Source organism: Lynx canadensis, chromosome B1 (assembly GCF_007474595.2).
Source record: "Lynx canadensis isolate LIC74 chromosome B1, mLynCan4.pri.v2, whole genome shotgun sequence".
Taxonomy (NCBI): Eukaryota; Metazoa; Chordata; class Mammalia; order Carnivora; family Felidae; genus Lynx; species Lynx canadensis.
The window spans coordinates 188367647-188511825 of NC_044306.2; the positions used below are offsets into that span (position 1 = coordinate 188367647).

A 144179-nucleotide genomic window follows, 5' to 3' on the forward strand; every position below is an offset into this window, starting at 1 on the left:
TTCGTCAAACTCAAATGGATACACAGCACTGCTTTCTTTAATAACTAACTCTCTGGAATAAGTATTTTATACATTTTCTGCCTTGTCTAGACTCTCTTTCTCCTGCCTTTCCAGTCTTTCTCAACTCTCACTGCCCCATCCCTGTGCAAAGGTGCTTCCATTCCCCCCTGGACCATTGAAATACCATATTCCAAAGTGATTCCCCCTTTTTTTTGTCTTTGCCCCATCTTGTGGCTCTAGTCCAAATACAAGGTGCTAGGAGTGATATGGTAGAGTCAGTGTTTCAAAAACAAGTTAGTGAAGTCCCAGAGGAAAGGAAAGGAAAGAAACAAAAAGGTTGGTAGAAGGATACTGAACATGCTTTTAGGCTGAAGAGATGAAGCCAGCAGAGAAAATTATGATACAAAGAAAACCAAAGGGGCTAAGTATTGGAGCAAAGGCCCAGAGCAGAGAAGCATCATGGTATCTCAGCAGAGACACCTGTTACACCAAAATGGGGGAAAAGGAGCAAAGACTTAGAAAGTGTCATAGCTGACAAAACGTCAACCCTACCTGTGCCGGTAGCTTCTTAACCTGATCTCAAATCTGGGGATGCTACAGAGGTGAGTACGTACTGGAGGAATGTATTCAGTTCTTTGTTCAATCACCGTTTAGGCCTTTCTATGCTTATTGGGATGTAACTGTGACCCGCTGAACATTAGCGCCTGTGGAACACAGGTTGTACTGGGAACTGGGAAGCTCCTGTCAAATTGTAAGAATCTCCCGGGAGATCTAAGGAAGAGTACAGAGTACCGTGCATGGGGAATCTTTTTAATTTGTACTCATTTTTCCTTGGTGGTCTGTTGTCTATGCCTGAGTCACGGTGAGGCCCCAAACCCACAGATTCAGCTCAGCCTTGGCCAGGCTTTGTGGAGTAATGTTAAGTGGTGCTAACATTTAGCTTGTTGGGGAGCACTGAACTTTAGGAGCAGGCAAAGGGGCTGAATCCAATTACACTGTCTATAAGAAGACAGTGGGGTAGTGTTTTGGCACGTTTCTTGGAAACTTACTGACCAAATAGACAAAAAATTAAGTGTACTAGAAGATTTGAGTAACATAATTAATATGTCCTTGATAATAGACTTATACAGAAATATAAATTAAAACATACATAGAAATTTTTTAGCATTGCTGAGTGCTCATCAAACACTCATAGGCCATAAAAAAGCTATGTGATAAAGAAGTTTGAACCAATAAAAGAATCAACTTAACAGGAAAACTCAATCACATTAGAAATCAGTAACAAAAGGAAATCTGGAAAGCTGGCACAGATTTGGAAACTAAAATCATAATATTAACCCTCGGGGGAAAGGACAAATAATGATAAATTGATAAAATAACTAGAATGGATTTACCAAATTATTATATGACAGAATTTATGGAATATAGCTAAGGCAGTGTTCAGTGGAAAATGTATAGCTTTAAAGATCTTTACCATAGTAAAAACTGAAGTCAAGTAAACTGATTGTTCAACTAAAAAAGAATCAGTGATGTGCAATGTTAGACCCAGATAGGAAATAAAACAAAAATTACGACAATAAGTTAACATTTATATTACAACATTTATTGACCCAGGCATTGTTATTGATGCTTAACTCACTTGATCCACAAAAATAAAGATACATGCAGAGATCACTGAGTCAAAGTATTAAAGAATATTAATCAAACCAAAAACTAAAATGGTTTATTTAAAAATGTTAAAATAAGGGGCGCCTGGGTGGTGCAGTCGGTTAAGCATCCGACTTCAGCCAGGTCACGATCTCACGGTCCGTGGGTTCGAGCCCCGCGTCGGGCTCTGGGCCATCAGCCCAGAGCCTGGAGCCTGTTTCCGATTCTGTGTCTCCCTCTCTCTCTGCCCCTCCCCCGTTCATGCTCTGTGTCGCTCTGTCCCAAAAATAAATAAAAAACGTTTAAAAAAATAAATAAATAAATTAAAATGTTAAAATAAATAAGATCTTTTAATTTTTGCATTGCCTTTCAGCAAATTACCAAGGAACAGATAATTCCTATCCTAGTGATTTATTTCAGGAAAACAGAAAGACATGTCCAATTCATTTATTTCCAGTTTTATTAAGAAATAGTTGACAAACATCACTGTGTAGGTTTAAGGTGTATAGAATGATGGTTTTGTTTAGACCCAATTCATTTTATGAGACTAGAAAAACCATTCTTCCAAACATGAAGAAATGAGAAAGAAAATTATAGACCCTTTTCACTTGCAAATAGAAGTGCCTAAATGCAAATGAGATATTAATCCTACGATGTAACAATGTATCATGATTAAGTAGGGTTTATCTCAGGAATCCAAATATGGTTTATAACTGAGATTCACTCCACCAAATGGATTAAAGAAGAAAAATCACATGTTAACGAAATAGATGCTGAAAGTGCATTTGATAGCATCCAATTCCTATTTATGATTGAAAAAAAAAATCTGGACAACTAGAAATAACTGGAAATTACTTAACTTGATTAAAGCCTACTACAAACATTATGTAATGCCATTTGATAATATGAGGATACCTACTCCCATCATTACTCTTCATCATGGTCCTGACTAGTTCAAAGAGATTAAAAGAGAGAGAGAGAGACCAAATCAGGATGCTACACTCCATAAAACCTAAATGTTTTTAGTTGCTTAAAAACCCCAAGAGTTTCTTTCTTTCTTTGGTTTCTTTTTGGTCATTTTCATATTAAATAATACTCTCTTAGAAACAGTCTTTAAAGTGTATAAACAAAGTGTCTTCATGGCATCAAAATGTTACTCCAGATCAGGAGGGACACCAGTGGGAGGCGTGTGACTGCAGAGGGCACAGCCCCACTGTGTGCAGGGCTGAGGATGGGCGTGCTCTGGAGGCCCACTTGGCTGGGAGCCACCTTGGGGAGGAACACCCCCGCCAGCAGGACCTGGAACCCTCTCCTCTGCTGCCCAGCCTGCGGCTCAGACCATTCATTTGGTGTCACTTGCCTGGAGTGGACCCCTGGCCCCTGCTGCTTTCTCTCACCTGAGGACCCTTGGGTCCCCACCTCATCTCCCTGAAACGGGTCTGCTTCTCCTTCCCAGCCTGGGCACCGGGCAAGGCCAGGAGAGGAGCAGGGAAGCCCACCCAACAGGACAGTCATCGCAGGCTGCCTGGGACCCTGGGGGAAGAGTCTCAGGCTGCCCGATGGGGTCTTCATACCCACAAGTCAAAGGCAAGAACAGAAAGGTGACAGAAGAAAGAAGAGACACGAAAGTCACCACTGGAAATGTTCAGGAAGCAAACACGCCCTCTCAGACCCTTTCACACACGGTGGCTGCGGAGCCATCTATGAAAAATGGCCCTCTGGTCACCCTCTGCCTGGAACCAGACCGCACAGCTCAGGTGTGGGGTCAGCCAGACTGAAAACCAAAACCAAAGGGAATCAAGAAACTCCAAACGTCACTCGGAAATGAGTGTTTCTGTATCCCTGCGATACCTAGCAGGCCCCGGTGGACTTCTCCACGAGACCTCTTCCCTGAGGCACCTCAACCCCTGCGAGCTGCCACACCTAGGCCACACACTGTCTCAGGAGCTCCCACTTGGGAAGATCAGGCTGCTAGCTGCCTCTCTGCACTCTGTTTATGGAAATCAGAAAACCCTGTGGGCCTTAAATCACCCTGTTCTTGGCCAAGTGTCCACTCAGGGGGGAGCCAGGGCGGTGACAGCTGCCACAAGTCCCCCCAGGAGCTGCTGTGCCACGGACAGAGGGTCAGGGCCTGAGGCCGGGCTTCATTGATGTGACTTGTGGGAGAGGGATGGGAACTTTCCCGCCCAGAGGAGGCGACCTGGGCGCCCAGTTTTCAACAGATGCCACCAGATTAGGACTCATACCCAAATCCATGTCAACTCTTCAAATCCTGCTGCCTGGAGGAGGTATGACCCTCCCGGGACCATCACAAACTGGGTGAGTGGGCAACAGAGAGGAAGACCCACTCCTGGGGCCCTACTTTGGCTGTTGAGTCCAGGGTCCTTCTCTTGGGAGAAGCCTGTTCTCTCCTCTGGTGACAGAGGCGTCCGGTCATCTGGGAAAGGCGGCACAGGTAGGGAGGGGCAGGGCTGGGCAAGGCTGCATTTATAGCTCCAGATGAGCAGGAGGTTGGCCCCACCTCACTAGGGCCCGCAGGCCAGGCCTCTCCTTACACTCGGTGGAGTTTCCTCCCGTTGTGCAGGTGGAGTCTGGCTCTCAGCCCCCTGGGCAGGTGGTCAGTACAACTAGGAGCATGTCCAAGGTCACAGAGTGCCAGGAGGTGGCGCTGGTCACTCCCAGCTCTGGGCATTTAAGGCAAAGCCTCCAGGAGACAGCGCCAGCCCTGGGAAGCGGGGAGGGGGAGACTCTGGGAGCCCCCGCCCACCAGTCCCAACGTGGCATTTCAGGAGCCGCTGGCTTTACTCTGGGACAGAGTACAGGCGCCCAGCTTGTTCTACAGCGTGCTCCGAGGTGGTTCCCAGGGTGGAACCAAGCGCACCCTGGCCCCACGTGCTCAGACACAAAAGGGTCAGTGGTCCCCCGCACGGCGAAGCTCAGCTCCCTGTGTCAATAGCGGCCGGTCTGCAGATGCCTCAGCACCAGCTGCAGGAGGTCGAGGGTGGTGAAGTTGACGCCCACGGCGGTCAGGCCCTTGAGCCAGTTGCTGGGCCCACGCACGGCGCCCTCCTCCCCCACGGGCGGCAGGCGATGGAGGCGGGCAGGTGTCCCGAGACCCCGGCCGTCCGCCTGAGCCACTCCCGGGCGTCCAGAGGGCGCCAGGAGGCCGGCGGGAGGAAGGACGGGGCGGGCGCAGGCCCGGGGGGCGGGGCTGCGGGCGGCCCCTGAACTCTGCGCGGCCCGAGCGTCTCCTAGGTGTAGGCAGCGCCCCCAGCGCGGTGGGCGCTTATCGCGTATCCGTGGTCGACGGCCTCCGGGCCCACTTCCCGGGAAATGCGGCTGAAGACGGGAAAGATGGCGCTGTATGTTGCCCTTGGGGTTACGGCCACCCTCGCTCCGGCAGGGCCGGGGGTTGGGTCCTCGAAGCCGCGGTCGCCGCAGCCGGGGCGCGGGCGAGGAGGCGGGCCCGGGGGGGTGGGGTGGGGGGTTGGCAGGGCTTCCCCACCGCAGTCCGAGCGGCGGCCGCGGCTGCGCGGGGCTCCTGGAGCGCGCTCCGCTGGGGGGCTGCGCGGGGCCGCCTGAGCTCCGGCGCCCCAGGCTGAGGATGCCGTCGTGGAGGCAGGTGCAAGGTCTCCTTGGCCAAAAATCTTTGTGAAGACACTTGGAAGGTGATTTTGGTTGGGCCCACGGGGGAGATACCGCCGTTTTGGCAAGAGCACCGGCCGGAACCCAAGGCAGGAGGGAGCTGAGAACTTGCCTGTGATCGCTGTCCCACGAGACAGCTGAGGGCAGGACAGCGGCCACCACGGCTTCGCCTCCACAAGTTTATTTCTTGCTCACACTAAACGTTCCTTATGGGTTGGCAGAGGGGTCGGGCTCGTTGTCCCTCGGAGAGGGAGGCTGATGGAAAAGCCATCATCTTAAACATTGCCAGTCATTACGTCTAAGGGAAGATGACAACTTGGGAAGGTCTGGCATCCACAATTAAATGCTGTGGTTCCAAAGCAACAATGTCACTTGCTCAAAACTCAGTTGGCCAGAAATAGCCACATGGCCCCACCCATATACTGGCAAGGCAGGAAGTGGAATCCTATTAATGGACCTAGAAAGGGGAAGATAGGGAAATATCGGTGGGCATTTCTAACAACTCCCACAGAGGCAAGTTCATAGGAAATGAGGAAAGGACACAAAACTATCTCCTTGTAGATTTATGAGTTTTTACGTAAACCAACAAGAAATAAAAGAAAACCACTAAATGATTATGACTAATAAGATCTTGTGGCAGTGTTGCTGAAACATCAGTTTAGAAAAACAAAGAGTGGTACTCAGTGTCACCTGCTCTTGGTATTTGATAAAGTAGATTACTTTCTCCTCCAAACACTCGATTCACTTGGCTTCTATAGAACGGTAGCCTCCTAGTTTTACACCACCTTCACTGGCTGCTCATCTTAATTTTCTTTTTTCATCTCCTCTGCGTCTCTGTGCCTTCTTAATGCTGGAATACACCAAGATCAGTGCTTGGACCTTTCTGACCTATTCTCTCTTCCTTGGTGATTTCTTCTAGTTTTTTTAAGTTGATACGGCAATGTTATGAATTTTATCTCTTGGACAGATCTGGACTCTCAACTCCAGACTCACATATACAACAGTGTATTCAAATCTCACTTGAGTGTCTGATGACATCTTACTGATCCCCTTACATAATGGCATCTAAAAGATTAAGGGAGTTTTCTTCCCTTGATTTGTTCTTTAGGAACTCTTCCCCATTTAGTAAAATGACAACTGCATCTTTGAAAACCTTGAAATCATCAGTGACTCCTCTCTCTTCAATACTCCACTGCCCAGTTGTCAACAAATCCAGAATGTGACTCCTCATACCTCCTCCATTGCCACTAATTAGTCCAAATCACCATCATCTCTTGTTGTGCCTCTTGAAATAGTCCCTAATTGGTCTTCGTTTTCTACTCTTGCCCCACCTACAGCCTGGTGTCAACATAGTAGCCTAAGTAAACCTAACATCTAGGTCAGTTATGGTATTCATACAGTGGTTTCCCATCCCAGTCAGAGACTGTGCAAGGCAGTGTGTAAGAGCACAGGCTCTAGAATCGGACCCAATCAGTCATGTGACCCAGCTACCTGATCTTGGGCAAGTTACTTAAGCTATTTGTGCTGTGGCTTCCTCATCACTCAGGTGGGGTTGTCGAGAGGATTAGGTAAATTAATATGTATAACGTCCTTGGAACAGTGCCTGGCATATGGTAATGCAATATGTGTATCAGCCGTTATTTTATTGTTATTGTTATTTTGGTAAACTCCAAAATTCTTAATTTTTTAAATGTTTTATTTATTTTTGAGACAGGGACAGAGAATGGGCAAGGAAGGGGCAGAGAGAGAAGGAGACACAGAATCTGAGGCAGGCTCCAGGCTCCAAGCTGTCAGCACAGAGCCCGACATGGGGCTAAGATCATGACCTGTCAGACGCTTCACTGACGGAGCCACCCAGGCGCCCCAAACACCAAAATGCTTAAAATGACTTTTAGGGCTCTACACTTCCTACCTACCCCAAGATAAGCTCTGTGGTAATCAGGAACTTTTGTCTGTTTTCCCAGCACATAAAATAATGTCTCAGTTATAGCAGGAGCTCAATAAATATTTGTTAAGTGAATTAATGGATAAAAGAATAAATGAATTCAAAGAGGGCTGATATAAAGAAGAGCTCAGAATCTAGTCCTTATTAAATAATACAAATTACACCACAAAGAAGGACTTTTTAGTTGATATCATGGAAGAAATTTGCTTTTCATGTGAAGAAAGTTAAAATTGATGTTTTTGAAGTCTATACCACTTAGAAAGCTACACTTAAAAATGTGACTTTCTAAATAAAACACTGAAGCACATACCCTAAAAGTTAAAAGTGGGTTGAGCAAAGTTAGCAGAAGGAAGAAAATGATAAAGAGTAAAGCAGATATAAATGAAATAAAGAATAGAAAAACAGTAGGAACAAATCAACAAAACCAAGAGTTAGTTCTGTGAAAAGATCAACAAAACTAACTTTGAGGAATCTTGGGCAAGGAGAGCCAAGAAGGAAAAGTGATATTTTCTGTTAAACTGAGTAGAATAGGATTGGTGATATTATAATTTGGATAGTAAAAGAAATATGACTTTATTTTATACCCAAACCAATGAAGGGGGCATACTTATTATTGTGAATAATTATACATAAGTAGGATCATAGTATACATGCTGGTTTAGAACTCATTGTTCTTCTTTTAACAGTATGTTGTGGACATGCTTCTTTGAAGTAAATGTATACATGTAAAAAATTTTTTTTTTTTAAGATCTCAAAAAAAAGAGTGGGTTGTTGGATTCGGACTGCAAGAAAATGAAGGATTTTTTGGCAGTGAAGGTAACAAAACAACTTACCAATTGGGGACCAGGAACTATATCTGAAACATTAAAAACCATGGGGATTATTACCTAGAACATAATAGAAGTGTCTATTGATGTGCAGTTAAAATAAAACAAAGTAGAAAATAATGAACAGACGTGAATTGGTAATTCACAAGCAGGGGGAACCTAAGTGCTTTTAAGTATCAGAGATTCTTATGCTTACAAATAATCAGAGAATTATAAATTAAAATAGTAAAGATATAATCCTTTATACTCCTCAGATGGATAATACAAGGCTGAGACAATTTTTTATGCTTCTGAGATTGATAATTAGGAAAATAGCGAGCACTGGCGATGGGAATGAAATGGGAATTCTCATATTCTGGAGAAAGTATAAACTGGTAGAAACCTGCGGGAGAGAAATCTGGCAGTACTAATGAAATTATATATGTGTATCTCCTAACACTCCCACAACCCTGTTCTTGATTATAGACTTCTCTTCAACACGTCTAAGGATCCCTGTTTGCATCACAGTTTGTGGTAGCGAGAAGCTGGAGGAAACCATGGCTGAAGAAAGAGTAAGTAAAATGAGACAAGGGCACCCAAAAACCTGTTATCTAGGATGAAGAAGCAATAATCATACAGCACCTGTGTACATCTTGAAAGTGATATTATTGAGTGGAAACTAATAGGGAGAACCTGATTTATAGGTCAATATAATTTATATAAAGTAAGACTGTATATTTGTAGGAGTAGGAAAGGAGGTCAGCTCATAGCCATACTACTGATTCTGTTTTTTAAACGTTTTTATTTAATTTTGAGAGAGCACAAGTGGGGGGAGGGGCAGAGAGAGAGGCGGACAGAGGATCCGAAGCAGGCTCTGTGCTGACAGTGGTGAACCTGATGCGAGGGCTCGAACTCATGAACCATGAGATCACGACCTGAGCCGAAGTCAGACGCTCAACCAACTGAGCCACTCAGGTGCTCCCATGCTGCTGATTCTTGTTCAGTGAGTCTGTGCCTGCTCATTCCCCAGTGTGAGTGCGTTGGCCTCCAGGATTGGGCTGCAAAGGCAATACCTGATATGTTTATTGTGGAGGAAGGTGTGAAGACTGTTGGGGAGACAACTGCCCTTTAATGCAACTAGCACACCTGGAAAGAAGGTATAGGCATCCCCAGAGTCCCTTAACACAGAGCTCCTTCAGAAGTGTGCACAGATTCACAGGTGATTGGATTTAGGGCCCAAAAAAGACATTGGAAGCCTAGAAGAAAAATACCTTCTTACACCTAAGTAACTAAAAGGGGCAATAATCCAAAATCTTTACAAACAGCATCTTCTAAAACCACTACTGCGGTGTCTTAGAGTTTCCACATCAGACATTAACCATAGTCTTTGGCCTTTGTCGTTCTTAAAATACAGCTACTATCACTTGAGCTCTTACTATGCTTTGGGTAACGCAAGCCATTAGCCACAGCTTCTGCCCAGATTTCAATAAAACCAGTGTAAACAGTTCATAAATTGCCCAGTATACTTGTCAGGATGTGTCTTTGCCAGTGTGATCTTTGATTTATCTGCCTTGTGTTACAGATTTTAAATCTGCAGTATTCTAGGCAGGTCCCAAATTATAAACCAATTACACTTCAGAATTTATTTGGTGACCTTATGGTTGGGAAATGAGAATGTCTTTTCACATGAAAAGAATGGTATAAGTGGTATAACCCACTTTCCTGGGCACTGGGTTCAAAGCCAGATTTTGGAAGCCTGACATTTATACTTAGCTTCCCTGCAACACTCACAGGTTTGCTTTATATGCTGTAACGCACCTACCCTTGTGCGACATGGCCCGTAGGGAAATAGGCTGTTTCTTGCGCTACAGAAATACTGAGGAGGGATTGCAGGCAAGGTAAGTGGTTTCCCTAAACCACTGGATCTCAGTCCTATCTGGGTATTGAAATCGGCCCTAATCATTTTCCAGAAAGGACCATGGAAATCCTGGCAGGTAGGTTTGGGTCGGGTGCAGCAGCCTCACATGTGATGCTGTTACACAGCCGGTTACCAGGCAGCAACACGGTCATTCAGTCCCTGTTCTCGTCCTGCTCACCTAATCTCACCTGTGCTGCAGGACCACCAGGCACCCTCTGGCATCTGAAGTCCAGCATGCAGGTGGTTGAAAGCCTCAACCATGCTAGTTTGTGGAATCTAACGCATGCCCAGACTGACAAACTCCCATCTATGGCCTCACCTTCACTTGGTGTGGCTTATATAACTTTGAGATTCTCGTGAACGTGACCCCTTCTTTTGTCTTAGTAGTAGGTGATCAGGATGTCGACTTCTGCTCTGATGAACATAAACAAGAAAAGTCAAACCACGGTGTCTGAAGGAGGAGAGAAGAGGTCGGATCTTGAAACGGGTTCTGTGGGTGGCCATGCTGTCCTTTGCTCATTCATTCATGCAAAGTGTCAACATATGCTTAGTGGGGGTCTGCTCTGGCCAGGCCCTTCTCTAGCTACAGTGGAGCTACGGTGGGGGAACAACACAGATGGAAGTCTGTTTATATGTCAGCAAAATGTGTAAAACATGCTAGAGGGCAGGAAGTGATAGAAAGTAAGTTAGGAAAGGGCTTAGGGAAAATTCTGGGTGACATGTCTGGGATGGTAGAAGACTGTCAGAAGGGGCCGGAGGGGCCTGAGTGGGGTGTGAAGGAGAACCTGAATAGAAGTAATGAGAAATGAGAAATGAGGTTTACTCGATTTTGAACCACCCCTCCCACCACTTTACGGGTAGTGAAAGGACACGATCCCTCCCGCCCCCCATCGCCCTCTCCAAGGCTTAGAGCCTTCACACCAAGACTAAAATGGTCTAGGCTCCTATTGCCCGCATCCCTCAATAGGGCACTGTGCTAGTCTTACCTAGGACTTCTCTAGTTTCTTCCTCACATGCCCTGTATCGCCCCGTTATTTTTTCCTCTCCCTCTTTAATAATATTTCTTGCTTCTATGAAGATGAGAATGGCTACATGTTCGAAAAAAACCAGTCTAATTTAGTTCTCACTGAGGTGCTTGTCAATAAGAATAAATTTTTAACTGATGTAGCATCACACACTGGGAGGAACAGAGTTCTGGAACTGTTGCCTTCACCTGGGAGCTGGCTCTGGGGTCAGGGGACCTTAACTGGTTGTTCACCATATTTTCCTTTTGCTGACTCTGGAATCCATAGGCTCAAGAGCATCAGGACCTCTGCCTGGTGTTTCTTTGATGGAGCACGTTTGTTGGCAGGAAGGGCCACATAGGGCAGGCTTTGCACAGAAACCTCACGTGTCAGCTGGTGCTGGTGGTTTGCTGTCTGCAGCACTCGCCAAGCTGAGGACACCCCTTTGGTGAACTTAGAAGCCCGGCATGGCCTTCTGAAAGAAAACTTCATGGAACGCCCTGGGCCTTTGCTGTTATGGCCAGTGAGTCGGAGTGCACGAGGTGGGGGAAGCAGCTGGGGTCAAAAGCAGAAGACAGGATAAATGAGTCTATGAAACAGCAGGCCAAGATTTCCAGGGGAACTGCTTCAGCTACCTACTGCTTTGAAATGGAAGGAAGAAAGCAGACCAGAGTACACGGCTCAAAGAGAGCGAGAGGTGACAGAAGGATCATTCTCAGGAGCCTTATGAGCACCGAAATAGGTTTTCATTCAGGATGACCCAAACCTAGATTTAGAGTCTGTCAGGGTGCTGAGTGGCTAAGTCAGTTACGCGTCTGACTTCATGATCTCACGGTTCGTGGGTTTGAGCCCTGCATTGGGCTCTGTGTTATAACTCAGAGCCTGGAACCTACTTTAGATTCTGTGTCTCCCTCTCTCTCTCTGCCCCTCCTCTGCTCTCTCTCTCAAAAATAAATAAACATTAATAAAAAATGTAGAGTCTGCCGTCACCCCACCCCCCACCTCTCTTTCTCATCCATCCATTTATCTATCAATTCCATCTATCGGTTATCCATCTATCTACTTACCTGCCCGTGAAAAGGAAAAGTCAATCCACATTGTCTGGAAGGAAAGGAAATAGGTCGAATCCTAAAATCTGTTCTTTTGGCATTCAGACTGTAATTAAGAGATTAGAGGTTCAGGGGCACCTGGGTGGCTCAGTTGGTTTAGTGTTTGACTGTGGCTTAGGTCATGATCTCACAGTTCATGAGTTCAAGTCCCGCATTGGTCTCTCTGCTGTCAGCACAGAGCCTGCTTTGGATCCTCTGTTTCTCTCTCGATTCCTCTCTCTCTCTCTCAAAAATAAATAACCATTAAAAAAAGAAAGAGATAAGAGATTTATTCATTTTGCCAAGAAATACACAGACACACATATACACATTATTACTTTCTATTAGAATCAGAGGAACGCACACACATTCATAAAGACCCAAAGTCACTCTCAGGGCCCAAGTGAAAAGTTAAGAGTTTTAACTAATTTGGCTTTAAACTCAAGGCTTCCAGTACAGGTTAACCGGAGGGCATGAGGGGCATTGCAGGAGAGCCGGCATTGGAGCAGTGAACACCGGGAGTGAGGACAGCACCCTGGAATGAAGACATATCACGGCTTCCTCCTCCAGGGGCTTTTGTGAGATGTTAGCAGGAAAAGAACTTGGTGTTTGCAATCTAAAGCAGTTTGGGGAAAACATATGAAATGTCTGGAAAGACTTTTGATAATATGATACAATGTTGGAAGATCTTGAAAAAACATGCTGAATTGTATTTCTCATTGCTCTCAAGAACTATATTGCATAAAGCACTTTAAATTTAGATTATTCCCAATACTTTATGACAGATTGAGGTAAGAAACTTGATCTGATTGATTCCCATCGTACTTCCCCCCGCCCCCCACCCCGTGCAACATACTTCTCATTTAGACTTTCACCCATTCAATTGTGTTCCTGAACTTCACCTAAACATGTGATATTGGCTTAGCCATTGGGCGGTAAGTGGCACAGACACAGACACGCAGGCTGGAGAGCTGGTGACGCTTACATGTTGTGGCAAAAGAGGTACTCTGAGTTTCGCTTGTGGTACCTCTGAACACGGACTCCGAACTCCTGAGTGCCAGAGAGGGAAGTTGAGGTACAGTAGAGTTCTGCACCCCAAATGGGAAAAAAAAAAGTTCACAGGTGGTTCTAAGGAAGCTGCTTAGGAGACTGCAGTGCTAAACCTTTCCCCCAAACCTCCTGTTGAAGTCCCTGGCAGATAAGGCGAGACCAGCCTGCATCACTCACTAGTTCAAGGCAATGTTTTAGATCCAGTGTACCTGGGTTTGGATTCTGGCCTGCCTCTTACTAGAAACATAGTTTTATGTTTGTTTGTTTGTTTGTTTGTTTGTTTTAACATTTATTTATTTTATTTATTTTGAGAGAGAGAAAGAGCCTGAGTGGAGGAGGGGCAGAGAGAGAGGGGGAGAGAATCCCAAGCAGGCTCCACGCCGTCAGCACAGAGCCTGACGTGGGGCTCAATCTTACAAACTCGATCATGACCTGAGCTGAAATCAAGAAGCAGATGCTTAACCGGCTGAGCCACCCAGGTGCCCTAAGAAATATAGTTTTGAATACGTTTCTCAATGTTTTTGAATTGCCGTTTCTTTTGCCATGATTGTGGACTTAGTGACAACAAACACAAAGCTTATGGCCATGTGTGTGGCACAGGGCTTGTTTACTAAGAGGTCCAGTGGGTAATGCTTCTGTTTATTGTTGTTGGCTCTTCATTCATTAGCATCCATCCTCTTCTGTGTCCCACCTTACCCTGTGACCGACTGGTCAGGTCCTGATAGACAGGAAATGCAGGATTCCTGGCTTGCAGTGGCTTCAGTTTTCAGCCATAGACCACAGAGTCCTCATCCATCCTATTTCTCCATTTGAGCTCGTGTGTTTCTGTAATTTCTTGTATATTAGCTCCATGGAAGGAAGACCAGCCTTTCTTCTAATTTGTTCCTTACCGCACCCAGGGGATGATTTTTCTCTGTGCTTTTTGTTAGTGGTTGTGTAGGTGGGGATTTTATAGAACACTCTGGCTTAGAAAAGAAAAAAAAAAAAAACTCAAGCCCGCATGCTGCATCAAAACTTCTCCTCCCAGTAATCAAAACCTGACAATGTTTTATTTCTGTATCACATTGCTTTTACACCTGTCGGCTGAACCACCTGGGATTCTGTGGTTTAAACATTTCATTTTCCTATAAGTATGAGATATAGTGAAGCAGCCACAACAAAAACAGTAAGTTACATGCAATGAACACTGTACTGAAATAGCAAATGCTGTGCAGCCCCAGAAAGTATAATCTCCAGGGGTCAATTCACATGAAAAGTTGACTGATACCTTATGAGGGCCTTTAAATATCAATGGTTCTCTTTTCCAAGAGAGCAAATTTAAATCCTTCCTAGATTTTAATAGTTTATTTTGAAGTACTCTGCTTGTATATAATTTTTATAGACCAGTGAAGGCTTTTAGGTAAAATACTCCATCACTTTCAATTCCATTTATTAAATAAATATGTATGGAAACCCTACTAAATTCAGAGGGACTAATCCAAGCCCTGTAGGGACTCCAAAGATTTCTTGTTTATAAACAACTTCTGTGGTTTCTTCTCTACATAATATATCACCTGTTTTACATGTAAATAGAGGCTTCTTTTAATTATAATACATCTAAATCACAATTATAGCTCTTTTTTTAATTTATGGTATTTATTTCCCAGTGTGAATAACATAGTTTATAAATCAAAGTAAAAGGTTATATTCAATTACGCAAACACGACTTTTCCAAAAAGACAAGCAACTGGACTTGAAACATTTTACTTCAATTCATGTGTTATTGAGTAAGTATATTTGGAGCACCTACTATGTGCCAGACGCTTTGGTAGTATCTGGGATATGAATAAAACAGGATCCTTTCTAGGGACTCAAAATCTATTAAAATGCAAGTTGCAATAAAACATGGCACACACCGGGACAAGATGTATTTAAAGTGTTAAGGAGGTTACTAGTAAGAAGTTACTGGTAAGAGTTGGGGGGTGATCCCTTAATTTCCTGCTCCAACTCTCCAAATAATCTCTGGCCCTCCACATCTCCCAGCTGATGAAGCCAAAAACATAGAGGTCATCATCCATGAACTGGCCCTTTCCTTGATCTCCCTCATTCAGTCCATCAGCTGGTCCAGCCACACCCTTCCCCTAAATTTTGAACCTGCCAGTTCACCTCCATTCCCACTTTTCTCCCAAATTCAAGCAGTTGTGCACTTTCCTCGGGTCTTCTCCAGTAACCGGTTCCCCTGGTCTCCTTTCTTCCATTCTTGCCACCCTACAGTGCTTTCTCTGCACAGCAGTAAGTAGCGTTTTAAAAACATACAAACCAGGGGTGTGTGGGTGACTCAGTCGGTTAAGCGTCCGACTTTGGCTCAGGTCATGATCTCACGGTTAGTGAGTTCGAGCCCCATGTCAGGCTCTGTGCTGACAGCTCACGGCCTGGAACCTGCTTCCGATTCTGTGCCTCCCTCTCTCTCTGCTCCTCCCCTGCTCACACTCTCTCAAAAATAAAAATTAAAAATAATAAATAAAAATAAAAACTACAAACCAAATCATGTTCTGTCTCAAGCTCTTCAGTGGCTTCCTGTTATGCTTAAAATAAAACCCAGCCCCCAGCCAAGACTTCTAAGACTCAACCTGAGCTGTCCCATGCCGTCCTCATCTCTCTCCACTTTCCTCTCGGCTCCAAGTCATAACAGCTGTGACATGTACAATCGGTGTGCCATCTTAGTGCTGCAAGTATCTCAACCTTCTTTCCATTTCTACATAAGTCTAACTTGCTGTCGCCTCAGAACTGCTGCATGGAACTCGCTCTCCCCAGATATGCTCATGGATGGCTCCTTGTTTTCTTGGAGACCTGAGCTCAGGAGTCCCCTCCCCACCCTGGCTCAATTCACTCTTTATTTCCGTCTTCACAGCACTTACCTCTGAAATTGTGCTGGCCTCTCATTTGTTTATCTTTTCTTCCCAATCCCTCCCCACTCTGGCCCTCCACACACATATACAAACTCACAGATGAAAGCTTTGTAAGATCAAGGATCTCTTCTGTCTTCTTTGTATGTATCCACCCAGCACTTACCGTTTGTTGAATGCATGAACGAATGATTTCAGAGGGAAAATGACATTGGAACTAGGTAAGATCTCATCAGACCAAGATGATGGAGTGAGATTCTAAAACTATCAGCTATTGCCTAGTGAGAGAGACACTTAAAGGCAAGGAACTAGCAACACCATGGTTAATATTCCAGTTGGGAACAACTTCCTGAACGCAGGCATAGTATATGGATTGAAATATGCTTCACTTAAGGCAGAGCCAGACTAAGACTGAATACTAACGTTTGGAACATGTTTTGATTTTTTAAAAGTTTTGACTATTGGAACTGGTGTCTGCATTCAGAAATAAATCTCATGGATTATATCTTTCCAATTATATCTTCACTGTCTGGTATTTTAAAAGTGAAATGGCAATTTAAAATTTAAATGCTTCTTTTGTATGTGATTGGGAAGAGGGGTCATGAGAGTTCACTGACAAATACGTTGATATATGTGGAACATACTCCATGACAAGATCGCACATTGTTTACAAGAGTCTTGGAAATAGAAGCTTGTTACCCATCACCGAAGCTTTTTAACATAGGCCTTAAACCAACAGTGACAAGAACCTGGAGGAAATCAATCCCTACCTTTACTAAATTGTCTGGAGGCCATTTTTGTTCTTAATTGAAACTTTCAAGTTTTCTTATGATTTATGGAGGAACTGGAAATAAATCAGCTTCCATCTTCTCGTTGTCTTTATGGGGAGTTCACCATTTTCCCACCCATCATGAACATTTGTCAGGTAATTATGGAAGCTGGCCTCTTATAAACCAACAGTGTTGACCTCTCTAGAAACCACAAAATTAGAACGTGGACAACTTAATGAAGAGGTTTTTTCTTTTTTTTTTTTTTTTCAAATTAGCATTTACATTTTCCCAAGAAATGTGTAAGCATAATAAATGTCTGGTGTCAATGGCATAGACATTCTTATCATCTGAAGTCTAATTATTCTGTTTTCTTATTTCTAATAGATAGTCACTGCTAACTTGTTCTGGCTTCTGAAGGTTTGAATTGATCTCTGCATCCCCTCTATCCACAGAGCTCATCTGTTTTCAGAGTTGGACATCCCTTCTGCCTCAATGATATCCTGATTTCCAGGCTAGACTTCTTACCCAGGCATTGGGCCCATGGTTTCAAGTGACCATAGGACATTTTCATGCAAAAGATCCACCACCAAATAAAATACAACAAACCCCAACTTAACCAAGATTCTTCTGCTATCCATATGGTCTATCTTTCACCCCCGCATCTCCCACATTCTCTCTCCGGTATGCCTATCCACCGTTCCCTCATCCCTTCCATTCAGACTGCAGCACAGGCTTATATATTATCTCTTGGATTCCTTGCTGCTAGTCCCATTGGATACACGCTTGTACACATTTGATCATACCTGAATCAAATCAACAATGTTCTCATCTGTCTCCCTGCCTCTTATTTCTTTGTTCCTCATACCCAGATACGTTTTCAAAGACAATTTTCGCAGCGTAACCATGACTAGAAAGGGATCCATGAACTCTTCACTTACCGTGAGAAGATTAGTTTCACATCATCTGTGATAACAATTCTCGGGTCACCTGGGTGGCTCAGTCGGTTACGCGTCCTACTTCGGCTCAGGTCATGATCTCACAGTTTGTGGGTTCGAGCCCCGCATCGAGCTCTGTGCTGACAGCTCAGAGCCTGGAGCCTGCTTTGGATTCTGTGTCTCCTTCTCTCTCTACCCCTCCCCAGCTCAAGCTTTCTCTCTCTCAAAAAAAAAAAAAAAAAAAAAAAAAAAACACTTAAAAAATTAAAAAAAAAAAAACAATCCTCAATAACTTACCACTTAATGCCCCACCTTTTTTTTTTTTTTCCTTTTTGTGAGCTTGCAATCTGGATAATCCTGTCTCTTTGCTGTCTTCTCTCCAGCCTTTTTTAGGTGGTCCTCTATTATTTCTGTCCATGGCCTTCTCTCTTCTCATCAGTTATCAAGATTATTTTTTTCTTCAAAGCACTTTTGAAACCTCATCTCCTCAAATAAGTCTCCCCTGGACACTCAAATCCCTCTCCACCTTCCTTTGTCAACAGGGTACTCTCATGTATTGTTTTGTGTGCTGGGGGTTGTCTCCTTCATAAAAACTTGAATTCTTGCAGGGTCAGAGGTGTTATTTTCTGCTGCATCGCATCTATGACAGTGCTAAGCCTTTTAAAAAAATTTTTAGTAAGTATTTGAGGAATCATATAGCAACAGAGAATCTTCCATGAGGGCTGGGGTCATGCCTTCTCTGTTCCCGGGTTATGTATTCAGTAGGTACCACAATGCCTGGCACATGGTAAGTGTCCAGTATACATTTTGTGATTGAGGGAATGAGTAAGAAGAGCTAAGTGCAGTAAAAACCCTCCTGTGTCAATTTTTATAGCATGCATTTAACAGGTAAGAGCAATCAGGAGAAAGGATACCTGAGGCAGAATGTCAAATCCAAAGACACATATCCATAGGTTAAAGATAGAAGCTATGGCATGTATATGTTAAACAACTAGCATAGGAGAATGAATCATGACAATCAGAATGCAGGCATCTGTTGAACCCCCAAATGCTTTGAGATTTCTGCAACCTTTGGTCTGATATAGGGACAAGGTATCATGGAGCAAAGATGTACAGTTGCTTCAAGCAGTGAGAAAGCAAGGGGGAGGAGTGGAACTGGTTCACACCATCAGGAAGCAGGTGGATGTGCCTGTGGAGGGATCAGTGCAATATGTCCTTAATAAAAATGATGTTTTTTCCCCTCAATTTTGGGTTAGGTCCCCAAGTTAGGAGCTGTCATTCCATACTCTACTATGGCATTTTATTACAACTGTAATAAATGATTTTTTGTTTGATACATTTCTTTAATATCTGTGACAGGTGCAAAGTGCAAGCTTCACATAGGCTTCTTGTATCCTTCATGTGTAGAATGGAGCCTGGAGCAGGGCAGGTGTTCCATATATATTTGCTGAGTGAATGAGGAAATCTAGGTCTATGGTGAAACAAGCACACGCATGTGTGTATGTGTGTGCACTCGTGCATGCGAGAGACACAAAAATAGACCCACAGGATAGACCTGAAGACTCCAGGAAGATCTCAGAAGAACCTTCAGACCCATTAAGAGAATGGAAAATAAGTGCTAAGAAAAAAAAAGTAAGAGTTGACATTGCAAAATTTAGAGCTAAGAATGTTGCAGGATGAGGCAGTTCTGTGAAGTGAAAAGTGCCCATGCCTAGCTGTCTCTTTTCATTTGCATCTGTGAAATGGGGACAACAGCAGAATCTCCTTACATTGGTACCAATTGGGGTTGCATCTGTGAATCACTGGACCCAGTCCCTGGTTCCTACACAAGAAATTGCTTATCCTTTGACAATTTTCTTTTAATTCAATGAACTTATAGGCTACTCTTTCTTAAGGGAATATGATGAAACAAATTTGAGAAAAACGAAAAAGCAAGACAGAGCACGATGTAACAGAATGGATTGTACATGCTCAAAAAAGATTCAAATCCTTGGAAAAAGAAACTAGAAAATGTTTCCTCTGATTTCGACCCATCCTAAATACTTTGTGTGTGTGTGTGTGTGTGTGTGTGTGTGTGTGTATGTGTGTGTACAATATATATCTATATCTGTCTCTTCATCCATAGCTCAGACTGCATCTGTCCATAGTTGTCCATATATTTTAATTAATGATAGATTTTTTGCATTGATATATAAATAAGTAAAAAGTGAGATTTCATAAAACAAAAAGTTGAAATCATCTCCCTTCTCCGCCTTCCTTCCTCCCTCCTTTCCTTCCTTCCTCCCTCCCCCCACTTCCTTCTTTCCTTCCTTTATTGAAGTGATCAGATCAAAATAAAATAGGTTTTTCCTTTTACTTTGGAATATCTTCTGCAGTTTTGATGAACTTAAAATTTTGCTTTAGGTACTAAGGGCCATAATCAAGTTTTTAAAGAAAGCACCAAAGTAAGTTCTGCTGACCTCTACATCTGGCAGGTGTTGGGCATTTTTCTTTATTCACAGTCTGGGCAACATTAATCTTTGTGGAGGGATCCTTCTGTGCCCCACGTGCCCAGTATGATGGCATGAAACATCTGTGCACTCTTGACCTTCTAATAGGAAGGTGGAACACTCAAGGGTCCTGAAGATCCTTCTATAGCTTCCTGCTGTTGAATTCATTAAGAGAAGATGGTAAAAGTCAACATAACTAGAGGCCTCATCCCTAGGCAGATCAAGGAGTGGGGTGCTCTGAGCTTTGAGCGTTGCTACCATGTCACTGACCCCTTTATCAGATGACTGGACCTGGACGCAGAGCTACGGGGTCCAGAAGTAATAATGGCTATAAGTTGCTGGTTTCTCAAATAGCATTCCCCACTGAAAAGAACCAGGAGTCCTTGGAAAAATAACTGATTCCAGCTCTGGGACAAGGAGTGTACAAGATGAGCCTACAACATCTTAAAGCAGAAGGTAAAAAGTAAAGAAATGTATGAAAAATGAAAGAAACATACCATTAAGGACACAAGACATAGGTCAAAAGACATGCTACTGGCCAAATATGTGACAAGTTGAACATCAGGATGAATAGTGACAGTAATGAATTAAAACCCACCGAGTAAAAAATATCTGAGTTGGGGGGCTTCTGAGTGACCTCATAGGAAAACGGAGGGATCAAACTGAATCTTGGGCAGGGATCTTTTCCTGAAATATAGAGTCAGGGACTCCAGATTTCCCTCCTGGAATTAAAATTATTGAAAAAATGTTGGAATTAAAAAAAAAGATCTTTGCGGTAAAATTGTCTGCATCGGTCCAAACCTCTTTTCAACCATGGTCCCAGATGAAGCTGCACTGTGCTATCAAGAGAACAATGGTTAGAGGTAAAGCTTAGGAGAGGGGGTGAAATGTGAGCAAAATTTGTGTAAGAAGAGCGCTTGCCTCTTAATGGATTCCATTAGGATTTGCCATTTAGCACTGAGACAACGATAGACCACTTACTGCACATTTACCTTGTGTTGGGTATTTTGCGGATGTCATTTAATCTTTGCAGCAATCCTGTGAGGTAAATTTTATTGTCTTTATTAATCTCCTCTTGTAGAGGAGCAGACTGGAACACTGAGAGGTCGAGGTCAAGGTCACGCTCAGGCCATGCAGCCAGTAGGTGGCCAAGCCAGGGTTTAAACCCAGGCAAAAGGATTCCCAAGGCCAACCTAGGCAGTGCACCATTGTTGGCTCACCTCTGTAACGGTCAGAACCTATCCTGAGGACAGGGGCTACCAGTGGACTGATTATATATAACCGGGCGATCTTTTTATGATCCAGACAGAGGAGTGATGTCTTTATTCACTTCTGATGGAAAACAAGTGCGTGTTTTCTCCTGAAGAATGAAGAACGCCAATAAAGGCTTCGGCACCTGAAATGGCCTCTGTGATAATTTACTTTATTTGCAGTTTACCTGTCACTGACCTACAACGGTAGCATCTGGCTTTGCCCACTGAAAAGCAGGGGCTCGTGATTAACTGCCTTTGACTATTCTTTTCCCAGAGCCGTCTGCATCTGCTGTGCTTTGCACTGGAATTTCTGAAGCAATTCCCCCTGACATGAAAATTAGGTTCTATACAAACAAGAGTTTCATAGCAAAAAGGGAAATGAGTGAGGTCACGATAATTTAGCACTAGATTTTCAAAGAAGCAGAGCCCCAAATAAGACATGGACTGTTTGGATAAAGTCCCCAAGACAGACAATACTTTGACGGGGGAAATTACTTTCCTTTTCTGGTTTCTCTAAGCATCTGACGTTACAGACCACACTGTCGGTGCATGTGAGCACAGGGGAGGCACCTAACAGAAGTCAGGGAAATCTTTCTGAATTCTTGAAAGAAAAGGACTTGTCAAGGCTAGAATATGGAAGAGGCAATGTGTTTTAGGTAGAGGAGGAGCATGAACAAAGGAATAAAGATGTGGGAGGAAACCAGTTTAAGAAGTTTGGAATGCCAGTGGGAGAGGCAGAATGGCTGGCCAGGTAGGTAGGAGGCAGATCTGGGAAAGTTTTGTGCATTATGTAAGTGAGTCTAATTTTATTCCACAGGCAAAAGGGAGCCATGAAAAGATGTTAAACGGAGTAGTAGCATGGTTATTTGCAGATTTTAGAAAGCTCTCTGGAAGCGTGTTGTCCATTAGATTGGAGAGAACAAAATGGAGCAAGAGAGAACTAGTCAGACTACTGGAATGACCATTGTGAGAAAGGATTGTGGCTCGAACTGAGGCAGTGGTACCGAGTGCAGATGGGGTGGATATAAGAGGTCTTTAGGAGTTTGAATCTATATGTGTGGTGACTGATTAGATGCAGAGGAAGGGAGAAGAGTCAAGGAGGACTCTTAGGTTTCTGACTTGGACACTAGGAGGATGGGAGGGACTTGTATATCTGTCTGGTAAGAGCAAAGGACCAGGGATGGTGGAAAATGTTGGCTAGAAAGCACGCGTAGAGGCTGTTTGGTATTGTGAGGTCTTGGAGAGGCAAGAGGATACGGGGTACCAGTGCAAATAGAAGCATCACATCTACAAGATGGGAGAGCAAGGGACAAAGAGGGAAGCAGGTGCAATAAGTCTGTACTGACACACTGGATGGAGCAGCAGTGCTCAGAAGATTAATGACTTCTTAAATTTTTTCTAACAGGTAACAGACGAAGTTTTGGCTAAGCATAAGGATCGAGTGTTAGGTGGGAGAGAGGTGAGGGGTGGTGAGGGTATGAACTGTTGCAGACAATAGAAAGGAATGTCGCCTGGGAAGAGGCAGTGTGTCGGCTGGACGGGTTAGTGGCTTTGAAAAAGCTGAAGGAAGGCATAAACTGGTAGTGGTACCATTCTGCTCAGTTCATGTTGCATAACTCCACCCTATTGTGTTACACCCCGCTATTGTATTATAACTCACTATTCTTAAGACCACAGTGATGCCAGGGACCATATTTCATTTAACTTGGAGAATCTTCAGTGTTCAGAACAGGGCATGACCCGTATTAGATGCTCAATATACTTTTGTTGACTTGAAATTTGTGCAGCTATAGAGCAGTAGACATGAAATACTATTAGCAAACAGCACTTTTTTCCCCCAAGTGCATTAAATGGCAGTACCTTGGAGAACTCTGAAAGTAGAACAGTCAATATTTTAGGATGGTTCTCCCAGGAGTGACAGTTCTCTGTATGAACAGGTGTATCTGAAAAGACCAATTTGCTGCCAATAGTCACTTTCCTGCTGCAGACTCGGGGTTTAATGATTTAAGGCAAGACAGAGCACCTGGCATTGTTTACAGGGCTCTTTCTTCACAGTGACAATATACAAGAGTCTGTGCAGGGATTTCAGGGAGAAAAGTGAAGGGATTTGGAAAAAGTGATAAAAAAGGATAATGAAGGAGAAGAGTGAGCTGAGGACAACTGCCGGTTGAAAGTTATTGATTGACACCGTATATGCTGCAAGGCAAAGAGCACAGAGTGGAATAAAACAAAACTAAACAAAACAACTCCCCCCCGCCCCCCACCAGCCCCACCTAGGTCCTAGTGTTATCTCAGCCTCCAATTGTATGATCTCCAATGTGACCTTTAGGCAATTTTCTGAAACTCAGTTATTTTTGTTAGCAAAGAGGGGTCACACTTCTTGCATTAGATGATTCTTGTAATAGATGTTTTTGGGAGCTGCCCAGCACTTCACAAATGTGTAGTGAAGGCTACAGATAAGAACTGTGAGGCTGAGCAAATGTGCTTCCATGGGGGCTTCCATGTCTGCCTCACTGCCTTCCCTATGCTTGTGCCCCCACCCAGCCCAATCTTCTGTTTCTCTTCTTCGATCCTTTCGGAATGAATTTTATCTCCATAAAATCCTTACATAGAAGTGGAAAGTTAAATATAATGTAGTATTTACTTCCCAAGGTAGCCTTTGCAGTGTATCCAGAATGATCCTTGACACACCATCTTTCCAATTCCTCAAAATTTGCAAGTCGGGGGTAATTTGTCAGTGCAATCCCATGAATGTGTTTTGTTCCAAGCCCTGTATTAGGTGCAGAGAATGAGGTACAACAGGGGAGATGAACATAGCTTTTTCTATGCTAATGTTCATAATAAAGTATAAAATACTAATAGAAACACAGAGAAGAGATTAATTTTATCTGGGTGTTTAGAGAAAGCTTTCTAGAAGCTGTGCTATTTGACCTGGGCCGTGAAGGATGAACACAATCAATACAACTGCGCCAGATATAGAAGGGAAAGACCTTTCTCAGGTAGAGAAAAACAGCATGGACCAAGACCTAGAGGTAGCAAGGGGAGTGTGTGGAGTGGACAGGTGGTGTAGCCGCCAGATTGTTCATTCTCCAATGGTAAATTCTCACTAGAAGTAAAAAAAAAAAAAAAAAAAAAAAAAAAAAAAATCAGATGTGGACACAAGAGCCTTAAACATGGGAATTTCCATCGCTTTGGGAGACTGATGGCTACCAGAGACTCTAGAATCATGACAGGAAAGAGTAGTGAAAATCCCTGTTGCACATACATGAGCTGTTACCAGGAGTGACACACTGAAGCTGGTGCGCTGAAATCGCATTGTTTTGTGGAAAATCCCAAAGACGGCTGCAGATTTGCTGTGATTTAGGAAATGACTAACAAAGGAGAAGAAAGGAGCACGTGAGTTGGTGTTTTACAAACTGACAGATGGACACACACTTCTAATCACTGGAGATGTTGAGATATCTGTAAAACGAATGGAAGCTCACCTCTTCCTCCTGAATTCTTCTAAATCTCATGACAATTACATAGCTACAGCTTGTTTATAGGCATCAGAGGGGAAGCTGGATTTAACTGCAGGCTCTGCTACTTAGATGTGGGCACATGGCCAAGCTATTTGAGGTCTATAAGTCTCATTTGGTTCATTTGTCTGAAAAGATGGGAATAAGAATACGTACTTGGGGAGCCTGGGTGCCTGAGCCGGTTGAGCGTCCGACTTCAGCTCAGGTCACGATCTCGAGGTCTCTGAGTTTGAGCCCCGCATCAGGCTCCGTGCTGACAGCTCCGAGCCTGGATCCTGCTTCAGATTCTGTGTCTTCCTCTCTCTCTCTTCCCCTCCCCCACTCATGCTCTGTCTCTGTCAAAAATAAACATTAAAAAAAATAAACAAAATAAAAGGATAAGTACTTATTTCACAAGGAGGTTCGTAGGGCAGCCTGCAGAATGGCTGGCATCTGCCATGTGCTCAAGAAATGGTGCTCGTTACTATTCTTGTCTTAATTCTATTGCCTTACCTCTATATTTAATAATTATGATGGTTTAATTTGCCCAATTTCACCAGCAGATCTCCACCTGTGTTTTAAAGATTGTTGTTCCCATCTAACTAGCCTCGCAGAGCCAGAGCTCCTGAATAGGAATTGTTGTGGGTGATAATTTTCTTGTGAGAAGCCAGGTGATGAACCGTGCTTTACCTATTTTATAGATGCCCACACTGAGGTAGAGACCTTGGATGTGCCCCAAGAAATTCAGACTCTGAGCTAAAACTATAATTAAATTCCTTCAACTCCAAGCCTGCAGACTTTGTCATTTGCCTCTGCAATCTTGTCCGTGCCACCATATGTCATCCGAGTGCTGAAAGGCACAACTTTCATAAGGCTCTCTGTGCACCATGCTACGTCACTGTGGCTAGCATCCCACAAAGAGTGACTCCTTTAGAAAAATCCAACTGGAGAGGAGTGAGGGTAATAACAATACAAGGGATTGTAATTTAATCACATCAAACCAGAGAGATAGCATTTACCGTGATCAGATGGTAATGGTAATGGTAAAAGAAAAGAGTAGTTCATTTTTGTGGCGTCAGAATTGGATTTTCCCAAGATCAAAACAGAGCTCAATTCTTTGGACTCCCGATGATACTATCACTAACAGAGAATGCCAGGAGCAAGAACAGAAGCCACTGCCTGTTGAATAGCTTTCCCCAAAATTTATTGTCCCATTTATGGATGTGAAAATCTGAATTGTAAAAGGAATGATGTATGTCTCGGTTAGATATGGTCTTATATAAGATTTTTCATTTTGGAAATTTATTAATATTCCTTAGGCAATTCATCCTTCATGAGAGAGGCAGTGGTGGCATGGCACTTAATAAGTTTGCAGCAACATTAAGCTCTATTGATCTGAAGTGGTCTATCTGCCTTTTGCCTTGATAGTTTATTACTGTGATTCACAGGTAGCAAGATGTACAGTCACCCAGTTTCTATTGACTATGCTAGAAAATGTATTACATGTCATTGAATATATTGCAAGTCTTGGGGATAATTTACACAGTATATTTTGTTTTTGTATATTAAATTATTTTATCCTGGCATTAATGTCAGTACATAAACACATAGACCAATGCTCAGTGAACACTGAACGTATGAATGAATGAGTAAATATCTCGTATAACATAAAAGAAAATAAGTCGTGGATTCAAGTTTTCTGCTTGAGAATGTTTAAGGCCTTTGGTCAAGGAGAATCAGTTGGGTTGGTTAGGCAGCAGCTCACAACTTCAGATCCTGATGTACTATTTTGGTTGCGTAGCCTACTTACTTGATCGGAGTTGGAAGAGCTGATGGAGTTAATCTGAGTTAGATTTCCTGAAGCAGCATGAGGAGCTAGGGAAGCCAAAGTGATAGAATGAGATCAGCAATATAAAGTAAGATTTGTGAACTGGGGCGATGGAGTGGGGCGGGGCACCTGGGTGGCTCAGTCGGTTAAGCGTCCAACTTCTGCTCAGGTCATGATCTCACAGCTTGTGGGTTCCAGCCCCGCGCCAGGCTCTGCACTGACAACTCAGAGCCTGGAGCCTGCTTCAGATTCTGTGTCTCCCTTTCTCTTTCTCTGCCCCTCTCCCACTTGTGCACTCTCTTGCGCACTCTCTCTCTCTCTCAAAAATAAATAAACCTTAAAAAAACAGATTTATGAACTGGGACCTTGGTGGGACAGATTTTCTGAAACAGATTGACTATACTTTAGTAAGGTTCTAGGAAATCACTCTGAGCATGGTTGGGTGTTTGTGGTTGGTTTTATTTATTGATTTATACATGGTTATGTTCTATCAGCTGAAAGTTTATCAAGTCAAGATGAACTAAAAGTATTTTAGGATTTAATTTAAATATATAATAATAGTGGAAATTATTAGACAAAGTTCTAGGTTTTTCCATGGATTATCTTACTTAAACCTGGTATTATTACTACCTTCATATTCCAGTTTACTGAGATCTAGAGAGTTTAGTTATCATGCACAAGATAAAGAAAGTGGTAGACTCAGAGCTTGAGCCTTTGGAAGCTGACTCCAAGGTTTGGGCTCTAAATAGGGAGTCTCTAGAAGTGGGATGTACCTCGGCATTGCCAGGAAGCATTTCCTGATATTTTCTACCACATATATGTGGTTCCCCAGCATTACTGGTGGTCATTTCTATGATAGTAAGTAAACAAATAAAATATTTTTTACCCTCAACAAACAAAAAAGATCATCCTCCAAACATAATTCTACCATTCACCATCTCTCTATGTTAAGATCTTCTATACTTGCCATTTTGTGCTGATGTTTGCATTCATTTATTCATTAAATATTTTGTTGAGAGCTCACAATGTGTCAGATACTGTTGTAAGTGCTTGGATTCCATCATGAATGAAACTGACAAAGATTCCTGTCGTCATGGATCTTACAAATCTTATATTCCACCAGGGGAGATAGAAAGTAGAAAAGAAATAGAACATATAATAAGAGGGTTTATTAAAAGCTGGCCATTACTATAGCTACAAGAAAAAGATGAATAAGAAACATCAGGTGTGCCTTGGTCAGGGGGAGGTTATTTAAAATAGAGTGATTGTCATATGTGTTGTTGAGATGATGTTCATTAAGCAAAGATTTGAAGGGGGAAGGGAGTGTGGCATGTGTGTTTAGGTGCAATGATGTTCGTTGTGTCCAGGAAACTCGGTCATCCTGCCTAGTCAGGAGACTAAGGGTGAACCTGTGCTCATGGGTGAAGTCAGAGCTAAATGTTGTATGTGCAGTTTGGTCTCAAAACCTTGGCCTCATAAGACTGTTGAGAAAACTGAAGGTGTAACCTGTCATTTCTCAGTGACAGACTAGCTTTGCCTTCAGGTGGTCGCAAGCTCATAAACTCTGCGGTCAGCATGAGCCATCAGGATGGGCCCTGCTCCAGGATGACACCCACTCTGCCTAACATGGTGGTTTTCCATCTCAGATCCCCAAATGTGGGGGGTCAGTACTCCAGCCTCTAGCGGCAACTCAAGGTACTGTCTTCCTACCCCTTCTCCACCTCACCAACCCCTTGCGACTCCCCAGTATTCTGACTTTCTCATCCTTAACATCTCACGTGAGATGTTAAGACCTAGGATAGTATTAGATCTTGGTGCTTCGAGCTGGAGTTTTTCATAGAAGTACATTCACTCAGAATGGAAATGCTAATGAACTTCTCAGCAGAATCTCTGATTGGCATTTACCTGGGTCTGCAATTCAAAAAATATAAGATGGATTATTACTTTGCAAATGCAATATGGAGGACTAAATATTTCAAAATATAGATTCCTTGGAGGAAATACCTGTTCACCAGATGAGGTGACAGTTGACAGTTTTTTATTGCTCTTCCCTTTCTTACTTCAAGTTTGGCCTTCAGCTAGGGTTGGCTATTTGTCTGCTGGACCACAAAATCAGGATGAAAGCCAGCAATGACAAGAAAATAGTCATAACAGGATCACTACCTTTTTGAGGTTGGGTTGATAATCCAGGAGAAGAGTTTTTTTGCTTTGCAGAAACTTTCATACCAAAACTAGCCTACTTGACAGTGAGTTTGTTTCACTGCAAATAGTTATCAAATACCCGCAAAGCCTCTAAAGAATGCTGACACAGGCCTCTGCTCAGGGCCCTGTCAGCACTTAGTACAAGGCAGATGGAAACAGATCTTCAATTATTTATAGAATCTTTTGTGAATAGAGAATGTGCGTGTGCGTGCGTAAGTGCATGTGTGTGTGTGTGTGTGTGTGTGTGTGTGTGTGTGTTTAGTATTTTGAATATGGATCTTTGATCAAATCCTATATTTGAGTAATTTAGGGTAAAATGGAGAGCTTCCTTCTCAGATATGGTTGAAGACATGGTAGCATGGTTTAATGGAAAGGGGAGAGTTTGGAGCCTAGCAAAGACTGGGCTTATACACCAGACCATGTCTTAGACTGACCTGCGTTGTGATAATGGGAAAATTGCTTAATCAGGTTAAACCACAGTTTCCTGATTTATAAGAATCAGTATTGTCATAGTTCCCACCTTGAAGGCTTTTTATGAAGAGTAAATGAAAGAAGATATGGGTAATGAGGTAAAGAAACCTGTGAACTTGTCCAAGGCCCTTGATTTACAAATAAGGAACGTGTAGCTAATTTGTTTTCAAGGTGCAAACCTGGGACTCCATTCATATGCTTAACTATGAGCACACTGGTCTTTCTGCTACAACATGCTGGAGGAAAGAAAAATATTTCTAAACAGCACATGTTACATAATATAGCTATGTAGAGCTCAAAAGAACCCACATTCTCTATTTAATTCTAAATATATAAAGCTGGATTCCAACAGGCTAAAATCTTAGAGGAAGTAGCCATACCCAACTGGGTTTCTAAACAATGCATTTTGGTTGAAGTATGGGATAGTGGCTTGACTGGTGACCTCCAAAAAGAAATGTCCTTGACTGATCCCCAGAACACACACATGTGACTTTTTTGGAAAAGAAGACTTTGTAGGTGTAATTAAGTTAAGGATCTTGAGATCAAGGGATCATCCTAGAACATCCAGGTCTTAAGTCTAATGAGAAGTGTCCTTATAATAGACACACAGAGGAGAGACACAGAAGAAGAAGAAACAGTGTGGTCATGGAGGTGGAGATTGAGGTCACAAAATGCCCAGAAATGCCCACAGCCCTCAGAATCTGGAAGAGGCAAGGATCTGAATTTCCTATAGAGCCTCTGAATGGATCATGGCCCAACCAGCAGTTTGATTTTGGCCCTGTGATGCTGATTTCAGACTTCTGGCCTCTGGAGTTGTGAGAGAATAAATCTCTGTTGATTTAAGTCATCAGAGTTGTTTTAATTTTATGGCATGTTAACGGCAGCCCTAGGAAACCAACATAGGACCTCAAAAACTCTGAGATAAGGAACTGAAAGCACACTGAGTGCCAGCTACAATGTGATGCACCTGTGCCATGTGGAGAGGGCAAGCATGCCCTAGTTTTAAAATCTTTGCTTGCTCGCATTCAATAGGCCTTTTGAAATTCTGTACTGGGGCTGTGTGTCTGGGCACATTAATTCAACGAGGATCAGAGAAGCACAGGATGCTTGCCTTTGAGTTACTTAAGTCATTGGTTAGTGAAAAAACCAAACAACAAATCAATTAGAATGCAGCATGCTGATGGCTGCGATAGAAGGGGTGTATGAGTGCCGTGAGTCGCTTGGAGAAGTGAAGCTCAAGGCCTGATGGGGACAGGCCACCAGCACTGGCTTCTGAGAGTCACTGATGCCTGACTGGGGTCTGACCTTGTTGGCTTAGAGACAGCGTAGTTTTTTTCTGACAGGAGGAGCAGGGCTGCTATTTTCCCCACCCTAGATATGGAGGTCCTGAAGGGTTTTCTATTTATTATCATGTCGACTCCCTGTTTTCCATGACCTAGTATGTCTGTATAAGGAACAGTGTGGCTGTTTGCTGGGTTGAGATTAACATTACACAAAGAAGTGTGTCTGACTAACTAACACATGTGAGCCAGGTGTTCTGGAAAGATAAGCTCAGAAGTGGGTAAAGTCAACGTCATGGGGATGGAGGGACTTCAAGCTTCCATTAGCCTGTGGGGGCAGGTCCAACTCCACATTTGACAACTCTGCCTGTGGCTTCATTGTTCCTGCCTCTGAGGCCCTGCCCACCACTCACTTCCCTCCTTGTGCAGCCCCCTAACTCCCATGCTGGATGGTGGGACTGAGCAGGAGACAGGGAAAAAAATCTCTTCTCATGTGTGACAAGCCCTGTGCTATGTTCTTTACATATATGATCTCACTTAGCCCTTACCACCTTCCTCTGGGGAACGTATCACTATTCCCATTTTTTCAAAAGAGAGAACACTTTTTCCTAAAGTTGAGAAGCCTTTGGAGATCTGGCTTTTGCTTATTTCTCCACCTCCAATGCTAGTTGCTCTCGGTCTCGTGATTTATACTCCAGCTATGCCAAGCTGCTTCTAGCTTTTCCATGCTTAGTGCAGTGGTTCTCAAAGAGTGACAGTTTTGTCCCTAGGGGTAAAATTTGACAATGTGCAGAGACATTTATGATTACCACAACTGAGGAAGAGGATGCTACTGTCATCTAAGGAATTGAAGCCAGGGATGCTGTTGGGGTGCCTGGGTGGCTTAGTCGGTTAAATGTCTGACTGTTGATTTTGGTTCAGGTCATGACCTCATAGTTCGTGAGATTGAGCCCCTGGAGCCTGCCTGGGATTCTCTCCCTCTCTCTCTGCCCCTCCCCCACTCACGTGTGCTCTTGCTCTCTCTCAAAATAAATAAACATTTAAAAAAAGCCAGGGATGCTGCTAAGCGTTGTGCAATGTACAGGACAGCCCTCCTCCCCTGCAGTAAAGAATTATCTGGCACAAAATGCTGGGAGTTCCAAGACTGAGAAGTCCTGCATTAGTGCTTATCATTCCCTCTGCCTGGTTTGTTCCTTAGCTGGATGTGTCCTACTCATGTAAGACCTAGCAGCAGTGTTGCTTCCTCTAGGAAGCTCTTTCTGATCCCTCCAGGCTGGGCTGGGGGCCCCACCTCTGTGCTCCCACACACAGCCTAGGTAGCATTATATTGTTAGCATTTCTACACTGTCCTGCTCATGAATTGGCAGGAAACCATATTCCATCCACCTTTATATCTCTAGGAGAGAGTGCACAGACCTGGCAGTTTGCTTAAGATATATTTGTTGGATGAATGATGTGGGACTTATACACTATAAGAAAGAGAACACGAGGGGGGATTGAGATAACTGGTCTCAGCACATAGTTTCATTGGCATGAAAAGAAAATGGTGGGAGCTGCTGCTGCCGAGATGCAGACACACTTCCTGCTGTTTTTAGCATTGGTTTCCTAAACCAAGAGAGAGAAGAAAGTCTTGGAGAAAAGAAAAAAGTAGCAGAATATACTAGATGCATGTCATTTCCTCCTTAACTCCTACCTCCTCCCCATGTTGTGGTAATGACAAGAATGGCAAAAACAACCTAACAAAAATTGGGGCTGGCTGTTGTAGCTTGAGCAGCCATCAGACCCAATGGCAGAAGCATGGAGAAGTGGCAGGTGTTTGTGCAAGACACGGATTCAAGAAAACCTAGTTGGCCCCTTCCTTGCTTCTGTCAGAGAAACTCAAGAGACAGTAGCACTTGTGCCAGCTGCCAAAGGAATTGGCTGAAAGCAGGAGATATTTGAGGCATCTGACATGCTATTTCTTTTCAAGAGAGTGTCTGTGACAACCTTCAAGCTCCCTGGCTCCCTTTGGCACTTGGAAGCAATGGCAGTCAAAGGAACATTGGGGACCAGACTTCATTGCTTTTTCTCTGTGCAATCTCAGGATTTAGAGCAGCACAGGCATGAATGAAAAGGTGGCTGGCTGTGTGTTTTAGTTAATCTCTTCTACCTGTGGCAGAAGATCCAAAGACGAGGAAGCAGGACTTCGTTAAACATGAGCACTCAAGAGCCTCCCCAGGCTTGAAATCTGGCTCCAGCATTTCCTACAAGATTTTAAATGTATGAATCTTTAGATGATGTTTTTTTAGATTTTAAATTCATTTTTGTTTATAAACAGGAGCTTACATTTGAACATGAGGTGATCGTTGGAAACTCTTAATTTAGTGTAGAGCAGCCTGGTGGGAAAGACTGACGACGATGGGTGTCTTTTCTTCCATGCTGATTTTTCCCTCTAATTCCAAATATTCCTGCTTTCTAGTACTCATCCAAGCCCCTTTCTTCCTGAAGGAAAAATACCATAGTCAGGAAGATTATTACAAGACTAGCCAAGGCAATTCTTTCATGGATAATATGCTACATGGAGCAAACATTTTCCAGCAGTCTTGAACACTCAATGATTATACAGATTTTGAGTTCCTTCCATCAGAGAGGGTGTTGGACAGTGTGACACTGGAACTGCATGCTGTCCATCTCCCATGCAAGGGACCATCTGTCTTTGTTGTACAGCCAACCCTGAAATTATTACTTCCTTGGACAGCATGCCACATAATCTTTCCCCTCCTGCAGCAACCAAGAAACCAGAATAGGAGGGGCAAGGACTGAATGCAGACACAGCAGAGTGGGAGTCTAAAGGAAACTGGAGAGTTTAAAGTTTTAATAAAAGATTTAAATTTTCATGTGGTTAAAATCTCCATTTTGTCCTTAGGATAAATACTTTAAAAATCCCTATTTATCTCAAGGTTATAAAAATATTTTTCTCTATTTTCATCTAAATGTTTTGAAGCTTTGTTTTGTATTTATGTTTGTAATCTACTGATTATCTTTTTTTTTGTAGAGGTGATCTAGGTATTTATTTTTATCTTTATCCATATAGCTGACAAATGATTCCAACTTACTTATATTAGTCTATCTTTTGCTCAGGGGCATAATTACTACAAGTTTCAAGTATCCTCACTTTTAGTGGACCCTTCCAAGACCGCAGAAAGAGTTTTTGCACTGTGATCACACAGTCATATATTTCTATAAATCTTCCAAAAATATTTTTGTATTCTTTTTCTTAAAGAGAGCAGCTGTTCTAACTTGTATAAACTTCAGGCTTTGCTAAGCCTGGATGCATTTGGTGCCCAAGGATTTTTTTTTTAATGCTGTCTTGTGGTAGGCAGAGTAACAGCCCTTCAAAGAGGTCTGCATCATAATCATCAGGACTTGTAAATAAATATGTGAGGTTACATGGAAAAAGGGAATTGGTGTTGCAGGTGGACTTAGGGTTGCTAATCAGCTGACTTTACGATATGGAGAGTATCCTTGATTACCCAGGTAGACCCAGTGTAACCACCAGGATCCTTAAAAGTAGACAAGGAAGACAGAAGAAGATCAGAAGGCAGAAGGAGATATGACTCCAGAGAATGGTGAGAGACAACATTGCTGGCTTTGAAGTTGAAGATGAGGTGACAAGTCAAGGAATGTAAGTGGCTTCTAGAAGTGGGAAAAGACAAATTGATTCACGCTTAGAGATGCTAGAAACAAGCATAGTACTGCTTATTCATTTATATTGGTTTGATAAGACCCATGTTGGATTTCTAAACTATTGAGATGTAATATAAATACATTTGTGTCATTAAACCATCAAGTTTGTGGTAATTTGTTATAGCAGTGATAGAAAACTGATACCCTGTCTGGGCCATATAGACAAGGGTTTGTTTCTGTTTTTTTTAATTCCTTTCCAGTTGTCTTTCCTTCCATTCCTGTGCTGATACTAGATTGTGTCAGTTACTGCAACTTGGTGATGATTCTTGATTTCAGATAGGGCAACTCTCTTACCTTCTTCTAAAATCTTTTGTCTTCCATAATGAAATTTACACTTGGCTTGTCATTCCACAAGGCATAATACTACAGAACAACAAATCAAAGCCCTGTGAAATTTTGATTGAAACTGCATTGTATTCAACAAGTTATTTGGCCTAAACTGACATTTTAAGATATCTATTTTTAGTTTTTTAAGGAACCTCCATACTGTTTTCCAGAGTGGCTGCACCAGCTTGCATTGCCACCAGTAATGCAAAAGAGATCCTCTTTCTCTGCATCCTTGCAAACATATGTTGTTGCTTGAGTTATTAATGCTAGCCATTCTGACAGGTGTAAGGTGGTATCTCATTGTGGTTTTGATTTGTATTTCCCTGATGAGGAGTGATGTTGAGCATTTTTTCATGTGTCACTTGGCCATCTGGATGTCTTCCTTGGAGAAGTGTCTATTCATGTCTTTTGCCCATTTCTTCATTGGATTATTTGTTTTTTGGGTGTTGAGTTTGATAAGTTCTTTATAGATTTTGGATACTAACCCTTTATCTGATATGTCCTTTGCAAATATCTTCTCCCATTCTGTCGGTTGCCTTTTAGTTTTGCTGATTGTTTCCTTTGCTGTGCAGAAGCTTTTTATTTTGATGAGGTCCCAGTAGTTCATTTTTGCTTTTGTTTCCCTTGCCTCTGGAGACGTGTTGAGTAAGAAGTTGCTGTGGCCAAGATCAAAGAGGTTTTTGCCTGCTTTCTCCTCAAGGATTTTGATGGCTTCCTGTAATACATTGAGGTCTTTCATCCATTTTGAGTTTATTTTTGTGTATAATGTAAGAAAATGGTCCAGGTTCATTCTTTTGCATGTCGCTGTCCAGTTTTCCCAGCACCACTTGCTGAAGAGACTGTCTTTATTCCATTGGATATTCTTTCCTGCTTTGTCAAAGGTTAGTTGGCCATATGTTTGTGGGTCCATTTCTGGGTTCTCTATTCTGTTCCATTGATCTGAGTGTCTGTTCTTGTGCCAGAACCATACTGTCTTGATGATTATAGCTTTGTTGTATAGCTTGAAGTCTGGGATTGTGATACCTCCTGCTTTGGTTTTCTTTTTCAAGATTGCTTTTGCTATTCGGGGTCTTTTCTGGTTCCGTACAAATTTTAGGATTATTTGTTCTAGCTCTGTGAGGAATTCTGGTGTTACTTTGATAGGGATTGCATTGAATATGTAGATTGCTTTGGGTAGTATCGACATTTTAACAATATTTGTTCTTCCTATCCAGGAGGATGGAATCTTTTTCCATTTTTTGGGTCTTCTTCAATTTCTTTCATAAGCTTTCTATAGTTTTTAGTATATAGATTTTTCACCTCTTTGGTTAGATTTATTCCTAGGTATTTTCTGGTTTTTGTGCAACTATAAATGGGATCGATTCCTTGATTTCTCTTTCTGTCACTTCATTGTTGGTGTATAGGAATGCAACCAATTTCTGTGCATTGATTTCATATCCTGCAACTTTGCTGAATTCATGAATCAATTCTAGCAGATTTTGGGTGGAATCTTTTGGGTTTTCCATATAGACTATCATGTCATCTGTGATGACTGAACGTTTGACCTCCTCCTGGCCGATTTGGATACCTTTTATTTCTTTGTGTTGTCTGATTGCAGAGGCTAAGACTTCCAATACTATGTTGAATAACAGTGTCGAGAGTGGACATCCCTGTCTTGTTCCTGGCCTTAGGGGGAAAGCTGTCAGTTTTTCCCCATTGAGGATGATATTAGCATTGGGTTGTTCATATATGGCTTTTATGATCTCGAGGTATACTCCTTTTAACCCTACTTTCTTGAAGGTTTTTATCAAGAAAGGATGCTGTATTTTGTCAAATGCTTTCTCTGCATCTATTGAGAGGATCATATCGTTCTTGTCCTTTCTTTTACTGATGTGATGAATCACGTTAATTGTTTTGCGGATATTGAACCAGCCCTGCATCCCAGGTATAAATCCCACTTGGTTGTGGTGAATAATTTTTTTAATGTATTGTTGGATCCGGTTGGCTAATATCTTGTTGAGGATTTTTGCATCCATGTTCATCAGGGAAATTGGTCTATAGTTCTCCTTTTTAGTGGGTCTCTGCCTGGTTTTGGAATCAAGGTAATGCTGGCTTCATAGAAAGAGTTTGGAAGTTTTCCTTCCATTTCTATGTTTTGAACAGTTGCAAGAGAATAGGTGTTAACTCTTCCTTAAATGTTTGGTAGAATTCCCCTGGAAAGCCATCTGGCCCTGGATTCTTGTTTTTTGGCAGATTTTTGATTACTAATTCGATTTCCTTACTGGTTATGGGTCTGTTCAAATTTTCTATATCTTCCTGTTTCAGTTTTGGTAGTGTATATGTTTCTAGGAATTTGTCCATTTCTTCCAGATTACCCATTTTATTGACGTATAATTGCTCATAATATTCTGTTATTATTGCTTTTATTTCTGTTGTGTTGGTTGTGATCTCTTCTCTTTCATTCTTTGTTTTATTTATTTGGGTCCTTTCCTTTTTCTTCTTGATCAAACTGGCTAGTGGTTTATAAATTTTGTGAATTCTTTCAAAGAACCAGCTTCTAGTTTCATTGATCTGTTCTACTGTTTTTTTTGGTTTCAATAGCATTAATTTCTGCTTTAATCTTTATTATTTCCTGTCTTCTGCTGGTTTTGGGTTTTATTTGCTGTTCTTTTTCTAGCTCCTTAAGCCGTAAGGTTAGGTTGTGTATCTGAGATCTTTCTTCCTTCTTTAGGAAGACCTGGATTGCTATGTACTTTCCTCTTATGACCGCCTTTGCTGCGTCCCAGAAGTTTTGGGTTGTGGTGTTATCATTTTCATTGACTTCCATATACTTTTTAATTTCCTCTTTAAGTGCTTGGTTAGCCCATTCATTCTTTAGTAGGATGTTCTTCAGTCTTCAAGTATTTGTTACCTTTCCAAATTTCTTCTTGTGGTTGATTTTGAGTTTCATAGCATTGTGGTCTGAAATTATGCACGGTGTGATCTCAATCTTTTTGTACTTACTTAGGGCTGATTTGTGTCCCAGTATGTGGTCTATTCTGGAGAACATTCCGTGTGTACTGGAGAAGGATGTATAGTCTGCTGCTTTAGGATAAAATGTTCTGAATATATCTGTTAAGTCCATCTGGTCCAGTGTGTCATTCAAAGCCATTGTTTCCTTGTTGATTTTTTGATTAGATGATCTGTCCATTGCTGTGAGTGGGGTGTTGAAGTCTCCTACTATTATGGTATTACTATCGATGAGTTTCTTTATGTTTGTGATTAATTGTTTTATATATTTGGGTGCTCTCACATTTGGGGCATAAATGTTTATAATTGTTAGGTCTTCTTGGTCTGTAGACCCCTTGATTATGATATAATGCCCTTCTGATCTCTTGATACAGTCTTTATTTTAGAGTCTAGATTGTCTGATATGTTTGGCTACTTCGGCTTTCTTTTGTTGACCATTAGCATGATAGATGGTTCTCCATCCCCTTATTTTCAATCTGAAGGTGACTTTAGGTCTAAAGTGGGTCTCTTGTAAACAGCATATAGATGGATCTTGTTTTCTTACCTATTCTTTTACCCTATGTCTTTTGATTGGAGCATTGAGTCCATTGACGTTTAGAGTGAGTACTGAAAGATATGAATTTATTGCCATTATGATGCTTGTAGAGTTGGAGTTTCTGGTGGTGTTCTCTGGTCTTTTCTAATGTGTTTGCCTTTGGTATTTATTTATTTATATGTATATATTTTCATCTTTTCTCCCCTCAGAAAGTCCCCCATAAAATTTCTTGAAGGGCGGTTTAGTGGTCACAAACTCCCTTAATTGTTGTTTGTCTGGGAAACTTTTTATCTCTCCTTCTATTTTGAATGACAGCCTTGCTGGGTAAAGAATTCTTGGCTGCATATTTTTCTGATTCAGCACACTGAATATATCCTGCCATTCCTTCTGGCCTGCCAAGTTTCTGTGGATAGGTCTGCTGCAAGCCTGATCTGTCTTCTCTTGTTTGTTAGGGACTTTTTTTCCCTTGTTGCTTTCATGATTCTCTCCTTGCCTGAGTATTTTGTGAATTTGACTATGATATGCCTTGTTGGTGGTCGGTTTTTGTTGAATCTAATGGGGGTCCTCTGTGCTTCCTGGATTTTGATGTCTGTGTCTTTCCCCAGGTTAGGAAAGTTTTCCGCTATGATTTGCTCACATAACCCTTCTACCCCTATTTCTCTTTGTTCCTCTTCTGGGACCCCTATGATTCTGATGTTGTTCCTTTTTAATAAGTCACTGATTTCTCTAATTCTTAAATCATGCTTTTTTGCCTTAATCTCCCTCTTTTTGTCTGCTTCATTATTCTCTATAAGTTTGTCCTCTAGATCACTGATTCTTTGTTCTGCCTCCTCCATCCTTGCCTCCGCTTCATCCATCCATGATTGCAGCTTAGTTATAGCATTTTTAATTTTATTCTGGCTATTTTTTACTTCTTTTATTTCTGCAGAAAGGGATTCTAATCTATTTTCAACTCCAGCTAGATTCTTATTATCATGATTCTAAATTCTGGTGCAGACATCTTGCTTGTATCTGTGTTGGTTAAATCCCTGGCTGTTGTTTCTTTGTGTTCTTTCTTTTGGGATGAATTCATTAATTTTGTCATTTTGGAGGGAGAAAAGGAATTAATGAGGTAGAAAAATTGAAATTAAGAAAAAATTGAAATTAAAAAAATATTAAAATTAAAAATTAAAAACACACATACTCACAAAAATCGAATAGATAATGCTAGATCCTAGGTGTGTTTTGGTCTAGGTATTGAAAGTGGTTTGACAGATTAGAGGGAAAAAAAGCGGGGGGAGAAAAAAGGAAATCATTTGAGAATTTGAAAAAATGAATACACTGAAGTAGACTAAAATGACATGATGGGTGTAAAATAGAATTTGAAAAAAAATACACAAAAGTGAAGAATATAGTAGAAAAAAAATTAAGGAAAATATTTTTAATAAAAATTAAAAATAAATATGAATTTTTTTTTCATTTTGTGTATTTAAGAAAAAAGGAAAGAAATAAAAAAAAGAAAAAAGATAAAAAAAGAAAAAAAATCGTTTGAAAATTTGAAAAAGCGAATACACTCTAGTAGACTAAAATAAAATGATGGAACTAAAATAGAATTTGAAAAAAAATTACATAAAAGCAAAAAATATAGTTATAAAAATTAAATAAAAATATTTTTAATAGAAATTGAAAGTAAAAATGAAGTTTTTCTCTTTCTGCATTCAAGAAAGAAAAGAAATGAAAAAGAGAAAAAAAGAAAAAGAAAAAAAGAAATTGTTTGAAAATTTGAAAAGGTGAATACACTGAAGTAGACTAAAATAAAATGATGGAAGTAAAGTAAAATTTGAAAAAGTTTACACAAAAGTAAAAAATATAGTAATAAAAATTAAATATTTTTAATAAAAATTCAAAGTAAAAATGAATTTTTTTCTCTTTCTGTATTCCAGAAAAAGAAAAGAATTATTAAAGAAAAACAGAAAAAAGAAAAAAAAAGAAAGAAAATTGAATAGATGAACCTGGTAACAGATTGAAGTAGGACTGAAATTGCTTCGTTTTCCCCTAGAAGTCAGACTATGATGTGCTTTATAGTTCATAAACTAACCAGGCGGTGAGACTTGTGTTCTTGAAGAGTGAGGTTGGCCCAGTTGGGCGGCGCTAAGTGTAACAGCTCTGCTCTCCACTAGGTGGCGCTGATAGCCTACTTGGGTGGATTGTTGCAGTGCTCGTAGGTGCGTATGCGCATGCAAGGGAGTGGTGAAAATGGGGCCACCCAGCTACCCAGTCTATTCTCCTGGATCAGCAATTGCGCACCCGTCATCTGTCTTCAGCTCTTGTCCACTCCGCGCTTCTTCACTCTCCGTGACCAGGTCCCAGGCAGTACCTCTCTCCTGAGTTTTGTCTCAGATGTGGCTGTTTTTCCCGTCCCCTTACTTCCAAAGGACTGCGGCTTTGACCCGCTCTGCCCTTCCATGGGAGGTCTTACCAAGCAATGGCCAAATGAGCAATGGCCAAATATCGGCTGCACCCAGGTACACCCATGGGACCCTGTTGTTGCCTGTGCCCCGAGACTGCGGTCAGGTGCCAGCCCATCCGAGAAAATGTTCGCGAGACAGTGTAGCAGTAGCTTTTCAGGAGTTATGGAAAATCACAACACACATCTGGCACCAGGCTTCACCCTCAACGAACTTGCCCCAGCACCAGCGAATGTGGCTGCCTTCTGGGGTCTGCTGGGACCAGGTGGCTTCAACAGTCTGTACCAAATGTCCTTCCAGCAGTGGAACTGCTTTTCCCCATGTGGCCCAAGAACCTCCCGGACCCCAGTCTGTTCCTGGGGATTCGCCCTTCCCACCAGAGTACCGCCAGGTATTGAGCTGTGGAGTTGCAGCCTTTGTGCTCCCCTTGTTTATAGTCTTACTGGAATTTAAACCCTCTCCTTTGTCCTTTCTCCTTTCTCCCTTTTGGAGTTTAGTCCCTGTGCCTGTTTCCAATTTTCCACTTTCTCTCCAGCTGCTTTTGGGGAAGGGTGCTTGTCCCATATTCTTACCCCCCCCCCCCCAGTCTCTGTCCTCTCTCCTCCCACAAAAGTGGTTCCCTACCTTTCGTGGCTTCTTGCTCCCTGAGTTCAGCTCTCCATGTTGCGTACCTGCTGAATTCTGTCTCCATTTATTTTCTAATTGATTATTAGCCGTATAAGGAAGGCTGCTCAATTTTTTTTTTTGGTCAATTTCATCTAGAAACCTTGCTGAATTATCTTAGTTCTGATAGTTTGTTGGCAGATCATCTGGGAATTCTTATAATTATATTGTTTACAAATCTGGACATAATTTCTATTATTTCTCAATTATTACATTTTTTAAGTTTATTTTGAGAGAGAAAGAGTGGGTGTGCGAGTTGAGGAGGTTCAGAGAGAGAGAGAGAGGGAGAGAGAGAATCCCAAGTAAGTTCCACAACAAGCTTGGAGCCCTACTCAGGGCTCCATCTCATGACCTCAAGATCACAACCTGAGCTGATATCAAGGGTCAGATGCTTAACTGACTGACCCAGGAGCCCCTCACTTCTTACATCTTATTTCTTTATCTTGGCTAGGGCTTTGTACATTGCTGAATGTAAATGATCTTAGTTGTATACTTGTTTTGTACTTTTGTTCTAAGAAATCCCTTTAATGTTTCGTTGTAAGGAAAGAAATATAGTGTGGTTCTTTTAATATGTAACTTTTATTAAGGTAAATATTTTCCTTATTTTTTAGTTTGCATAGAGGTTTTCTTCATGGTATTATTTTTTTAGGTGATTTTTTTAAAGGTTTTATTTAATTCTAGTTAGTTAACATATAGGGTAATATTGGCTTCAGGAGTAGAATTTAGTGATTCTTCACTGGCTGAGATAATTATGTTTTTCCTTTAGTATGTTCTTCTGGTACTATAGTAATAGATTTTCTTTGCTCTCCTGGGATTAACCCATTTTAGTTATATTTTTAACACACCATTACTTTTGTTAGACTTGTATATGTTTAAAATTTTGCCTCTATATATTTCTAAGTAGTTATTTTTTTAAAATTATTTTTGAGAGAGCACACACACAAGAAACAGCAGTAGCAGAGAGAGACAATCCCAAGCAGGCTCTATGCCTGAGGCAGAGCTCGAACCCACAAATCCTGAGATTGTGACCTGAGCCAAAGTCAAGAGTCAGATGCTCAACTGAGCCATCTGGGCACCCCTTGCTTTTATAATTTTAAATAAGATTGGCTTAAATAGTTTTTTCTTGTGCTGTTCTGTTCTGTTTTAATACCAATGTTACAGTAACCTCATAGAATGAGTTAGTATATTTCTTTTTTTAATATTCTGTGATGCAATTTACATGAAACAAGGATTATTTATTCCTTGAATGGTTAATAGAAATCATCTCTAAAATCACGTAAACCTAGTATGTTTTGGATTTCATGGTGTTTCTCATTTGTTCAGCTCTGCCCTGTAGGTCTTATCTTGGGACTTAGGCCGAAGGGTCAGATTTACTTGAGATATACTGTTCTCACAGGAAGGGAGGAGCAAAAGACCAAACCAAACTGTGCAAGCATGTGTATATAGCATCTTCTTAGAGGTGGCAGGGAAAACTACTGTGCCTGCCTAGGGTATCATGATATTTGCTTAGCAGTTGAGTGGCAAGTGTTGAGAAAACAAGAATAGAAATCTAGATAATGGAAGATCCACATATGTGGTGGCAAAACTCATAAAACTGACACCTGTGGTCACTTGGAAAGACACCTACATAATGAGCTTACAGTTCTTTTTTTTATATAAGATTTTTTTTTGAGAGAGAGAGAGAGAGAGAGAGAGTGCAAGCATGAGCAGGCAAGGGGAAGAGAGAGAGAGAGAGAGAGAGAGAGAGAGAGAGAGAGAATCTCAAGCAGGCTCCATGTTCAGTATGGAGCCCAATGTGGGGCTTGATCCCACGACCCTGGGATCATGACCTGAGCTGAAATCAAGAGTCAGATGCTCAACTGACTGAGCCACCCAGGTGCCCCTGAGCTTATAGTTCTTAAGGAAGGGATTGAACAGTAATGTTAATAGACTTATATTGCTTATTATTAATTACATTTTGCAAGTTATTTCTATAGTTCATAGACTATGTTATGTTATAGATTGTAAGACACACCTTTATTTTATGTACTACTCAGAAAGGAAGAGAAAACTCAATTAAGCTCTCCCATAATGACTTTTTATTGCATCAGTTATGAAATGCAGCCCAGTGTCAAAGATATTAAAATGAGAAACAAATGGGCATCTTATAATCAATAAAATATGGTGCAAAAAAGAGATGAGCTAAGGAAAAAATAGGCAGTTATATGCAAAAATGAAAAGGAATAAGATCTACAAAGCCAAGGTCCTGCAGAATTGGAAAAGTCAATTACCACTGGACTCAAAGGAAGAGATGTTGTTTCAAAAGGTTTTGAGAGACAAAGACCCAATGTGACTTCTCAGTTGAATGGAGTGACTCAGCTTTAAGGCAGAGATCAACTTTGAGTAGAAGAAATGGCCTGTCTACTAAGCTTTACACCTCAAGTTAAAGAGAGAGGCAGGTCTGTGGTGAAGAACTAAAGAAATAAATCTGTGATCCAAATCTATAAAATAACCTTAAATATAGTAAACAGCTCATGGATCTCACTAGAGACAAGTAAATCAGAAGCATAGTAATTCTTTGAGAGAGTTTGCTGCTAAAGGATTCTTGAGCCTTGCCTAAAAGATAACCTCACTGTTCAGGGAATCTCAAAACAGCCCTCATGCAGGAAGTGGACCATATGAGCTTTGCAGTTCTCAACGAAGGCATGCTGTCCAACACCCACATTAGATGTGGCCAACATGGATTAAAAAACCAGAAGATCCTAGATTCAAATCAAGAATTATGAAGAACAAAGGGCAAGTGAGTTTCTCCTGAAAAGAGCAGAATTGGGGTCTTTCAAGGAGCTTCACCTCTTCTGTGGTAGAAGACCTTCACAAAGTTGACCCAGTGGTATTTCAGAATTGGTACAGACCAGTGGCTACTAAGCGTCTTCCAGTCTTCCTTTTTATGATTGGAAGTGTCTACATAGTTATTCTGTCCCTGTCCCACCACTGCACATTGTATGCCGAAGTGGAGGAAGGTAACTATCTTTAGTTCACAAATGCTAATATAATGAAAGCTACATTCAGAAATGGAGAGGTCACCCAGAAATCCTGGACTTGGAGTTAGTTTCACTGCAGATTGGATCTCTGGGTTGCCTCCTTGGGCAAGGGTGAGCATGTTCTGTGTGAGTGAAAAAGAATGAATTACATATTTGGAAACCATAAGTAGGGACATTTGCTGTGACAATGATAGGTATCTATCAAACCTGGTTTTCCAGCTGACTACATTGGAAGACCATTTTGGTCACTCTCTCGTATTAGTGGATCCATATGACTGGAATTCTGGCCAATAGGATGTGGGTGAAAAGTAACATATACTAAACCACTTGTAGACCTTTCCATCAAACACCCCCCCCGCCCCCCCCCCCCCACCCCCGTAAACCTCTCTCTCCCTTAAAGGAATTTAGAGGGTTTGTATTGAAGTGGGAGGAGCCCCTTTGAATGACTGTGGAAACCAAAACAGAGAACTGCACCCTCAACCCAGCTCTCCCTACACCAGTAACTATGGTTGAAAGTGAGCAATACAATTTTATTGTGTTCAAATGAGATTTTGTTTTTCATTTCTAATTGCAGAATAACTTAGCCTAGCCTAATTATTACAATCAATCAACTTCTCTCCATTGGATTATGCTTACTGGGCTTACCATATATTCATACACATTGTCCTACTAGAAAATATCTTTCTCTTGGCCTCAGAACCTCCTCCAGTCCATCTCATTGTTCTCTATTCAAAGAACAACTTCATGAGTCTGCTTTATTCAAAGTGTCCACCCCTTTTCACTCCCATTAATTCTAAACCCGATGGTCAATTCTTTGTTATTTTTAAATTTGAATTCCCAGCAGCATTTGTGATGGTTGACTATGCCCTTTTACTTTGGTTTTCTTCCTCCTGTATTGGTCATTTTTTTCTCTACCTTCCTTACTGGCTTCATCCCTTCACCAGATCTCAAAATATGGGAGTGACCCAGAAGTTCTCTCAGCTCCCTAAATCACACCCTACATAATCTTATCTACCTTATGCTGCTAAAGTGTACCAGATTGATGAGTATGGAACCCAAATCCATAGGTTTATTGCAACATGCTAATCTGAGCCCAAGGTTCATATATTTAACTGCTACTCGTTGTCTCTGTGTGGAGGCCTACTTGGTATCCCAAACTTAACATGAACAAAGCAGAACTATTGATAGTCCCTCTGAGCATATTTATTCTTCCCCAAGGTTTCCTATCTCTATAAATGGTATCACTGTCCTCAGGCCCTAAACCTAAGATTCCTCTTCGACTCTTCTGTGATTCATTCTTTCCTCACAGCTTTCAGTCAATTGACCATTTACCTCACCATCACCACTAACCAAACTGTACTTCAAGCCACCTTCATCGTTTGGTTTGAAATTGCCTCCTGGATTGTCTTGTTTTCTTTTCAGTCTCCTCAGAAAAGCCACTGGGATCTTTGGAAAAGATAAATCAGATAATATCACTTTTCTGCTAAAAGTCTTTAGGAGTCTCTGATTGCACTTAGAATAAAATCCAGATTCCTTGGTTTACCCGACAGTGTCTTACACAATCTGTCCCCTATTGAGTCTCCAAACTCATCTCTCCCATTTGCCCCCTCACACACTACATTTTAGTCTTACTGCTCTTATTATTGTCACTCAATCGTGTCAGGTTCAGTCCTACCTTAGGGCCTTTGCACTTCCAGTTCCTCTAGTAGGATTTCCTTTCAGATCTTTTCACACCTGCTTTCTTTTCATCACTCTGGTCTCTGTTTAAATATCCTTGTCTCAGAGAAGCAAATAGATAATTCCTGAGTTATTTTCCATCCCCTTAACCAATATTGTCTTCATAGCATGTATTTGGTTCTGAAATTATAATTTTTCCTTACGTGTGACCAATTTGCTCTAAAGAGGTTTGACTATATCTTAATAAGCGATACACTTCCAATATTTTAGCTTAAATCATTGTGTTATTATTTATAAACAAGGAAGCTGGATATTTAGCCTTTCTACCAAGAAATCTTGAGCAGGAGCTAGATAACATGAATGTGACAGGAATTGAAGAGAAGTGCTGACTTTTGTGGAGAGAAACTTAATAAAAAACATTGGTTCAAAAAATTAATTATAATATGCCCGCGTTTGAATGCAACCTGATTATGGCTCCATTTCAATTTACAGCCAAGATTCTGGTGCAACTAGCACTTTGAAATGCCATGGCAACATCGCCTGCTAGAGCATCTTGTTCTTGGTGAAAATGTTTCTTTTTTCTTCCTAGTTGCTTAGGTACCACTTTCATTCACTTGCAGTCAAGTCTTTGCCCTCCAACATATCTATTTTCATGGGTAGTTCACCCTTTTTAAACACTCATCCTCCATGCAATAGAGTGTGCCTTCTCATCCTTTAAAGAGATAGCCATGCCGACCTTCTGCAGTGGAGGTTTTAGGTCTGACTTCAGTCCTCACTTCCCTCTGCTGATCCGTAGCACCCAACTATTGTCATCTCTTACTCATGTTCCTGTTCCTGCTTTTATCCCTCCAATCCTGATGAACACATGGCTCAGTTTTCTCAGCCCCAGTTTTCTCTGGCTGGCCAGGAAATTCTAAGGATAAAAGAATAGTCTAGTCACCAATCTCCTCTTGTTACAACACTGTCACCTGTTATTCTTGTTTATGATTCCTGGGCAGCTCCTACTGAGCACACAGTATGGAGGTTAAACCCATAGATGAACTGACTTTTAGCATGTTGCCCCCAACCAGAAGACTTGGGACCTCATGATGGTAAGGGGAATTAAAGTGTGCTTGGTAGTTTACCAGAGGACTATTCTGTACTCCTTTCCAAGAATCTAAATTCCTGCCATTAAAGCCATTCATGAGAAAATGTGGCAATCCTGTGTTGGTGAGGATGCTTTTGAAGATGTCAACTGAGCTTCAATTGGTCCATATACCTCCTGGAGAAATAGTGTGCTTTTGGACTTCTTCCTACTTGACCAACCCGCTTGGCAAAAGTCCTGGGAGACCTAATCTGAATTAGCACTTATCCCATCCTTTGGAATAGATCAAAATCTTATAAGAATGAAATTTAAATTTGAATAATAAACACACCCATCTGAAGGGAAAAATTCCTCCTCTTCTGGAGAAGGAGGTCTGTATTAATTTGTGAGGCCGTCATAACAAAGTACCACAGACTGGGTGGCTTAAACAACAGAAATTAATTTTCTTACAGTTCTGGAAGCTGAAAGTCTTAAATCAGAGACTGAGATGGTTTCTTCTCAGGCCCATGGGGGAAGGTCTCTCCTAAGATGCTCTCTTTGACTTATAGATGGCCATCTTCTCCCTGTGTCTTCACATTGTCTCCCCTCAGTACATGTCTGTGTCCAAATCTCCAGTAATATTGCATTAGGGTCTATCCTAATGACCTCATTTTAACTTAATTACCTCTGTAAAGACCCTATCTTCAAACAGTCACATTCTAAAGTTCTGGGGTTAGGACTCCAATATATGAATAGGTGGTGGGGTATTGTTCATCCCATAAAAGATATTTAGCCTTTAAAAAATGTTTATTTATTTATTTTGAGAGAGAGCAAGAGAAGGTATGAACAGGGGAGGGACAGAGAGAGAGAGAGGGAGAGAATCCCACATTCTGTCAGCACATGCTGTCAGCACGGCGCCTGCTGTGGGACTCGATCGCATAAACTATGATCTCAGATCATGACCTGAGCCAAAATCAAGAGTTGGATGCTTAACCAACTGAGCCACCCAGGCACCCCATCTTTATCCTTTTGAGAAACATTCCATTGATACTCACCTTCTGTCTTCTACATGACTACCTGTAGCTAAATGAGTGCATGAATATGAACACCTTAGTTAATTTCTGTCTAAGAGCATCTGTCTAAGAGCATGGCCTTTGGAAGTCATTCAGACTAGGTTTCAAATCCTAGTTCTGTCCTTGCTTTTGGTGTAAATAACTTACTTAAGCTTCCTTACCTAAAGATTCCTCAAATGCAGAATGAATGTAACATTTTCTATTTTATATTATTGTCCTGAAGATTAAATAAAATTACATACTGTTTAGTACACTGTCTGTTCCAGAAGTAAGTTCTCAATACTTAAAAACTACTCAAAATAGAAAGCCCCTGGGAAACTGAAGGAATGGTAGAATCATCTTCTTTTTTGTAACTACATTAAAACCAGTGTGGGAGATATCTGAAAGACACCTCTGTACCAAAATTTGCTACTCTAAACACACCAGAACCTTGCAGATGTCCCAAATACCATGTGACCCCTGGCCAAGGTTTTCAGCCACAGAATCTTCTTCTTGGTCATCCTCAATGGAATCTCAAGTCTCACAAGAAGTTAGGACTGATCTTTCTCTACTCAGAGTTTCCTGGGGGTGTGACCAAGTAGTGGCAGCCATTATCTCCCCCTCAGTTGCCAAGGACCATGGGTGGTTTTAGGCACAGCTGCAGGATAATTACAACCACTTTTTAATTTGGTCCAAGTTGAATAGTTTGAGGAAGATCATCAGGTATTGTTTCATTCCACAAATCATTCTAATATGTTAGCAGAGGAAAATGTCATCCATGAAGTAGATACAAGTAGAGAAAACTCCTAGCAGTCCAGATTTGTTCTCCATTATATGGAAGATCTGAAAGGACTTCCACCCTCAGGATACTGTCATTCTAAAATCTTACTGTAAATTTGACCTTGTTGGCTTTGGCTTTCCTAGAGCTCTGTAGAAGTGAAGGTGATTAGCATACAGTTTGAATCACTTACCCTTTCTGTTATTCACTGGGCACAGTTTGAATGGAAATCATTTGCATAACTGAATTTTCCCTTCTTCAGTGTTATGAAAGGAGCTCCTCGTTGTAAGATATTCCATAGGGTGAATTATCTTAGTGGATTCAGTGTGTATGAAAAATTAACAGATGTTTGTGGAAGTCTAAATCTATTTTGCTTTGTTTAAAGATGTGATTTAAAGTCATCTGTCTCCAAATAGCTCCTAAATGATTCAAATAAATATCTAGTCAACCACTGAGCATTACTAAGGGTAGGTCGTGGCCAGAGAAAGTATGTATGCCAAATTGTATTTTAATTTTTCAAGGAAATGGATGATTTCCATTGTTTGAGGTGTTTACCATTTCTAAGGGAAGATTTGAGCCTGTGCCTATGCTGAGCTTTTCTGTAGCTTCTAGAAAATTGAGGAGATGAATTTGCCCGCAGGAACAGTGTTCTATATTAGGAAACGTGCATATTGGCAGATGGTCAAGGGAGTGCTACCTAAGTGTAGAGAGCCATTTAGGACTATTCAAATTTAAATCTCCCCTTTTGAGCTCAACACAGTGGAGCAATAAACCCATTTGTTGCATTTATGCTTGGCTGAAGTCAGAGGAAATGTAATATTGGTATTATCTACTCTTGTTGCTGTAGACGTACATATTTGCATATAGGTCATTGTTTAAACATATTTGCATAGCAATGAAAGTATAACCTCTAACTGAATAACTTAATGGAGATAATAACAACATTTGTCACACATCTATTATAGAATATTTACCGTGTGGTAGTTGTGCTCAGAAACAGTGCTATATAATCTAGGAGACTCTTCTACCATCATGGCATACATTTCCATGGGCTATGCAGGCCAAAGAAATAGATGCTGAGCAGTTTTACATTTATAGAAATACGTACATTTCTTTGAAAACACATTTCTATTAGTTACTCTATAAAAATTTCTGAAGCAAGCAGTTTAAAAATGGAATAGTTAAGTACTTCTAAACCTTCTAAAATTCCAAAAGTCGTTTTGTATGCGATCTGGCTATAACTCGGCACTATGCTTTGGACTTTTTGGGAATTATAGAAAAATAAGCAATTGTGAAGTCCACACTTAATCAACTAAGAGATTAATTCCCCATTTACCTCCCTTCCTGAGCTAAACTGAGACATTTTCTCTGATGTTTAGTTTATTAGTGATTTTCTTACTGTAGCTTGTATGGTGGGGCAAGGGGAATTTAATATGTAATTAGATTATGACAAAATTTTAATCTATACTTCAGAAATGCAAATATTAGTGGAGCTGAAAGGAAACTTTTGAAGACTTTCTAGTGCAACTTCATCACTAGGTACGTAAAGAGAAAAAATGACTTGTATAAGGTTAAGTCACTGATTAATGTCTGAGCCAGAAGACAAGACCAGGAGAGTCCAGACTAATTAGGATAATTAAAATTAACAGCAAAACAAGAAATATTAGTAATTTTCTTGACAAGATTTCATTCCATCAGTTTTATTTTTTCACAGAAGCAAATTTTATCGAAAAATAAAATTTCGAATCAATCACCCTTGTGTTCATTGTAAAATCATGTAAAATTATATACATACATTGAATTAACTAGAATTTATGAATATGTAAGGATTTCTTACACAATACATACATAAAACATACATCAAAGCATTTGTGAAATGACATGGTTTTCTGATGTTGCTTCCCATGGACCTCCTTCTAGGCTTTTTCTCTGAAGGTCAGCACAGCGCTGCTAAACATCCTCTGCAGGGAGTAAGAGCCTGAGCTTGCCTGAAGGTTGGAAGGTTCAGTTAATTCTATGGACACTTGATAAGCATAAAGTAAGAATTTGGACTCTGATCTAGTCATGTCTGTGTGTGTGCATATGTGCTGTCTGTGTGCCTGTTTGTGTGTTTGTGTGTGTTTCCTCCTCCCTTCAAGGGTGAATAAACGAAATCTCTAGCCAAAGCATGATTATTCAGAATTTCAGAGTATATAAAGACAAGCCCAAGGTAGTAAACCAGTCCTCCTACCCTCCACCAATAACGCTTTTTAATCAGATATTTTCTTTATGTTAATATTTGTATTTTATTCCACACTTGGAATACATTTGGGGTGTATGTGTATATCTTTTCCTTTATATATCTTTGTTTTCTCATATGGGACTGAAAGAAGAGGGAACAAAAGTTATATGTTATGATAGCTTCCTGAAGGATTGATCCTTTTATCATTATAACCTATTCTATGTCTCTAGAAACAATTTTTATCTTAAAGTCTATTTTGTCCAATATCAGCATTGTCACTTGACTCTCTTTTGTTTATTATTTGCTTGCTGTTCTTTTGCTTTCTTTTTTTTTTTATTACTTTTTTTAATGCTTACTTATTTTTGAGAGAGAGAGACAGAGAATGAGCAGGGGAGGGGCAGAGAGAGGGAGACACAGAATCCGAAGCAGACTCCAGGCTCTGAGCTGTCAGCACAGAGCCTGACGCAGAGCTTGAACCCATGAACCGTGAGATCATGACCCTAGCTGAAGTCGGATGCTTAACTGACTGAGCCACCCCGGCGCCCCTGTTCTTTTACTTTCAACCTATTTGTGTCTTTGAATCTAAAGTGTGTCTCTTGTAGACAGTCAATAGTTGGATCATGTTTTTGTATCCATTCTTCCAAAGTTTGCCTTTTGATTAGAGTGTTTATTCTATTTACATTTAATGTGGTTCCTGATAAGATAGGATTTATATCTATTGTTTTGCTATTTCTTTCCTGTATGATTTGTTTTCTTTCTCTATTTCTCCATTACTATCTTCTAGTGTGTTAAACAGATATTTTCTATTGTTCCGCTTTAATTTTCTTGTGGTTTTTCTCATATATTTTGGAACAGCAACTTTGGAAACCAAATCCTCCCCCACTACCTAGAGTCTGTTGTTTTGCTGTTTGTTGTTTGTTTAATGACTTTCTGAACTAATTTTGTAATATTTGTATGCCGTGTTGTACATGATCACTATAGTCTCTGCTCAGTTAGCTTAGTGATCAACTAATGATTGGACGAAATTACCTTAAATCCTATCAGCAATTAGTTGTCACTCTTTGCCAAGGGACTCTGTATAGTTTGTTGTGTCATGCCTTCAACACTTTGGCAACTTATAACTTCACCTTATCTTTCCCTTACTACTTGCAAAGAGCCTCAAGGTTAGTCAGGGGTGAAAGCTTAGCATTTTCCCAGATCTTTCTTGGCAGGGACATGGCCTTCTAGATCCCCAGGAATATGCCAGAGATTTTCAAAACCCTCTATAGACATTTCATTCCCTAGAATTTTTGTTTCAGTTTTTTGGGAGGCCTCTTAATCCCAGCTTATATCCCCAGCTTAGGCAGCTATGATGTTAACAATTGCTGCTGATTACTTCTGACAAATGCCCTGGGATTAGAAATTTTCCCAAGGATGGGGTGCCTGGGTGGCTCAGTTGGTTAAGTGTCCTACTTTGGCTCGGGTCATGATCTCATGGTTTGTAGGTTCGAGCCCTGTGTTGGGCTCTGTGCTGACAGCTCAGAGCCTGGAGCCTGCTTCGGATTCTGTGTCTCCCCCTGTCTCTCTCTGCCCCTCCCCTTTACGCTCTGTGTCTCTCAGTCTCCCAATGATAAATCAACAGTAAAAAAAAAAAAAAAAAGAAAAAAGAAAAAAAAAGAAATTTTCCCAAGGAGTCATAGCTGAGTCAGGTTACCTGAGGACAAACCCTGTGACTGGGGCGTTTACAAGGGAGCATCAGAAAGGTTAAATAGCGACAATTCTGTGGGGATGGGTTTTTTTGCAGTGCTTCAAATCCATTCTGCCCCATCCTGTGTCTCTTAGACTGCTGTTTTTTCACAGCTATCATAGTTGTGAGAATGCTAGTTTCCAAGGCTACTGAAGAGCTGGAAAGAGGAGTATGGGAATGAGGTTAAGTTAAAGCACAGTAAACTCACCTTTCTTACCATGATTTAGCTGTTTTTACTTAATAAACACTCCTCATATTGTGATAAGCCTTTAGTTAATACCCAGGGTTCTGAAAAGTTGCTTTTAAAAATAGTTTGTCAGTTTTCTCATTGCTCTTATGGAGAAATGGAGTTTTGGAGGTCCTTACTCTGCAGTGGAAGTGTTTCTCCCCTACTTTTGATTTAAAAAATTTTTAAAAAATGTTTATTTATTTTTGACAGAGAGAGAGACAGAACATGAGCTGGGGAAGGGCAGAGAGAGAAGGAGACACAGAATCCAAAGTAGGCTCTGGGCTCCAGGCTGTCATCACAGAGCCCGACACGGGACTCGAACTCACAGACTGCGAGATCATGACCTGAGCCAAAGTCGGACACTCGGCCGAATGAGCCACCCAGGGGCCCCTCCCCTACTTATGATTTTAAGGCTTAGCTTAGACATTATCTTTTCCAAGAAGTCTATCCTGAACTTCTAGGATGGACTAAATACCCTGATTTTGAGCCCTCATTGCATCCAGGGCATATCTTTCTATAGTACTTGTCATATTATGGTGAAATCATGTTTCTCTGTTACTGTTTTTCTTTCATTAGTCTGTAAGTTCTTCAAGAACAGGAACAGTGTCTCATTATTCTTTGTGGCCCCTACTCCTTTTGCAGTGTCTGACTCATTTAGCTTATTTATTCAGCTATGTTCTCTTTCTTTAGGTGTATGCCAACTTCCCTCATTCTAAGATCATTCAAAGCAAATAAAAATATAATAGTAAAGGTTAAAATGAATATTTGGGTGGACTTAGAGATAGGGAGATTACACTTAGGGCTAAGATTCATACTTCATATGATCTCATAATAATTGTTAGGTTTAGAATGAAAGTTGGCCTTGAGATGCCTAGGTACAGACCTCTGGAAAACTCTTTGGTTTCAAATATGGAGTTATGATTATAAAACAGAAAGGCCGAAAAAAGTATTATAACGTGTATCTCCAAATACGTTATCCTTTTTTAGTGGTGACTGTAGGAATTGGACTTATTGCCAATAATATTTCCCCAACACAGATATCTCTTTGGAACCAGCTCTTTCCAATGTAGTTCTATTACCAAAAGTACCCTGCATCATCAGCCTTAGTTCAGGTTGAATTTGCCCCATTCCCTCTGCTCAGTCCCTCCCTTCAAAGGATGAAGATTTACTTATATCAAAGTGATAGGACTGAAATACATACTGCCTGAGGACCACATTCTTGGTCAAAAGGGGGTCATGGGAGACAGACCTGTAAGCTGCTCCTGGGGGCTTTTTCTTTAGCTGGCGTGTCAAGAAGCTCTATTTGGAGTGGCATGGCCAGAGTGGCTAAGTACCAGCCTCTTAATTTGTGGTACTGAATGGAAGGCAAAGAAATTAAGACAAAGTTAAACAAATAGGAAAAGGTGTTTGCAAAGAGATTTAGTTTCTTGCTCTCACACCAAACCACATGCTTATCTACACAGGAAGGGTACAGTGGTATTTTAACAGGTATGAAGCCCTTTGAGATGTTGATGAAATAATCTATAATTAGGTTCTCATTATTTTTTTGCAGTCTTGGCATTAAGCTCAGTAATTCAGAGCCTCGGGCCTTTTCTTCATGGGAAAAAAATGGAAAAAAATATAAATTAACTCTTTCCCCCTCCAGAGGAAAATTCAAAGGCTGGTGACTCAGGGTCAAAAGCTTTCATTTTAATAAAGATGACCCCTTGGCCACCTGCTGTTCCACAAGTCTTGAAAGAAACAGTTGCAATTTTTAGGACAAATTCATGAGATGAACCTACTGTCCCTTTGAATTTCCTTTTTAAAAAGTGAATAGTTTATAAACATAGTGTTATCAAGTTGCTTAATTTCCATTTCTTTTGAAATAAAGTTTTCTTTAAAAAATGATAACATTTGGAGCAGAATTCTCCCCATGAACTTTGAAACTATAATGAAACTGCTTTTAGGTGAAGGATTAAGGAAATGCTTTTTATTAATAACATGAACTGACAGGAATTGGGGAGTTTTAAAATTCTTTCTCATTGTTAATGGTAAGTGAGTCTAGGTGAAGCAGGTCAGAGCCAGCTAAATTTAGAGCCAAGTCTCCAATTTCTGTAAAACAGGATTAAAAATTGGAATAGTTTTATGTCTAGAATATCCTGAATATTTTTCTCTCTTTTTATAGCAAAGACTTGGTATGTTTGATTGACTGGTAACTTTTTTTTTTATCTTGGTATACCTCAAAGCATAAAACAAAGAAATTTTAAGCAGTAAACAATCTATTTTGACTTTATTAAGATCCAGAAATAAGACTAAAAATCAGGAAGAAAAGAAGCAAGAAATATTATGAGAAAGGAGAACATACAGCTAATCACAATATTCCAATTTTCTCTCCCATGAAAGATGATTACATGGTGACATTTATCAAGTTCAGAGTTTACATGGTACTTGTAACAAATCCCAATTATGCTCTCTCCATACCTAGTAGTAATCCATAGGTATTGGCAAATGACAAACTTGAATGACCTAAATAGTTTAACTAGCTCACAAATCCATGGAATTTCATTTCTCGTGTAAGGTTGTGAAAAGAGATTGCTACTTCTACAACTCAAAAAGAAGTGTGGTGGCTGTTTTAGATTTGGCCAGGGCTGTGTCCTTCCTAGAATTTATAAGTGCCTGGGCACAGGGAGTGATGGTGCGAGTCCATATGCATGAAGGGCAAAAGCACATCCGTATGTAGAATTTTGATGAGGGAAGGAAGAAATGAAAAATACTAGCTTAATTCAATAACATGCCTCAGATCAGAGAGGAAGGAGATTTGGGGTACAATGTCCTTGTTGTAAATTACATTCCAGCTCAGTGTCATGCACTCGTGGCTGACTATACTGAAGAAAGGGATAAAATGAATCAGAAGGCACCTACGTGGCTCAGTTGGTTAAATATCTGATTCTTGATTTTAGCTCACATCATGATCTCACAATGGCAAGATTCAGCCCTATGTCAAGCTCTGTGCCAGGACGTGGAGCCTACTTAAGATTCTCTCTTTCCCTCGCCTCACTCCCTCCCTCTCTAAAAAAATTTTTTTATATATATGTATAAAAAGAAGGGCAGGCTCATCAAATTCTCACTAAGAAGTGGGAGCACCAGAAGCCGGGCACCAAGACCCATGGAACTGAGTGTAATATGAAGGTGGTGAGAGCCTGTCTTCCCTTCATTATGGAGATGACATCTGACAGCACTCCCAGCTAAGACTGATGTCTTGGGACAGACAAGTTAAAAGAACTAAGTTAAAAGAAAAAAAAAAAATGGGACTAATTTCCAAACAGAGGCAATGTCGGGCTGACGATAAGAAGGTGGAAGCAAGAACCAAAAGGCAAGAACAGAAATTGCACATCAACATCTTCCATGTTTGACTTGAGCCACTGTAGTTCTCTTAGAGAGATGTCCTGGACTGTGGTGACTGCTTTGTGAGACTCTGAGGCCTTGCAGATTATTAGAGAGGGAAGGAGCAAGAATAACCATGGCATAAGCCACCTTGTATTTGAAAGGACTAAAATGCTAAGCACTCAGGAAATACCTCTGAGGAGCCCCAGGAGTTTATAAGGATACAATATTCAATAAGGGGAACTGGTGGTCTTACAATCATGGGTGGATGCAGAGTCAGAAGAACACAGTGTAAAACTCTGAATGCAATCCTCATTTTATCACCAGTAGGGTTGAAGCCAAGGGAGAACTTTCTAGAACGTAAGGAAAATTGTCCCTCAATCCCTACAAACATTAATTTTAAGGAGAAATAGAAACTTGAAAAAAAAAACAAACCCTTATGTGTATAGTTAAAGATCACTTTCACTTATGTTTTGATGCATTTTTCACTAGGGCTGGTTTTAGAGGCCTTATTACCCTCACTGCATATATGAAGGAAATGGGCCTCAGTTTCCTCAAGTTGGCTAAGGTGCCAAAATTTATGAATGGGAGAGTTTGCATTAGCCTGCAGAGCTAGTGAGTTGTTCTCTGAGAAGTGATGTTCCAGTAAACCCTTTTGAGTCCTAAATGCAAAAATCTCATTTGCAAGAGGGCAGGTACTCTGTTTTAGGCTTTAGGTTAGGGATGAACTTAAACATTGCAACAAGAAAGGGATATTTACAAAATCAAATTCCAGATTTATTAAGCTGTATCCCAAGTTCTTTAAAAAGAATAACCAAGGGGCGCCTGGGTGGCTCAGTCGGTTAAGCGGCCGACTTCGGCTCAGGTCATGATCTCGCGGTCCGTGAGTTCGAGCCCCGTGTCAGGCTCTGTGCTGACAGCTCAGAGCCTGGAGCCTGTTTCCGATTCTGTGTCTCCCTCTCTCTGACCCTCCCCCGTTCATGCTTTGTCTCTGTCTCAAAAATAAATAAACGTTAAAAAAATTAAAAAAAAAAAAAGAATAACCAAAAGCACCCACTTTCCTTTTCTGTACATTGGAGCAGAACCAGTGGGAGCAGCAGGTGTGTGGGGGGCCCCCTGGCAGGACCCTAGAGCAGAATCGGGGTGGGACAGGCATTGCTTGGAAGAGCCCGAATCAAAAATTATCTCTTAGAAACAGAATCCTTATTCCAGGTACTTGTCCTCTGGGGAGGACACCAGAATAACCTAGAGATTGAGGAATTTCAAAGAATTATCAGGTCAAGTTTTTGTTTGTTTCTGCTTTTTGATGGTGGCTGGCTCAGGTGAAGCTTTGTCAGCACCACATAGGTTGCCCATCTCCTCAGGAGTCTTGCAAAGCCCCATCTATCCCGACCACTTTCTATCCTTGGATGACATCTAGTTACCTAGCTTCTCTCTGCCGATGTCTGTCATAGGTCTCTGATTGGCTAGTGTTGTGGATTCAGCTGGATGATCCAGAATGACTTCACTCACATATCTGGTGGGAGGCAAGCTGTCAGCTGAGGCATCTCCCATCTTCCTCCATATTGTGGAAATTAATAATGGGAAACCACACTAAAGTGGAGTTGGGAAGCTGGAAGGGGAGCCACACAGCTTGTCAGTTGCAGGAAGAATTGTCAATTACAGGCCTGGACAGGGAAAAGGTACACATTGCCTCTCCTACAAGAAATGGACCACCCTTGCAACTCAGCCAATGAAAAACCATCATCTTAAATTCTTGCTTTTTTCCAAGGGGCCTTTGTTCAAACAGCCTCACCCAATGTCCTCCTTCTTCTTCATAAAATACTGTTCCTCTCCTTTGCTGGATTTCCCATAGCTTGCTTCTTTTGTGTTGCAATTCTCCACTATTCCTGGATGAACCGATTTTTGCTGGTAAAATAACTGACAGTTTTATTTTTAAGGTTAACAGTATGGACTCTCACCCTTCAGCAGCCTAGCTCAGGTTCCTCCCCATGTCTTCAACTGCAACAAGAGAAGGAAAGTTCTGACAAGCAAGCACTTAAACCTTTGTTTGCTTGCTGTGTTCTCACTGAAGTTGACAAATCCTCCTTTTAACTCAAACACCATCAAGATCCCACAATATGTGCTGAGGCAATTAATTTTTAGAACTCTTACCCATGAAATTTTCAAACAGACATTGGTTAGAGAAAATAGTGCAATGAAACTCTGTGTAGGATCCAGCTTCAATAACTAATTATACAAAGTATGTCTTAATTCTACATAGTCATTTTAAATTGTATGCCATGGCATAGTCTGCTGCTTCTCCCCCAGATCTACTCACCTCTGCTTCTATCATAATAAAAGCCTGGATTTATAGTTCAAAATAGAGATTAAATTTTCCTTTCTAGGTTATAGCTTGATGTGACCACATGATTCATTTCTAGTCAATGCGATATGAGCAAAACTTGTAGATATGTCCTAGATGGTATCACTGGGCATAACTTCCAGGAGTGCCCTGTAACGCAAGGTATCTCCTACCCTCTTCCCCTCCAGGTGTCTGTTTTGCAGACAAGGAAAGGAAGCCGTCTTGTACCAGAGATGCAGGCCACACCTTAAAGATGGAAGAGTAGCAAAATAGTAAGCGTTCTGACCTCTGAGGACTTGGCAGAATTGAACTGCTCTATCAGTTTGGATTGTTACATAAGAGAGAAATAAACATCTATCTAGTTCATGATATTTGGCTCCCCAGCTTAAACCACAGTTTACTTGGGTCTCCTCTAGCAGCATAAAAACCAACATCCTAACTAATAGTCTTGATGAAATCCCTATGTTTAGAGAGCAAAAATTGCATCCGTATATATTACTGTTACTTCTGTGATTTGATGATGGCCCTTGTACTTTAGCTCGACAATTACATTACAATTTCTCCTGTTCTTATTTAGTAAATATTTCCTGAGTGATTATTATATGTCAGGCACTATTCTAGATGTAAGGACTACATCAGTAAACAAAAAGAGACAAAAATTCCTGCTATCAAGCTTATATTCTGTTACTGACTGAATGTTTAATTTTTTTAATGTTTATTTTTGAGAGAGAGAGAGACAGAGTGCAAACAGGGGAGGGGCAGAGAGAGAGGGAGACATAGAATCTGAAGCAGGTGCCAGGATATAAGCTGTTAGCACAGAGCCTGACGTGGTGCTCAAACCCCCAAACTGTGAGATCATGACCTGAGCTGAAGTCGGACGCTTAACTGACTGAGCCACCCAGGCACCCCTTACTGATTTTTTTATCACTCCATCCCCATTCCTTGTTTTTAAAAGTTTGTTTATTTGTTTTGAGACAGAGCAAGCAGGGGAGGGGCAGAGAGAGAGGGGAAGAGAGAGAATCGCAAGCAGGCCCCCCACTGCCAACTAGAAGCCTGATGCAGGGCTCGAACTCATGAATCCTGAGATCGTGACCTGAGTTGAAATTGAATTGAATGTTTAACAGACTGAGATACTCAGGCATCCCTTCCTACTCCCATTCCTATATTGAAACCCCAAACCCCAGTGTAATAGTATTTAATGGTGGGGCCAGTGGGATGTAATTAGGTTTAGATGAAATCATGAGGGTGGGGTTCACATGATGGGGTTACTACCCTATAAGAAGAAGAAAGAAGAGAGATCTCTTCACTTCTACTCACAAAGGAAAGGCAATATGAGCCACAGCAAGAGGACAGCTGCCGATGAACCAGGAAATAGACCCTCACCAGGAACTGAATCTGCCAGCACCTTGATCTTGGACTTCCCAGCCTCCAGAACTGTGAGAAATAAATGTCTGCTATTTAAGCCACCTGTCTAAGGTATTATGTTATAGCAGCAGCCCAAGCTGACTAAAATACATTCTAATAGGTTTCTACTTCCTGTTTTAACACTTTATTACCAGGTCATTGATTTATTGAGCCAACAAGTATGTATTGAGTACCTAACATGTGTCAGGCTCTGCTCTAGGGCACACAGCAGGTGAAGGAGGCAAAATCCTTCTGCTCACGGGGGCTTACATTCCAAAAGCGGAAACAGTTGGACAAGCAAAATCAATAAGTCTTCCTAAAATACCTTCTATTACAAATAGTTGATAAATGCTAGGGAGGAAAGTAAAGCAGGAAAGGGGGATGGGACACGGGGGGAATGGAATGTTATATTTTAGCTGGGGTCATCAGAGACCACCTCACTGAGAAGGGCATGTTTGAATAAAGACATGAAGGAGCACTGGAGCGAGCCAGGCAGATGCCTGAGGGAGAGGCAGTCCAGGCTGCAGGAATTGCAAGTACAAAAGCCCAGAGGGGCTAACATGTTCTGGAAGCTTTGATGAGGCTCTTGTGGCTGGAGCTGAGTGAGCCAGGAGGAACTAGTTAGTAGGTGATAAGATGTTTTAGGGCTTTCTAAGGTCCGGTTTTAGGGCTTTCTAAGCTCAGCCACCCCCGGCTTAAAAAACAGGCATCTTTGTCTCATGCTCGCAGTGTTTCTTTTTCTATATTATTCCTTCTGCAGTTATTATCCCGAGAAACCACGCATCTGCACGGGCCTGTGGGCAAATGCTGTTGTCTCGGAAGCGAGGCATGATTGGTACTACAGGAGCAAAATCAGATTTGGTGATCTGATGGGTGAACGTGAAGCCAGACAGGTGGGCAGGAGTGAAGAGGTGAAGCATGGGAAGGAAGCAGGAAGTGAGGGCGTCACAAGGGGAATGGCTTTCGAATGTCAGTGGTGAGCTGGGTGAGGGACTGGCAGCTTCTTACTGGGCCGGCTCTTCGTGATGAGTGGGATGTCTTGCTCAGAGGCGTGCTTTGTTTTGTAGCAAATGTTCAGGTTAGACCTTGCAAAGAGAAGAAAAGAAAACATGCTGACTACGAATAGTTTGCATATTTTGAGCGTGCAGCTGAGAGCAGCTGAGAGCATAGAAAGAATATGACTAAAGCGAGTGAAAGGCTGGGCCAAAGCCCCTCTGGTGCCCTGGTTTTAAGAGATATCAGCCGATTATAATAGCATTATAATGAGAAAGAACATCCGCCAGAGAAGTGAGGAGTGATGAGAGGTAGGTCCACGTGTGGTCTTATTAGTCTTCCACCACAGGAGGTCTGGAAGAGTTTAAAAGGCCTTTCTCAGGGCGCCTGGGTGGCTTAGATGATTGGAAGTCTGACTTCGTCTCCCGTCATGATCTCAGGGCATGGGTTGGAGCCCTCGTTGGTCTCTCTGTTGTCAGTACAGAGCCCTCTTTGGATCCTCTCTGCCCCTCCCCCATGCTCTCACGCTTGCTCTCTCTCAAAAAAAATAAAAGTTAAAATAAATAAATATAAAACTTAAAAATAAATAAAAGGGATTTCTCACAATCAGAGAAAGGAGAAGAATTTGAGATCGTATTAAAAGGACGTTTTGGTGCCGCATTCTGGGGAGTGCCCTGAGTATAGATGACCTTCCACTACTCCCCTGCTGACCTTGATTGGAGCCCGTGTAGGAAATAAATACAGCCGTGGCCCATCCATGTTCTATTTCCTGGCCCTGGTTGGCAATGCTGCTTGGAGGGAACCCTGAGCTATAAAAGGTGCATCTGCCCCCCCACCCGGCAGCGTGGATTGCCCACCCTGCCCTAACAGATTGGATTAGTCTGGTTGGAGCAGCAGAACAGGAGGGCGACTATGCAGCATAAAGACTAATTTGGGTTAAACGGAAAGTATCGCCATATCTTCTATTAACTCTGTTCTATACCTCCTGTCTTTCTGAACTGCTGTTTGACTAGAAGATGGAGACTCCCAACAGAATGGAATAGAATATGTGGCTGATGTGTCATATCCTCTGTGAGCATTCCAGTGGAGGGTGGTGGTTTCTGTACTCCATATTTGCCATCTACACTACTTAGAGAAAGGTTTAATTGTTTTATTTGGGGTGCCTGGGTGGCTCAGTTGGTTAAGTGTCTGACTTCGGCTCAGGTCATGATCTCACAGTTTGTGGGTTCGAGCCCTCTATTGGGCTCTGTGCTGATAGCGTGGAGCCTGGAGCCTTCTTCAGATTCTGTGTCTCCCTCTCTCTTTGCCCCTGCCAGTCTCACGCTCTCTCTCTCTCTCTCTCAAATAAAAATAAAAAAATAATTAATTGTTTTACTTACAAATTTCAACCAGTACCCTTCACTTTAAATTCAATTAAATTATGATTCAATTTGTGTCAAATCTGAACAAATTAAATAATATATTTATAGAAAATCATCAGGGTCAGAACCCTCTCAAATAAGGTGGTAAATATGCAATCTCATAAGCAGAGATATTCTTTGTGTCTGCTAGAATTTTTTATGGAATTATACATGTGAAAAATGTGAAATTTAGGTAAGTGGAATTAAAGAGTAGAAACCCATTTGTGTTGCCACTCTCACACCATAACTATAGGAGACTTTAATACTTCCCTTACAGAATGGACAGATAATCTCAGCAGAAAATCAACCAGGAAACAATGGCTCTGAATGACATACTGGACCATATGGACTTAACAGATATTTTCAGAACATGTTATCCTAAAGCAACAAAATACACATTCATCTCAAGTGCACATGGAACGTTCCCCAGAATAGATCACATATTGGGTCACAAATCAGCCCTCAACAGGTATAAAAAGACTGAGATCTCATACCATGCATATTTTCAGATGAAAATTGAAATCAATAGTACGAAATTTGAAATCAAATATAAGAAAAAATTTGGAAAGCCCTCAATATGTGGAGGTTAAAGACATCCTACTAAGGAATAAATGGGTTAACCAGGAAATTGAAGAAGACATTTCAAATACATGGAAACAAATGAAAATGAAAACATGTAGCAAAGGCAGTCTTGAGAAGAAAATACATTGCAAATTAAGCCTATCTCAAGAAGCAAGAAAGGTCCCAAATAAAGAACCTAACCTTACACCTAAAGGAACTAGAAACACAGCAGCAAAGAAAGGCCAAAGCCAGCTGAAGAAGGGAAATAATAAAGATTAGAGCAGAAATAAACAATATAGAATCTAAAAACAAAACAAAACAACACACACACACACACACACACACAAACAAAACAAAAAAACCAGTAGAACAGATCAATGAAACTAAGACCTGGTTTTTTGAAAGAATAAACAAAATTGATAAACCCCTAGCCAGACTTCTGAAAAAGAGGACCCAAATAGATAAAATCAAAGATGAAAGAGGAAAGATCACAGCTACTCTCCTTCAGTATTATGTCTGCATCTATCCTGCTATGGGCATTTGTAGATCGATCACTCTCACAGCTGTGTAGCTTTCCTGGTGTGAATATACTACAGTTTCATTATGCATTACATGTATTATCTACCTTTCATAAATACTTAGGTTGTTTTCATTTGTGTGAACACAAAAACCCAACTATGTTGGGTGTTTAAGTAGGAATGGATTTGCTGGGTCATGTGATAGACATGGGTTTAGCTTGACAGATATTGCCAAAGTTTTGTACAGGGTATTTGTACAAACTTACTTTTCGAATGGCAGTTAGGACAATTCAGTTGTTCTCCATATTTTACCAGCATTTGATATTGTCTGTCTTCTTAAAATTTAGCCATTGTGTTGAGTGTATAGTAATTCTGTCCTGTAGTTTTATTTTATTTTATTTATTTATTTATTTTTTTAAATTTTTTTTTTTCAACGTTTATTTATTTTTGGGACAGAGAGAGACAGAGCATGAACGGGGGAGGGGCAGAGAGAGAGGGAGACACAGAATCGGAAACAGGCTCCAGGCTCCGAGCCATCAGCCCAGAGCCTGATGCGGGGCTCGAACTCACGGACCGCGAGATCGTGACCTGGCTGAAGTCGGACGCTTAACCGACTGCGCCACCCAGGCGCCCCTCTGTCCTGTAGTTTTAATTTATATTTTCCTGAAAACTAATAGAATCTTGTCCCATTTCAAAAAGAAGTGTATATAATAACAACTTAGGTTTTGTTAAGTATGAGGCAAGAAAGTTGCCCTGAGTCAGACACACTGAGGCTGTTACATGGAGGTGGCACACTTTTGGTTTCATGGTGAACCTGAATACAAAGATAAAATGATTGGTTGTGGGAGGTCATGTTTCTCTCTGTTCCAGTAGACGTTAAAGCTGAACACTTGAAGGTAAGTACAGAAGAGATTCCAACAGCGTTTGGCATCCAAATCCATTTCAATGCCTAGTTCAGTGGTGTCTTTAAAACGTAAGCCTGCTGCTTGGTTTTTCTTAAACTCTCAATTTATTTTAGTATCATCTCGATTTTCTTAAGGTCATGATCCACATACACAGATATTAATTATGGATGGTACTTTTTTTTTTGTAGTTCAGTAGAGCCTGAATTAATAAAAAAGTGATTCAACTTAAAGAAAATTTATAATATTAAAATCTGTTACATGAATATATGGCAGAAATAATGGAAATAGGACATGAGCATTCTTATAATATTTAAAGAGAAATGGAACCTTAATCAGGGACATTAATCTTGCAAATGGAGGACCCTTGGTGTTGTACCTCTTTCTGTGGTCTGAAGTTCCTTGATGTATATTCAATCAGGGACAAAAACGGTATGTTGGTAATGGTGGTTATGATTCATAAAACCTTGAAGACTACATTAAATGCTGTCCATATGTTACATCAGATATATTGCTGCTTTCTGAGGAAAAGTCTAATTTTACTACAATTTGCTTCCCAGCGAGAGCTCTGGTAGCCTTTGATCCAAGTGAAAGTTTGGTTAAGTGCTTGCCTCCATTTTTACAAAGTGTTAGCCTTAACTCCTTCCCATCTGATGTTTACATAATATAAAAACCTGTCATTCATTGAAGATTTACTGTGTTAAACATGTTATATTTCTTGTTTCATGTAATCCTGCAACAACCCCATGAAGGAAGTATTGTTATTATCCCATTTCACAGATATAGAAACTAAGGCATATAGAAGTTGAATAACTTACCCAAGGTGACTTAGCTAGTCAATTTTGAAGCTGACCTTTGAATTCAGATTTGGCTGTGACAAATACTAGCTTTGTGCCCTCAGTAAGTTGTTTTAACTTTCTAGGTGTGTTTCTTCTTCTGAAGAAATGAGAAAATACCAACGATATTGGGTAATAATGAAGATTAAGGAAGATGATAGCTCTAAAGGGTTTAGTATGTACATGTGAGCATGACTTGAGCAAGCACTCCACATGACAGCTAGTGTTGTTGTTGTCTGTAAGTGTTATTACCGTCAGTAATCATTATCGGCCAGGTGGATTTCTAGGTGCTCACGACAGTTCTGCAAGGCAGTTATCATTATCCACTGTTGAAAGAGACTGAGTAATGTGTCCATTGTTTTATCAATTAAATGTGAAATTCAAGAAGTTTTCCCTTCTTATATACAATCCTGTAACCGTGTCTCTTCATTTCATAGGTATTATCTCCGGTTAGCTACTCAGAATCTTTGTATTCTAGGTCAGATCAGAGCCCACTTTGAGCTCTCTGCTTCCCAGCTCCAAACAGAAGCCCTCCTGAAGGAAGATGAAATTGTGGAGAATGGTGAACGGAGCATGCCTTCTGTCTCCCTCCTAGGAGATCTGCATTATAACCTTATCACGCTGTGCCACCAGGCTGTTAAACATCTAGCATTAGCTTATTTAGCCTTTTGGGAATTGCTTTCCTGGAATTATTGTGCAGCTTTACCTTTAACTTCCATGGAAAGTCACTTCAAAGACCTTTTGAAATTTATCATTGCACTTGCCTCTGAGAACATTGCCGTCCATAGCACTTGGTGTCCCATTAATAAAGTCTCACTTGAGATGATTTTCCGGGAAAAACTTATGCTTGTGCTAAGGAACTAGTAAGTTTCATTCTTTCTAATACTAGGAATTCTGTAATTGCTTGTTTCACAATTTTTAGTAAGAAAGCTCAGAATCAAATTTCAACTTAACTACAATAATTATTTTGACATATTTAGGTTGTGATATTGTAATAGGCTGCTGGAACAGGAGGATGTTTGAAAACCGAAGACAATACAACTTAGTGAAATCTTTCTTGAGCATAACTTTTATTTTGGAGTCATTCTGGGTTTATGGAAAAGTTTCAAAGATTGTATGACCTGCACAGAAAAAAACTTGTGTGATAGTTAACACTGTGGTACTGAACATTATTATTATTATTACTTAAACATTTTTTTTTTAGAGAGAGAAAGAGAAAGAGTGAGCACGTGCACAGAGGAGGTGCAGAGAGAAAGGGAGAGAGAGAATCCCAAGCAGGCTCCACACTCAGCACAGACCCCACTGCAGGGTTTAATCCCATGACCGTGACCTGAGCTGAGATCAAGAATTAGACGCTCAACGGACTGAGCCACCCAAGCGTCCCATTATTATGAATATTATTATGTATATGATGGTTCCTATTACCACATGATGTGGTGGTTCAGGCTGCAGTGTATACACAGTTACACTGTGTGGTTGTTTACATGGTTAATCTGTTCATGTCAGTACTCTGTGTATTAGTCCACACTAAAGGTTTACACTACTATACAGATGACCCTTGAGTAATACAGGTTTGAACTGCATGGGTCCACTAACACGTGGGTTTTTTTTTTTATAAATATAGTACAGTGAATGTATTTTTTTCTTATGATTCTCCTAATAACATTTTCCCTAGCTTAGTTTGTTGTATCAATACACTAAATAATACATATACAAAATATGTATTAATTGACTCTGTTATCTCTAAGGATTCCAGTTAATAGTAATCCATTAATTGTTAAGTTTTTGGAAAGTCCAACGTTATACATGGGTTTTTGATTGTGCAGGGTATGATGCCCCTAATCTCCATGTTGCTCAAGGGTCAACGATACTGTGTATTAGTTCACACTACTGGAGTTCACATTTGTTCACACTGCTTAGCGGTTCACACTGCTCCACAGTGTATTAGTTCTCACTGTGTGTATTAGTTCATGTCCTATATACTTCACATTACCACACTGGGCATTAACTCACACCGCATGCAGTTCACGGTTCTACACTGGGTGTTAGCTCACACTGCGTGCAGTTCACACTGTTACGTTGTGTGGTGATCCACACAGCACATAGTTCAGTGATGCTGGGTTTGGCACTATTCTATACATGCAGGACTCAAGAGCAAACACAGCTCTTTAAAAAATTGATAATAAGAAAAAGAGAACCTTGCCAAATTCATACTTCTTTTTTTTTTCCTCCAAGTTTTTATTTAAATTCCAGTTAGTTAACATATAGTGTAACATTAGTGTTAGGTGTACAATTTAGTGACTCAGCACTTCCATATAATACCCAGTGCTCATCACAAGTGCACTCCTTAATCCCCATCACCTTTTTAACCACATACCTCCCCTCTGGTATCCATCAGTTTGTTCTCTATACTTAAGAGTGTGTTTCTTGGTTTTCCTCTCTTCCCCCCACCCCATGTTTGTTTTCTTTCTTAAATTCCACATATGAGTGAAATCATATGGTATTTGTCTTTCTCTGACTGACTTATTTCACTTAGCATAATACTCTCCAGCTCCATCCATGCTGTTGCAAATGGCAAGATTTCATTCTTTTTTATGGCTGAGTAACAATCCATTGTATATGTACCACATCTTATTTATCCATTCATCAGTCAGTAGACAGTTGGGCTGTTTCCATAGCTTGGCTATTGTAGATAATGCTGCTATAAACATCAGGGTGCATGTATCCCTTCAAATTAGTGGTTTTTGAATCTTTTGGGTAAATACCTACCAGTGCAATTGCTGGGTCATTGGGTAGTTCTATTTTTAACTTTTTTCGAGGACCCTCCATACTGTTTTCCAGACTGGCTGCACGGGTTTGCATTCCCATCAACAGTGTAAGAACGTTCCCCTTTCTCTGCATCCTCGCCAACACCTGTTGTTTCCTGTGTTGTTAGTTGTAATCATCCTGACTAGTGTGAGGTGATATCTCATTGTAGTTTTGATTCATATTTCCCTAATGATGAGTGATGTTGAGCATCTTTTCATGTATCTATTGGCCATGAAAAATGTCTATTCATGTCTTCTGCCCATTTTTTAACTGGATTGTTTTTTGGGTGTTGAGTTTTATAAGATCTTTATATATTTTGCATACTAACGCTTTATCAGATATGTCATTTGCAAATATCTTCTCCCATTCTGTCACGTGCCTCTTAGTTTTGTTGATTGTTTCCTTCACTGTGCAGAAACTTTTTATTTTGATGAGGTCCCAATAGTTTATTTTTGCTTTTGTTTCCCTTGCCTCAGGAGACATATCTAGTAAGAAGTTGCTATGGCTAATGTCAAAGAGGTTACTGCCTGTGTTCTCCTCTAGGATTTTTTTTTTTTAATTTTTTTTTTCAACGTTTATTTATTTTTGGGACAGAGAGAGACAGAGCATGAACGGGGGAGGGGCAGAGAGAGAGGGAGACACAGAATCGGAAACAGGCTCCAGGCTCCGAGCCATCAGCCCAGAGCCTGACGCGGGGCTCGAACTCACGGACCGCGAGATCGTGACCTGGCTGAAGTCGGACGCTTAACCGACTGCGCCACCCAGGCGCCCCTCTCCTCTAGGATTTTAATGGCTTTCTGTCTCACGGTTAAGTTTTTAATCCATTTTGAATTTATTTTTGTGTATTGTGTAAGAAAGTGATTCAATTTCATTCTTTTGCATGTCGCTGTCCAGTTTTCTCAACACCATCCAAGTTCATACTTCTAAGAGTCTAGTGGACAGAAGTTATTTTTAGCATTTACATGGTTTTTCTGCCAAGTCTGTAAGTCAGGAGTTCAAGATACAACTAAGCACCATGTATGCTTCTACCAGAAAGTTCTGCTGTGAGAGCTCCTACTTTTATTTATTTATTTTAAAAAATGTTTATTTATTTATTTTGAGAGGGAAAGAGAGAGAGAGCATGACTGAGGCAGGGGCAGAGAGAGAGAGGAAGAGAGAGAGAATCCCAAACAGGCTCCACACTGTCAGTGCAGAGCCTGGTACGGGGCTCATCTCACAAACCCTGAGATCACGACCTGAGCCGAAATCAAGAGTCAGATGCTTAACTGACTGAGCCACCCAGGTGTCCCTAGAGAGAGCTTCTAGTTTTAAATCATCTAAGTTTGGCCTAGGTGAGGCTGTTTTTTAGAATAGCATTGAGGAACAAATTAAGAAACCATTACTCTTGGATTTGTGATGATCCACGTGGATAATGAGACTTAGCCACAACATCTTAGGGGTCACTCCCTATCATGCGATCTGGCTTTGGCTTTTCTCTGTCCACTGCATTGGTCATGGCCAAAGTCTTGTATTGCAACTCCCAAACAGTGGCTTCACCCTCAAGAGGTCATATATTTGTTAATAGCTGATACAGTTTGGGATGAAAAATAGAATAGAAAGTGGGTGTAGTTTTATTACTATATTCTTCAGATCTATCTAAAGACCTTGTGGGGGCAAAGAGTCCTAAAAATGCCTAGGAAGATACTCCGATAACCAGAAATGGTGTTGTGTTCTGGACTTACGAAGGTCAGAGCTAATTGACGCAGTCTGCTGAGCCTTCCCCAGGTACGTGACCACACGACCCTGACTGACCATAGACTTCATGGCTAAACCCAATGGGTTGAGAGAACAAATACAGGGAATGTGGGGGAGGGATTCTTATTCCTACTCGTGCAGTCCAAGAGGAGGAATTTTCCTTAAACAGTCCTGACTTCTAGCCTTGCCCTGATCGCCTCAGGCAGTGGGGTGCGTTGCCTGGTCGGTGTCTGATCATTACTGGTATAACCCTTTTGGGCCCTGTTTCCACATCTGCTCGACACAGTCTTGCTAGGTAAGCGTGTCTTTCCTGCAGCTCAAACCTCAGCAAAGCTGTAGTCAGGTGGCCCACTGTTGCCGCACACCTAACCCTGCACTGCAGACCAGCTTTTTATCAGCCTCTATCTGCCTGAACCCTCCGTATCTTTCGAAAATTCATAATTCATGCAGTGAGATTAGCCTTCCAAAGCCACAATGCTTCATATCATTTAACTGTAGTTTTAATTCTGACTTTTTTGTCTATGATTTGTATATGGTTAATATCTGTCTTCCTAATTAGCTAATAAGTTTCATGGGGAATGAAGGGGTGAGCACACATATGCTTCTGATCCTTGTATTCCTAGTGCCTGGCCCAACGTCCCAAGTTCATGTGTACAACCAGTCAAAGGAAATGAATAAATGAGTCTCAGAAAGCCTTACATTCTCTTTGGGCCTGGCTGTCGTCCCCTCTAGTAGGGTCCCTTTGCTGAGGTCTGTAAAACTCACGTGAGCATCCTGCCAAAGTTGCCAACTCTGAATCAGTCCCTGGACCGGTTTTCAACCCCCACAAAGCCAACCACACATCACAGCGCCACCACCCGGGTTGAGGCAGCACTGTGTAACTGCATCCTGTTCCAAGGGAAAGTGCTGGTTTCTTTTCTTTTGCTTCTCACTTCTAGCTGTGGGCTTATGTTTTTATTGAGAATTCTGGCCCTGAGCTGCCTTCTCTCCAATAGCCTTAGCATGCCTTCATAAACAAACCTATGTGCTTTCTCTGTTGCCGGATGCCCCAGGAAATCCCTGGGTCTGAGACTGCATTGCAGGGGCCATGAAACCCAAGTTGGCTGACATCCTCTTACCTCCACCCCCAGCCACCGTGGGGGCTTAGGAGCAGTTGGAGCAGGTCTTGGACACAGCTCGGGAAAAGTTTTGTTTTTAGACTTTCTTGGAGGGAGGTGGGAGTATGGCATAGGGGAAGAAAATATTTACAAATAGAAAAGCCAAAGGGTTGCCGCGTCTTTCTTTCAACTATTGCTTTTCCTAGTTGTTTAAGAGCACAGAGAAGATTTTTCTCTCCTCTCTTGCCTGGGTTTTCCTAGGCTTTATTGTTTCATTTTGACACACTCTTTTCTTCAGTGCTCATCTCTGAACGCTTCCTGAGTCTCCTTCCCCTGCTAACTATTTTATAGGAGGCAGGAAAAGTCAGCACGAAGAAACAAACAGCACTGAGTGGCTTGTGAGAAGCCTGCTGGTTTTGGCCACCTGCTGGAAGGCGGTGAGGCTGAGCCCAGCAACACTTCCTTAAAAACAGAGCCATGTGCCTGCTATCCAAATCAAAGGTGCTTATAAAAAGAATTCCCTCTTTTGGGTCTGTTTGTTTTTTTTTTTTTTTTAACCTCTCCCAGCTCCAGGTCCTGCTGTCTTTCTGCTGTCACGAGGGAAGGACCCATGGTTTTATTCCTGCTTTGAATGGCAAAAACTTTAAATTGTAGTACCTTTTCCTGCTCGGCTGGCTGAAGCCAACTCTGCGTGTGGCTCCCTAACCCAGCCTGGAGCTGTTAGCTACAGCTTTACCTTCCGGTTTCACTGACTTTTCCAAGATCCAGTGTTTTCTCCTTCACTGTAAAGGTAATACATGCTTCCTGAAGGACATCACTACAGAAATATGCAGAGGGAAAATAATTCATCCCAAGTCCCACCCCCAAAGACAAACACTGTAAACATGTTGGTACATCTCCTTCTAGACAATGTTTAACATGCTTTAGAATTGAAAGATTCCTGGCTTATGCTCATTATATCTTACTCATCAAATATTGTGGATTCCCAAGGGAGATTTTATTTTATTTGATTTAAAATTGTTTTAATGTTTTATATTTTGCTTTTGAGAGAGAGAGAGAGAGAGAGAGAGAGAACATGAGTGGGGGAGAGAGCAGAGAGAGTGGGAGACACAGGATCTGAAACAGGATTCAGGCTCTGAGCTGTCAGCACAGGCTCACCAACCCGGAGATCATGACCCAATTCGAAGTTGGCACTCAACCACCTGAGCCACCCAGGAACCCTGGGGGATTTTATTTTGAAGTATGAATGTTCTAAGGGAAAGAGAGAAAAAGGGGGAAAAACGCTGGACGCACAAGATGCAAAAGCTCTCAGTGTAATAGTATTTCATCTTTGTGAACTCCCAGACTGGGGCTTAGTTACAATACTGCACATTTAGATTCATCTATTAATTAGGAAGGGACGTGATGAGTCAGCAACTGATCAAGAGCTAACAACTCACCCCTCTGAGATGAATAGGTTTTTAGTGCCTTCAGCTACTTTTCCAAAAACTTCTAGTGTCCAATAGGCTGAAAGGAGTTTACTTCCAGACATCTGAATTCTCTGAGGAAGCAAGTAAATTAAGAGAGGGCAGACTGTTTAATAATGTGTAAAATGGAATATGGCGCCCTCTTCTGAGGCACATACAGGCCCATATGGGCACTTGGCATGGGGGGCCCCTGGAGTCTGGCCTCTGCCCGGCTTTCCTTCCATCACCACCAGGAAGGTAGGACCTGTGCTGCCATATATGGTGTGGCATGGAATGAGGAGTCAGGGGAACTCAGTTTGAAGGTCACTTTCGGATGTTATGTGTTTGCCTTGGTCCGGTCATTCTCCCTTGGCAGGTTGGCACGTTCCCTAGCACAATGGGTGGCACAAAATGAGATAGTCCCTGATGTGCATTATGGGCCACACATCCCAGGTACAAAGCAAAATTACATCTGTAGATGTTGCAGACACACATTGGATTGGCCTGTTCTCACATCGCACCTGAGGTCTCACAGACCTGACTTCCAAGAAGGTAGAATCAGCCATTGATTGGAATCCTGAACCTGTTCCTCCCTAAATCTGAGTGACCTTGTCCGTCTTAATTTTTAAACCTCCCTTTACTCCTTTGTTAAAAAGGAATAGTCACGTGTACCTTTGGCATTGTTAGGAAGATGCAATGGAAAACAGGATCAATTAATCACTAATTAACTCAACAATGATTTATTAAGCACTCATGACATGCCAGATACAATTCCAGGCATTGTGGGCAAGCAGCGAACCAGCAGAAGAAAGTCTGTGGTCCTGTGGAGCTGTCGTGGGTGAGGGGGAGGGAGACAGGAAAGAAACAAATGAAAGTATCAGTGCTGTGCAGACAATTGCAGTGGAGTGATGTGATAGAGGGTGACGAGGGAGCCACTCCAGTCTGGGTAGTCAGGGAAAGTTTCTCTGAGGAGGTGACATTCAGGCTGAGATGTAAATGACAAGAAGGAGCCAACCATGCAACAGTGACCAGGAGAAGAACATTTCGGGGAAGGGAACATAAGTGCAAAGTGCAAAGTAGAGAGGCGATGTGATTGGCATGTTTAGGACCTGGAAGGAAGCCAGCATGGCTAGAGCTAAAAGGTGAAGTGAAGGTTCAAGAAGTATGAAGACCGTGGGTCACAAAGAGTCTGATAAATCAGAGGAGCACTTTGGACTAGGGGGAGACTACACAGCTCTTGGCTCAAAGGCACTCTTGACTGAGGCACTTGTCTGTGAGAATGAGGAACAGAGAAAGTTCTGGGGCAATCTGTTTCTCTGACCCTGAAGGATGAAGGTGAATGTGTTGTCACACGTTGCCATGCCAGACGTTTCTGCAGTGGTGAGTGTCTGTCTATGTCAAACAGAAACCCTGGGGGAGAAATGGGCTCTCCCCAGTCTTCAGAGGAGACACCATCAGTCATGGAAAGTGGGAAATGACAGGAGATCGCCATTAGGTTCACAAAAGGAACCTTAAAATAGATTCAGTTAGAGATGCAATTCAGCTCCAGGCAGGTCCCTCCCGTCTTGAAGCTCAAAAGTCTCCTCTGGGAGGAAATGTGGGGAGAAGAACTGCAGGCAGAGCAGATGGCTCGATGAATAGGACCTCAACACTTGAGGCTACTCCAAGAAAGGGCCTCTTAATTAAGGGGGAAAAAGCCCAATAGCCAACCGGTTTGCCTCCCATTATTAATTGTTTTATTCTTCCATTTCTGAGTTGCTAACAGATCCATCCTGGGCTACTCAGGTCTGAGAGGCAAAGAATCCTGTTCTGCGTCTTATTTACAAAGTCCCCTGGAGCTGCCCCCAGGTCATTTCCCAGGATTTCAAGGAAAGGCTAATGTTCCAGATGAGAAGTAATTACAGCTCTTGGTTTCCAACTGTCCAAGTGGCAGTTCCGATGGTTGATTGGCTCTGCTGTCTTGGTTTCGTTTCCTGAGGCTTTTTCTACATCATTCCACTCCCTCTCCTACATCCGAAGGAGTTTTCAGTCCAGCAAGCTCTGCACTTTTAGGTTACTTTGAAGAGTGGGTCTATCATCAGGCAACAACTGATTTCCAAGCCTCTCCAGCCACCTCAGCTGGTTGTAGGGAGCTGGATGTTCATTAGCATCTGTGACATTTTCGTGACCATTAATGAGGTCCATCTGAAGAACTCAGATCCAGAGTCAGTGAAAATTATTCTGTGTCCTAGGAGGTGATTGGGAAACTTCCAGGGTTGATTTATCTCCTTGTTAAGACAAAAGGAGCATCAAATATGTCCCAAGATGACAGTATTCCTTGAAAAGAGGATTCTCTGGAAGCTTCGGGAATAATATCTTAAAAACACTTTAAAATGGAGAATTTCAAACACATACAAAAGACTAATGTTACAAAGAACCTCTATGCACTCTTTGCTCAGTCTCAACAATTACTAGCATTTTGCCAATCTTTTTTCTTCTATTTCCACACATTCATTTTTCTCTTTGCAATTGTGAGACATCATATCATCTCATCCTTAAATTCTTCAAGGGTTATCTCCAATAGGTAAAAACATTCCCCCATGCTATTGTTGCAAGTTGGGTTCCCTGTAAAGCAAACTCAGATGAGGAGTAGCAGGCAGAAAGCTTATTAGGCTTTTCAGGATTAGAATCCATAGGAGGGAAGGAAAGGAAACAACATTGAGCTGGTAGGCAGGCTCTATAAAGGACTCAGCTGGCCCCCATGGAAAGCTACAAAGCTGAGGACTTCTCCGTTGTCTGGAGTCTAGGGGAGGAAGTTGGGCCTTTATACTCCTATGATGCTCCCATATTGACTGTGCTGTTCCTAGGAAGCAGGTATAACCTTGAAGTAGGTGTCTCTCTTCAGCCAATAGCAATTTGAGGGCAGTTTCTGGAGAGGGCACATAGCAGGGGGCTATTAGCTGGCAGTACTCCCAGCAGCATAGAGAATAATCTTTAACTTCCCCAAGGTGGATCAGGGTGGCCTATGTAGCACCCACTACAGACATTGTTATGTCTAACAAAATGAACAGTGATTCTTTACTGTTACCTAGTATTACCTAAACAAGGTCCATGAAAGGAAGAATTATGTTAAGTTAAAAGACTCCTTTAGAACAGGTTTATTATGAATTTTAAATATGCAAATGAGCATTGTGACTTTCCAAGAAGGTTCTTTTTTAATTATTATTACTTTATTTCTTTATTTTTGAGAGGCAGAGACAGAGTATGAGTGGGGGCGGGGGGCAGAGGAAGAGGGAGACACAGAATCCGAAGCAGGCTCCAGACTCTGAGCTGTCAGCACAGAGCCTGATGTAGGCCCGAACTCATGACCTGTGAGATCATGACCTGAGCCGAAGTCGGGCGCTCAACCGACTGAGCCACCCAGGTGCCCCATTTCCAAGAAGGTTCTTAAATGGGCAACATTTCTAAAATTTATTTGACCACCTTACATGTTTCTGGTTTTGCTTTTATTTTTATGTTTTGGGGCATAGGTCCAAAAACAATGTCCTGGAGTATTTAATAAACAGAGAAAGCTGTAGTTTTTATTTTACTGTGCTTGAGAATAGCTAAAACCAAGACTATCTTTGATGGTGAAAATGCTGAACGTTTGGAGGGGAACTACAGTAAGAATAATAAAAGCAAACTCTCCTTGATGATACAGTCCCTTCCAAGACAGCTACAAATTACATGAACATTTGAAGATATTTTGCAGTTGGAACAGGACACGTGCTAAAAATACTGTGCGATTCATCACATCCACAACCTTTCACTGTGGAGCTTTTTGATATGGTCATTTCTGCACATTGGAAGGGCGGCAGAAAATGTGGTAACTGGCGAAGAGTCTCTTTGTGGATGCTGTGAAGTTATTTTTCAGTTGTTACAAAGCCTCATTTATAACTGCTACCCCAATCTTAGGAGGTTGGTTTGGAGACCAAGGAACTGGAAAGAAGTAGTATTCTAGGGTTTAGTGAAAGGTTCATAAATCAATAGTTTCCGGTTGTGCATACAGCATGGCATCAGGCATTGGAATTGAAAAATGAGAAATATAGTTTGCTTCCCTAAGAATTTATGTTGAAACGGAGAAGGAAAAGACAACAAATACAATGGAGTGAAACAAGTAAACATGTATGAAGTGCAGTTTTCATTTTGTTCTATGGTTGGTTCTCTCTTGGGCTTTTTTACTAACATTACCTCAATAAATATGAAATAATATTATGCAATATTATGCAATAATAATATGCAAATATTATTATTCCTATTTCATAGAGAGGTAGAGAAAATTCTTAATCACACAGGTAGTAAGTGAAGTTTGGAAACACAATCTGGATATTTTGATGGTAACTCTATTGGGGCTCTAGTAGATAATGATTCAACTCACTGAGGGTTCAGAATCATGAAGGAATTGAAGGGGAGAAGATGGGGTGTCTGGAATGAGGGATACAATTGGCATAAGATTCTCTTGGTTCCATGATTTAAGGTGTTGGGTCCCCTTCTCTCAGAAGTGAGATACTAGACATACCTGTAGGAGTTTATGATCTGGGAGTAATAGTTATCTCTCCACATCTATGGGAGAACTTTGGTGTTTTCCAAATACGTAGAGGTTGCTATACTGGTCCATTTGAAATGGGCCACTATGGCAAGAGAACATGGGTCTGAGACCAGATATTACTGCTTTTAAATCCTAGGTCTACCTGCTAGTAGTGTGTTTCCATTCATTACATTCAGAACTTTAGTTGTTGGATCCATAAAATGGGTGTAATAACGCCTACCTCCTTATAGGGTGTTTGTAGGGAATAAATGATGTATTGTTTATGCTTGACACTTGGCTGATACTCAGTAAATACCAATTTTCTTTTGTTATCCATCATTAAATAACTTTTCTTCAGTATAAGAAGTTGTTAGTATCAGGAGCACTGAATAGGCTTTTCAACAAAACCCAGAATTCCTGGCCTTCTCCTTCCCCTCTCCCATCACATTTCCTGGGAATCCATGCACCAAACACTGCTATAAGGTCTGCTATGTATTCTACTGAATGATTTTTATGTATTGGTACATGAGTCTCTGAAAGATTCATGTTTCTCTGGTTTATCATATTAAAGTTCTCTCATTCAGTAGTGAATAATGACAGTGGAAACTATAATTTCCTGGGTGTTTACTATGTGCCAGTTAAATATTTGACAGACAGTAACAACTTTATGAGACAGGTCCTCCCATGATATATATTCCCATTATAGTGATGATGCTTTTGAGTCTTGGGTCAAGTAAATCGCCCCAGATCACAGAACTGGTAAGTGATGCAGTAGGCCTTGAAACCAGCTATTTTTTTTAATGTTTATTTATTTTGAGAGAGAGAGAGAGAGAGAGAGAGGCAGAGAAAGAGGGAGAGAGAATCCCAAGCAGGCTATATGCTCAGCATGAAGCTCAACCCAGGGGTCTATCTCATGACCATGAGATCATGATCTGACTGATATCAAGAGCCAGTTGCTTAACCATTGAGCAACCTAGATGCCCCCAAAGCAGCTATTGTGACACCAAAGTATAGAGGTAAAACCTTTGAGTGACAAAAAGCTTGTTACATGGACTCTTATGATACTACTAGGCTAGGACTGCTTGGGTGTAATGAAAAGAGAGAATTGGCCATTGTAGTACCTGGATTTGAGTCTAGTCTCGCTATACTCTGGACTAACACTTTGGCCGGAAGTTCAGCTCAAGTTTGTGTCAGCCAATAAATGCAATCTCTTTCTCCCTCTGACACTGGTTCTGTTGGCCAGTTTTCTCATGTTGAAGATATTGTCTAAATTTGACCCAGGAGATTTGCCAGAGTTAATTTTGGCTTAGTTTTTCCTAAAACTTGTGATCACAGAGAAAGAGACTATGTTTCCACAAAACCCACCAAATTTGGGTCTCCAAACTAATCACTATGGTCAGGAGAATGGAGAGTGCTCAGTAGCTGGCCAAGGTCATATTCCCCTAACCCTTGGGCTTGGGTAGAATGGAGAGTAGGGTAAATCCTGTAGAAAATACCTAGAATGGCACATTGTAAGAGGGAAGCTTAATAAACAAGATTACTTATATACAAGGCTTGTCTTGGATGGATGCAACATGAATAGATTCTGTACCCACCCACCTAAATTTCTAAAATTTATAGAGGCCTTAACTGTACGTACACAGTCCAGATGTTCTCAATACCACCTTACTGTCTCAAGGCTGTGCCCTTGAAACAGCTTCTACTGTGGGAATGGTGGGCAGAAATTACCTTCTAAGGACAGGGGATGGGGTTGAAGAGCCACTCATTACCCAGGTCTAGCTGGTGGGTCAACCAGCGGTCATATCCTCTCAATGATCTCCTCCAACATGAAGTAGGTCATTTCTCTCTAAACTCTAGCCTCTTCATCTGTGAAATAAGAATAATTTTCCTTGGAAGGTTGAGGTAAGGGAAGAAGGAAATAATAGACCAGAAGGAAAATATTTTGTAAACTTTACAGGCCTATGGTAACACTACTCCAGCTAGTATCTCTGCAAAACCTACTGTTTCTCCAGCAACCTTTGCTTTAACATAGGATTTAATTTAGGTGCTTCCTTGCCATTCAGTAATGGTCAGTCATGGGCTACACTAAACTAATTAAAATACATGCATGAGCAGTAGAATATATATGCTCACATTGTTTATCTTGAAGAGAAGTAAAAATGAAAGCATTAAAAAAATCTGGGATACTGCTATTTGTTTCTCACGTCTGCCAAATTCTCTGCCAATGTACGGTTTAATTTCAGGTTTACCTTAAATTGTCTCAGCTAAAAGGTAAAAGCTGGGTAACTAGCTTGTGGATAAAAATAAACAGAGGGTTGATACAAAGGGAAAGTACAAAGCAAGAATAAAAGCTCAGGGACATGGAAGTGAAGACTGAAGCATGAGCAGTTCATGCACTTTAAGGCAAGTCGGGACTTTGCCTAAGGTTATAAACCAAAGGGACAAAGTGCTGCTTCCTTATCCACGTGATTAACCCTTAAAATTGTATCTGACTATAATACCCCAGTTAAGTGAACCTTGGGTGCTTAGCCTCACAATAAGAAGGGAAACTTGAATTTCTGCAATTTCATGCTCTAGCCAAAGAATTCAAAAGCATATCCACAAGAAAATCATCTTTTGAGAATTTTCCAGGTGATGAATTATATTCTCTGGTTCTGTAGCTCTAGAAGGATATTAAGTTCACTCAGGAGGTTGTGTGTGTCATAACATGGTAGCCTTTGCTTTCAGACACCTAGAATTTGCTAGGTTCTTTTAATATCAGAAAATGAAAGACTAAAGAAATGAAGAAGACAAATGACCAGGTACTGTGGCTGTGAATAAAAAGACCTACCTTCAAATTTGCATTCAGTCAATATCATTCAAAGAGTAAATGAGCATCGGGCTCCATCCTAGGTGCCAGGGATAGAGTTTTGAACCAAATATTGTTCTTACCTTCACGAAGCTTATATTTATCATGTGAGGGAGACACATAATAATGTCACATAAATGGTGATCATTACGATGAAAAATAGGGCAGGGAGATTAAGAGGGCCACCTAGGTGGCTCGGTTGGTTAAGTGTCCAACTCTTGATCTCAGTTCAGGTCTTGATCTCAGGGTCGTGCATTCAAGTCCTGTGTTGAGCTCCTCATTGGGTTTGGAACCTACTGAAAAAATAAAAATTAAAAAAAAAGAAGGGTGTTGAGTGCTCTTTTAGAGGGAGTGGTCAAAGAAGAACTCTCTCAGGGGTTAATATTTGAAAAAAGTCTTGAAGGAAGTGAGAGAACAAGACATGAATTTTTGGGAAGAGTGCTCCTGGGAGAGAGAGAATCGTACGTGCAAAGATCCTGAGCCAGGAGTGTACTTCATTTGAGGAGCTAATAAGGAGGCCAGGTAGTTAAAGAGGATTAAGCCAAGATAGCAGGGATGATAGATAAATAAATTTGACACAAAGCTAGAGGCTACATTACATGGGGCCTTATAGACCTTGGTAAGACTTTCACTTTTACTGATGTGTAGTAGGCACCTATTGGAGGGCTTGAGCAGAGGGATGACACGATATGATTTATGTTTTAGAAAGATCACTCAAGCTGTTCTGTGGAAAACGGTGAAGAGTAAGGGGAGAAATGGGGAAATCAGATGACTATTACAGTAATTTAGGATGTACATGGCTGCGGTGAGAAATGGTTTTATTTGAGATATTTTATGAAGGCAGAGCCAAAGGATTTGACCTGGCTTTCCTGCTGTAGAACTCCAGTCACATAGAGGGCATTTTATTTAGAAGATTTTCTTTTTTTTTTTTTAATTTTTTTTTAACGTTTATTTATTTTTGAGACAGAGACAGAGCATGAACAGGGGAGGGGCAGAGAGAGAGGGAGACACAGAATCTGAAACAGGCTCCGGGCTCTGAGCTGTCAGCACAGAGCCTGACGCGGGGCTCGAACTCACGGACCGTGAGATCATGACCTGAGCCGAAGTCGGACGCTTAACCAACCGAGCCACCCAGGCGCCCCATAGAAGATTTTCAAACATACACAAAGGTAAAGTGAAGAGTGAAGTGAACTCTGTATCCACCACTCAGATTTTACAATTATTAAGATTTGGTCATGGGTGAGATGGGTGAAAGAGGTCAAGAGGTACAAACTTCCAGTTATAAAATAAATAAGTCAGGGGATGTAATGTATAGCATGGTGACTATAGTCAATAATATTGTAGTGCATACTTGAAAGTCACCAAGAGAATAAATCCTAAAAGTTTCCCTCACAAGAAAACAAAAATTTTTTTGTAATTTGTATGGTGACATTTAGTAACTAGATTTATGGTGATGATCATTTTACAGTGTATATAAATATCAAATCATTATGTTGTACACCTGAAACTAATATAATATGTCAATTATACCTCAGTGATAATAATAAAAAAGATTTTGCCAATCGTGTTTTGCTTGTGTCTTCCTACAACTCTTTTTTTTTTTTCTCTTCCTAGATATTCAAACAAACCCTAGACATCACATCATTTTACCCATCAATACTTTGGTATGTGTCTCCAACAAATCAGAACTTAAAAAAAGACAAAAATAAAAACACAAAACCCCACAATATCACACATGAAAGCCCACAATATTCACCTAACAAAGTAGACAATAATTATTATTTTTTTAAGTTTATTTATTTATTTATTTTGAAAGAGACAGAGATAGCATGCAAGCAGGGGAGGAGCAGAGACAGAGGGAAAGAGAGAATCCCAAGCAGGCTCCATGCTGCCAGTGCAGAGCCCCATGTGGGGCTCGAACTCATGAAACTGTGAGATCATGACCTGAGCAGAAATCAAGAGTCAGACACTTAACTGACTGAGCCACCCAGGCGCCCCACTAATAATTATTTATTACCATCTAAAATCAATGTGTCTTCAAGTTTTACTAACATTTTTCAAAAATGTATTTTTAGAGTTAGTTTGATCAAATCAGGATCCAAAGGAGGCCCACCCATTGCATTTGGTTAATGTGCCTCATACATCTCTCTAATCTATAACTGCCTACCTCCTCCCAACCTTTCATGTAGTTATATTTAACATTTTTTATTTTATTTTATGTTTTTATTATAAGACTGTACTTTTAATGGCAATTTTAGGCTTATAGTGAAATTGAGAAGATGCAGAGATTTCTCATATACCCCCTGTGCCCAACACAATGCACAGCCGCCTCTGTTATCCACATCCTCGGTGCGTTTGTTACAGCTCATGAACCTGCATTGACATATCATAATCACTCAAAGTACTTACTTTACCTTAGGGTTCACTCTTGGTATTGTACTGTCTATTAGTTTGATCAAATGTATAATGACATGTATCCATCATTATGGTTCCATACGGTGTATTTTCACTGCCTTAAAATTCCTCCGTGCCCTATTCATCTCTCTCCACTACCCCAACCTCTTGCAAGCACTGATCTTTTTTTACCATCTCCATAGTTTTGCCTTTTCCAGAATGTCATATAGTTGCAATTATGTGTGTAGCCTTTTCAGATTGGCTTCTTTCACTTAGCCATGTGTATATAAGGTTCCTCCGTGTCTTTTCATGGCTTGATAGATCACATATTTTTAGTGCTGAAAAATATTCTGCTGTGTGCATGTGCCACAGCTTATTTAATCCATTCACCTACAGAAGGACATCTTGGTTGTTTCCAAGTTTTGGCATTTATGAATAAAGCTACTATAAATGCCCATATGCAGGTTTTTTATGGACATAAGTTTGCAGCTCCTTTGGGTAAATACCAGTGTGTATGATTGCTCACCATATGGTAAGAGGATATCTACTTTTGAGAAATTGCCAAACTGTCTTCCAAAGTAGCTGTACCATTTTGAATTCCCACTAGCAATAAATGAGGGAGAATGCCTGTTGTTCACATTCTCATGGGTATTTGATGTTGTCAGTGTTCTGAATTTTAGTCATCCTTTTATTTATCTCTGCCATTTTGCTGTTGTTGTTGAGAATCCTGAGTCATTTGCTCTATAGAATTTCCCATATAACTCAGTTTGGCTGATAGCACCAGGTGGCATTTGAAAAATGTTTCTTTATCCTCCTAACTTACTGTAAAACTGTTAGCTAGATCTAGCGGCTAGAATAATTCATAGACGACACCATGTCCTATCTATATCATTGCACTGTCAACCTAAATAAAGAGGTAAACTGAGGCAAGTTTGAATGACAAAAATTGAGTTTATTTGGGGATAGCAGAGGAATTACAGTTCAGGTCACACAAACTATGGCAAGCTACAGGTGTGTCTTTGAGGGTTTAGGGTCTGGTGTTTTTATGGTCAGGGAGTGCAAAGAGAGGGGAGTTTAGCTAGAGTTCAAGCAGCAAGTTTATTGGCTTGGGGGTGGGTGGAGGTTCTTGGTGGTGTTCATTGGCTGAGGGATGTTTTGGTTTTCTATAAGTCAGGAATTAGGGGGAAACCAGTCTGTCAGTCTGTTAAGTTTCATTTTCTTGAGGACACATGCAAGAAATTCTCCATTTTCTATCCTCCAGTTCCATTTGAGAATGAAATCCTTTCACAGCATGGCGGTTATATGATGGTCACCTTAGTGAGGTTGAACAGCCTCACCTTAGTGAGGTTAAACTTGGTCAGTGGTGTAGTAGGCCAATTATTCCCCCACTTTCCAACGATGTCTGCACCCTACTCCTGGAACATGTAACTCTGTCATGCTACCTGGCAAAGGGTAGTTTGTAGTTGTAACTAAGGTTACAGACCTTCCAATAGGAGGAGCCAGGATTGTCCAGGTGGGTTCAGTTGAGTCACATGTGCTTTAAAGGCAGGAAACCTTCCCAGCCGAAGTCAGAAGAAGCAGGAGACAGATGCAGAATGAGGTAGGGGGGAAGCGAGAGAGACTGAGGGCATGAGAGGTGTGGTGTGCCCTCGCTGGCTGTGACCCATGGGGTCCTGAGCAAGGCTTCTGGGGCCAAGGGCAGCACCAAATCCAAAGCTTATGTGGCCAACAGCTTGAATGAACTAGGAAGCCGGGTCTTTCCAGAGTCTCCCAGTTATAGCCCAGGCCGGCTGACACCTTGGTTCTGGTCTTCTAAAATCTGCAGCCGGGAGACCAGCCAAGCCCACCTGGACTCTTCACCCACAGAATGGTGAGGTACAAAATGTGTGTTGTTTTAAGCTGCTAAATGTGTGGTATTAGGACAGGGATAGATCACCAATACAAGCGGATGCAGGTGTTATGAGTGGGACCCATAACGTTCTCAGGGACTCGCGCCTAGTGGTTTCAGCAGCTGTTGATAATTGTTGTTCAGATCTCTTGTCATTTGCGGTTACAAAATGCTGGTATTTTTTTGTTTTTTTAATCATTCCTTCTGCATTCATTAGCTGGAATTCTTCTCTAAGGAAGAACTTTATCAATAATTTAGTTTCCCTGAAAACATTTGGTATACAAAAAGCAGGATAAATGCCTGAGTTTTTTCTCTTCATTAGGCTTCAGAATATGGGGATGGTGGTTTTGCTACAATTTAAGGTGACCAATTAGGGTTTTCTTGGTTGTTGTTGTCATTGGTATTATTATGAATTCATGAAGTGTTATTTATTTGTGTGTTTTGACCACATTGCTGTCATTAATTTCTTTTTGGTGCTTAAACGGTCCCATCGGTGGCCCACGGAAAGCCTTTCAAATTTAATCCTGTGTCTTTTTGTCAACGCCTTATTATTTATGACAGCATTCTTTCTGCCACCACAAATTATCCAATGTTGATGTTGTGTATTTCATGCCCCAGACATTACATTGGTTGTACATTTCCCCGAGAATCCTTTGTTTTTTTTTGGGGGGGGCGGGGGTGGTGAGGAATTTAAAGACCACAGTCTTTCCAGACAATTATTTCCAATTGGGAGACAATTATTTCCATTATCCAATAATCCTTTGTCTCGCTCTTTCTGCCCCTCCCCCACCCTCTTGCTGTCCCCAAAATAAACTTTTTTTTTAAAAAAGAACCTTTTATCTTTAATTTTCTCATTAAAAAAATATGTGTAACACCCACACACAGTTTCACCTATTCCACAAGGTTGTTTGGGAAGTGAAGTACATTTCTGGATATTTGTGTTTTCAAAAGTTGCTTAGCAATTGTTTTTATCTTTGAAGAAAGAAGCAAAAACAAAAACGCTCTATTAGTTTCTTAAGGCTGCCACAACCTGGGTGGTTTTAAATAATAGAAATTTATTGTCTCATGGTTCAGAGGGCCAGCAAGGTATTGGTGAGGCCATGTTCCCTTTGAAGCCTGTAGGGGAATCCTTTTTGACTCCTCTTAGCTTCTGGTGGTTTATGGGCAATCCAGGGCCTTCCTTGGCTTGGGACACATCACTCCAATCTTTGCCTTCGTGGTTAATGTGGCATTTTCCCTGTGTGTCTTTGTGTCTTCATATAAGGTTGTCTTCTTATAAGGATACCAGCTGTTTGGGATTGGAGGCCACCTTGCTCTAGAGTGATCTCAACTTAGATAATCAATCTGCAATAACCCTATTTCCAAATAAGTTGATGTTGTGAAGTTCTGGGGATTAGTACTTCAACCTGTCTTTGGTGGGCATGGTGCGGGGTGGTTAGAAGCACAATTTAAACCATAAAAGATGGTAATATGCAAAAATCAACCCTTGAAACAAGTCCCAAATGTCTTCTCAAAAAAGAATAGGGATGGAGGTGGACCAAGTGGAAGAAGGTTCTGACTCTTCTGTTAAGAGGGTCTGAGTGAGCAGCTTCCCAACAGAACTGCCATTGCTATGTTGAGTCAGTGATTGGCCATCTGCCTGGTTCCTCCTCTTCCTTTGCCAGATCTTTAAGTTTGCTTGTTTTTTCCTGCACAGGTAAGGGACTTTTAGGGAATAAGTTAGTGGTTCTTGTGAATAAATCAGCAGAGAGAGCCCAAACAATGAAAAGTTGTTCTTTCTTCCTAAAATGAAAAAAAGATGCTAAGTTATTTGTGATTATAACAATAATGCAGAACAGAAAAGTATAAAGGAGAGGCCACCAGATACTTGGGAAAGAGATGTTTACTGTTAACACTTTGGTGAACACACTCTTATGCCTGTTGTGTACCAGTGTGTATCTCTCTGTGTATGTGCATGGCTGTGCACATGCATGTGTATTTTGAGTCAATTAAGAATGCATATGGCTGGTAGCAACAGAAAACCAAACTAGGGTAGATTTAGTAAGCAAGTGTTTCCTTTTCTCACATTTCAGGAACTCTGGAGGTAGGCTGCTATTGATCAAGGATTTAGTGGTGCCAGGGCTAAGACTCAGCAATTCTCCTGTCCTATCCATTATGGTTTCACAACGGCTGCTGCAGCTCTAGCCATATTAGTGGTAACCCAAGAAAGAAGAAAAAGAAAGAGCTGTTATCCCTCTTCTTTTGTCAGGAAAGTGAAAGCTAGTCCTGCAACCATCCTGTGCCCTCCCCCGCAGCCAGCCTTTAGATCCCTCATCTCATGTTTGTTAAAGAATCACCTGTTTCTAGTTATGTGGCAGACTGGGAATATAGGGAACAGGATAGCTTAGATCAAGAATTGGAAAGCTGTGGTTCCTAGCCCAAATCTGTCTGTTGCCTGTTTTTGTAAATAAAGTTTTATTGGAACACAACCACACCCATTGATTAACATATTTTCTATGGCTGCATTCACACTATAACGGCACATTGTGATGGCAACCATACAGTCTATAAATCTTAATCTATTTATCATCGGGTCCTTCAGAAAAAAATTTACCACCTCCTGGCTTAGATCAGGAATGATCCATCTACTGAAATACAACTGAAATCAGTTGTTCCAAGCAAAAATGTGTTTTGTTAGCAAGGGAGAAAGTGGGAATGGATGTTGAGTAGGCAATTAAACATGTCTATTGCCACGTTGGTGATGGAGGTTGGAGGTATCATAGGGACCAAAAGGACAAAGTTGAACTAACCTTTGCAGGAGCCATGGTTTCTCTCTTAATCAGTCACTTACTTCAACGTTTTCTTCTGTTTGTGGTTTTTATTCCTCCTGGATTACTCTGTAACCCAGCCCTTAGGTAGCAAGCACTTCCTCTGCCATCTTTGAATATTTTACTTCTGAAATGACGAGTGCTTTGAAGAAAACTTATGTGGGGTGAAGACCTGGAGAGTGACAAGAGGCCTATTTTAGAGAGGGTAGCCAGGGAAGGCTTTCACTAGGAGGAGACTCTCCAGTCTGAAGGAAGTGAGGCAGGGAACCGTGCATATACCTGAGGAAAGGATTCCAGGCAGAGAGACATGCAAGCACAGAGGCCCTGAGGTAGAACTTTGGTTGGAAGCATCAAAGACAAGGACATCGAGCAAGGAGAAGACTGATATCAGAGAGCTGGAGGTAACAGCCAGGTGTTAGATCACACAGGGACTTGTGAACCATAGAGAACTTGGGGGGTTATTCTAATGATGGTAAAAGGTTATTGGAAGATTTTGATCAAAAGTATACAGTGCTCTGACAGATACTTAAAATGATCCCCTTGGATTACTCTGGGGCAGAAAACAAGTTTCCATTTATAAACTATAGAAATAAATAATTTGCTGAGTTGTGAAGGTGCTTTGTAAACAGTGAATTTCTGTTCATTTAATAAGTAAATATTGAATAACTGTTATACTGTGGGCACTTTTGGGCTTTGGGGATAGAGTGATCAATGTGACATAAGTCCTGACCTTGTAGAATTTATAATCTAATAACGGAGGTTTAGAAGTAAACAGACAATTGTAAAGAGTGTAGTCAGTTCTATAAAAAGGGTAAACATGGGAGAAGCCACACAGCTCAGACTTAGGTGGTTGGGGGAAGCAGGAAGATATGTTCAGGAAGTTGTGTCCTGAAGGATGGGCTGTGGGGTAGAATGCGGCCAAGGCTGCCAGGGAAAATATAGGATGTCCAGTTAAATTTGAATCTTATATATACAATGGATAATTTTTTAGTATAGATAGGTCCTAAAAATATTACATAGGGCATACTTCTACTAAAAATTTTATTGAAAATTCAGATTTAAATAGGTATCCAGTGGTTTTTCCTTCTTAAATCTAGCAAACATGGAGGGTGCTCTGCAGGAGGGTTGCAAGTATTTGGGTAAGCGTAGAGTCCAGAGTTGGAGACAAGAGTTTTGAGAGAGGTAGTCCGGACCAAGTAGGTTGGGCCAAGCAGGACAAAGGGTTTTAAATAAGGAAGCGACCTGCTCAGGTCTCAAATTCAGGTAAAAGCACAATGGCTCTAAATTACAGATGATGAAGTGGGGGTTGGGCAAGGGAAATCATAACTTGAAGAGAGGAGCTGTGAATGGGTCCTTGCTAGGCACGTTTTTAAATTATTTTTTCATTTCTTTCATCTTCCTTTGAGGAGGGGCATATTATATGCTTTCTCATTAGTCCATGCTAATTTTAATCCTAAAGCAGCTGGAAAGAACTTTGGAAAGAAGCTTCTCTAACAAGAAATGAAAACAAGATTTCACAACAAGAGAGCTTCACCCTTAGGAAGCTCTCAGAACGTTTTCACAGGAATTGTCTCCTTTGCCCTCAGATAGCTCCCTGCTTTCCATTTGAGTGGGTGAAGTTATCATGTGTCAAAACTTCATCTCCCGCTGTTGCTCATTCCACCCGCGGGAAGGGATCCGGAGGGTTCTCTGACAAGTAGGACGCTGAGGCCTTCTTAGAGGCCAAGAGGACAGCCCGGTGAGAAAAAGGCCACGCTCTCTCCAATGGTTGGAGAAAGACGGCCCTCTGCTCTTTGGCAACGTCCAAACTCATGCTTCAGCCTGACTTTGAAACTGATTCATGAGGGCCGGATGAAATTTCTTTGGAGATTTAAGTGCAAAAGGGAATTTCTCATCAAATGCCATGCCACAGGACACAATAATTCTGAAGCATGGTTCCCTTCTAGTAATTTTTCATTCAAATTATCTTCCTGTCAGAATTTGCTGGCCTATAAGACTCATTTTTCTTAATCCAAATCTTGTCCTTTTTTCTTCTGTCCTTCCACTTCTTTTCAGTCACCCACCTCAACCTTCCAGTTTTTTTACTTTTTTTTTTTACATCCATTTGCTATTTCACTCATTAAATATCATCGACTATCTACAATGAAGCCTACCTCTGTTCTAGTTCCTGAAGAATAAAAGACTGATCAAAGAGTATCCTTTTCCAAAAGATACTTACAGAGGCTGGGGAAAGAGAAAGTAAAAAATGAGTAATAATTATTATTATAAAATAGTAAACAGTAAAAAAAATTATTATTATTGTAAAAATAATGATAATAGTAACAATCTAGTAAATGCTTACTAGGTGCTAGAGACACTTCTCAGAACTTTGTATACAGTCACTCATTTGATATTCACAAAAATTCCATGAGAAAACTGCAATTAGCATCACCAGTTTATGAGAAAACTGAGATGCAGAGAATTCCCCGGATGATCTCGTGGTCTCAAGATTAGTGGGAGAACTGAGCAGAGACCAGCACTCTGGCTCTAGAGTTTGTGTTCTTAACAGTATGCTTTATAAGTGTCTTTGTCTTCTGTGTCTTATTTTGTTTAAAGACCGTTTTCTGTGGGTATGTATGCCATTGTGTAAATACAGAGACAGCAGTAGCTTATTACTTGATGATAGACCATCTCCCACAGGTCAGCTATGCCAGATAGACATGGCACAGACAGACGTTTGGGGGTCTTCTGTAACAGAAATTGAAAACCATGGAATGAATGGTGTCACCCAGAGGAGATGTGAGATGAAGAGCCAGGGTGAGAGTAAAGTTCTGAAGCCTCAAGATGTTGAGGGTGGGCAGAAGGAGAACCACAAATAAGGCAGAGAAGGAAGGGTGTGCGGCGGGGGAAGAACGGGAAGAGAAGGCCATGGAAGACAAGAAGTGGAGTTTCTTTTTTTTTTTTTCTTTTTCAACGTTTTTTTTTTTTTTTTTTTTTTTTTTATTTATTTTTGGGACAGAGAGAGACAGAGCATGAACGGGGGAGGGGCAGAGAGAGAGGGAGACACAGAATCGGAAACAGGCTCCAGGCTCTGAGCCATCAGCCCAGAGCCCGACGCGGGGCTCGAACTCCCGGACCGCGAGATCGTGACCTGGCTGAAGTCGGACGCTTAACCGACTGCGCCACCCAGGCGCCCCAAGAAGTGGAGTTTCAAGGATGGAATCCATGTCATCAAATGCAGCAGAGAGATCCGTTTCCTTTCCTTACCTTCAGGTACAAATAGCACTTGACAAAGCTGAGAAGATATGCTTTCCAGCAACTCGCCTGAGGCGACTCCTGCTCTCCTCTGTCCCCGGGCTGGCGCTCTCTTCCTTTCCTTAACTGGGTTGGGCACCTCTCCCCCTCAGAAATGCTTTCACATGACTGGAGGCCATCTGGCCTTCAACAGACTTCCACCTACTCCATCCTGTCTGGATAAGCCCACTGGACAAAAAGGCAAATGAGCCCTTTGATTTTGCTTGTGTTGGGAGTTTGCTTTTGATGGAGGAAATGAGATTAAGTGACTCACCCCCAGAGCAGAATGGGCTGGACTGAACTTGTGTGAAGGAGAAAAAGAGGGGGAGAAGATGGAAGTCTGAAGAGGAATTACAGTGCTTAAAGGAGAAACAGTGGGTAAATTAGGTAAAGAACAGATGTTCGCTTGAAGAATGGTGGAATGTGACCATTCCAATCTTAGAAGTCCTTTGAGGTTACTATCACACTTCTCTAAAAATTCTCAGAGAGGCTTATTTGACTGTCCATCTTTCTTCCAAAATTCCACCAAATATCCTTCAGGTATAGTGCTGGCACAAAGACCTTCAAGGAGGAATGGACGAGTCACTATGTTCTTCCTCTGAGGTCAGGGGATGGGGATGTCCTGATTTTACTTTAGGAATGACGACAGAGAGCAGAAAGGGGACCAAACTCCTACTGATGATCTCTGAACGAGGCCCAAGTCTCTAGAGGAGACCATAGCTTTCAAATCTTTATGAAATTCAAAACACATTGTACCTTTTTGCATTTTTTTCATTTTGGTTTTCCTTTGTATGTTCCTCATAGTGTTTAGTAATAAAAACATCCAGTCAGAAAGACACACATCCTTGCTTTGAGAAGGAAATTGGGGTGGCAGGAAAGTAGAGAGGTACTGTATCCAACTCTGCAGCCAATTTTGAGGGAAAAGACATCCCACAGATGCTGGTGGTAGCAATTTAAAATTGGAGTCAGGGAACTGTGAGACCCAGGACAAGGAGAAAAAGGCAAAAAAGGAGAGCTGAGAGAAAAAAAAAAGTATCGATAATACTATAATTTTATATTATTGAGGGGTTGCAATGCTCCAGGCACTATTCTGAGTGTGTTACCAATTTTAACACCTTTAATGCACCAAATAATTATAGGTGCTATTTGTCCCTCTTACTAATGTTACCTAACAAACCTTCCCCAATTTGAGTGGTGTGAACTAATAGCCCTCGTATTATGCTCACAGGTTCTGGGAGTCAGGAATTCAGACAGGTCACAGTAAACACAGCTTTTATCCACCTGCAATGGCTGGAGCCTCAGCTAAGACTCAAATATCTGGGGGCGGAAAGGGCTGAGACTCGAGGATCCGTTTCCAAAATGGCTTCTTCACTCATACATTTGGTTCCTTGACAGGGATGGATGGTTGGCTTGAAGTCTGGGCATAGCTAGGCCTGTCATGCAAAGTGCTTCTTCTACCAAGCCTCTCCCACATGGACACCTAGGGGAAGTTGTAACTTCTCTTATGGCACTTGGTGATCCAGGGAAGAAGGTGGAAACTTCATAGCCTTTTATGACAGGAAAAACACATGGTGTCCCTTCCATGGGACTCTAGGGGTAGAAGCAGACATCAGCCCTCCCAGACTCCAAGGGAAGGAACATGGACTCCACCTGTTGATAGGAGATGTGTCAAATGATTTGTTGCCAGTTAAAAAATGCGACTTTTCTTATTACCATATTACAGATGAAGAAAAGAAAACTTGGGGAAATTGAATAATTAGTCAAAACTGGTCTAGCCAGTATGCAGCAGAAGTATGCATCAAATCCAGACACTCTGGTACCAAAGCCAGTGTTTTTGTTTTGTTTGTTTACTGTCAATAAGAAATTGACCTCTTTTAAAAAAATCCAAATGCTGGCATTGTCCAGAAAAATCTAACAGGTTTATTTATAATTGTTATAAAGTTGAACCATGGCACCTGTTTACTGAAACATTTGACTTGCATTAATGCTTTATGTCTCTGCATGTATATTAAAAGTTCAGACACAAATGAAAATGGAAAAACTACCAATACATGATTTCTATCCCCTATTTTTCCACTTGCAGTCATATATGTAGGTACTTTTGAACCCATGGAAAAATATTTAATATTCAGAACTACCAAAAATAGGAAGAAGATAATTAAAAACAAATTTTTTTTTTTTTTATTTAACGTTTATTCATTTTGGAGAGATAGAGAGGGACAGAGCATGAGCGGGGGAGGGGCAGAGTGAGGGAGACACAGAATCTGATGCAGGCTCCAGGCTCCGAGCTGTCAGCACAGCCAGACGTGGGGCTTGAACTCACGAACTGTGAGATCATGACCTGAACTGAAGTCGGAAGCTCAACTGACTGAGCCAGCCGGGCACCCCGAAGATAATGTTTTTTAAAAGAATGAAATGGGGCGCCTGGGTGGCGCAGTCGGTTAAGCGTCCGACTTCAGCCAGGTCACGATCTCGCGGTCCGTGAGTTCGAGCCCCGCGTCGGGCTCTGGGCTGATGGCTCAGAGCCTGGAGCCTGTTTCTGATTCTGTGTCTCCCTCTCTCTCTGCCCCTCCCCCGTTCATGCTCTGTCTCTCTCTGTCCCAAAAATAAATAAACGTTGAAAAAAAAATAAAATAAAAAAATAAATAAATAAAAGAATGAAATGTTTCCAATCATAGTGGATTCTTAAGTATGTTCTCCATATATGGGGCAGGCTAGCTGATGTCTTTTGGCATAAATGTTACACGTTTAGCATGAATGGTTACAAATTGTATAACTGAACTCAAGGGTTCACCGTGTGGGATGCATTAAATTGAACACAACATAAGGAAGTGTTGAAAGCAAAGGGTTTTTTTTTTTTTAATTTTTTAAGTTTTTTACTTTTTATTTTTTTAAAGTTTATTTTTGAGATAGACATGAGCGGGTAAGGGGCAGAGAGAGAGAGGGAGACACAGGATCTGAAGGAGGCTCCAGGCTCTGAGCTGTCAGCACAGAGCCCGACGTGGAGCTCAAACTCAGGCACCACAAGATCGTGACTTGAGCTGAAGTCGGATGCCTAACCCACTGAGCCACCCAGGCGCCCCAAGGAGGGGATCTTGGTATCAGAATGAGCTAAAGGTAACTTTAGGGCGACTCGAGGGGCTTTTTGCACAGGTGTTCAGCTCCAGTCAGCTCAAACCTGCTTGCCTAAGGGGGTATTTTGTGGTAGCCATAGGTCTTCTTGGTAAGGGCTGCTTGTTCCGGGAAACGGATGTTCTTTCCCTGCTTTAGTTCCTTCCCCCTCTTTCCCTCTGCTAGTAGCTTGTAGCCCTCTTATCCCGGTGACGACCCATTGGGTTCTAGCTAACATCATCTTCAGAAAGGCTCACCAGATGGGCCTTGCTTGCCTCCTGCAGAGCACCAATAGCTGCCGTCAGGCAGTGCAGGTCTGTTTTGAAGCGCGGAACAATTTCTCAGCCCAGACACTGGGAAGGAAGTTTGCAAATCAGAGGTCAGCGTGCTTCTAAAAATGGCTAATTTGGCGGAGTGCCACGGCCCCAGGCCTGTAAGGATGAGGTTTCTTCAACCTTCCTATAGAGGGTGGGCCATTGTTGGGAGCGGCTCTTGGACCCCGTTGCTACCTCGTTGCCTTTACCACCAGTCAATCTGTGGGCAGGTGTGTGTGCTTTGTATGAGCATGGTACAGAGATCTTACCCCCTTCTCATTTGGGTGGAGCTCCTCCAGCTCCAAAGCCAGGGATCTTTTTTTTTTTTTTTTTTTTTTTTTAATTTTTTTAATTTATTTTGAGAGAGGGAGAGAGAGGGAGGGAGAGAAAGCAAGCACAAGCTGGGGGTGGGGGTGGGGGGATAGAGAAAAGGAAAGACTGAATCCCAAGCAGTCTCTGTGCCATCAGTGGGGCTCAAACTCACAAATTGTGAGATCATGACCTGAGATCAAGGGTCAGATGCTTAACTGACTGAACTACCCAGATGCCTCCCCCAAAGCCAGGGTTCTTTTTTTTTTTTTATGTTTATTTTGGAGAGAGTGAGAGACAGAGCATGAGCAGGGGAGGGGCAGAGAGAGAGAGAGAGAGAGAGAGAGAATCTGAAGCAGGTTCTAGGCTCTGAGCTGTCAGTACAGAGCCCAATGTGGGGCTCAGACTCACAGACAGTGAGATTGTGACCTGAGCTGAAGTCGGACGCTTAACCAGCTGAGTCACCCAGGCACCGTAAGCCAGGGTTCTTAACCATTGCATCAATGACCCCGTCAGTACTGATAACTACCTTACTCCAGCGCTGGCTGCCGCTATTGCTGTTATTATCACGATGGCCACCATTTCTTCCATGAGTGACTACTGCTGTCTCTACCACGTGATTACTACCACCAGCACAACCCCTGTTACAGTAACTGCTTCTGCCGCCAGCAGCCGTTCACTGGGTAGAGTTGGTGACACTCACGTCAGCCCATGTGAAAAGTGTTTTACGTGCAATATTAAAACCTTACAGCATTTCTGTCAAGAAGCTAGTGTCCCACTCCTCTTTCTCAGAATGGGAAGACCAGGTCAGAAGCTAGGAATTTGGAATTGGACAATAGGCTGTGGAGCCTGGGCTGTCAACCACCCTCGAATCCTGCCCCTCGAAGGCTGGCTGCCCTGGGAGGTCGGGGCTAGCCCCTCCCCCGCCCTGGTTTATTCCCAACTCGGTGCAAGGTGCTGTGTGGTGTTGGAAGGAACAGTGCTTCCTGTAGTGTTGGTCTACAAAGAAGCAATGTGAAGAGGCAGTTTTGCTTTACTGATGGGGAGAAGGTGTGGGTGATACAGAGTTGTCGAATAGAGGGGGCAGGTCTCTGGGACTCGTCCTGGCCGCTGCAGAAGTTATGTGCCTTTGGGCAGTCACTTCCTGTGGCTGCCTTCTCATTCTCCCACTCTTCAGTTAGAGGGGTTTGTAAAGCCTCTTTCAACTCTGGTGTCTCATATCCCAGGATTATGCAGACAGTAGGGAATAGGGGAGAGACGCAGCCTTCCTCGAGACACCTATGTTGGGAGCAGCTTCTCAGTGTATTTGGTTTTGAAACCGCTTGAAAACCTGAAGTTGAACAAAAATCAAAATGGCTGCACTAATGCTTCAGTGAAGCTCGATTTAAAAACAAAAATTAAGTTTTATTTATTTATTTCGAGAGAGACAGAGACGATGCAAGTGGGAGTGGAGCAAAGAAAGAGGGGGAGACAGAACCCCAAGCAGGCTCCGCACTGCCTGAGCAGAGCCCCATGCAGGGCTCAAACTCCTGAAACCACTAAACTATGACCAGAGCTGAAACCAAGAGCCAGACACTTAACTGAGCCACCCAGGCTCCCTGAAGCTCTATCTTTAAGTAACGTTTCCCTCTCTTCTGCAAACCTCCTCTCCTCCTTCTCAGCCTTTTGTTTCAAGCACCCAGGACCACCCTAAAGACAGGACAAGGGAGCCTGGCAACAAGTACACAATCCTGTCAAAACCAGCCAGATCCTGTATTTCCCTACAAAACCCCTCAGCCCGTTCCTTGCGGGGTGTGAGGGAGCTTGCAGTTTCGAAGGCCATAGCCTCTGTACCCCCCTTTGTCCAGCAAGGCAATAAAACTATTGTTCCTCTTTATCCCAAACTTCATATTTTGGCTCCGAAGCACAGAGGTCAGTTTTTGACAACAAATTTGGTGACCACGAAGGGACACTGTGTGGTTTGATCCATTTCTGCACCAGCTTGCCCTCAGGAGGAGCAGAGAGCTAGAAACACCCTGTGGAGGCCAGACCACTGAGGACTTCGTTTTCTGTCAGGCGGATTGCTCCCTGGTTCCAACTCTGTTCTAAAAGCCCAAATGAGTACTTTGAGGAGCCCATGGGGAGCAGATTCTGGGACTGCCTCAACAGCCACCAAATCCGTTTCACTCTGGGGACCTTCCTGTGCCAGCCCTGCTCGTGGCTGCCCAAATTCCCAGTAGCAGGAAATTTCTTTGGGGAGAAGAAGGCACGTAGGGAAAGGGAAACATAGCCACTCCTTGGCTGTAATTGGGGGTAAGTCCCCCAGTGTGCACACTGAGGCCCCTTGAATCTTGCCTGTAGTTCAGGAGAAAATGGAGGTTCTCAGGTTGCAGGTGCCATACAGCTGTTGGCCACAGGCTTGGTGGGACAGAGGAAGCTGGAGATTTCTTCCTCCCATTTGATTGCCTCCAAATAGGGGGTTTTGATTTGGTGCTCTCAGTGCATCTAGGTAACCATTTGATTGAGCCCGTGGAACTCTGGTTTTGGGGAGGGGACCAGAATACCAGCTTGGCATCAGACAGCTGAGCTTTGGGCCTTGATTTTTATGAACAGCATGCATGGTTTTTGTATGTGACATAATGTGGGAGGTGCTGCTTCTGTTTCACCTAAGCATCCCCCTAGGGAGAATCTTAGCTGATGGGTGGACCTATAGCTATGATTCTATGTCAAAAAAGAGATTGGTGTTTTACCGTAATGCTGCCTGGCCCATGTATGTTTTGGAAAGTGAGGAAAGGTGGCCACTGAATGGAAGCTGGAATTATTATACTGTTATTATAGTTGGAGTTCTTTTGTCAAAGGAATGGGAAAGAGATTCCATATGTACAGGCATTTCTGCAATTGCAGAACAAAGATGGTGTACAACCAGCAGTAAGTTGACAGTGCAAAGCAAATTGCAACCTTCGTGTTTGACGATTCTTGAACCCCAGAATACAAAATAAAAGAGGACTTGTTAATTTCGAGTGTAATGATTCCTTTTAATCCAAATTATGGTCAGTCAGCCCCTTGCACCACCACCCTCAGCAGCCCCTTTGCGGCCACAGGAAGAAAGAACTAGAGTTGAGGCTGTTTCTCCACACCTCTGTCCTTCATTACTAGGTGGAAGGGCGGAAAGAGGGTGCAAACAAGAGGGACCCCCATACTATGACCTGGGAATGGGTATGATCTTTCCCTTAAAGACCCAACAGGGCATCCAATTTGGACAGGGCCACCTGATGTGGGGGCAGGACAATTTCTGTTGCACCAGCTACCTGTTGGAGTGAATGGGCAAGGCCAACTGACTACTTATTACTGGACCCACAGTCCATTCTCTACCTCAGATTTGTTAAATTGGAAATCTCAAAACCCTTCATGTCAAGATGATCCTAAAAAACCTTATAGCCTGATATGCCAATTTAGATCCCAAGGCCCCCGAGAATACATAGCTGGTCAATCAGGCTGACATCAGGCAAAAGCTAAATAAGTTGAGGTTGCCATGACTCTGGGGCTGGCCCATTTGGTGGTGATGGCTTACAAGACTTATAATGCTAGGGAAAAACAAAAGGCAAGGCTGATTTGAGTTTTGCTGTCAGCACCTGGTAAAAGGGACACAAACAAAATGGGCAAGTCAGGACATCTCAGGTTAAGCAAAGACCAATGTGCATATTGTAAAGAAGAAAGGCATTGGAAGTGAGATTGCGCAGTTTTATAGACTGGGAAAGGAAGGCCAGACTGAAAGGTCTGGGAAACAGATGGTCACTCGCAGTAAAGGATTGGACAGGGATAGTGAATGAAGGGACCTGGGGCTTCTGGTCCCTATTAGAATAGCTCTACAGGAGTCCTGGCTGCAATTAACAGCGGGTCCCAGTTGAAAGACATCTTGGTGGATACTGGAGTAACCTGTATGGTCTTAAAATAGTAAGCTGGCAGGGCACCTGGGTGGCTCAGTTGGTTAAGCATCCGACTTTGGCTCAGGTCGTGATCTCATGGCTGGTGGGTTCGAGCCCTGCGTCAGATTCTGTACTGACAGCTCAGAGCCTGGAGCCTGCTTCAGATTCTGTGTCTCCCTCTCTCTCTCTCTGCCCCCTCCATGCTTGCACTCTGTCTCTCTGTATCTTAAAAATAGATAAACATTAAAAAAATTTTTTTAAATAAAAAATAGTAAACTGGCTTCATTAAGCCCTTCTATGTCCATGATGGGCATCACTGGACAGGCACAACAGCAGTCTCTGTTACAACCACTGGAATCTAAATTAGGTGAACAGAAGTTGAGACATGGCTTTTTATACAAGCCTGACTGTCCAATTCCTCTTTTCAGGCAAGACCTTTTATGCAAATTAAATGCCCAGATAGCTTTCTCACCTGGGAAATGCCATTTGTGGTTACAAGTTCCACCTGAAAATGCCTTAAAGCTCCAGCTCCTGCCGATAAACCAAGAAGACAAGGAAGAAGGCCCAGAACCATCTGATATCTATGAACAAGTGCGCACCACTGTTTGGGCACATGGGAATATCCGGGTGAGCTAAGTCAGCCACTCTGACAGTAGTATCATTAAAAGGAGTCAAATGTCCTTGTGTTAAACAGAATCCTTTAAAGGAGGAAACATTAAAAGCCATACAACTGAGTCTCCATTGGTTTTTTACATCATGGACTGATTAGCCCTTGTCAGTCTCCCTGCAACACTCCCATTCTACTGGCGAGGAAGCCCCATTCAGAGGAATATCACTTTGTTTAAGGTTTAAGGGTTTACCAGTGAAATAGTTCAGGATATCCATCCTACAGTACCCAATCCGTGCGGTGTGTTGAGTGTACCGCCAGGAGACTATGGATGGTTTATGGTGTTGGACTTCAAAGATGCCTTCCTTTGTATTCCTTTGGAAGGTGAGTCTCAATTGCATTGGCTTTTGAATGGCAAGACCCAGAGGTGCAGGTAAGAATCCAACATTGTTGGGGTGTGCTCCCTCAGGGCTTCAGAAATTCATGTTAGGTCAGCCCATTGTTATACATGTGCCCCACTAAGTATTAGTATTATGAGAACAAAAGGGGGAGAGTGCTATTGGTTGACTGCAGGCCGAATGGGAAAATAGCAAGCACTTTCTTTTGGATAACCCAAATGTCACTTTCAATACCGAGAGCTCTTGAAATTCAGCCACTCTGCTGCCTTCTCCTTTGAACCAGTCTCTCTCTGTAATTTTTTGGAAGTTCTTGCAATTGTGTACTCCAGCACACTTGAGTTATCTGACCAGCCATTGACGCAGACTGATTGGGACTTGTTCACTGATGGCACTAGTCTTCTTGATCCAGACAGCGCCGAGCAGGATATGATGTGATGAGTGGCTAGCGTGTTATGGAAGCAAGAGCGCTTCTCTTAGCCATGTCATTATGAAAGGCCAAATTATTAGCCCTCAAGGAAGTACTACCAAGATGTGGATTCCCTACTTCTATCCAAAGTGATAATGGATCATCTTCCATTGCAGCAGCAATTCCATAAGTAAGGTCTTGGGCATTAAATGGAAATTACATGCATCGTGGAGGCCCCAGTCTATGGGAAAAACAGAAAACAATGAATCGTACTTTAAAAAGGACCATTGGAAAGCTGTGCTAGGCAACACACCTGATATGGGATCAGACCAATTGCTCTTCTCTGCATCTAGGTGACTCCCCCCCCCGGAAGTGGGCTCCAATTAAGCCCCTATGAAATTTTGTATGGTAGACCATTCCTAACTCCCCAAGATAGCAGGGAGGGTATACATTTGGTTCAGGAAACAAAACTAAAACCGTCCAATAGTTGAATCAGTTATTAACTTTGCACAAATGGAAGCATCACTGTACCCTTTTAAGACTGGTGACCAGGTGCTACTCAAAAGTTGGAAAGAACAGGGCCCAGACCATCAGTTGGAAGAGAAGTGGAAAGGACCCTACAATGTTCTCTTGATGACCCATACATCCCTCAAATTGGCAGGAATAAAACCTTGGGTGCATCATACTTGAGTTAAACAAGTGATCTACACCATATATTAAGTCAGACAACCAATCCCAGTGGGAAAATCAACCCTTGGGAGATTTGAGATACTTATCTAAGAAAAAAATAGGTGTGTAATGTTATTTACACTTTGCCTTCTACTTGCCTTCTCTGCTGGGTCGAGAAATAATTCTCTAGTTCACATTGCTCAGACATGGGCCTCATCTGCACAGGCTGTTGAGTGCTGGATTTGCCTTCCAAGAACAGAGTCAACCCTGGATCACTGTGACTCATTCATACATGCAGTAAAGAACTGTATCTGACTCCCTAATGGACACTGGACTACTGATAAGGTTTCCCAATCCCAAGTGGTGATGTATAGGGCCATAATAATCCATTATATTCATAAAAGCAATTTGGAATCACATGGCCTTAGATTATAAGTTGGCCAAGCAAGGGAGTGTCTATGCCATTGCAGATACATCCTGATGTGCATACATAAATACTTCTTCCCAAGCTGAGACTATTGTGGAACAAATTTGGCAACAGGCCACCTGGTTACAATAATCTCTAGCTCATCACCCTTCTCTTTTGGAGGGAATGGGTGCAGGTCCTACTGACCAACTTGTTCTTAGCTCTTTTCTCATGGATCCCAGATGGGCCTAAATCCATCTTCTCAAACATTTTTTTTTGTTTTGTTTTCTTCTAACTCTTTTATTTCTGGTCTCAGGTCTATATGCACTGCTAAATAAAGGTCATCTTTTATTGTCTCTTTATGTCTGTAAACACACCCTATCTATGTTAAGAGGTAGAAAAAGGTGACTGGGAAAAACACTCCTGTAGTAAAAAACACTCCTGTAGAAAAGCCTCCTGTAGTAAAAATCCCCTGACATGGCCCCTGACCAGCAGGAAGCAGCCAGATGAGTAGAGGACACCCCTCTTCCGTAGTACTGGAAAGCATACAATGACAGCGGGGGAACTGAAACCATTTAAAAACATGAAGTTGAACAAAAATCAAAATGGCTGCACTAATGCTTTAGCGAAGCTCTATTTTAAAGCAACCTTTCCCCTCTCTTCTGCAAACCTCCTCTCCTCCCTCCTCAGCCTTTTATTTCAGGCACCCAGGACCACCCTAAAGACAGGACAAGGGAGCCTGGCAGCAAGTACACAATCCTGTCAAAACCAGCCAGATCCTGTATTTCCCTATAAAATTCCTCAGCCCCTTCCTGGGGGGAGGGAGGGCTGGAGGGGGCTTGCAGTGCTTTGAAGGCCGCAGCCTCTCTAGCCTCCTTTGCCTAGCAAAGCAATAAAGCTATTGTTTTTCCTTGTCCCGAACTCTCTTTGTGTTCTGTTTTGGCTTCAAAGTCCCGGGGTTGGTTTTCGACAACAGTTTGAGTGAATCCAGCTTGTCTGGGTCTAACATTGGATTGGGATCATAGACTTCTTGCCCATTGAAAAGTATTCATCCAAAAGAAGTGCAGGTGGGGAACAGGTTTTAGGGTGTTTACTACTCTGAAATTCGAGATGCTTTAGTCCTGAAAGGTTTTGAACAAAGTGCAAATTATACAAAACCACGTGACTTCACGAACATTTTAATGAATATTCTTCCAGTAATGAAATTACTTTGGATAATGCATTTCTTGGATATGTTTTACGTAAGGAGGTAAAAATAGAATTGTGCCAGTTAAAAAAACAAATGAAAATGAACTACTAAATATTTAAAAGATCTAAACAATGATGACACTTATTTTTTGTTTGTCTTAGCATTTTATTGGATATCTTCTTCAGTACATCTGTTAACATTAATGTGTGGGAGTTTATGCAAATAAGCACATTATTAAGTACAGTTCACACTAAGGTAGATTTGCTGCATTTTTCTACTCAGAGGTTTAGGGTGTACGTGTGTGTGCAAATGCTGTGTCTGGGTTTTCTTCATTGATAGCTTCAAAACATTGGTGGGGCAGGTGGGTGACTCAGTCAGTCGAATGGCCAACTTCAGCTCAGGTCATGATCTCGAGGTTCTTGATATGAGCCCCATGTTGGGCTGACTTCTGTAAGTGCAGAGCCCACGTCAAATCTTCTGTCCCCTTCTCTCTCTGCTCCTACCTTGCTTGTGGACTCTCTCTCTCAAAAATAAATAAACATTAAAAAAATGATTGTTACCAAGTAGCATACTTAAAAGGTCAGTCTGTGATCTAAACTTTAGTTCTGCTTTTTCTTGAGTGGCTTGCAGTTTTTGGGTCAGATTATAATAAAAACAACCATGGGGATTATTATTGAATGTTTATTTTCCACCAGATGTCACACTAAACGTCCTTTATTTAGGTATTCCAAGACTGCTTATGGGGTAGGTATTATTATTTTCACCGCCATTTCACAGATGAGGAACCTGAGGGTCAGAGGCATTACATGAATTTCTTTTTTTTATGCATTTTTAAAAATTAAGTTAATTTTTGAGAGAGAGACAGAACGAGAGAGGAGGGGCAGAGGGAGGGGGTGAGAAAGAATCCCAAGTAGGCCTCGCACTGTCAGCATGGAGCCTGATGCAGGGCTTGAACTCACAAACCATGAGATCATGACCTGAGCTGAAACTAAGAGTTGGAAGCTGCACCGACTGAGCCACCCAGGTGCCCCCACGTGGATTTCTTAAGGCCACACGACTGCCAGGAACCAGAGAGCCAGAATATGACCCCACCTCAGTCAGAATCTAGAGCCCGAGGTCCAAACTAGCACCTCAAGTACCCTTTTAGATCTGCATTATTTGTCCACAGATCTGGGAGTAATGCTCTGCTGCTTTTCTCAAGTTTGTAGTTAGTGGTCTTTCTTCTAGATTTACCATACCAGCTGTCTACTGTCCATGAAGCCAAGGATTGCAGAATGAATGTCCCGCTGCCCCACAATTCAAATGTTGAAGCCCTGACCCTCAATGTGGTACCTTTGGAGGTGGGGGCTTTGGGAGGTAGTCAGGTTTCCTTGAGGTCATGAGGGTGAGACCCTCAGGATGGGATTAGTGTCCTTAGAAGAAGAGGAAGAGAGAAACAACCCCATTTTCTCTGCCATGTGAGCACACGGGGAGAAGGCGGCCATCTGCAAGCCAGGAAGAGGGACCTCAGCAGGAACTCAATCTGCTGACACCTTGATGTTAGACTTCCTGGCCTCCAGAACTATGAAAAACAAATGTCTATTGTGTAAGCCGCCTGGTCTATGGTATTTTGTTATAGCAACATAAGCTAAGACACCAAGATTTGAGCTCTCTCTCATGCGTAACATTCTTTCCAATTAGAATGTCTCAGCTCAGTGCACCTGGCCCCACACCTGCCTCCTCTCCAACTCGGCAGACCCCTCTTTAGCAGCACCTGCTACTCTGCACTAGCCCTTTGGAACTCCTTGTAGGGTCCCCAAGGTCCTCACTGCCTCATGCCTGGTAAACTTGTGCTCAGTCACATCTCATCCTAAGCTGCTCATCTTCTGGGAAGCCATTCCAGATTGATTTCCCAGATAGCACCTCACGTTCCCTCCACCGTGCTGACATTCCAGTCTACATCTTCAGTACTTCTCTAACAGTGCTACCTTCTCTACTGCAATTCTTATTTTTTATTGTACAAAAAAAACCCACCCCACATAAAATCACCCAAACCATTTCCATGTGTGCAGTACAGTATCATCAGCCACATGCACGTTGTTGGACAACAGGTCCTCAGAACCCTTCCATCCTGCATAATTGAAACTCTACACCCATTGAACAGCAACTCCCTACCTCCCCTTCCCCCAGCCCTGGGCAACCACCTTTCTCTTTTCTATTTCTATCAGTCTGGTTCGGACTAAGTGGAAACATACAGTATTTGAGTATTTGTCATTCTGTGACTGGCTTATTTTATGCTTACGTAATGTCCTCAAATGTCATTCATATTGTAACATATGACAGGATTTTCTTCTTTTTAAGGCTGAATGTTTCGTTGTATGTATATATCACATTTTCTTTATCCATTCACCAGTCCATGGATTTATTTTTTTTAGGTAAACACTTTTTTTAATAATTGACTTTTATTTATTGAGATAGAATTGACATACAACATTTAACCGTATGTGTAACATGTAAGTTTAAGGAATAAAACTGGTTGGTTTGATACATTTATATATTGCAAAATGTTACCACCGTAGCATTGGCTAACACTTCTGTCACATAATTAGTCTTTCTTTTTTTGTGATGAGAACTATTAAGATCTAGTAGTCTCAGGGGCCTGGGACTCCGTTGGTTAAGCGTCCGACTTTGGCTCAGGTCATGATCTCACGGTTCATGAGTTTGAGCCCTGTGTTGGGTTTTGTGCTGACAACGCAGAGTCTGGAGGCTGCTTCGGATTCTGTGTCTCCCTCTCTCTCTCTCTCTCCCCCCCCCCCCCCCCCCCGGCTTGTGTTCTGTCTCTCTCTCAAAAATAAATAAAACATTAAAAAAAAAAAGATCTGGTAGTCTCTTAGCAGCTCTGAAGTTTATAATGCAGTGTTTTTAACTACAATCACTATCTGTGAATGAGATCCCTAGGACTTATTTATCTACCAGTTGCAAGGTGGTACCCTTGCAGGTTTATAATGGATCTCCAGTTCCCCTAATCCACAATCTCTGGTATCACCATTCTACTCTCGGATCTTATACATTTGGCTTTTTCAGATTCCAAATTTAAGTGATATAATACAGTGTCTTTTTCTGACTTCTCTGCCCTAAAGGTCCACCTATGATGTTGCAAAGGACAGGATTTTCTTCTTTCTCATGACTAACATTCCACTTTACGTGTGTGTCTATACCACATCTTTATCCATTTGTTGACGGGCACTTAGGGTGTTTCCAGGTCTTGGCTATTATGAACCATGCTAGATCAACATGAGAGTGCAGCGATTTCTTTGATACATCGAGGGACCTGTTGCAATTAATTTGGATGTGGGCCATCTGCCATATTAAGTCCATTGATGGGAATGACCATCTCTTACTCCACTTTGTATGACAGGTTCCTAGCACAGCATCTGACACATGAGAGACTTGATAAATATTTGGAAGAATGAATTTAAATTTGAACAAATGACAAAATTTGGGAAAAGGATATGCTTCCAGCAAAAGTGCAGATTTTTTTTTAATTATCACAGTAGGGATTTGAAGAGAAATCTGGAACAAAGAAATAAAAAATTAATTTTGTATTTTGCTAAGCTTTAAAAATCACTCCCCAAACCACAATGATGTAACCACTTTCATAAGTACATTAATACACTTTGGGCTAGTGTTTCCTGCCTCAAGGAAATTCCCTTGCCAAATTGAGAATTATCCTTAATCCCCTGAGCTTATGCCCCACTACTGACTTTAAAAGCATTGTACACAAGTCCAGACAGAAGAAAGTAGCCCTTTCAGTTCATCTCCTTCCACCATTGTTTTAATGCATGCTGGAACTGGTTCAGCCTTAGAATTTAAGTGTTTCTATAAGCTCTTGTCAGCATTTTAAAAGATCTCTTTGGATACAAGTAATTCCTATTAAAAATCCAAACATAATTTTCTATTCAGAAAAAAATGAACCCTATAAAAATTCACTTCTCCAAAAAGATAAGATGTCAGCATTTAGGAATTAAACGTCCGGTACTATCTGAGACTGTTAAAGCCTTATGCTTTAATTTTTTTTTTTAAAGTGCTGAAGGTGGATCTATTTCAATCAATTCTCACATTTCTGTCCTATGACCAGGGGCTACATTTTGTCAGGAACCTGGCTGGTGCAAAGATCTCACTGGTGTTCAAAGAATGAAAAGGGAAGAGAACTTCCCTTGAGGATTCATTTAATGTGTACCTGGAGCAGTAACCCCCCTTGTGAAACAGGTATCTTGTTCCCATTCTATAGATTATAGCGAACAAATAAAAACCAAACCTAAACTGCTCAAAACAGCAACATGTGTTGTGTAATGAAATCCATAACTTCGCCTTGCAGAAGCAATCCTCAAACTGAACTGAGTTGTCCAAGTAGCAAAGTTGTATTTCTTTACCTAATCCTCAAAGTAAACTGAACTGAGTTGTGCATCAAGTTGTATTTCTTTCTTTTTAAAGAAAGAGTGAAGTTTTTGAACATTGGGTATAGTCACATAAACAACAACAAACAAACAAACAAACAAAAACTTTTGAAGCAAAAGTCTTCATCGGTATTTTTTCCCAGTTAGTTTCAGTGTGAGGCATTCCAAAGAAATTTTCTTTTGTTCCTTGGTTTATATGTGTTTTACAGGGGCTTGAGTATGGGGTCTATAGATTCCCAAAGGATCCTTGAGTAGAATGGCAAGGTACTATGAACTTGGATGGGGAAATACTGCATTTTTAATTTCATTGATCTCTAGATAAAATCAAACAGGTCTTTCATTATGAATTTTGGCCACATCCGTCAGTCACATTAGCTGTACTATGACCTTGTCATCAATTGAAATCACAGCTACTTTTACATTACATTACAACTATGGAGGTCCTGTAATACTTTGTCTATCACCACTTTGAAGCTATGGTAGTTTCATAGCTACCATTGTATATTGTTATTTAATAGAATAATAAAGAAGCACATGTATTTTGTATCACAAATTTGTTGCTTTAATATTTGCTAACTGTATTTACAATGTAACTAGATCCTTTTACAACCTTATGTATGTCATTTCATGAATTTAAAAATATCATTCTGAGTCTATTCTACAATGGGTCTATGGCATATAAAGTTCTCCCAAATCTTTGCTGTGTGTTTCATCCTCAGTGTCTCCCTCCATTATTATTTTTCCTTTCCTTCACCTTCTCTTTCCTCTTCATTATCCTTTTTTTTCCTCCTATGACTGTTTATGCTAAATATGGAGATTCTATCCAGGCTTCTATACTGATAAATGATGAAGCAAGTTTCCTTGACTCCATTTACCTACTCTGACCCTATTAACCTTCTCCTTTGAGAAGGCTTATTTACTTGAGTCTCAAGCATTTGGAGAGAGTGGAAAACCCAACTGTCTATGAATCCAGTTCTGTTTTCTCTTCTGAGATTTTGTTAAATGTACCACATCATGCCTTACATTCAGGAGTATTTACTCCTTTAATAAGAGGGAGAGACCGAGACTTTATACCATTTCCCCAATGTAACTAAGATTACTACAGCATCTATCAGGGAAAGAACAAGAGAAACAGGGATGGGGATACTGGCTGTTCATACTTTGTTTTGCTTACTAACAGTCTAGGAGAGGAGGATGTGAAAAGAGCTTCTCATCTTTTGTGTGACTCTTTTGTAGAAGTTCAAATATCCCAAATACACTTCTTACTCATTTTTCTCCATGCCATCTATGTTTATATTAAGTTCTTGTGTCTTATAGGCAATAGATAAATACTTCCATGTCATTCTGATTTCCCTGGCTTCTCTTCATTTTCTTTCAGCCAAGAGGGCTCAAATGTTATCACTATTCCAGTGACTTCAGGAAACCATTTTTTTTTTTAATTTTCAACGTTTATTTATTTTTGGGACAGAGAGAGACAGAGCATGAACAGGGGAGGGGCAGAGAGAGAGGGAGACACAGAATCGGAAGCAGGCTCCAGGCTCCAAGCCATCAGCCCAGAGCCCGACGCGGGGCTCGAACTCACGGACCGCGAGATCATGACCTGAGCTGACGTCGGACGCTCAACCGACTGAGCCACCCAGGCGCCCCAGGAAACCATTTTTAAAACATGGGTTAGGAGCATATAATGCTGTGTTTCCATGGAGCTTAATTTAAGCCAATCCTGAAATCTGAAACACAATCCTACAATGACTTCAAATATGGGTCTGTATTGGTATTTTTCTCTGTAATCTTTATTTGGCTATTCAATGGCAGAGTCATCTCTGTTCAAAATTTGGAAGCTTAAACTACAATTTAAAATCTATTATTTACAGGGCTGGAATTGGGCATGGGGCTGGAAGTGTGATCTGCCCTCAGGAAGCAAATTATGGTGGAGCAAAGGGAGATATGAAAGACAGCATCTAGAGACCAAGGTGAGATTCAGACAGACAGGGAATGAACACTAGCTTGAGTGAGTGATGAAAACTGAGAGATTCAGATACAGCACCAGGACAGGAGGCAAAGCTTGGGCAGAAACCCTGAAACACTTGCACTCAACAGTGACCACTTTTTATAGGCATTTGAGCTTTTCCAAAGCTGGGGATAGAGAGCTATCAAGGACATTTGGAAATTTTCTCCCCATGTAACTTGTATGTTCTAATGAGTAATTACATTCCTTTCTGTCTTGATTCTTTTTTAAAATTTGTATTTGGGAAGTGCTCTTGTAATAATTATGGGAGCATGGAGCTTACCTGCATATTTGAGTGTCAGTGAAGGTACCCATGCTGCTGTAATGGACTTGGAAAGAGGGATAGTGGGTAGGAGATAAGGATAGAAAGGAGAAGGGGGGTCCATATTATGTACTGTTCAAGATCTTATAAGATATTCTAGATCTTATAATAAAGACTTTGGGTTTTCTCTGAGCATGTTGGAGAGCCATCTGAGGGTTTTAGGTAGAGGGATAGTGTAATGAGGTTGACATTTTTTGAAGGGTCTTTCTAGCTGCCGTGTTGAGAAGGGATTATAGGAGTGCAAGAACAAAAGCAAAGAGATCACTTTGGAGTCCATTGCAACCATCCTGGCAGAAGATGATGGTGGCTTGGAATATGCTGGGACAGAAGGGATGAGAAGTCTTGTCAAGAGAACTTGCTGATGGGTTAGATGTAGGGTATAACAGAAAGAGAGCATTACAGATGATACTAGGGATTTGGAACTGAGGAACAAATAGAATTGAGTTGCTGTAGACTTCAATAGAAAATTCCAGAAGGAACAGGTGTTGGGAAAAGGATAAATCTAAAGCTCCTGAAACAGTGACATAGTTACCTTGCTCACCATTTATATATATAAATGTGGAGGGTTCTCCAGAATTGCTATATAGGAAGAATTCAGAGACCACGCCCACCCACTCTAGAGATGGACGTGAAGCTTGGAACTACTTTTCTTATCACCTTACATGAAATTAAGACAACTGTGCAGGGGTACCTGGGAGGCTCAGCTAGTTAAGTGTCCAACTCTTGATTTTGGCTCAGGTCATGATCTCATGGTTAGTAAGTTTGAGCCCCATGTCAAACTCTACACTGACAGTGCAGAGCCTGCTTGGGATTCTCTCTTTCTCCCTCTCTCTCTGCCCCTCAGCCCTCTCTATCTCAAAATAAGTAAATAATAATAATAATAAAGAACAAAAACCTGTACAAATTGTAAAGTAAAATGCTATTGGAGAGTTTGGTTAGCTAAGCAATTCTTTGACACCAGCCCAGCCCAGTGGGGAGTTTGAAACTCCCACTTGTTGTGGGTCTTTTGATCTTCCTAGAAGTAACCACCTCACTGACTTTCTTAGAGTTTTGCTGAAATTTGCCATGACTCTTTCACCAGAACCGGAGGCATGGAAAATGTTGCTACCAGGTAGTTAAATGACTTTGTGTGAGGCCTTTGATGAAGAAAGAATCACCAGCATATCCTCCTTTATCAGAGAGGATTTGGCCTGCCAGCAGAAACCATGTTAGCTAATTTAATAAAAGGAATCTATTACATGTGTTTATGAAGACATTAGGAAGTGCAACCAGAAGATAAGGGAACCTCAAGAATTTCAATTGTGGGAAGCTGCTACCAAGCCCAGGGTTGGAGGGATGAAGAGAGGAGCTAAGCCATCTGCTCAGTGGCAACTGGGATGACAGACTTCAAAGCTTTGTAATATCCCCATGTGGATTTTAATTGTCCTTGTGGTGGTAGATGCTTTAAACAAAGAGCCAGCAAGAGAGGGAGACCTAGGAAGACCATTCTGTTTCACCAACACTCTTGGGGGAGAAAAATCCCACCTGCTGGAACTGGCAAAGGAAGACTTTAAGGGGAGAGAGACTAGGCAATCATGAGGAATTAATTATGACAAAATGAAAATAAAATAGAGGTGAAGCAGTAACCTACAGCACTAGTTATTTTTTAATTGTTTTTATTTATTTTCTTGATTCACTGTAATTTTACTTGCAAATAGCAAGATGAGCTCTAATATTCTTTCCATTTATTAGGTGAATAGATATATTTTTAAATATAATTTATTGTCAAGTTAGCTGACATACAGAATACACAGTGTGCTCTTGGCTTTGGCAGTAGATTTCCATGATTCATTGCTTACATACAACACCCAATGCTCATCCCAACCAGTGCCCTCCTCGATGCGCATCACCCATTTTCCCTCTCCCTGCCTTCCCTCCATCAACCCTCAGTTTGTTCTCTGTATTTAAGAGTCTCTTATGGTTTGAGTCCCTCTCAGTTTGTAAGTATTTTTTTTTTCCTTCCCTTCCCCCATGGTCATCTGTTAAGTTTCTCAAATTCCACATATGAGTGAGAACATATGATATCTGTCTTTCTCTGACTTGTTTCACTTAGCATAATACCCTCCAGTTCCATCCATGTTGCTGCAAACGGCAGGATTTCATTCTTTCTCATTGCCAAGTAGTATTCTATTGTATATATAAACCACATCTTCTTTATCCATTCATCAGTTGATGGACATCTGGGCTCTTTCCATAATTTGGCTATTGTTGATATATTTGATAGCACAAATTGTTGATATATTTTATATCTATCTATCTCTATCTATCTATCTATCTATCTATCGTTGATATATTTGATAGCACAAATATTGGGATACATGTGCCTCTATGCATAAGCACTCCTGTATCCTTTGGATACATTCCTAGTAGTGCTATCATTGGGTAATTCTGTTTTTAATTTTTTTTTGAGGAATCTCCACACCGTTTTCTCGAGTGGCTGCACCAGTTTGCATTCCCCCCAACAGTACAGTATTAATTCTTAAGTTTAGCTTTCCTTTCTGATATTTTAGACCTTGATTAGAAGTTCTCACTAAAATAATCATTTGCTTCTCCATCACCAGTTGTTTTTAGAGATATGAAAAGCCAACCTCTTTGTTTCTCTTTCATATTAAAGTCATTGGTTTTGCATCTAAAAGAACACCTACCTGGACAATGTGAATGATATTCATTCCTCTACAAGCATCTTACAGATTTGCTGGATAAAATCAATATGGAGTCTGGCATTCAGAGATTGACAGGTTATATTTTGCAAAATCATTTATTGCTAACAACTGTTGGATTTCTTCTTTCTTTCTTTCTTTCTTTCTTTCTTTCTTTCTTTCTTTCAGCAGGACTTTAAGGAGACACTAAAGTCAAAACTTTGGTAATTCAAAATTCAACTCCATGATTTGTAATTGTTATAGACAAGCCAGATTTGATTTGCTGTCTGCAAGTCTGAAGTTTATAATGCATGTAATTTGATTTTCTTTCTCTAGAGATATTTTATCTATCTGATATGAGTCTTTATCAGCCTAAGCAAAGTACAAATTTCCATAAAAGTTATTGTGAAGAATCCTTTACTTTTAAAGAATGTTAGGAAGTTGTTAATTTTAAAAGGTAGTTGTAGCATGACTGTTAGACTAAAAGTATAAATTCTAGAAAGGTTTCTAATTTTTAATTTTACTTTTTCTCATATTAATTTGTGAGCTGTCACTGATATTTCCCATGCTAAATTTTTGAAAATTCATCAAACTGCAAGTCATTTTCAGGTATTCAAATTTGTATTTTAGAAATATTTGTGTCTTAGTACATCAACTGACTAGTTCAATAATTAAAACTCTACAAATTGCTCAGTGCTAATAACCTCTTAATGTGGTAAGTATTTTACATTTTTCACATTTTGCTTTTGTAGATATTATCTACAGCCCTATGGAAGGGTTCAGGGGCTTTACCCTTTTAGAATTATGAACACAGCAGCTCAAAGAAGATAAGTGACAGTGGTCATTGTGATAGTGTGGCACGAACACAGGTCAGTTGATGTAGAGCCTCTGTCTTTTTAAAGATGTCTTATGTATGCAGCCCAGCAGAGTAAGTGGCAGAGTAGAGGTTCAGGAATTGTTGGCTATACTCGATTGACTGTCCTGTACTTGGCACACTGTTTGATTTTAGAAAAAAAATGCATGAAAACAGGGGAATTGCCTTGATTCTCCTAATATTCTTTAGTATATTTCAGAAGTAGTAAAATAATAATTTTCAAAGGAGCAAATGAACCCAATTTACCTGTCCTGTTAATTCTGAAGGTTGCAAGTTATGAAGATGAGGTTCAGAAATTTATGAAATAAGTGAGTGCATAAGGAAACATAGAATAAGAAGTCTAAGTGCTTTGCATAGTGATTTAATATGAAAAGGCAATAATATCTTGCTTCTTTAGAACTCACTCTTCATTGGAATGATTGCTTAATTTTTCTTCTAGTTAAGATAAAATTCAGTTCTCCATAGAGGCAAAGTAGATATCCTCTCTGCCATGATTTTTGTAAAGGAATTTCTTCTCTTTATTCCCTTCCTTAACCCCCAGATTTCTATGCATCATCATTAGCAGTAGAATTGTACATTCTGGTTGGTACAATCTATAAATATGTATTGACATCTAATTCTGGGTCAGGCACCATGCATGTGAATAGTAGAGAACAGGGCACATTCCCTGCCCTTGGAGATTCAGAGGGACCCTCCATGGAATTCAGTAGCTTTGTCATTATTGCAATAACTGCTTTCCTATTCATCCTCTCATTAATTTCTCACCAGTGTCTTTGAGGATGATACTAGGATTTTAGTAGCAGGTTAGTGCTGAGGTTAAATAGGCTTAATGTCTCTCAGAGATGAGGTGAGGTCTACACGAGTGTGCTCCGACTCGTTTCCAAAGTGGTGGTTATGGTTCTGTTGTTTCTGTGTGGAAGCCACAGAAAGCCATCCTCTCCTCTTGGGAGATTTTGCCCTCCCCTTGCCTCCATGGCTTCCACAATCTTCACCCTAAGGGAAATAAGATTCTTCCTCCCTCCTCTTCCCTTGAGAGATCTGATAAAATGAGCATGGTGTCTTCCAGGGGTTCCTGCCTTGGTCTACTGCAGGAGATGGAGAGGCAGAAAAGAACCTTGCATTTTGTAAGCTCCTTTGCAGCTGCAGTTGTGAATATAATTTATTTCTACCAATATGATATACTCACCTGAGATCTGAAAGATAGAGTGAGGCACAGGTGATCTTTCCATGGCTGCTATTTTCTGTTGTCAAGCACAGCCATGGTACTGGTTTTCACATAGCGGTGTTCTGATACAGAGCCAACAGCATTGGAGGGGTGATGAGAACCAGGGATTGGGGCATGAACAAGATCCTAGTGTTTCAGTGCTGGCAACCTATCTCTGGATTGCAGCCATAGTATGTTGCTAGAACAAAAAGTTCCAGCAGTGGCTATGATTTCTGCCTTTCTACAACCTGAGGGGTAGATACTACTGTGATTGTTTCCATTTTATAGAAAGGGGAAACTGTAGCACAAAGAGGTTCAGTAAATTGCCCAATTCTCACAGCTAGTAAACATTTGGGACAGGTTTTCATTGCCTGGTTTCAATGTCTACCCTTTTATTCTTGCTACTCCGAGTTATTGAATATATGACGACTAAACACAAACTACTATCTCAATAAATTGTATGTCCACAGAGGTTTTTGAAGAATGGAAGAATAATAGGAAACTCTGCTTAATAAATGCTAAGTAGCTAAGCAACACCTTCAGCTTACAGACAGAGTTTGAGGCCCAGGTAGTGCAGAGCTGTGTCAAACTTTTATAGCTAACGTATTGGGACTGAAGTGCCATGATGTATTCTGATTATGTGAATGTTGTTGTTTTGATTCTAAAACTGGTGTGAGAATCTGAGGAAAACTTTAGACGACTTAGTGAAAGAAATCTAAACATACTCACACATGCATACAATCTTTTATACACAATTTACTTTATGGTTATAATTGGCTTCTCAGATTTAACCTAAACCTCTTTTGGCAGCGTGGATTCCTTCTGATAAGTGCTTTCCCACCAACTATGTGTAGCCTTTGTAAGGGTTGCTTTGATGGACCCAGCATTTTACCCCTCCCTGTATCCATGGCCTTTGCCATGTGACATGTGACTTAGCAGTTCCTGTCACACAAAAAAGGGAGTATAATTTCCCTATCCCTTAAATATAAGTTTGTCCTCTGAAATGTGGTGGAGGTGAAGGTAGGCCAGTTCTGGCCTTGGCATATAGAGACCTTGAGTGTTTCTCATGTTCTCTTGTGTCTCTGTAAACATGAGAAAACGTTTGGGCTAGCCTGGTGGAAAATGAGAGACATGTAGAAAAGAGGCACATAAAGCTGAGGCCGTTGGACTTCACCCAACAGTAAGCTAATAGTAGATATGTGAGCAATTTCAGCCAATAAGAAGAGCTTCCTAGCTGACCCTGAGCTAACGCTAGATGCTTGTGTAATCACCACTTCTTGGTATATGCCACTGAGACTCAGGATTGCTTATTATCATTATGATATAGCATTATAATGGCAATAGTTAACTGAAACAGTAGAATTACAAATGTAAATACTATGCCTCTGTTCTGTCCAAATTGTTGATAATGGCCAAAAGCTAACCCAATCAAGGACTTGGGTCTGGGTGAGGAAAAATGGAAAAAAAAAATTTTAGTAATCATTCTGATACAGAATGTATGTTTTTGTCCCCTCCTCAAATTCATGTGTTGAAATTCTATTCCCCAAAGTGATAGTATTTGAAAATGGGGCTAATGAAAGGTAATTAAGTCATGAGGGTAGAGTCCTCACGCTGAGGTTAGTGCCTTATAAGAAGAGATACTAGAGTGCTTGTTTTTCTTTTTGTTCTCCTTCATGTGAGGAACAATGAAAAGGTGCTAGTCTGTCAGATATGACCCAGGCCGTCACCAGAACCTGGCCATGTTGGCATACTGACTTTGAATTTCTAGTCTCCAGAACAGTGAGAAATGAATGTTTATTGTTTGAGCCATCCAGTCTATGGTAGTTTGGGTCTACAGTATTTTGTTATAGCAATCTGAGCTAAACACACTCATTCTAGTTGAAGGACTCAGATGAGATTGTTAAGTAGTTTCTGATATCTGCATTCAAGAATATGCCTTGGCTTCTGCCTCTTTGACTCCATGAGCCACATTTATTGATCCAATAAAGTTACTCTGAAATTAGCCCAAGACATTTTCTGTTTGCTCTTCTAAGTTTCTACTGCTTTGTTTAAAATCATCCACAAATTAAGTGGCTGAAAATAATCATTTAATTCATGATTTGGAGGGGTCAGGAATTTGAGGATGGCTCAGCTGGGCCATTTTTACTTGGAGTCTTTCATGTGGTTGCAGTCACCCATCAGACATTGGAATACCTAACAGGGTCGGATTTCCACGATGACTCATTTACATGACTGGTCATTTTTGCTGGCTGTTGACGGAGAGTTCAGCAATGTTGCCTTCCAGAATGACTACCTTTGGTGTTTACAATCAGTCCCAGGGAAATTGGACTTTTACATGGTAGCTGGATGTCCCCAGCTGGACATCCCCCAGAATGTCCCTAGAAAACCAGGCATGGATCCCCACTATGGGAATAAGGTCCACAAATGTTGGTATGTTTTGAAACGACCCCATTCTTCCCTTTAGCCACAAATTATTTTTACCACTCCACTGATAAAATATGCTTTCTCCTTCCCAAACTTCCCCCTAAGTCTTTACACTGGGGCCTGAGGTTCAGGCTCTGAGTCAAGGAGCTTATCATTTAAGTGAGCTTTATCATTTAAATCCATGTGACTCCATGGATTTGGTTTCTTGATTATAGTTTCTATTAAGCTAAAAATCTTGGAACTAAGGGCAAGTTGTCTGCTCCTAACACACCCAAGATACAATGCTGGTATAGAGATAGGACGGCTGTGGTAAACAGTCTAGTTCCAAAAAGGGGGAGGTGAGAGGCATATAGCAGTCATGGGTTAGCTCTGAAATCCAGATGGATGTGAACCCTCAGTTTGGTTAGGACCTGATTTTGCTTCCTAAAACAAAACTTATATTACTGCAATGAAAGCAATTGATTGGGAATTTATTTCATAATGAAGAATAGAAATAATATTTTTTCATATAAAAATTATCCCTACTTTCTGAAAAAATGTTGAAAGATCTAAACTGTCCTAATATCAGTTTGGTTAGGTTATAATGAGGTGGTAAGATTGTAGAGAGCACATTGAGGTACCGATGTACAGGTATCTTTGATATCCATTTGATTTTGACTTTTATTTTCACAGGAATAGCATTGAAAACCCTGAATTATAAAGGAATAAGAGGCAAACCGAGTATTTATTCATTTTCATTATGCTTCATTATGCACTTTGTTATGTGAGAGTGGTTTGAAACACCACTTATGAAACACTATGATATTTCCAAGACTCTTTCTTTTGGGCTTGAATTTATGATTTCATTTCCTTTGTCCTCAAATCAAAGGGTATCTTTCCAGAAGTTTCATCATTGATGCTATGTATGTTTGCAAGAAAAAGACTTATGAATCCTTTTTCCATCTCAACAGAAGTAATTTTCGGCAGACTTTTGTAGTATTTTTGAGTGTCTACAGACTTCTGACAAATTGACTAGATATTATCATTTCAACATTAGTCTGCTGAAATGCTTCCTCCAGCATTGGAAAGTTTTCACAAATTTGTGATTCTAATCTCTTCCTCCAATGTGGCAAGCTGGCCAGTGGAATCCACAGTTGTCCAGCAGCAGCATTCATAAAGGTGACTGCAGAGTTTCCAATTAAATGATTTACTTCATTCTTAAGTGCCCAGATAGCTGCCAGCTGAGCCAAGACATAAATGAACTCCACCCCTTCCAACTGTTCTGGGAAGATGATTTACTTTTCTCATAAAACATGTAACTTCTGTCCAAATTTCAATCAAGTCCTTCAAAACTCATCGTCTTTTACACCAGGGAGCATCTGTGTAGAAGATGTCTTTGTATTCAGTCTCCTCCTAACCAAAACCACATAAGAGGCTGTGATTCAAAACCTAGCTCCGATGAAAGAGCCCAGTTTCAGGGCAGCAGACAACGAGCCCAGGGCCGGAGGTTGTCTGGGATTTCAGGACAAAGCAAGGACACCCTATGATGTATAGAGCTCCCTCCTTCATGAAAGCAGAAACATAAATGAACATCATGTGTGACATGTGACACATCTGTAGAAAGCACCACGAATTTGTGTGCCTGGCAAATAAACACTTCACTCTTTGAGGTTATCAGTTGTATCCCCAGTTTCCAAAAAAGGCTTCTTAAAAAGACACTTTTCGTAGATGTATTAGGTAGAAAAGAAGTTTAGATACTGGAACCACTGGGAGGCCGTGGTAGTTCCATCCAGTTAATGCTAAAGGAGAAAAATGAGGCGCGTTACTATCTGAAACATATTAGAAGGGATGCTGGCAGTTTGGGGGAGGATGATATTTTTGATAGAGGCAGCACTGCAATTTTTTGAATTTGGCCATTTCTGGATCACATGGTTTTATGGACTGAAGTGTGTGCCACCAAAATTCATATGTTGAAGTTCTAACCCCAAGTGTCTCAGAATGTGACTGTATTTGGAGATAGGGTCTTTAAGGGTATAATGAAGGTAAAATAGGGTCATTAGGGTGAGTCCTAATCCAATAGGACTGGTGTCCTTGTAAGAATATGAGGACACAGGGGTACCTGAGTGGCTCAGTCAGTTAAGTGTCCAACTTTGGCTCGGGTCACGATCTCACAGTTTGTGAGTTCGAGCTCTGCATTGGGCAGAGCTGTGTCTCCCTCTCTCTCTACCCCACCCTGCTCGTGCTCTTTCTCGCTCTCTCTTAAAAATAACTAGGCATTACAATTTTTTTTGAAAGAATATGAGGACACAGACATTTACAGAGGGAGCACACAAGGAGAAGACAGCCATCCATAAGCCAAGGAGACAGGTTTCAGTATGAAACCAACCCTGCTGACACTTTAATCTTGAATTTCCAGTCCCCAGAGTTGTTAGAAAATAAATTTCTATCGTTTAAGCCACCTAGTCTGGCACTTTATTATGGCAGCCCCAGCAAACTAATACACATGGATTCTGTAAGATCTTACCAATCATGTGATGCTTTTTTTTTTTTTGATTGGCAATGTGATAAGCATTCTTGGAAGATGCTTCAAAATTAGATGTTTTGGTTAGAGCAAAGCCAAGTTTTATTAAAGTTAGTCTTTTCAAAGTGGGGCTTCTTCTCATTGAAACGATCTATAATTCCTGCTGTCTTGACATGATGATCACTGAACGTATTTCTGTAATTATGTTGACTTCAGGACACACCCACATAAATGAACCCTGTGGCCTTTGTGTCCCATCTTGCTCAGGAAGAAAGCAAAGTCAAAAGATACCTAAGCTTTATCCTACTGGCTATTTCCAATTGAAGGTAAGGTAATCCTGATGAAACTCAAAGAGTCTCTAATTATAATGGCAAGGTATGTTTTCAGTAATTTTCTCAGTAGTAAATTATTCTAGGCCTCTTTACATAATGAATGGTTTAGTGAATTGTTACAGGGCCCAATCATTTGAGAGAAGAAGGAATAAAAAGGGCCCCAGAGAAGACACATATGCTTCCCAAAGTAGGTTCTGGAAGGGACCATATCACTTCTCACATTCTATGGGTGAGAACTAGACACTCGGTCACTCACACCTATGTGCAGAAAGGCTGGGAATGTCTTTGACTGCACAGCCTCTTCCAGTCACAACACTGTAGAAAGGGAAAGAGGTGACAGAATTTGGTGGGGGGCTGGCTGGTCTCTGCAAAAATAGCTACCACCAATTGAATACTCACGGTGTGCTGAGTACTGCTCTAAGCCCTTTGGTTTCATATGCCATTTAATCATTGCAGTTCGTTCAGTTTGGTTAGTTTTCCTAGAATGTTTATGACAAATTGAGGTAGAGAAATTAAATCAGTGTGCTACACTGCCACAGGTAGGAAATGAGAAAGGATCTTAACCCAGCCCAGGTAGTCTTTATGAGACCACCTCTTAGTGTCTGAGTGTTTGGAAAATGTGGTGAAAGGTATTTTCTCAGGAAAACAACTTCAACATCAATTGTGTCTTCTTTCTATCCTACCAAAATATTCCTAATTTTCCAATAGTTGAGTAAATTCCATGTCTTAGTCCATTCAGGCTGACACAGTAATGATACCATAGATTGGGTGGTTTATAAGAAACACATATTTCTTTCTCACAGTTCTGAAGGCTTTGAAGTCTAAGATTAAGGTGCTGGCTCACTTGGTGTCTGGTGAGTGCCTGCTTCAAGTTCGTAGACCTCTGTTCTTCCCCTGTGTCTTTACATGGTGGAAGTGAGGAGAGAGTTCTCTGGGGTCTCTTTTATAAGGGCACTAATCATATTCACGATGGCCATGCCTTATGATCTAACCAATTCTCAGAGGCCCTACTCTTAATACCATTGTATTGGAGGTTAGGTTTCAACGTATGAATTTTAGGGCGATACATTCAATCTATGGTACCCCAACTCTTAACTATATAATTTCCTTAGGTCACTAGCCTACAGGAATATATTCCTCTGTTTGACTCCCATAGGACTCTGTATCATGCATCTGGTTCATTTACATATTTAATTATTGAGTTTCTTATTGATTCATTCATTATCCATTAGCCATATTTTTTTTTATGAAATTTATTGACAAATTGGTTTCCATACAACACCCAGTGCTCATCCCAAAAGGTGCCCTCCTCAATACCCATCACCCACCCTCCCCTCCCTCCCACCCCCCATCAACCCTCAGTTTGTTCTCAGTTTTTAACAGTCTCTTATGCTTTGGCTCTCTCCCACTCTAACCTCTTTTTTTTTTTTTCCTTCCCCTCCCCCATGGGTTCCTGTTAAGTTTCTCAGGATCCACATAAGAGTGAAACCATATGGTATCTGTCTTTCTCTGTATGGCTTATTTCACTTAGCATTACACTCTCCAGTTCCATCCACGTTGCTACAAAGGGCCATATTTCATTTTTTCTCATTGCCACATAGTATTCCATTAGCCATATTTTAAGCATCTTTTTTTTTGTTGTTCCAGTCATTATGTTAGACACTGGTGATATACTGAATAGAATATGAATTGTGCTTCCAAGTTTCATAGTCCAAAGGAATGTGTGGGAAATAGAATAGAATAACTTCTATTGTGAAATTCTCTTGTATGTGCTATGTTTTACCAGCAAATTGTTGGATTATAATTTCTATTACTCCTTCAGTCCCATTATGCCTAGTTTGGTGGTAGACACATAACAGGAGCTTTAAAAAATGCCTGTTTTTTTTAAAACATGAAAATTTTATTATTATTTTTTAAAATATAATTTATTGTCAAGTTAGCTAGCATACAGTGTATACAGTGTGTTCTTGGCTTTGGGAGTATATTCCCATGATTCATTGCTTACATACAACACCCAATCTTCATCCCAACAATTGCTCTCCTCAATGCCCATTAGCCTTTTTCCCTTCTCCCCTGCCCTCCCCATCACCCTCAGTTTGTTCTCTGTATTTAAGAGTCTCTTATGGTTTGCCACAAATTTTATTATTTTAACTAAAATGTATTTTAGAATAATATTTCAGCATTGGTTTGAAAACACACAAATAAATGATAAGCTACTCCATCAGCATATAAGGAAAGTTTAGTTTAATAGCATGGCCAACATTTCTTGTACCGTATAACTGCTTCCAGGGCTGGTCAATTTCCGCAGGTTTAAGTTTGAGTGGAATTTGATAATAGGAAGTAAGCTATTGGCACGGAGAGAGAAGGTGTCACACAATGCCCATCCAATTTCTAACTCACTTAAATAAAATGTCACATTTGGTCACCTTTGACTGAACTCAAAATAGCTCATATATTGCACCTAACTGACAATCAATGCTAACTTATGATATTTTTGTGTGTGAGAGAGGAATAATATAAAGTTCAGCCCATTTATGGCACACCATGTGCGTGCATGCATGCACACACATGCGTGCACACACACAGAATTAGAGGGGAGAACAGGTGTTCAATTGTAAATTTGAATCCAAAGTCTATAATCCATTTTCCCCAGAGTTTGGGAAATTTTAATAATTAGTCTATCTTACAGCAAATAGGGAAAGGAAAGCTAGCTGTGCTGTAGTTCCAACGATCAATGCAAGAAGTGAGAAAAACTTAATTAACCAACAAGATTGTGTTCAATGCCTGGTATTTTCCCCACTGGAAGTGATGGAGTTATGGAAACAGCCTCAAAACTCAAATTTTAATTTACTGGATTTTTGGGCTTCTCTTTGAGAAATGAGATAACTGTATTTGAATTTGAATAATCACTTTTGTAATGAATGTCTCTGTTGGCGAAGTGAAAATAAATTTTGATACATCGATTTGTATAGGTTTGGAGAAGTAATCTTTTATCCTTATACACCTCAATTATTAAGACAAATGAATATTTTGTTCAAATTAATTGAATGATTAATTATCCTAATCTTCACCTTAATTTTCCTATTAGTAATTTTTCTTGTTAATATTCTTAGTAGGATAAGGTCATCTCTTAGATTTATTGTAGTTGCTGTTCTGGGGGGAAAAAGTCTTCCACAGCAATACAAACTATTTTCACCATATTTACTCATGCAGTGTTTGACTCTCCATTCCTTGACCAAAAACAAATAATAGTGTTTTAAACTTTTATCTATGGAAAAGAAAATCAAATATTCTCCCCCCAAAAATTCTCCTCCCTGTAGGAGATCTCAGGAAAATCCCCTCCATCAGATCTGAGGCCTCAAACTGCCATCAGAAAACACAGGTTCATTCTCAGGAGAAGCAGATCAAGTGAAGAGATTATGATTCTTGTCGGTTTTTAAGCAAGGTGTGGTAGGCAGCCTTCAAGATGGCTCCCAATGATCCCCTTCCTGGTCCGTGCATGCTTGTGTAATCCCCTCCTTTTGAATTTGCTGACCAGCCTCTAACAAATAGAATATGGCCAATAGATGGGACATCAGTCCTGAGATTGGGTTCCAAAAGATTTTAATTGGAATCTAGAATTTTTAACATTTTCCCTTTAATACCTTATAGAACAAATTATTTCCCTTAATTGAAGGTCATAAGTTTCCAGATTAATAAATCCCACTTCATGCCCAGCAGAATGAAGAAAAAACACCCACACCTAGGCCTATCGTCAAGAAAATGCAGAACATTAGCACTAAAGGGAGAATTCTAAAAGCTTCCAGACAGGAATAAAAATTGCCAGTCACATATGATCAGGAATTATAATGGCATCAAGCTTCTCAGTAACAACACTGGCATTTGGAAGACAACAGAGCAATGCTTCAAAGTCCTGAGGAGAATGAATTCTAACTGGAACCACATTCTCAACCAAACCATAAATCAAGTCTGAGCGTGGAATAACGTTTTCTGGCATGCAAAGAGACGTCCGTGGATTCATTACCGTGGCCTCTCACTAGGTGCATAGGGGTAGATGAGAGAATAAACCAAAAAGCATGACATCCAGAAAACAGAGGGTCCCTGAGAGTAGAGAGAGGTGTAAAAGAAGAGGAGGCCCATTATGTCTGCAATGCAGCCAGCCAAGGAGGGGGGGGGACCCTGTTCCCTGTGGGTGACCAGCCCCACAGACATGTCCCCAAGGAAAAAAGTGGATCAGGTTTCAGCATGTGTGACCTTACTGAGAAGTGTTTTGGAGCTCTGACAGAGTTTGAGAATGCAGCAACGATCGACACAGAGGGCGTTGAGCAAATCGAACCCTGGTCTCCCTTAGGAGGAAAAAATTAAGGGCAGGTCTATAACTACAAAATCAGGAGAGAGCAAAATAGGTTTCTTATGTTGAAATGAGGTGGTAAATATCAGAAGAAACAGCTGAAGAATTGAAGGTGGTGACTCTAGAGGTTAGGAAGTGAGGGTGGGGAAGAATGGGAGAAGGGGACTGCCTTTTTCTTTCTGTTTTTTTTTGTTTGTTTGTTTTTTAGTTTTTGTTTTTTTGGTTAAACCAGAGTCATACCCTTTGACTCTTAGAATTATGCTCTGATAAAAAATGAGGGTAAATTTCCAGAACTCAGATTTTATGAATGTTACAGAGCCTCACCCCGTCTTCCTCCTCCTTGTGCAACCCTTGCCTTGGCACCCTGGAGACCCTGGGGCATTCACCTTCTCACTGCTAGTGTGTGGGGGGGGAGACCCCACAAGTTCCCACCACTAATTTGGGGGTACCGCTCCTTTTCTCCGGGTGCCTCACCCCCTCCTTCCTCTGTGTATCAGGAGAGCTCCTAGGGAAAGGGGCTTACATAGACATGGCTTTCTATCTCTTCCCTTTCCCTCTCTAGAATTTCCCAGCCAGCCCCTGGCCGGCGCTCAGCGCTCAGACTGGGGTCACTGGCAGGTCTCACTAATGATTTTTCCTCTTCTCCAGTTTGTAGCGGTTTGAAAGCTATAGACCTCCTGTCTAGTCAGCCTCGGTCTTAGCGCACCTTGGGAGGTTTTCTCGCCTGTGTTCTGTCTCAGCCTGGTCTCTGCCCTGGAAATTGAATCGTCCTTTTGCTCATTTGGCCTTTTTAGTGAGGCTTCATCCCATTAGGATGTGCTAAGGCGCCTTGTGTGTCATTGATTTCTACATGAATTCTGGAGGGCCAGGCTGTTAAGCAAACACTGCTCACTGAGTTCCTCTTTTGAATTCACTCCCAGGAGGGAAGTCGGCAAACTCCTGTGGAGGTCATTATCACCGCAGTGCGGCTGTGGTTACTGGGATAGAGGCAACGGGAATGGGTGCAGGCAGGGGCTTTCGGCCAGACATTCTTCTTCCACGTTCTGGAATACTGAATCTGATCCAGTGCTTCAAACATCAAACTCTGGTGTGGATTAGCAGGGGGGTATTCTCTCCTTTTGCTGTCTACTTCGTAAGCCCAAACTCTTAGAATGGGCTGTGACAGGGGTAAGGGCTGAGCGCTATGGGAAGGCGGAGGAGACGCACCTCGTTCAGCCTCGGTGCATCAGGGAAAGCTTGCCTCGGCGCGCGTGTCTAGGCGTGGACTCTGCGTGGAGCTAGAAAGATGCACGGTAGTGAGCTCTTGAGCTAGGCGGGAAGACAGCTAGTTGTAAAATAATGGTAACAGTCACGCCAAAGGTGACTTCTTGCCTTCACGGAGCATTTCACATTTTATAAACCTGCCTCCAAATGCAGGATTATCAAATAGGCCAACAGCCAATGTGGGGTCCGAGGAAATGAGCACAGTCCAGCTTTAGCAAGTTTACCAACAATTTTGCCACAAGAAAATCAACGTCATGTCTATTTTAATTGCAGATTTTTTTTTTTGAGGGAGGGGAGGGGCGGAGGAAGAGGAAAAGAGTCTGTTAAGCAGGCTCTGTTCCCATCAGGGAACCGTCATGGGGCTCAATCACGACTGCAGGATCATGATTTGAGCCCAAATCAAGAGTCCCACACTAAACTGATTGAGCCACCCAGGTGTCCCTTAGTTGCAGATTTTATTTAAGTTTTGGGTTTCGTAGTTTGTATTGATTTCATTTTGTAGAACATGTAGGATGAGAAGTAGCTGAGTGGGAGAGACACTATAAATTAAAAAAAATTTTTTTTTAAATTTATTTATTTTGAGAGAGAGAGAGAGAGAGCACAAGCAGGGCAGGGACAGAGGATGGGGGGAGAAAATCCCAAGCAGGTTCTGCACCATCAGTGCAGAGCCTGATGTGGGGCTTGAACTCATGAACCATGAGATCATGACCTGAGCTGAAATCAAGAGTCAGATGCTTAACTGACTGAGCCACCCAGGTGCCCTGACACTATGAATTTTAAAGTGTCTAATCTGGTCACTTTATATATTTTTTTCTTTTTTTAAATATATTTTTCTTATAACAACCTTGAGAATAGCTGGATAGGCTGAATAATAAAACACTATTGTTGTTGTTATTGTTTATCCTTGCCACGTTCATAGCTGACCACGCATAAGTCAGAGAGCTGCTAACGGACTTTATCAAAATCACACTGCTGGGCTGCAGACCAAAGGCAGAGGTTGGGGCTTGAGCTCAACAACCACTGAGAAACGATGACCTATGACAGGGCCAAATCCTTTTTCTACCATATGATGAAATTCTTTAACCTCATTACCTTCAAATGGAGTAAAAATATATATCCCATAGAGTTGTATGAAGACTAAATAAGATAGTGTAACAACGTTTGTGTCCAGACAAGGGCTGGCTTCAAGTTCATGTTTAATCAATGATAGTCATTGTCATTTCCTAGTTCCTGGGTTCAGTGTCTTGTCTTCTATGCCACATGTGAACAAGAATCTGTTAGAAGTGGCTGCCTGGGTGGCTCGGTCAGTTAAGCGTCCGACTTCAGCTCAGGTCATGATCTCTCGGCTCCTGAGTTCAAGCCCCGCATTGGGTTCTGTGCTGACAACTCAGAGCCTGGAGCCTGCTTTGGATTCTGTCTCAGTCTCTCTCTTCCCCTCCCCCGCTCATGCTCTCTTCTCTCTCTCTCTCTCAAATATAAATAAACATTAAAAAAATTTTAAAGACTCCGTTAGAAGTGATATAGGATGGTCAGGAACTAAGTATTTAGTTCGCTGTCAGCACTGTAGTGCCGCTAGGGACCCTGTGGTGATTTTGATGATTCTGGTGATAAACTTTGGTGCTCTGTGTCCCACTTCTTCCATTTTATAGAGAGGGTTGAAATAGTTGGGGTAATTTATGAGTTCAGATCCTAGATAGAATTCTTGTAAATACCCATGTTTTCCAATGAATCTTTCCTCTCTGGTTGATTTAATCAGCATGCAGTGATCAGGGTAGAAGTTCTGGGGCCAGTATGGCTAACTTGGAAACCAGGCTTTCTTTACTTTTGTTTTTATTTATTTTATTTTATTTTATTTTATTTTATTTTATTTTATTTTATTTATTTTACTTTATTTTATTTATTTTATTTTATTTATTTTACTTTATTCTTTTATTCTATTCTTTTATTTTATATTTCATCATGATAAGTGTACTCTTTAATCCCCATCATCTATTCCACCCATAACTCCACCCAACTCCCCTCTGGTACTTTCTCCTTACATTATTTCTACACCCAACTCTTTACTTTCTACTTGCTTTATGTTGGAGACAGTATGAAAATGGTCTGTGCCTCAGTTTCCCTGTCCATAAAATGAGAATAAGACTGGCATCTACTTATTGGGTGGTTGAAGGAATTAAATGAGCAAATACATGTAAGTTGCCTTTAAAAGTACCTGTTATGAAGTAAGTTTCAGTGTTAATTGAATTTCAGTGTTAGTTGAATTCAGTGTTAATTGATCATATGCCAGATCCTGTTTTAAGCCCTGAGCTATTACGAATGACCAAGATAGACAAAGTATGTCTGTGGACCTTAAGTTCTAGTGTGAACAAATAATTAATGCTAGGATTCTGAAACTCTGAGATGTAGTAGGAGGACATGTTTTCATGCTGCCTGGTCTGAATGGAACAGCAGATGTTTTCAGTGTTCCTCTGGGTTTTGCCAGATCATTCAGAACCCTGACGTTATTTCCTGCAGCCTGTGGGTAAGGCTTTAAATTTTTCCCTCAGGAATAACTTTCCACAAACTAAAACTTGTTGACTTCATAATAAGCAACTTCTTTGTAAGAATCATTTTATGGAGGTCAGATAAAAAAATGTGTTTGCTACAAGGCCAAATATTAGACATGTCTAGTTTTGAGTTTAGCGTTAACATGTGGGGATGAGGTACTTGTTTGGGTTAGGAGTACATAATCTTTGTCTCATAAAATTTGCATCATGCTAAATATGACTGAGGGTTCATTACTGGCAAAACCACTCCTTCTTGACAAAGGAATGCGAAAGGAGATAACATCTAGTATTTTGAAAATCCAGATTTAAGTGTCTTTCTTGTTTCTCCTATAGTATTTTTTTTCTCCTACAGTATTTTTATAACAACTGCAATCTACTTTTAACTGCTGTGCTTCCCCTAACCTGAGGAAGTTTTTCCCACTGAATTGCAGGCAGAAATTCAGCAGCGTTTAAGATTGAAACATTGTCTTTGTTTCTGCCTATCAGCACACACACAACAATGAACATAAACTCGTGAATAACTTGTGATTATCCAAAACCTAAGTCACTGATGAGCTCATTCTGTGTAGACTAGACACATCTCAATTTCAGAAGAAAGCACTTGGATAATTGACAGGTAGAGTCGCAAATAGACATTGTTACTTTGGCAACAGCATACTACCACTTTCTCTGTGTCACCTGTCACACACAGAGCAAGAAATTATGCGCTGTGATAACAGAGAGACAGTGACTCTCTGGGATTCTCTGGGAGAGACTGAATTTCATGTAGTTTGCATATTTCATAGTGATCGAGATGCAGAATGTTCAGGTCTATTTGTAAGTACACACATAGGCCTTCCCCAAACGCGGAAGGATTTGGAAACGTTCAAAACTATCATCTCAGACTTCAAATTTAGAATTTAATTAGCTCCCTCATAATGGCCACTTGTGATATTTCTTGTCAAAATCCCTTCGGGGAAATGCACCCTGATCCCTCATCCTTCATCCCAGTGCATGTCTTGATAAATAGATTTTCCATGATTTAGCATAAATTCCACCCCAAGTCCCCATCAAACCCCAGCCACAATAGTGGAATTCGAATTGGGGTAGAGAGTTTTGCTTTAACAGATAGGAGTGCTATTTTACCAGTAAGCACTGGTAGGTCTTTACAAAAAGCCTTGTACTATCTTGGAGGTTAAGTATTTTGAATAGGTCCCTAGGTAATATTGTAGCTCTGTGAACACACTATTGGCTTCCTACAAATGATCACAAGTTCATTTAGTCCATATAGGTAAATTTTGTGTTTCCAAAAAGTTAAGAATCTCATTAGTCCAATTTTAGGGAACTTTAGAACGCACAGTTTTGTGGGGAAATGATTAGTGATTCTTCTGTTGATCATCGTGGCATCACCTGCCCTCAACACTTAAACAAAGGGTAATGCACTAATGTTCTTTAACAAGGTATATTCTGGTTTAAAATGTTGGCATGGAATTTTCTATTAATCCACTTTGAGTGGTGTCTGAACTCACTGAATGGCTTTATTCAAGTATAGTTCTTTTTCTGAATTAAGCAAAACAGTCACTTGTGAAACAACACCTCTTTTGACATTTAAAATGGTATGTAGGGGCTCCTGGGTGGCTCAGTTGGTTGAGCGTCTGACTTCGGCTCAGGTCATGATCTGGAGATTCTTGAGTTCCAGCCCCACGTCGGGCTCTGTGCTGCTGACAGCTGAGAGCCTGGAGCCTGCTTCGGATTCTGTGTCTCCCTCTCTCTCTGCCCCTCCCCCACTCACACTATGTCCCTCTCTCCTTCAAAAATAAATGAACATTAAAAAAAATTTTTTTTAAATGGTATGTAACTGAAGGAAAACATACCCTCATTGAATTTATGTGTTAAAATCCCAATAATAGCACCTGGCAAATTGATGTGTCTGGGTATTTGTTTTTCAAACCAAGTATTTAGGGGCTGAAACATAAGAAATCCTGGCTCACATTTATGAGTGCTGACCATAATCTCAGGCATTGTTTCTGGACTTATATTGACTTCTTTAATACACACAGACCTTATGAGATACTTATACTTATTATCTAAATTTTGGAAATGAGATAACTGAAACTTATGAGTTAAGGTTATACACCTAGAAAGTGGTTCAAAGTTAGATTCAAGTTACGAGCCAGGATGCAGAGTCAGGTCCCTGCCTGTAACCAACCACAGCATGAGCCTCTTAATATAAAATGGGGGTTGGGTATAATGTTGGCCACTAATTGAAAACTAAACTATTAGAAAGCTCCTTTTATGTACTCTGACCTTTCATTTCTCACTCTGTTGAGCCTGCAAATGGCCCTGGATGTTAGCTGCATATGTTCTAGGGCAAAACTGAAATCCAACTCACATATAAAAATTAATTATTTCCTATTTATCTTTGCACTCATGGAACCTTTCTACACAGGAAGTCAGTCACTCAGCCAGTCCCATAGTGTAACCATAAAGAAGGGTTCTTCCACGTCTTCCTCTGGCCACACTTATAGTTCTCATCGCTGGTAACAATTCAGCAGGAAGGGTTCATGTTCCGAGAAGAGCACACTGGATGGAGACAGGCACGTTCCTGGCTCCAAGTCTCAGTTCTACATTTAGCATGTTCTACGTCAGGCATGAAATCGAATTTGAGTAACATAGATTCTAGTATAAATTTTGCGAAGAGCTTTTTCCCCTCTAGTTTTGTTTCTTCACTTGAATAGTAAAGAGACTGAATCAGATGCTTCTGTCGAGTTTGGAAAATCCTCTTATGCAATTGAATTATCACACTGAGTCACTCTTCTCTGTGTCAGTATACAAAGCAATGAGGTATGTCTTCATTTCCTTTTTTTTTTTACATTTTAAAAAATACTTATTTATTTTTGAGAGAGAGAGAGAAACAAAGAGCAAGTGAAAGAGGGGCAGAGAGAAGGGGAGACACAGAATCTGAAGCAGGCTCCAGGCTCTGAGCTGTCGGCACAGAGCCTGATGTGGGGCTCGAACCCACAAACCACAAGATCATGACCTGAGCTGAAGTTGGACACTTAACTGACTGAGCCAACCAGGTGCCCCTTTGTCTTCATTTCCTATTGCTGAATAATGAATTAGCACGAAAGTAGTGGATTATAACAATGTCCACTTCTTTTCTTTTTGTTAATTAAAATATGTTTGACATATAGCATTGTGCAAATTTAGGTGTATAATATATTAATTTGATACATTTATATATCATAGTAGGATTGCCATTATCATGGCAATTAGCACCTCTATCATGCTACATAATGGTACTTTCTTAAATCATTAAGTTCTAGTCTCTTTGAAAGTTTGATGATTGTAACAAAATATTGTTGTCAATATTCACTATACTATGCACTAGATCTCCAGGGCTTATTACTACTCATTATTACTTTGTACCCTTAAACAACATCTGCCCTGTCCCTACACTCTCATCCCCTGATAACCATTTGATTTTCTACTTTTATGAGTTTGGCGTTTTTAGATCCCACATATAAGTGATATCATATATTGCTTGTCTTTGACTTATCTCATTTATCATGATATGATCTCCATCCAAGTTGTTGCAAATGGCAGAATGTCCTTATTTCTCATGGCTGAATAATATTCAGTTGTATATATATTTATCACAACTTTATCCATTTATCTATTGATGGGCACTTAGGTTGTTTCCATATCTTGGCTGTTATGAATAATGATGCAATAAACTTGAAAGTATACTTATCTCTTTGTTATCCTGTCTTCATTTCGTTTGAGTACATAATCAGAAATGGCATTGCTGAGTCATAGAGTAGATCTCTTTTTAATTTTTTGTGGAACGTCCATATTGTTTTTTTAATAGTGGTTGAACCAATTTATATTCCCACCAACAGTGTATAAGGCTTTCCTTTTATTTACATCCAACATTTGTCATCTCTTGTCTTCTTGACGATAATCATTCTAACAGGGTGAGGTAGTTTGGATTTGCATTTCCCTGATGATTATATTAGATGTTGGCCATCTTTTCATGTACCTGTTGACCATTTGAATGTTTTCTTTGGAAAAATTTCTATTCAATTCTTCTGCTCATTTTTCAGTTGGATGTTTTGCTGTTAGTAATTGTATGAGTGCTTTATATATTTTAGACATTAACCCCTTATCTGATATATGGATTGCAAAAATGTTCTCCCATTCAATAGGTTGCCTATGCATTTGGTTATTTCTTTTGCAGTGCAGAAGCTTTTAAGTTTGAAGGAGTCCTACTTATTGATTTTTGCTTTTGTTATTTGTACTTTGTGTGTCATATTCAGACAATCACTGCTCAAAACAACATTCCTTTCTTAGGACAGAAGTCTGCGTAGGGATCTCTTGGGTTCTCTTCTGAATATCTCAGAAGGCAGACTGGGCTCTCTTCTGGGGTTAAGAGTCTTCTTTCAAGCTCCCTTCTGTTGACAGAATTTAATGTCTTGTGGTTTTATGAGTGAGGTTTCCACTTTCTGGCTGGCTCTCAACTGGGGCTACTCTCTGCTCCTGAAGGCCACCTGTGTTGACTGCCACGTGGCTCCCTCGGCAACAGGACAATTTGCTCCTTTAAGTCCACTAGTAGAATTGGCTAACTTTTCATAGCTCAGACATCTTTAAAAAAATCTTCGTTGATATGTTTAAATTTTATTTTTTAGAGTAATCTCTATGCCCAGTGTGGGGCTTGAACTCACAACCCCTGAGATCAAGAGTCACATGCTCTCCCAACTGAGCCAGCCAGGCGCCCCAAACTCTGACATCTTTTAAGGGCTCACCTGAAATAAGTGAAGTCCATCAAGTGAAATTTCTTTTTTGGTTAGCTCATAGTCAACTGTTTAGGGATTTTAATTACATCTGCAAAATCCTTTCTGCTGCATAACGATGTACATCATTATATTCACAGGTCCTGCTTATAACCATGTGGAGGTCATTATACAGGCATATACATCAGAGTACATACTTACCTATACTTAGAGACCATCTTAGAATTCTTCCTTCCAAAGAGTGTGGGTAGAAGGAAACTAAAATCTTGTTCAGTAATAGAGACTACCAATTGGAAGAGAGCGGGTCACATTGGAAAAGAATGTATTTGTGTCTTGGCTGCCTGGAGAATTTATATAAGAGCCTGCTCAACTTAGAAAAAAAGAGTGTGTCAAGTTCCTGAACATGTTGCTCTAAAAAAAATCCCTGTTTTGAGAAATTCTGATTTTGGATCCAGAATGTCTGCATTTGAATCCTAGAGTCACAACCTAACAACTGTATGGCCTTTGCAAATTATTTGAATTTTCTTGGCCTGTTTCCTCATCTCTAATATAAGAATTTGCCTCATAGAGTGTTTTGAAATTAAATAAGTTAATATGTCTGAACTATTTAAAAGAATAATGAGCACATAATGATTAGCACATGAAGCTTCACTTGTTATGGTAGTTAGTTAATCAACATTTGTGTAACACTTTGTATGGAACAGGCACTTTCATAAGAACTCTGTGAGGTAGGTGCTGTTATTCCCATTTTATAGATAAGGAAACAGAGAGAATTTAAGTAACTTGTTGGCAGGTATGGACTTAGGATCTGAATCCAGTGATCTGTTTACTAATGGAGTTTGCTGTCAGAAAAAGACAATAGGTCCTCAGGGGACTTGAGGAAATTTGCCTGAATTCAGTGCATGGGCTTAGGTCACTGGGAGTTGGGGGTTGGGCACTGGTTATGGCTCAGCAAATGGATGGACATTAATGCCCTTCCCAAATCAGACACTCTGGGATGAATGGTGTGCTTTAACAGAAACAAAGTAAACTACAGGAGGGCAAATGGTTGTACCTAGTTCATGATTGGATTATCAACAGCTGAAACTAAGTTTTCCTTATGATTGATGCTTGCAATTGACTCAATGTTTGTATGGCCCTCCAAGCCCTGGATTCACACATGGAAATCCTAGCTCCCAATGTGATGTATTAGGAAAGTAATTAGACCTAGGTCCTGAAGGTAGAGCCCTCATGAATGAGATTAGTGTCCAGAGAGCTCTTTTGGCCTCTCTCAGTCACATGCGAGTATAAGGAGAAGGCCATTTTCAACAACCCGAGAGAGAGCCCTCCCAGAACCCAGTCCTGCTGCCTCCTTGACCTGCAGCTTCCAGTCTCCAGGGCTGTGGGAAACAGATTTCTGATGTTCATCAGCCACCCAGGCTATGGTATTTTGTTGCAGCAGCCTGAGCTAAGACAGTGCTCAGTGAAAATAATGTAATGTATGAAGGTAAGTTCAAGACTTGACCTTAGGGAAGTCCAAGCTTGAACACCCTTGGTTGAGCATAAAGTGTGCTGAAGGAATGAGATTGTCTTCTTTCAGGAAATCCTAGGAGCTGCATGGAGATCTAGAGCAACAGCAGGGGTTAAAGAGATAAAACATCAGATGCTCTGGTTCCAGATGGCATAAAATGGCCTTGACTGAGCTTAACACTGGGTAGAAGTATTTTTCTTTCTCCTCTAGTAAACCTTAAGTTACCACTGCCAGTTCCCATCACCACAGTGGAGAGGAATGGCACCAGGCAATGCAGTTTCTGTATAGCCAACCCCCAACAAAGCAACAAATAGGAAATGGGGGCTTCCAGTGGGTGCATCATATCAGCCAGTTTTCCTTCACTGAAGAATTATTGAGCAGGGTAGGACTCTAAGCAAACTTTAAGAAATTTCAGGGTCATCTGGTCATATGAAGATGAGGTAATTAACTTTGGAAAGTTATATATATGCATATATATGTATATATGTATATACATATATAACATATATATATGCATACATATGTATATATGTGTATACATATATACATATATACACATATATACATATATATGCATATATATATATGTTAAAATATGAAATTTGCCAATTTGTACCCCAGACCAGGGTAAGAGTGGGGTACTAAAGGTCAGGGTGGTTGATGTTGGAATTTCTGATGCCATGATGGCAAATGTTATTTCAAAAGAAATTGAAATAACAATTCTGTCAAGTGAGTCAAATTCATAAAACAATCAAGATCATTTCCTAGCTCTTATGTGCTCCCAAACCAAAATCTTCCATGTCGCCAAGTTTTTAGGCCCCCAAACTCAGAGTTAATAAAATAGTAAGGTCCCATAGGAGTTAAATGTCTTTATCTTTATCATAATTCAAAGCCCAGACACATTGGAGTGCCTGGGTAGCTCAGCTGGTTAAGCACCTGACTTGATTTCAGCTCAGGTTGTGAACTTATGGTTGTGGGATTGACCCCTGCATCAGGCTCTGCACTGAGCGTGGAGCCTGCATGGGATTCTCTCATTCCCTCTTTCTCTTCACCATCTCCCTGTTCTCCAAATAAATAAGCATTTAAAAAATCCCAGACACATATTATTTCACTGAGAAAGTTTGCTAAACAATATCTCACCTATCAGCTTAGATAGATTTTATATTCTAGTCTTTTGCTAGGATTTGGTAAATTTGGTAGGGTTGTCAAATTTATTATCATGCTTCAGGCCTTCAAAAACACAGCAGGGTAACCAGAAACAGTGAAATGTCTCATATGAAGTTGATTTCAAGACCTTAACTGATATCAGTCTCCTATTTTCTTATTTTTCATGTCCAGCTTGATGTGATGCCACGGGGAACTTGTTAACTCGGCAGCGTTTATCATGATTCTGTTTTGTTGTACAACTACAACAGACTCTTTTCCCCCCTTTTAATCAATAAGTAAAACAGGAGTGGGGGAGAGGGAAGAGGAGTCATGTTAAATTAATGGTTTCTGACTTATGGTGAAATTCAGCTCAAACATTGTACTTGTCCATCTGAGGTGGCCTCTTCCAGGAGCAAAATAGTTCCAAATAATTCAATTATATTGATCCTATACATCATGGCTGCTATTTTACCTCTTCAATGAGAGAAGCAAAATAGTTCCAAATAATTCAATTATATTGATCCTATACATCATGGCTGCTATTTTACCTCTTCAATGAGAGAAGACACAAGAAGCATTTCAATCCATCAAAATTTATGTTACTTAGAAGATAAACTTTTACAGGCAGGGTGATTGCAAGTTTTGGGGAGGAGAGGTTGGCAGAAAGAGTAGAAGAGGAAGGAACATATTGGAGGCCTATCTAACTAGCTAGCTAGGTGCTGGACATAAATTATTTCATTTAACCTTTCTTATAAATGAAGGGGGTTCTAAGCTTATTTTGCAGATAAAAACAAGGACTGAGTACTGCCATGGTTGAGAGAGCCTGAGTAGTAATTGACTCAAGGTCCCTAGTCAGAAAGTGGCAAATGTGGTTATAGACTAAGGTCTGTTTTACATAAAGCCCAATCCAATCTTTTTCCTTCTTTCTGCAGGAAAGTGCAGGCCACAGTTCTCTTTCTCTGGGTTTGTTTTTATAGTAATGGAGTGTGGATTTGCTATCATGGCCTATAGTGAGTATTTTAGTGAAAGTTTTCCACAGAATGGGGTATCAAGGTATTTGTTTTGATTTCTGCTCTTAACATTCCTTCTCTTCAAATCAAATAAGATTTGAGGAGACAAGACCCAACTCAGCTGACACAAACCTACATTTCCTTTTAAAGGAAGAAAGAATGAAAGAATTTATGGATAAAAAAGGCATCTATGAGATTAAAATGAGTTGTGTGGTGTAGGAAATACTGAATCTTTACTTAAGGTTCCTAAGTAACTATGAAGAGAAAATTATCTGAATTCTGCGGAACTCAGAGTAACACAAAGTCTTTTAGCTCTATCTTGTCTGTCCTGAGTAATCCCCACAGCTACATGAGAAGTAAAGTGACATATTGAAAAACACATAGCTTTGGAGAGAGAAAGGCTTGAGTTTGAGTCAAGACCAGCACTGACAGCTCCTTGTGTCATTTACTTAATCTGTCTGGACTTCAATTTCCTGATATGTAACACAGGCATGATAATGCCTACCTTGCAGGATTGCTGGGAAGATTAAATGGATTGTGTATGTAGAAAAAAATTGTGCCTGGCTCATAGCAGACACTCACTAAGAAAGTTAGATCACCATGTTCAACTTAAATGTTCATTAATAAAGGAAATACAAATTGGAAAAAAAAAAACATGGAGGGAATGGGTTGAAAAAGCAGTGTGAAAATGCATGGCTCTTCCAAATGTGACCCTCCTTTGTATAGTTACAACTATATTCTATTCAATATGATTTATCTTCTCCTTGGAAGGTCCATAATCTACAATGTCAGAATGTCTGAAAAATCCACCATTAGATTTCTTTTGGCTCCTGAAGGCTTTTTAGGAAATGACATTTTAAGAGAAAAGGATGGTGAGGAAACTCGGAGCAAGGAGGTGAATCCATAAAAAACCCGTACCACAATTTACTAAGACCAGCTCTGCTCCAAAAATCCCATAGTAAAGCACATTGGAACCTGGAACACTACTAAGCCAAGAAACGCACTACCCTTGATTTCATTTTGAGAAAAGGCCAATCAAGAAAAATGAGTCAGAAAGAGCTACTATTCTCAGTGGCCTGAGCCAAGGCTTCCTTTTTGCTATTACAAACCATTTCCCCCCTTGCAATCATTTCCAACGCAGTTTTACATTCAAATGCTTTTCTTTTTCCTGATCTCCTTGGAACAACAATATATGAAATCATTCCAGGAGGGAGAGCACCTTCTGTGAGGAGATTAATCTGATATGTGATAGAAAGAAATGGAAGATAATAGGATGACATAAAACCTGATCATTTCTGGAAATGAGGTAGGTTTTATATTGTAGTTAGAAATGGGTATTTAGGACCTTGTGAATGCACTGCCCAAGCAGTGACTCACTCCATTTAGCGTGGATACCTGGAAAGTTTAGTTCAGATATCATTATGACAAAGTATAATTTTCCCAGGCTGTGGTGTTCACTCTGACTCAGCTGACACAAACCTACTACATTTCCTTCACTTGGGTCATGACTAACACACACAATGAATTGAAACAGTTATTTTGCTGTTCCTCCAAACAAACACCCAAGGCTGTTATCATCATAAAGGGTACATTTGGCATGATACATTTACCAAAACAAACACACAAACAAACAAAGCTCACTGTCACACCTTCAAGTAGGAATACTTAAGTACTGCATACATAATCCCTAGGTAATAACATATTAAATTGGTTCTTCACATTCCTTACCATGTATCTCCTCTCTAAAGGGTGTTTGGAATTGGTATCAAAACACTTGAAAATTAAATGATTTGAATCGAGACTAATAAAGTTCTGTATAAAACAGAAGAACATGGCCAGAAAGCTTTATTGTGTTGACAGTGTTAAATTCAGGAAATCGTTTTGTGTTGTCATATAGACACGAGCGTATGTTATGATAGGATCATGTTTTTCAGACTTGTTAAAGCTATGCCTGGCATTTTGAGAAATTTAAAAACAGCTCGTTGAAAGCATAGGATTCATTATTTTGAAAATGAAGCTGTTAAATTCAAATAATCAGCTTCCAACTAGTCATTATCCAAAATAAGAAGACTCTAAATTAATTGAGCCATTCATTGGGATGTTCATAACCATTGTAGAGATGAAGAAAAATAAATTTAAGTATTTGATCTGATAATGCTTAATTGAGTTATTTATTTGAAGCAATTTCATTTTTCCCAAAGTTCAGCATAGTGGCTTACATAGTAGGTACTGAAAAACTCTTTATTGAAAGAGTGGCTGGATGAAAAAAAAGGAGAGAAAATATGTTATTTTGAAAAGAATGCCACAAGATGAGACTCTTGATGTCAAAGGAAGTAAAAACTCCTGTTAAGAAGGATGCCTTGTCATGGGATGCCTGGCTGGCTGAGTTGGTAGAGCATGTGACTGTTGATCTTGGGGTTGTGAGTTTGAGCCCCATGTTGGGTATAGAGATTACTTACAAATAAAAAAATCTTAAAAAAAAAAAAGAAGGATGGCTTGTTTTTTGTTAGAAAAAGACCATAATGGCAGTTTTTGATAATGGAAAGAGTTGTCTTTCCTCTTGGGTGTGGTTTGAAAGTTATTCTCTGCGTAACCAGTCTCAGAAAATTCATTGTTACTCGTAACAGCTCTATTGAAGTGGGGGTAGCACTGAAAGAAGGCTTGGGAAGGGTGAAAAAGAGGAGAAACACCAGGAATCTGGAGAGGATCTTGAGAAACTGGCAGGAAATAGGATCCTCAAGGAGGGCATGACCAACAAAATTTTTCTCCATGGTGGGAATGGATTTGAAATTTTAGGGGAGTGAAGTCTAGTGTTTAAACTTGCATTGATCATTTCTATGCTTTGGTTTCACTTCTTTCTCTGTCACCCCCAACTTTAATCAAAAGGCTGCTACACTCTGAAGTATTGGGATAGTGTTTATTTTGGCAGAATGAAGGAACCTTAGCCTGTTCAGTGTGGGGCAAAGCGGTAAGATAATGGTGAAAATAAAAAGATGGGGTTCAAAAGAGGTGGTACAAGGCAGATATTCAGAAACCATTGGAACAGGAAATCTGAGCAATGAATACAGAGGAACCTAAATCTACTCTTGATCTTGGGAGATTTAGGACAGCCTGGCCTAGGAGTTGGGAGGAGGTGCTGATACATGCTTTTCTCCCCACTACAAACATCCACCCATGTCTGTGCGTTTTGTCTCCATCAACTACTTGTAATCATCTCTTCCAGGAAGATCTAATGAAAAGGACCATGATCGATACAGATAACCACTGCCAAGTATTCCAGTCTTCTGGCAGCAAAGTATTTGTTCATTTGATTTCCATTTAATTAACTAGTAGGTGATGAATATATTTTGGTATAGTTGCCTAGAAGTAGAGGTTCTAAATGAATCAGAATGATCTGATTCATTTTGGCCAAGGCATGCCCTTTATCTTACTTTATATATGGTTGTTAAGTAACTCCTTAATTCTCTCTAACCCTGTGAGCATATTGTCTTATGATCTATTTAACACATCCTCAGTTTCTTTTAGCCACTGCTTCATGCTGAGAGCATTCAAGTGCTTAAATCTGTATCTGAAGCCTGTGTCTAGATCTTAGAAAGAAGCTGGGAAAATATTTTGTATGGACTACTTATCCCTGGTTGAGGTTAGGGAATGATGATAGAGATGGGATTTATGTATATTGTGTGTGTGTGTGTGTGTGTGTGTGTGTGCACGCGCGTGTGTTGGATCTATCAAGTTTTTGGAGTTTTATTCTAAAAGTAAAGAATATTTAAAGTATTAGGCAGTCTCTGCAGTAGTGGGAGCCATAGATACAGGTTTCATTCTTCTGTTTCCCTCTGGGTCTAGCACAGAGTATGTGCTCAACAAATGTCTGCTGATTTAAAGAGCCAGAATTTTCAGGATATATGAGGTCACTTTTTCTTTTTTTTCTGCAGGGAAATCCCCATAGAGCTTTGCTTATCTATCATGATAATTTGAACCTGGTAACCAGCCTGACATTTCTAGATCACTATAAATTCCGTCAGAGACAATTACTCACTTGGCTCTCTCTCCAGTCTCTTTCCCCAGAGAGTAATGCTTGAAACAGTGGCTTAGCCAGTGGGCAGCTCTCAATGGCTCAGGGAGTAGACAAGGCCACCTTTTCCCTAAGAGGATACTTTCTCTCCCTTGATTTTAAACTGATCTTCATTCTGGTTCATCCTTTTAGTGGAAAGAAGCACTTAAAACCCAAGTTTGAATACCATTAAAAAGTTTTCTTCTACCAATATGACTAGATTTGGTGCTTTCTTTATAGAATTTTAAGTAATTTAACTGTAATTAGGGATATTTTACTCAAGTGGGGTGAAGCTCAAAGAGCTGTTCTCACCTCTAAGTGGGTGAATCCATGATGCTTGAGTATGCAAGACTTTGTAATGAGCTTCTTCCCTTGGGATGCAATTGCCCTCTTGTCTTTACTACAAAGCAGTTTCTTAAAAAGGGTGAAAGGGGAGGGTATGGGGATAAGTCGTGAAAATATAAAATCAGATTTTTAAGATCATATTTTCCATATGCTTCTAAGACAAATGGAAACCTCAGTTGGCCAGACTGCCATGTGCAGACTTCCCCAGGAATATTCTATTGAGCATCAAATGTAGTATTCACCAAGGACACTTATAATTGCAGATTTTGTACTACATTATCAGCACTGTACATGAGGGGAATAGGAAGATAATGGAAAACAGACTCTGTAAATGAATATTGGATGTTAATAGGAATTCCCACTCAAATTATGTTTTATTCAATTGTTGAACGTCAAATTGCATTATTAGGAGGCTCAGAAGACATATGGGGAATATGGGAGAAGTAAGGTGGAAGGGTAACTTATCAACCAGGAGAAACTCAAAAGAAATTAAGACCCTGTAGTTAAATCTTTTTATTTTTAATTCCTTAAACTTTTCTAGGCAATTATATAACAAGTCTAATACTCTCCATTTTCCAAAAAGTCTAGAAGAAAGATTGAGGGTGGCATGATTACTTTTGTATCCGATGGCAGGCCTGGTTATTACAGCTCTCTAACTGCCTGACAGTACATTTTTCTGATTACCAGAGCTCCTTTCCTGCCCCCAAACACCGTCATCGAATAATGCTGAAATAAAGGAAAAGAACTACCACAACAGAAAGCTTAGGGAGAAAATTCCAAATTGATTGATTTTTTATACTTCGAAGGAATTTCCTGGACTGGAAATGAATTTGGAGTGTCTTAAGAATCAGCCAAGATCCTCAGAGGTTAAAAAAAAAAGTGTCGTAACATTTTGAGAATTTTAATCACTGACTAATTGATTACTATCCCCATCCCCATAGATCAAAAGTGTCCTCTTTTTTTTTTTTTTTAAAGGGAGACCTACACAGAAGCATGAACTTTGCCCATTTTACTAAGGTTTAGAGAGAAAAGTTTTAGAGAGAAAATAATCAAGCTGATACAGAAAATTGTATGCTGTACACATACAAACGTGTGTGTATTTGTCTACAGATGCATGTATATGTATACGTACGTATGTATGTATGTGTGTGTGTAAATATGTATATAGATGTATATGTAATTTCCTTCACTGCATTTTATACTGGTCTTCTTTCTCTAGGCCAAAGATTCCTAGCCACATTTACCGTGTAAAATTGGTTTATCATCTTGAAAGCATCCAGGTGGCCTCACCTCTGCAGATCAGAATTAATTACAAGGAGATGGTCTCAGGGCTGACCAGGAGCCTCTTGAGCCTAACTGAGAGCACACGTCTCTCCAGACACAGATCCAGTGATCTTGCTATGACCACCTTTAAAGCAAAATGCTCTCTAAATAAAACATCTTTCATTGAAACCAGTTGGTAAACACTATTAAGTGTATTCTAGTAAAGGAAATAATATAATCTATGACAAAATGTTAATATAAAGCAAGAAGGAATGTTCAACATAATAATAGACCCCAAGACTTCTTTCTGCTATTCAATTTCTTTTTCACTAGTCTTGTATAACTCTTCCTGTTTTTGTATCTTCAGAGTCAGATACACAACGTGATTTAAAGAGCTTCTGCTGGTGCTTGAAGCTTTGGTGGCACATGGCCTTGAGCACTTTTTCTGGCTCTTTGAGTCTTGGGAGCAAAGACTCAGCAATTCTGACGTGTGTTGCAAAGTCCCACACCGTCTGTTCCCGCAGGCAGTGGATTTCATTAAATGCTGACTCTGCCATCTCAGGTCATGGGACTACTTGCACCGTCTTTCTATCACCCCTGTTTTGATCACGTTTTCCTCAAAATCAAAACAAAGATGAAAAAACAATGAGAATTTGCCTCTTATCTAGAAACCTGGTTCTAGTCCATACTTTTTTCCATGTGACCCTGTGACTCAGATATTGTCTGCAGTTCTGCATCCTTGTGTCTGGCCTTTGATCTTATTTTCAGGTGTCCTCAGACATTGTATGTGAAGGGGGGGTTTCTGTATCCTGGGTTGTATTTCTTCATTCCTCTAGGAAGCCATCTGTAGCCCTCCCTTCCCCAGCTGGTTATCTAGATTATATGCCTTTTTGTTTCCATCACTCAATGTTCTCATAACTTGCCCTGTAAAGAAATTGCCTGCTTTGTGGTCTGTCATCCCTAAAAGACAGGATTTTCTAAAAGCAGGATCTGTGTTTTATGTTTTGTTGTATCCCATCTTCTAGAACAGTTCTAGTTATAGAAAATCTGCCTTTCCCAAACATTTTAGACATTTAACAAGATGCCATAGCTTTCTACTAAAAGGAGCATTGCCTTATTTTTTTTTACATAAACACTAAAATTATGGTCTACGAATAGTCAACCAACCATACAGACCAATAAAACAGTTGCTGTGTGATCACAAGGCAGTGGTTTCTCCATTTTTGATTGGACAACAATCAGTTCTAAGAGTAGTTGGAAGAGTGGTTGAGCTGACCTCCTTGAGGACATACTAAAGAGAGGCTCTGGGGAAGGTGAGGGAGCCAGGTCAGTACTCCCCTCTTTTTCCAAGTGTCCTTGTTCTGTGGTCTTGCATATAGACTAACTTTTTTTTTAAGAGGCAGACTTCAAGAGGAGTACAGAAAGAAAATCAATAAGGAGGAGGGAACCAAGGAATCAAATTTTCATCAAGTGAAGAAAAATGCCTTGAAAGTGCTATACCGTTTGATACAGCAGCCATCCACAAGAAACGGGAAGAATTGGCTTCTTTTTAAAGATAGTAGATATTATCATTCTTGGCTGGGCAACTCTCAGCTCAGATTCCACATTTTCTCTGCCAGTGCCTTTTCTACTGAGATGAAAACAACATCAGGAGATATGGAGGAATTCTGAGTTCTGGAGCCACTGCCCAAAGCTATTGAGTCTGGGAACATCTGAAATGCTCTTATTTGGTGACTAAAAGTCATTAGAGGGCCCTCATTATGTTGGTGTCTATAACTCAGTAGTTCCTTCCCAGACTTCTTCTAGCATAATCTGAACTGATCACCCACAGTCCATCAATATGGATGACATGGTACTATGTTCACCCTCTGAATGTTATTTTGGCAGCAGTAATAATAATTTTTTTAAGCACCTATGATGTGCCAGGCTTAGTGATATATGCTTTTATATATGCTTCAGTTTGTCCTCATGACAACCTTTTTTTTTTGCTAAGTACTTTTATCATTTTACAAAAATTGAGCAAGTAGCTAAGATTTAGACCATCATTTATCTTACTCTATAATTTGTGTTCTTCTTACTCATCCAGCATACTTTGTGACATTTCTTTTCAACTAAAAAATGGGCATAAGTCTAGAACATTTCTGCTACTTCACAATCAGACATTCTTATAACAGTTTTTCTTCATCTTTCATTACCTTGGGATGGCTTATCTGGGACATTGTTTAAATCATGACCCCTTCTAGCTCTTTTATTATTTGAGAGGCATGGATTTGTTGGCAAAGAAGCCAAGCAAAAACCAAAAATACAAAAAGATCTCAAAGTCAGCCAGAAAAAGTTTAGTCTCTGGTTGTACATAAGAGAATCACCATTGCAGCCCTTTACAGTTTTACAATTGTGTTAAGTACACATTCCATTGCATAGCCTCACAGTCATATTGACAGAGAAAATATGCAGTATTAGTCTCATTCTAGAGATGAATAAAATTAAACTCAAAGATTATTTACCAAAAGATTTAAATCCATATTTTCAAAAAATACATATGAAATGCTTACTATCAAGTCTCTGCTATTATGGATTTTCTATGCTAGTGAATGAAGATAGAAATTAAGGACAGAAGATAGAGTCAGAGGGAGATGGTGAAATTGGGAAGGTTAGGATTGGAATTTAGAGCTAAGATCTTCAAGCTGAGAAGGGTTCTGCTCTGTAAAATCTTAGGGAATGGTGATGAGAGCAGAAGAAAGAGCAAGCTCAAGGGCCTTGAGATGAGATCAGTATTGGCAACTTTGAGATCGAAGGCATGAGAGATACACAGTAGTAAGGAAGGCAAGTGGGAGCAGTTACTAGCAAGATAATAAGGCAGGACCTGATTCTAAGAACTTTCAGAAGACAAAGTATTTATTCTACATGTGAGAAGATTTTAATCATAGATCAATGGATTAAGAAAAAATTCTATTTCCCCCAAAGATATCTTAAGTGTATCTAGTCTTGGTCCTTGGATCCAATGGAAACTAAAGCTTTTGGTTTTGTCCAGTAACTCTGCTTTGTCCACTAAGGACAATGAGTGCAAGGCTTATTAGGCTCCAGCTACCTTGGTCCCTTTTTCATTTCTCAAATATGCCAGGTTCATTCTTGACTCAGCTTTTGTATAAGTCCATACAGAAGGTTCATTCTTGACTCAGCTTTTGTATAAACCCATACAGAATGCCTGAAAGGCATCCCTTCCTTTTTGTCCTGGCCAACTCCTGTTTATTTATTTGGTCTCTGCTTGAATGTTACTTTTGCAGGGAAGCCTTTGGTGATCCTTACACTAGTCCAATTCCTCTGTGTTCCTCACAACACAATTGTGATTCTTCTGATGTGTAGTTATCTGTTCAATGTCTATCTCTCCCACTAAACTGTAAGCTTCCTCTGATGGCTGGTTTGATGGGTCAATTTGGCTAGACAATAGTCCTTGGTTATTGAGGACTAACCTAGGTGTTGTCCTGAAGGGACTATGTGGATATGGTT

The 144179-nt window shown here is 40.9% G+C and overlaps 1 long non-coding RNA gene across 1 annotated transcript; it reads left to right on the forward strand.

The window, feature by feature from the left end:
* The first annotated feature begins 4894 nt into the window (after positions 1-4894).
* LOC115511632 lies at positions 4895-66542 on the forward strand. The gene is made up of 3 exons (XR_003968122.1): positions 4895-5009; positions 8530-8615; positions 65965-66542. It is a non-coding gene; the product is annotated as an uncharacterized LOC115511632 (long non-coding RNA).
* The last annotated feature ends 77637 nt before the right edge of the window (positions 66543-144179 follow it).